This window comes from Amblyraja radiata, chromosome 29, assembly GCF_010909765.2.
Source record: "Amblyraja radiata isolate CabotCenter1 chromosome 29, sAmbRad1.1.pri, whole genome shotgun sequence".
Lineage (NCBI taxonomy): Eukaryota > Metazoa > Chordata > Chondrichthyes > Rajiformes > Rajidae > Amblyraja > Amblyraja radiata.
In genome coordinates, this window is record NC_045984.1 from 16,577,089 (window position 1) to 16,721,267 (window position 144,179).

Consider the following 144,179-nt stretch of genomic DNA (forward strand, 5'->3'; position numbering starts at 1 on the left):
ACTTGGAAGTATTGTTGTTTATGTTGTCATGGAAAGGGTACAGGGATTTATGTGGATATTGCCAGGACTAGAGGGTCTGAGCTATTGGGAGAGGTTATGTAGACTGGAGACTCTATTTCTTGGAGCGCAGGAGGGTGAGGGGTGATCTAATTGAGGTGAATAAAACACATGAGAGTAATAGATCGGGTAGATGCACAGAGTCTCTTGCTCAGAGTAGGGGATTCGAGGAGCAGACGACATAGGTTCAAGGTGAAGAGGAATAGATTTAATAAGAATCCGAAGGGTAACTTTTTCATACAACGGGTGGTGTGTGTATGGAACAAGCTGCCAGAGGAGATAGTTGAGACAGGAACTATCCCAACATTTAAGCAGTGTGGGCAAGTTGGGTCAAAGACTCTATGAATCTAAGATATTGCTGCCCAATCTATCTTGATGCTAGAATTCCCATAACTTTGGTAATTGTCTGCAAGTCCTGGCTATACTTTATTCTGCAGCGAATGACCAGATGGAGTGATGTGAAGCTGAGTCTAGTGGTGAGCAAAACAATCATGCCAAACCTTCCTTACTTGGTGTCTTTCTCTTGATGCAGCTACATGCGGCACCTTCCATGGCTATGGTCATTATTTAGAACGCATTTTTAAGACGCATTCTCAGGATGAAGTCATATATATTGCCCACTTCCTTTGGGACTAGAATCACATGAAACAAAGTCAGAAAAGGATGATATTAGATGAAAAAAATGAACTGACTGTTCTATGGCAATCTGACAACGAGGCCAGAGTTCCACAGTTTTGGAAGTAATAAGATTCCTCAAGGGTAGCACAGTGGCACGTCTAGTAGAGCTGCTACTGCACAGCACCAGAGACCTGGGTTCAATCATGACCTCAGGCACTCGCTGTGTGGAGTTTGCACGTTCTCCCTGTGCGGTACAGCATGGGTTTCCTCCAGGTGCTCCAGTTTTCTCCCACCTCCTGAAGGCGTGCAGGTTTGTAGCTTAAAGGGTCTCTGCAAAGTTGTGCCCAGTGTGTGAGGAGTAGATGAGAAAGTAAGATAACATAGAACAAGTATGAAGGGGTAATCAATGGTCAAGGTGGACTCGGTGGGCCATGCAGCATCTCTAAAAGTAAGCTATTACTATTAAACTGAAACGTATACAATTGCTTGGCAGATGTAGTACAGGACTGGGGAGACTAGGGGTATGGTATGGTGGAAACCAGGTAAGTAATGCCCCTGTCCCACTTAGGAAACCTGAACGGAAACCTCTGGAGACTTTGCGCCCCATCCAAGGTTTCCGTGCGGTTCCCGGAGGTTTTTGTCAGTCTCCTTACCAGCTTCCACTACCTGCAAACTCCAGGAACCGCACGGAAACCTTGGGTGGGGCGCAAAGTCTCCAGAGGTTTCTGTTCAGGTTTCCTAAGTGGGACAGGGGCATTGGTCATCAACTTCCCAAAACCCCCTCCCCACAATCTCTAGCCGAGGGCAATCTTAATATCCCTCCAACCTCAGTCCTTCTTGTTCATGTCTACCCAACACTAGAGGGTTGAGAGCCAAATGTCAAATAGTCATGGGAAGTCTCCTAATTCACCCGTTAACTGCCCCTTGAAAGATATGCTGGGGTTTCCATATTAGTAAGTAATTTAGTAAGTAATAATAAGTAATATTTAGTAAGTAATTTTTGTTTTCTTCATAGTTTATTATTTTGGATAATTAATGTTAAATTTGGACAGTATTTAAGTAAAGTGGAAGGGAAGTTAATGCTAATCCAGAAATCATGTGTTCATATTTTTCTGTTTAACAGGACCTAGAAGCAAATGTATGAGAGTTATGGAAGCAATGATATCAGTACCATTGCTCCCCATTCAGAGTGATTTTACAAACAACTACTTTCATTATTAATGAACATGGCTCAGTCAAAATATAATGCCATTTCTTTTGTTCCTTTAGGTGGTCCAGAATGAAGTTCCCATTATTTCTGGGACTTGTGGTGGGGTCTATTCTGGCCGTTGCCTCAGACGACAAGCTCAATTCAAATTTGGATGAAGAATGGGAGAACTGGAAATTACAGTACTCCAGGCAGTATGCAGAGGTAAAATAGAATGTGGTTTCAAACACAAACCTACTCTGATGTATGTCAGGAGGAAAAAGGCAATTTAGTCAGTCTCTTTCAAACCAGTTTGTCAGTGACCAACTCATTGAAATGTACAGCTCTCATTTTCCATTTACCACTGGTCTAGCATTCTCCTTTCCCATTGATGCCAATTACCACAGTGCCAGCGTGCAGCATTGTCAAACTCAGCACTCCAAATCAAACTTGAATCAAAAAATCCAAATTGGATTTAAACTCAATTAATGGGTTTGTGCTGTCTTTGTGCTGACCCTGCATTCCTTTACACACATTGAATCCCTGGTAGGCTCAGTAGTGGAAGGTTCTACCTGACCATGAAGGTAGAGGATCACGGAGAGTGTTGGAGCACAACGGAGCAGATCTGGGCTAAATAACTAACAGGGCTCAAGCTGTTCAGGATAAGTCGGCACTGGCTGGTGTGAGGACTACAACAGCTCACTCGCACCTTCTCAGGGATAATAACCACTGCCTAAGCCTGCGGTGCCAACATCCTTAAAAATAAATTAATGAAGCCACAAGCACCTTTTATTCCCGGTAGCAATCGTATCTTGAAAATGTTTATTTGGTTTGGAGCAGCATCAGCATCCGAGCCTGGAGCTCCAAACGTTACATCAAGTGACAGTGTAATTTCAATTCACTGTAACTTTCCACTGTCTCTTTTATGATTGCCTGGCCTAGTTTCATTGCTGAAAGAAAGAGGGTGGAGGGGGCAGATTGTGAGAAGATATTGGTTACAACACCTGCTGCTTGTAAATCAGAACAGATTGTGGGATGAGAGAAGAAGCAGTTGTGGAATCATGAGAGTTTCCACTGCATTGCAGATACAGCCTCCACAATGTACACATCAGTGCCTGGCAGCTGCTGTCTCCTCTTTTGGAATGATGTGATCCCGTCTCTTTGACTGTCTTTGCTTGTGTCTTCTTGTGCTTTAAGAGAAAGAGAAGTGTACAAGTGAGTGCCGTGCAATCCTGTTGGGCAATGCAGCTATCAGAGATGAATTACTGGCATTCTGCACAGCTCAATGTGGCAGTGTTGCAACAGCACTGAGGCTGTGGGGCAATGGTCAGCAGGTGAGATTCAATTAAGGTGAAAAAGCATGACTTTACCTTCATGTCTCTTTTTCAGGGTGAGGAGACCAACAGGAGAATGATTTGGGAAAGTGCTCTGAGTTACATTGAGCAGCACAACCGAGAGTACGCCATGGGGAAGCACACATTTACTGTGAAAATGAACCAATTTGGAGATTTGGTGTGTACAACACGCGAAAAGTGTGTGTGAGGTGTCATTTACTGTGATGCTATTACTGAGAGAGCTGTATTACATCATTTTATATCAGTTCACTCTGTAACCTCCAGATTTCCGGCAAAAATAATTCAATTCAGTCCAACCTCTCCCTGTAGCCAATACCCCCTAATCCAGGCACCATTCTGGCAAACCTCCACAGCATCCTTTCCAAAGCTTCCCCATCCTCCCTCTAATGTGACAAACAGAACTGCATGCAATATTATAAAGGCGGTTTAACCAAAGTCCTATAAAGCTGCACCATGACTTCCTGACTTTTATATTCAATGCCCGGACCTATGAAACCAAGCGTACCATATGCCTTCTTTATCATGACTGCCATCCAGTGGCACTGACATCCACTGTCATAAAGTGCTCCAAGAGGCCGACATTAACACTAGACTTCCAGACAGTCTTGATCGACAGCAATTTGCCTACCTTCGCAACAGATCCATGGCAGACATTATTTATAATTGCAAAAAACAACCTGCCTCCACCCCCCCCCCCCCCCCCCCCGCCCACCCCTCCCTGCCCCCCCCCCCCCCTCCCCCAACCCCCACTCCTCCACTGACCATCTACACCATGTTATCTTGGGAAAGCCACCAACATAACAAAGGTGCATTTACATCCTAGTCATTCTCTCTCTCCCCTCGCCCATTGGGCAGAAGATTAAAAAGCATGAAAGCGTGTACCACCAGATTCAAGAACACCTAATTTCCTGGTGTTATCAGACTACTGAACAATCCTATCATAAGCTAAGGTTGTTCCAATCAACAAACCAACCTCATTGCGGCCCTTGCACTTGTCTTTAATCAGCACTTTCTCTATAGCTGTACTGGTTGTAACACTATATTCTGCATTGTGATATTTTTCTCTTTGCATTACCCGTTGTACTCAGGTATGAGTTGATTGTACTCATGTACAATATAATTTTGACTGGATAGCACACAAAAATGTCAATACACATACTTCATTACTGGAACATGTCTGTCCATAAACTCTGAACTAGCCTCTAAAGAGATTTTGCAGTGGAACAGTTCAATGAATACACAAGAGATTGTAAATGCTGGAAACTTGAGCAAAAAACAATGTGATGGACCAACTCAGTGAGCCACGAGGCAACTGTGGAGCGTTTGAAGTAGTTCTCTGCTTTCTATAATGGCAATTCTATGAGATCCTCACTCACTGATCCCCTCTCTGATTTATAATGCCCTCCTGCTCTTTGACCATGGTCTGACCCAGAATCGTTACCACAGTCATGTGTCCTTACTCAGTACCTATCACATCCCACCCCTCTTTTTACTGGTCATCTCCCCCCTACTCTATCAGAGAAAGTCGACTCAAAACATCGACTGTCCATTTCCCTCCACAATTGGGTCTCTTTCCTGTCAGATTTGTCCAGCACAAGATTCCAGCATCTGCAGTCTCTTGTGTCTCTATTTTATTGTTGCACTACAAAATATCTTCAATGTATGCCTTCTTCTTCAACAGGACTTCTGTGTGAGCCTCTCTCACTGCTCACCCTCAGGTTTTGACTGCTCTCCAACCATGTTCTCACCAAGACTCAACCCCACGAGCCATATGTCCTCGCTCAGTACCAACATCCACCTATCATGTGCCAGCTCTTGCCCCCCACCCCGGTTCCACATCATAAGCATGGATAGGTTCCTCCCTCTGTGCCTCACCAACACCACCACCCTCTCCCCAGGAATTCATAAATTAATAAGTTTTAGAAGCAGAATTAAGGCATTGGGCCCATCAAGTCTACTCAACCATTCAATTATGGCTGATCTATCTTTCCCTCTAACCTCCCTGCCTTCTCTCCGTAACCCCTGACACCCTTATTAATCAAGAATCTGTCAATCTCCGCCTTCAAAATATCGAATGACTTGGCCTCCACAGCCGTCTGTGGCAATGAATTCCACAGATTCACCACCCTCAGACTAAAGGAATTCCTCCTCATCTCCCTTCTAAAGGTACTTATTATGCTTTGATTACCACCCCCTCCCCCCCCCCCCCCCTCCTCCCCCCCCCCCTCCCCCCCCCCCCCCCAGCAGCTGATTGTCTCTCGGCCCATTAAAAACAAATTCCTGATTGCAGATCTGTAAGGAAAGGTGGTGCTAATGCAAGAAATGCAACCACTAATGTCTACCTTTCCTGACGCAGAGTGGTGTGACATGAGGAAGCTTGTTAGTGCCAATTTGGAAAGTTGCTTGCAAATTTCACATTTTATTGAAATAGTTTTAAGAGAATTATGAATGCTAGTTTAAAACCAATAATACAAATTTATAGATCCTGTTTTGGATTCTGAAGTCAGTCTCAATGTAATATCACAATATATGATTCCAGTCTAGAACTAAGCAAGAGTGCAGAGTGTGTTTGATACTCCAACCTCTCCTGATAGTGTAAACTAAATACTGGTAAAATGTAACCCCAGCAGATTTCCTATCCACCTTGCGCATATTCTCCAAGGTAAGTCATTACAGTAATGAATCTCCATGTCATTGGCTTCCTAGACCAACGAAGAGTTTAATAAACAAATGAATGGATTTGTCATGAATGAAGCTGAAAACTCCACTGAGGAAATTGAAGAACACGATGGGCTTGATGATGATGATGATAATGAAATTAGTTTGAAATTACCTAGGTCTATCAATTGGACGCAAATGGGTGCAGTTACACCAGTAAAGAACCAGGTAAATATCAGAAACCAGCACTCCAGTGTAACCAATGTTTTATAAATCAGTAATATGACATATAACCATATAACCATATAACAATTACAGCACGGAAACAGGCCATCTCGGCCCTACAAGTCCATGCCGAACAATTATTTTCCCTTAGTCCCACCTGCCTGCACTCATACCATAAGGGTTTCGGCCCGAAACGTCGCCTATTTCCTTCGCTCCATAGATGCTGCTGCACCCGCTGAGTTCCCCCAGCAATTTTGTGTACCCTCATACCATAACCCTCCATTCCCTTCTCATCCATATGCCTATCCAATTTATTTTTAAATGATACCAACGAACCTGCCTCCACCACTTCCACTGGAAGCTCATTCCACACTGCTACCACTCTCTGAGTAAAGAAGTTCCCCCTCATGTTACCCCTAAACTTCTGTCCCTTAATTCTCAAGTCATGTCCTCTTGTTTGAATCTTCCCTATTCTCAAAGGGAAAAGCTTGTCCACATCAACTCTGTCTATCCCTCTCATCATTTTAAAGACCTCTATCAAGTTCCCCCTTAACCTTCTGCGCTCCAGAGAATAAAGACCTAACCTATTCAACCTTTCTCTGTAACTTTGTTGTTGAAACCCAGGCAACATTCTAGTAAATCTCCTCTGTACTCTCTCTATTTTGTTGACATCCTTCCTATAATTGGGCGACCAAAATTGTACACCATACTCCAGATTTAGTCTCACCAATGCCTTGTACAATTTTAACATTACATCCCAGCTTCTATACTCAATGCTCTGATTTATAAAGGCTAGCATACCAAAAGCTTTCTTTACCACCCTATCTATATGAGATTCCACCTTCAAGGAACTATGCACGGTTATTCCCAGATCCCTCTGTTCAACTGCATTCTTCAATTCCCTACCATTTACCATGTACGTCCTATTTTGATTTGTCCTGCCAAGGTGTAGCACCTCACATTTATCAGCATTAAACTCCATCTGCCATCTTTCAGCCCATTCTACCAAATGGCCTAAATCACTCTGTAGACTTTGGAAATCCTCTTCATTATCCATGACACCCCCTATCTTGGTATCATCTGCATACTTACTAATCCAATTTACCACACCTTCATCCAGATCATTGATGTACATGACAAACAACAAAGGACCCAACACAGATCCCTGATGCACCCCACTAGTCACTAGCCTCCAACCCGACAAACAGCCATCCACCATTACCCTCTGGCGTGTCCCATTCAGCCACTGTTGAATCCATCTTGCTACTCCTGCATTTATACCCAACAGTTGAACCTTCTTAACCAACCTTCCATGAGGAACCTTGTCAAAGGCCTTACTAAAGTCCATATAGACAACATCCACTGCTTTACCTTCGTCAATTTCCCTAGTAACCTCTTCAAAGAATTCAAGAAGATTAGTCAAACATGACCTTCCAGGCACAAATCCATGTTGACTGTTCCTAATCAGACCCTGTTTATCCAGATGCTTATATATATTATCTCTAAGTATCTTTTCCATTAATTTGCCCACCACTGAAGTCAAACTAACAGGTCTATAATTGCTAGGTTTACTCTTAGAACCCTTTTTAAACAATGGAACAACATAATAATAATAATGGATGGGATTTATATAGCGCCTTTCTAATACTCAAGGCGCTTTACATCGCATTATTCATTCACTCCTCAGTCACACTCGGTGGTGGTAAGCTACTTCTGTAGCCACAGCTGCCCTGGGGCAGACTGACGGAAGCGTGGCTGCCAATCTGCGCCTACGGCCCCTCCGACCACCACCAATCACTCACACACATTCACACACAGGCAAAGGTGGGTGAAGTGTCTTGCCCAAGGACACAACGACAGTATGCACTCCAAGCGGGATTCGAACCGGCTACCTTCCGGTTGCCAGCCGAACACTTAGCCCATTGCGACATCTGTCGTCCCATGCGCAGTACGCCAATCTTCGGGGACTATTCCCGTTTCTAATGACATTTGAAATATTTCTGTCATAGCCCTGGCTATTTCTACACTAACTTCCCTCAATGTCCTAGGGAATATCCTGTCAGGACCTGGAGACTTATCCACTTTTATATTTTTCAAAAGTGTCAGTACTTCTTTTACTTTGAAACTCATAGTATCCATAGCTACTCTACTAGTTTCCCTTACCTCACATAATTCAATATCCTTCTCCTTGGTGAATACCAAAGAAAATAAATTGTTCAATATCTCCCCCATCTCTTTTGGCTCTGCAGATAGCTGTCCACTCTGTCTCTCCAATGGACCAATTTTATCCCTCGTTATCCTTTTGCTATTAATATAGCTGTAGAAACCCTTTGGATTTACTTTCACCTTACTTGCCAAAGCAACCTCATATCTTCTTTTAGCTTTTCTAATTTCTTTCTTAAGATTTTTTTTACATTCCTTATACTCCTCAAGCACCTCATTTACTTCATGCTGCCTATAATTATTGTAGATCTCCCTCTTTTTCCGAACAAGATGTCCAATTTCCCTTGAAAACCAGGGCTCTTTCCAATTTTTACTGTTTCCTTTCAACCGAACAGGAACATAAAGATTCTGTACTCTTAAAATTTCCCCTTTAAATGTCCTCCATTTCTCTTCTACATCCTTCCCATAAAACAAAATGTCCCAGTTCACTCTTTTTAAATCATTTCGCATCTCATCAAAGTTAGCCTTTCTCCAATCAAAAATCTCAACCCTAGGTCCAGTTCTGACCCTCTCCATAATTATATTAAAACTAATGGTATTGTGATCACTGGTCCCGAAGTGCTCCCCAACGCATACCTCCGCCACCTGTCCCTTCTCATTTCCTAACAGGAGGTCCAGCACTGCCCCTCCTCTAGTAGGTACCTCTATGTATTGCTGCAAAAAACTATCCTGTACACATTTTACAAACTCCAAACCATCCAGCCCATTTACAGAATGTGTTTCCCAGTCTATGTGTGGAAAGTTGAAATCTCCCACAATCACTACCTTGTGCTTACTACTAATATCTGCTATCTCCTTACATATTTGCTCTTCCAATTCTCGATCCCCATTTGTCGGTCTATAATACACCCCTATAAGTGTTGCTACACCTTTCCCACTTCTCAGTTCCACCCAAATAGCCTCCCTAGATGAGCCCTCCAATCTATCCTGCCAAAGCACTGCTGTAATACCTTCCCTGACTAGCAATGCAACACCTCCACCTCTTGCTCCTCCAATTCTATCACAGTTATCCCAGTTATAACAGACATCCGAGTTATTTTATTCTTTCCAACATTGTCCCCATAAGTCTTCTTCGCCACTTCATGTTCTTGTGCTACCACTTTCAACAAAACACCAGTGAAGGGAGGAGCACACGATAACCTCAATGATTATACTGGCATCTACACGCTTATATTTTATGTGCTTGTTATCATGCAGATAATTTATTACTGAATATGGAGGTGGTTATTGTCCTATAGCATGAGTGTGTACAGGCAGTTTAGATACTACTTTGGCATTGGGCTTAGTTTTCTTGGCTGAGCGCTTATCCTGGTGTTATTTTGTGCTTTAACACTAATCTATCATTAATTACCACACTTGTCTGTACCTTCAATGTGGCTGAATCTATGTTCTCAACCTTGACACTTTTCAGTGGGCTAGTTCAGCCTTTGCCTCACTGCTGCACTAGAGACCAGGGTTCTGACCTTTGGTGCTGCTAGTGTGAATTTTACACATCCCCCCAGTTATTGCATGGATTGCCTCTGGGTGCTCTGGTTTCTCCCCAGATCCTGAAGACATGTGGATTGGCAACTGTAAACTTCCCCACGTGTTGGTGAGTGGTAAAATCTGGGAGAAGTTGATAAGAGTGTGGAGAGAATAAATGATTTAAATTATAAATAAAACACAAAATACATGCTACAACTCCAGGATGAGCACTCAACTAAGAGAGCCAAGCCCAAAGTCAAAGTATTATCTAACTAAATAAACCAATTTACAATAAATAACTCTGTATGCAAAAAACAGCTACCTGCATATTAACTAGTTTTTAAAAAAAATCCTGCTGATGCAAGTATATCATTGGGGTTATCAATTGGGCACCTCCCTTCACTGGTATTTCATTGTGTTCAGCCCACAACACTTCGAGAAGGCTCAACAGTTGGCTCTAACATTCCAGAACAACCCTCCTCAATACCAGCTCTCACCACCTATGCTACAAGTATCTAATAAATAAAGGAAGCTGCAGCCAAATAGCTCACTCTAACAAATGCTAACACCTCTAACACCTGCATTCTATTTCCAACTTATCCTACCCCATCTTTAAGCTTGCAAAACCACAAATATCACCCTTGCATAAGACCGGAATCACACTTTTTCTCCTTCTTCTTGCGTATGGCGTGCACAGCCTAAAGTTGTAGGACAACTTGTTCTATTTGATCTTATTTGAGTGCGCACGCCGGGTTGATTGCATTCGTCGAACCGGGGCAGACCACATGAAGGTTGCAATCTTCCACCCTGGAATACACTTACACAAACAATTACAAAGAAATACACACACCGCATGTCACACGTTTCCTTTCTGCTCCCAACTGACATTATTTCTTCTCCACCAAATCCACCTACTGCCTTGCTTTGCTGCCTCTGACATCTGTTTTATGGCCTGACTCACACTCTGTCCACAAATTCCTAGCTCTCCAAATAGCGACATAGTCAATCTCGCTATGAAATCTCTACAATCCACCTCAACCGGGCGTACTCTTGCTCTCCATCCTCGCTGCTCAACTTCTGCTGCCAACTCTATATCTAAACGTTTTCCTTTCATAAGCCTCATGCACTAAGTTCTCCCAAGGCACCATCAGTACGTAGTATTATGTAAATGGCTGATTGATGGTCAGTACAGATGGGCTAAAAACCAGTATCCATGCAGAGTAAAAATCATAACTTTTTAGACTACATATTGAGATTTTATTAAAGACCTGACCCTTAAATATGATTTCTCGCTTACCATTTTGGTAACATACAGGTAGTCCTCGGGTGTTGTAAGGGTTACAATGCTGAGAATCACGTAAATTAATTTCTCCGTAAAACAGAAACACCCCTTTTCTGGTGACACATATCGTATTGTTCTACATACATTTGATTAATCATTTTCATTTATTGAATCTTCACTCTAAAGGGTCTGTCCCACTTACGCGACTTTTTTGGCGACTGCCGCCACCAAATTTTTAACATGTTGAAAATCCAGTGGTGACCAGAACAAGGTACGACTCTTTGGGCGACTACTCACGACCATACATGTCGCCACAGTGTCGTCTGTATGGTCGTGAGTCGTCTCCTCAGTCACCCTAAGAGTCGTAGTGTCTTTCTGGTCACCACTGAATTTTCAACATGTTGAACATTTTCGCCGACCTGCAACGACCTATGACGGGTGCCGCAGTCGCCGAAAAATTTGTGTAAGTGGGACAGGGGCTTAACTCTTCCCAGAATTAAACTAATGGAATATACAAAGTATCCAGTCATTAATGAATATCACAAACCATTTTATTACTACCATTATACAAGCAATGAAGAACTGCCCACAGACCTTTGATGCTCATTGTCTTTGGTGGTCTCCGTACATTTCCAAGAAAGAGGACCAGTGTATTTCTATAATCAATCTCAACAGAGATGGCATTAATGTGATTTTAACATTGGACTGTCGTTGGTGTGACTGTGTTTGTGATTACCAGGGAGCATGTGGTTCCTGCTGGGCCTTCAGTGCAACTGGAGCCCTCGAGGGGCAGTTGGGAAAACGACGCCATCTTATTTCTCTGAGTGAGCAGAACCTGTTGGATTGTGACCGTCGATCTCATGGATGTCGTGGCGGACTTATGGGATATGCCTACGAATGGATGAAAAGAGCAGGTGGCATAAACTCTGAACAAACGTATCCATACACTGCAAGAGTAAGTCTCTTTTCAAAACATATTAAATTTTATGGTGTTAGATTGTAGAGCATTACATTTGGCCGACTAGTAATACCTTCTCTAATCAGATACATTACTTGGTTGAGGGATAAATAACATATTTTGTTTTTACTGATTATTTCATGCAATGAGCATGTCACTGCCAAATCTGACATCAATTGCCCTTTTCTCATTGTCACTGAACTGAGAAGACTGCCATGAATCCACCACATTGGGCGACTTTGCTGGGTCAGGATAGATTTCTTCCCTTGAGGAATATTTGACCCAGCTGCAATCGTACAGCAGTCCTATAGGTTCATGGACCTTGCAAACTAAGTCAGTATTTTCTTTAAGTTGCAGATGTTTTAATTAAATCTAACTTCCCCAGCTGCTGTGGTGGGATTTGAATTCAGGGCTTTAGCTCAACAGCCCAGTACTGCGGCTGCTAGACCAAAATTTTATTTCCCCTGCCACCACATTCCTTGATCTGTGGTGCATCAGTCACTTAAGGTCAACTTTTCTTGAATGCACCATATTTGACGAGCAATTCGCAACATCTACCAACCAGCATGTATTTGGGATGTAGAAGGGAACCAGAGCACTCAAGAGGAATTCAGGTCACAGAGAGCATCAGAGGTCAGGATCAAACTTGGGTTGCTGTGAATGTATGGAAGAAGCACGAACTGTTGTCTGTGTGCATAAGCACAAAATGAAAAATCAAAAAACTGTTGAAAATCTGATTTAAAAAATTGAAAATACTCAGAACATATTCTCAGCATTCAGGCAGCATGTGGAAAGAAAAACAAGAGATAACATTTCAGATCAAAGACCCTTCATCAGAATAAATAGTCTCGATCCAGAAACATTTATTCTGTTTCTCTTTCCACAGACACTGTCGGACCTGCTGGGTGTTTCCAGCATTTTGTGAGTTGTGGAACTTGTCAGATACTCTGATATGCAGCCTGATTTCATAGAGGCAAACTGAGCTCACAACTGCAAGGGAGACTTTGAGATCAGAGTGCTATCTGCTCCATGTCCTTTCCAGATTGTATGTAAAATATGCAATCAAATTAGTGAGCTCCTCTTGTTGTAGAGCTACACATGTCAGAGGTTATAGGGAGAAGACAGGAGAATATGGTTAGGAAGAAGAGATAGATCAGGCATGATTGAATGGAGGAGTAGACCTGATGGGCCAAATGGTCTAATTCTACTCCTATCCCTTATGACCTTATGACCTTGTATCTATAAGTTGTTGAATGTGCTTTTCCTTGCACTCAATCCTCTCTGCGATTCTGAGCTATACTAATAGCAACTTTGGGGAATCCTGGGAAGCATGTTGGCCAATATATTTCTATAAGGAGCCCCTTAAATTTTTGCCTTGTTCTCAATTTTCCCGTCAGGGCCGGCCTTAGGAGGTGTGGGACCCAATTGGGAACAACATTGGTGAGCTCCAGCCAAGATCTGTAGAATCATAGAAATATAAATAAAGTCAATTATAGACTTTAAATCTCTATGGTAGAATGGAAAGTAATCAAAATGTATGCTTAAAAAGAGCATGCGAATTAATGGACCAAACACATCTAAGCTACATTTTAATATAAAATTGTATACATGTAAGCCTACCAGAGTATCAAACAAAATGTGTAGATCACCTCTGAAAAGTATATAGTTACAATACCACTTGTTTTAGTGACTGTGAAATGAAAACAAAAACACGAATTGAATTAAATGGATCCTGGAAAACCAATAACTATTGGCGAAAGCCCAGTCCAGGCATTACATTCTGGGCTTCAGCCCCATCCCACCCTTTGTGCTTCTACCCCTTCCTAACTTAGGTGTGTGTGTGTGTGTGTGTGTGTGTGTGTGTGTGTGTGTGTGTGTGTGTGTGTGTGTGTGTGTGTGTGTGTGTGTGTGTGTGTGTGTGTGTGTGTGTGTGTGTGTGTGTGTGTGTGTGTGTGTGTGTGTGTGTGTGTGTGTGTGTGTGTTAGTTCTCTGTGCGTTATATCTGTGTGTGTGTGGGAGGGAAGGAGAGAAGGGAGGGAAGGAGAGAAAGAAGGGATGGAGGGAAGGAGAGAAGGGAAAATAGAGAGAGGAAGGAGAGAAAGGCGGGAGGGAGGGAGGGAAGGGAGGGAGGGAAGGGAAGGAGAGAAGAGAGGGAGAGAGCCGGCGGCAGGAGCGGGGTCCGGGCAGACGGGTGTGAGCTGAGGCCTTAGGCGCGGGCCCCAATTGGGAGCAATCGGTCCAATCGGATTAAGGCAGGCACTGTTACCCATTGCAATTGAACATGCTAACAAAAGTTGTACATTCAATTTCTGAAGAACCTCATCAGCCTGAAAGCTGAAGACCTAATAAAATTCCTTGCAACTGGGGTGCCACAGTGGCGCAGAGGTTGAGTCGGGGCCGTACAGTGCCAGAGGCCTGTACAATGAGTGCTGCCTTTATGGAGTTTGTACATGCGGCCTGTGAACACATAGGTTTTATCCAGATTGCTCTGGTTTCTTCCCACATTCCAGAGACATACAGATTTGTATGTTAATTGGCTTCTGTAAATAGTATCTTGTGTGTAGCATAGCATGTACGGGTGATCGTTGGTCGATGCAGACTCGATGTGCTGAAGGACTGTTTCCACGCTGTATCTCTAAAGTAAATATGTCTGACACTTTGAGAACTGTCGTGGGTGTGCATAAACTTGAAATTCTAATGTTCAATTTATCAATTAGCAAGGAGCCTGCAGATTTAGGACGGATAAGATTGTTGCCAGAATTCGTGCTTACCGCTCACCCGGACGTTGTGAAAGATGTTTAGCAAGAGCAGTGGTGAAAATTGGACCAATTGCAGTTGCCATTGATGCAAGTCGCCGATCCTTCCAATATTACAAAGAAGGTAGGAAATTTAAATTATCCATTCCAAGCATTATATTAAATATCAGAGAAACAAGGAACAAGACACAAAGTGCTGGAGTAATTCAACTGGTCAGGCAACATCTCTAAAGAACATGGGTTCGGATCGTTCTTCAGACTGATCGTGGTCTCTCTTCCAGCATTCATCTCCCGACCCCCACGCCCCCTCCATCCAAGTTCCCCAGAAACGCTGCTTGATCCGCTGAGTTAGTCAGGCACTTTTGTCCTTTTTTAATATGAAATATCATACATTGGCACATACTTCTTTTGTCAACTTGCATTTCATTAACAATTTCTGTTGAATATTTTTTAATGGAAATCATATTGCCCTTACACCCCTTCAGGTTTTATCACCCCTTGCTCATGCCACTAACAGTTGTGAAAAGGTTCAAAGGTTTCTCCTGTGTTTCACCAACATGTACATCAACCAGAATGAATCTAAACAATAAATGTATCACGGAACAATATAGCGAGTGGCCTTTTCACATTCTAGATTTTGGGAAAAAAACATTATCAGGGTCAAGTATTTTGCAAAGAGTCCAAAAGAATATTAATTTTTCTACAAATTGTCTTGTTTGAATGCAGGTCAAATGGTGCATGAGACAGCTGGAGTATGAGCTGGGCACTGAGGGGCCTTCTCATTCCTGGCTTCTTTGCTGAGATCCCCCGACTGGCTAATCCCCAGAAAGAGATTGAAAAAATATGTTCACCTTCAGTCTTCAAATTTTGCAGTGATTTGGAAATTGGTTAGGTGCTTGGGAGAAGGTAACCCTTAGAGCATTGGCCAAGGAAAGTGGAGGTGGAATACTGAGCGAAGGTTGGAGGGCACAGATTCAACACAGCAAATGTATATTGGGATTCCTCATTACAAACATGAACATTGTGGTTTATAATGGAAATCTTCAGAAACTAACAGAATTGTAGAGTGGATGATAATTGCATGGCAAGATATTACAACGGACAATCACTTGTGCAATGTGCCATCAATCATACGTGTTTCAATTAAATAAATATATCTTTCCTTTCAGGAGTCTACTACGATCGAAATTGTAACAGAAGAAATGTGAACCATGCTGTGCTAGTGGTTGGATATGGCAGACTGAGAGGAAGAAATTTTTGGCTTGTTAAAAACAGGTATGAACCCTCACAGATGCAAGATCAATGATCTGTGGGGTCAGTGGCTAAACTCTCTTTAATGTTCGTGCTGGAGGGAAACTGATTAGCATTCTGAAACAGCGGAGAAAGGATTCACCGGCATGATAAAATAAATATGAAATATGTTTATCAGAAGAAGCTGGCAAAGGTCTTTTGAATAGCAGACAGAAATTAGGGTGATCTGATAGCAATCTTTAAGAACGTAAATGGAATGATTAGGACTGAGCATATGTTTCCATTTTGTGGAAATGTACAAATCTAAGGGTCTTTAGTATTGTTTTATCACTTATATATCCAGGGAATTTTATGGGACTTCTTCATCTAAAGCATGGAAATAGTAGTCTGTACAATCTTTAGGAATGCCTAAATATCTATAGTTAAGAGGAAGTTGGATAAGCATGTGAGGTACTGGAAATATATATATTTAAACAGATGAAGCTCTTATAGAACATTAAACATAAAATAAATAATTTGGGCTAAATGGTGTTATATGTTATGTAACAATATGAAGAATATCAGGAAATATGTTTATGTGGATGTAAAGAGTCAATGATAAAGTTGGATAATATTGACTAGATCCTCGACTGCATCCAGTCCGTTTCCAGCACTTTTGCTCTTCCCCTTCTCCCAGTCTCAGAACTAGGATGAGATTCCATTTGTCCTTGCCACCCACCCCACTAATGTTCACATTCATTGAATCAATTTTACTTGATTCAATGAATCGCTTATCTCACTCCCATTGTGAACCCTCTATCCTTGACCATCTGCACTCTTCCAATGAAGCTCAATGTAAACTCAACGAACATTAACTGGTTCGAGCACAGTTTTGCCTCCAGACTCAACAATTTCAGATAACAGCATTTATTGGATTTATATTTCAAATTTCCAGCAATCCTTCAGTGTTTCTTTGGTAAGCTCAGATCATTATTCAGCATCTACAATTCCCATGACAATAGCAATCTTTCATTTATTTAGCTTCCACTCCATTAAAACCTTCCATTTTATTCTCTCTTTGGTTTCTCCATTTATTCAGCATCTTAAAACTTGTTTTATCACAAACCTTTTCTGATGTCATCAATCTGAAATATTAACTCTATTTCCCTCTCCATGGATACATAGAAACATAGAAACATAGAAAATAAGTGCAGGAGTAGGCCATTCGGCCCCTCGAGCCACAAGGGCCACATCTAACTCCCTCTTAAATATAGCCAATGAACTGGCCTCAACTACCTTCTGTGGCAGAGAGTTCCAGAGATTCACCACTCTCTGTGAGAAAAATGTTTTTCTCATCTCGGTCCTAAAGGATTTCCCCTTTATCCTAAAACTGTGACCCCTTGACCTGGACTTCCCCAACATCGGGAACAATCTTCCTGCATCTAGTCTGTCCAACCCCTTAAGAATTTTGTAAGTTTCTATAAGAGGCCCCCTCAATCTTCTAAATTCTAGCGAGTACAAGCCGAATATTGCCTGGCTGAGTATTTCCCTCTCCATGGATACAGCCTGCTGAGCATTCCCATCACTTTCTGTTTTAGTTTAGGGATGGATTTGTGCTGTCAATATTGGATTGGAATGGAGGAAATAATCATTGGCATCACAGAGAGTCACAGTATGCTTGAGTAGTGTTTAAGAAGGAACTGCAGATGCTGGAAAATCGAAGGTAGACAAAAATGCTGGAGAAACTCAGTAGATGAGGCAGCATCTATGGAGCGAAGGTCTGAAGAAGGGGCTCGACCCAAAACGTTGCCTATTTCCTTCTCTCCATAGATGCTGCCTCACCCGCTGAGTTTCTCCAGCATTTTTGTCTACCGTATGATTGAGTACTGTAAGTTATCGAAGGGGTCACCGAGAGGTAGCAAGGTTGGATGAGATGGATAGTACAAATATGTGATGTACATAGATACATAGAAAATTGGTGCAGGCCATTCAGCCCTTCGAGCCAGCATCGCCATTCAATCTAATCATGGCTGATCATCCACATCAGTACTCCGTTCCTGCTAGCCCTAAGAGCTCTATCTAACTCTCTTTTGAATGCATCCAGTGAATCGGCCTCCACAGCCTTCTGAGGCAGAGAATTCCACAAATTCACAACTCTCTGGGTGAAAACGTTTTTCCTCATCTCAGTTCTAAATAACCTACCCTTTATTCTTAAACTGTGGCCCCTGGTTCAGGGCTCCCCCAACATCGGGAACATGTTTCCTGCATCTGGCGTGTCCAGCCCCTTAATAATTTTATATATTTCTCTAAGATTCCCTCTCATCCTTCTAAATTCCAGTTAATACAAGCTCAGTCTTCCATTCTTTCTTCATATGACAGTCCCACCATCCTGGGGATTAACCTCATGAACCTATGCTGCATTCCCTCAATAGCAAGAATGTCCTTCCCCAAATTAGGAAACCCAAACAGCACAAAATACACCAGGTGTGGTCTCACCAGGGCCCTGTACAACTGCGGAAGGGCCTCTTCGCTCCTATACTCAAATCCTCTCGTTACGAAGGCCAACAAGCTTTCTTCACTGCCTGCTGGACCTGCATGCTTTCTCTCAATGCTTGATGTACCAGGTCTTGTTGCACTTCCCCTTTTCCTAATCTGACACCATTCAGATAATAATCTGCCTTCTTGTTCTTGCCTTGTGTTATAATTGTTGGTTGAAGTCCAGGAAACAAGGGCTGAATGGAGCAGTAACATTTGAAACAAAAACACAAGGACATTGTTACTGGAGTCGACCACCTGCCCCTTCAAGTCTGTCTGGCATTCAATATGATCACGGTTGACCTGCCCAGGCATTCTGTGCAGTGCCTATTGCCTTTGATTCCCCATTCTGTCAAAAATATATCTACCCCATCTTTAAATACCTCCATTGAGCTAGCCTCCGCAGTCCTCTGAGAATTCCACAGATTTACCATCCTATGAAAGAAGCAGATCCTCAGTTTTAAAGACAGTTCCCTTATTTTTGGAATTTGTTCCCTCATTTGCAACATTCCCACTCACGGAAACCTCAGCATCGCCTATATCATGCCCCGCATCTTGCTGTGTCACAGCGTATGAAGATTGGACATGAGTTCATTGACCCAAAGCCCAAATTCCACAAGGTGCCAACACTCACTGCAGATACAGTCATTGTGAAACTACACTGGGGTCACCAGCTCCCACATGTTGCAACTACAGTATATTGCCTCCACAGACACATCTGTTCTAATTATTTAGCTCTGACCAGCAATATAACTCAAAAGTGCCTTGACAATATTTTTAAGATCCCAATCATAGCCGGTCAAAATCCTCACATACAATGTATAAAAGACCACTTACAGACATACTCCACAGGTACAGGCCCAGTGGCCCACCTTGCCCATGCCGAACAAGATGCCCCATCCAAACTGGTCCAATTTGCCCATGTCTGGCTCATACCCATCAAACCCTTTCCTATCTACATACCTATCCAAGTACTTTTTAAAATATTATTGTACTCAACCACTTCATTTGGCATTTGCTCCATATATACCCAGCACACTCTGTGTGGAAATGTTGCCCCTCAGTTTCCAAAGAAATCTATCCCCTCTCACCTTAAACCTATGCCCTCTAGTTATTGAATTTGCTATCCTTGGAGAACGACTCTGTGCATTCACCCAATTTATTCCCCTCTTAATTTTATTCACCACTATAAAGGACATCCCTCAGCCTCCTGCACTCAAATGCAGGAAGCTCTAACCTGCTGAACCTCTCTCTGTAGCTCACACGCCCTCAAGGGCGGGCAACATCCTCATACATTTTTCTGCACACTTTCCTGCTTATAGCAAGCTGACCAAGCAAGGTACCAAAAAACAACGGCAGCATGGTGGTACAGCAGTAGAATTGCTGTTTTGCAGTGCCAGAGACCTGGGTTTGATCCTGACTAAGTGTGCTATCTGTATGGAGTTTGAATGTCCTCTCCGTGACCTGCGTGGGTTCTCTCCAGGAACTTTGGTTTCTTCCCACACTCCAAAAACGTACAGGTTTGTAGGTTAATTGGCTTGGTAAAATTGTAAATTGTCCCTAGTGTGTGTAGGATAGTGTTGGTGTGCGGGGATTGCTGGTCAGCGCGGTCTCGGTGGGCAAAGGGCCTGTTTCTACGCTGTATCTCTAAACTAAACTAAACTAAAATAGTCAAAATGCAACCTCGTCAAAATCTTGTGAAACTTCTTTGAGTTTACCATCTTAACAAAACTGTGATGTTAACATCAGGTTATTTCTAATTTTTCAGCTGGGGATTGGGCTGGGGTGACAATGGCTACATTAAAATGAAAAAGGACAGGCGCAATCATTGCGGAATACTCAATTATATGGTCTATCCAGTAATGTAAGTGCACCAGCATTCAACCAGAACTTCAGAACACGGCCTGAAAAATTGTGCAAAGTGTTTTACAGTTGCTTATTCATTTTATGCTGTTGCTTTAGCAGTCTGTGCAAAATGAAACTGTGCGGGGGGGGGGGGGGGGGGGGGGGGGGGATATCAGCTTCTACAACATCTGCAATGTGACATTAAAGGCAATCTAATTGTGCCTTGTTAATAGCAGTTCTAAATTACAATATTAATCAAATGGCTTCTAGGCAATGGATTGTGGAAATTAATAAAAGCTGCTGGCAATCTTTTCATCTGTCTCTTTATTTCAATATTCTCAATAAACAACTGTGCATTTCATTTTCTATGAATGGCCTAGTTTAATTTAAACCATGTGTGTCCTATAACTGCACAAAACCCCCCCCACAATTCATTAAAAATAAGGCTGCACCTTTTGATACCAGAACAATTTATAGCCAGGTGTACTTTTTTTAATCAAACAGTGCTAACCCTCCAGAAAAGAGTAATCCGATTCTGTCATTTTGTAGTTTCACACGTACTCCACTGAAGAAAACTGCTGAAGGAAGTCAGCAGGTCAGGCAGCATGTTCAGTTTTGTTTCTTGTCATGTGTGCCGAGACACAGTGAAAAGTTTTGTTGTTTTCTTATTAGTCAGCTCGCAACAAAAGCTTTTCACTGTACCTCGGTACAGGTGACATAAACTAAAACTGAACACGCTGCTTGACCCGCTGAGGTCCTTCAGCAGTTTTCTTCTGTGAAGTGAGCATCAGTGGAAGGAAATGAAAAAGGACAGATGACATTTCAGACATGTAAATGAGGGGAAATAGCTGGTAGGATGAGGTGAGGCAGAGAGTGGAGCAAAGCAGACAGGTGATAGTTGAATCCAGGTATGAAGGAGGCAGATGCATCGGGTGGGGAAGGGAAGAGTGGAGATGGTAACCAAGGCTGGAGTGATCAGTGGAGGAGGCAAGTGGATGGGGAGTGTAACAAACATCACTTGTGGATCACAGGTAATGAAATGTGCTTTTTATAAATGCATCAGTTGGGCAGCTGCACCATTTGTCTCATTCCATTACCTCACCAGACACAGATGCTGAATTATCAGATTTCCAAATAATCGGAGAGTGGATTTTCAGTGTTTTAGAGTCAAGGAATCATGCAGCACGGAAACAGACCCTTCAGCCCAACTCGGTCATGCTGACTAAGATGCCCCATCTAAGCAAGTCTCACTTGCCTGCAATTGGCCCCAATCCCTTTAACCCTTTCCTATCCATGTAGCTGTCCAGGTGTCTTTTAAATGCTGTTATTACCTCCTCTGGCAACCTGTTCCTTTTACTCACCAACCTCTGAAGGAAAAAGTTGCCTCTCAGGTTCTGATTAAATCTTTTGCTCATCTTAAACCAATTGCCTCTGTTGCTTGATTCCCTTAGTCTAGGTAAAAGACTCTGTGCACTCACTCTCACCCACTCACCCTATCAATTCCCCTCATGATCCATGTTACTCCAGCACTTCATGTTCTGCATTATGCCCCTGTCCCACTTAGGAAACCTGAACGGAAACCTCTGGAGACTTTGCGCCCCACCCAAGGTTTCCGTGCGGTTCCTGGAGGTTCCCAGAGGTTTTTGTCAGTCTCCCAACCTGCTTCCACTACCTGCAACCTCCAGCAACCACCTGCAACCTCCGGGAACCGCACGGAAACGTTGGGTGGGGCGTAAAGTCTCCAGAGGTTTCCGTTCAGGTTTCCTAAGTGGGACAGGGGCATTAAGATTGCAGCATCTGCAGTTCCTTCTGTCGATAATGTAGTTAACACTGTTTTGTAAATTAGCAGATGACAGCCAAACTGGTGGTATAAGTGGCCAGTGAGGATGGATATCAAAGTTTACAGCGGGATCTAGATCAGTTGGGCCAACAGATGTCAAATGTGAAACTCACCGTTTGACCTGTTTTTACAAAATGTTAAATGGTCAGCTCGACATAGACTACAAGACCTACACCAAACCCAAACCAATTAGGAGCAGACGAGGGCATTCGATCCAATTTGTGATCCCAGCTACAAAGACAGATGTATACAGCAATTCGTTCTTCCCCCGCACAATTAAAGCATGGAATAATCTCCACCCAACTATAGTTACCCAACCTGATGCAACTAAATTTAAATTTTTCTTCCCAATAACCCTTTCTGGCTTAAGCCCTCCCTTCACCACCTCCAGTTTAAATTCCATTTGGAATATTTTGAAGGACCAAGAAACCAAGAAACCAAGAAATGCTACGAGTGTGAGGCGTTGCTCTTTGATATGTCAAATCAGGGCAGGACTTACACTACTTAAATGGTAGAGCCCTGGAGAGTATTGTGGGACAGGGAGATCGAGGAGTACAGGTGCATGGTTCTCTGAAAATGAAGGTGGAGAGGGTGGTGAAGGTGGTGTTTGGCATAGTTGTCATCATTTTCGTTTGAGTTATAGGGAAAGGTTGGATAGGCTGGGATTTTTCTCTTTGGAGGGTGGAGGCTGAGGGGTGACCTTATAGAAGCATACAAAAATGATGGGGATGGATAACTTGAACACTTACAGTCTTGTCCCCCCCAGAGTCAAGGATTCTAAAACTAGAGGGCAATTTCTAGGGTGAGGGGGGAGATTTGAAAGAGTTAACTTTTTCACTCAAAAGTAGTCTCTATAAGGGATAGGAGTAGAATTAGGCCATTTGGCCCATCAAGTCTACTCCGCCATGCAATCATGGCTGATCTATCTCTCCCTCTGAACCCCATTCTCCTGCCTTCTCCCCATAACCACTGACATATGTACTAATCAAGAATCTATCTATCTCTGCCTTAAAAATATCCACTGACTTGGCCTCCACAGTCTTGAGGCAAAGAATTCCACAGATTCACCACCCTCTGACGGGGTGGAAGATTGCAACCTTCACGTGGTTAGCCCTGTTCCGACTAATGCAATCAACTTGACGTGCACAAACGGAAGATCAAATAGAACAAGTTGTCCTACAACTTTAGGCTGTGCACGCCACACGAAAGAAGAAGACCACCCTCTAACTAAAGAAATTACACCTCACCTCCTTCCTAAAATAATGCCTTTTTCTATCTGAAGCAAGCTGCTTGGGGAAGCTATAAATGCAGATATAATCACTACTTTTAAAATAGATATCCCTATTTTAAATAGATTTATGTATAAGAATGGTTTTGAGGGCAATTGTGACTAGTCCAGAATGCCAACTTGGTCTGCATGGATTTGTTGGGCCAAAGGGCCCATTTCCATGCTGCTTAGCTCTAAGACTGTATGACTATTAAATATATTATAAGATCAATCCATGTCTCATTGAAAGGAGATTCTTGGCAGAGTACATCTAGTGCTTCATTTCCTTACGTTCTCTTTCATTCCATGCCAACCTCTGCCTGATAGTCCACCCCGTGTTCATCAGTTAGAATCTTGTTGTTTTGTATTTAATCTCAAATCTTGTTAAGTCGAGAACATTGAACTGATGAGCTCAGTGACTGAGATGATGTTCCTTTGGCCAGAACAGCTGAGGACAGCAGACACATGAAAACTCTGAATGCAATAGCATTCTAAAGTCAACAAGGGTCTAAATTGTGATCAGCAATTTTTCTGCACAGCTTTTGAATGTCACCTCAGCTATGGGGATCTGATCTTATACTTTTTGGCTTGTGATTCCTCAGTCCACATCACACGTATCTTGGTCCGCATCATATTAGCGTCCACCTTCATTCATTGTAACAGTGAAAGATCTGTTACTGTACTTTACTTTGTAGCTTGCTGCTTCAGTGCAGCCACAGTGCATTGGCTTGGTTCTCTCGACGCTGGCATGCATTGTTATCTACAGCTCATCATACTGTCTGCTGATTTAATTGCTCAGTTAATTTCCCCTGTTCCCCATCACTTATTTAACAGCTTGGCTTCTATATTTCACTGTTAGGCTTACTCAGATGTTACGGTGAATGATCATGTATACTGCTTCAGCGTAGATTCATAAAACCATAATAATTCACAATCTCACAGTTCACTTAAAGCTAACCCTATTTTAGTTGTCATTACAGTGCTTGTTGATGTATCCTAGATCATGTAACAGAAACAATATTGCCTCATTTTACATCAATGGCTTCACCAAGTCTCTGTTGGGGTCTCTTATCAATGGATCTCCTGCCTACGGTAAAGATTTCTCAAGAAATATTCTTGTGTCTCAATTGTGACTTTGATGCAGTTATGGATATGAAGACCACAGATGGTTTGGAGAAGAAACAGGAGTAATTGTCATGGGCATGAGTTAGATGTGTGTGAGCAATGGTTGTCCTGAAATCATAGTCATGCAAGCATGGAGCATGGAAACAGGCCCTTCGGCCCATCTCATTCCTGGGAACACATCCTGAGCTAAGGGAGAAACTGGTGCACCATTATTTCTGAATTAGAAATGGGTGCTAACGGATCCATTCTGTAGATAGTAGAATTCATTGGTGGTCGCAGTGGTACAGTTTTGCGCTGAGTGGGGAAAGAAGCCAACCGTACATCACAAAAATAATTCTAGAGTTCAGCCAGAGGGGAATAGTGCATAGAGACAATAATAATAATAATAATAATAAATTTTATATTTAATGGGCGCCTTTCATACAAAATCTCAAGGACACCTTACATAGTAATCGAAATAAAAACATATAATCGGAGTAAAACAAGTAATTAAAGACATCACAATGACACAAATTAAAAACAGAATTCAATCCAAAAACAGAAAATCAAAAACACAGTGTGAAGAGAGAGCAGCGGCAACCAATTCGTGCCAGCGTCCACTCTCCCTTCACGGCAGCCATCTTGGACACAGACCTACAAGACTACAGTTAGACAAAAACAAAAAAAAAAAAAAAAAAAAAAAAAAAAAAAAATCCCCCCACCTTGGATAGCACTGTGGAGGAAGGCACAATGTCCAGTCCCCACCCCATGTTCACCCCAAAGTCAGGCCTATTGGGGCCACCGCAATTGCCTCTACGGAGGCCCGATGTCCCTGGCCGTTCTCACCGGGTGGTCTTGCCCCGGCGTCGGGAGAGTCCTCTCGGCGGCTTGGCCACCTGGAACGGCCGCTTCTTGGTTGGAGCCCGCGGCTGCCGAAGCCGACAAGGCCGCGCCGGTTTGGCGCTCCTAGGCTCCAGATGAAAAAGTCGGCGCCCTCACTGTCTCCTTGCCGCCTCTACGCACGCCGTCTCTCCGCACGCCGCCTCTCCGCTCCGCAAACCCGCAGCCCGGAGATGTTGCTCACGGCGGTCCAGCTCGCCAGAGCTCCAGCGCGGCGACCCAGGCAAGGCATCGCCCGCTCCGCTCCGCTCCAGCGCTCCAATGCAGTGCCGCCACGCAGGCCGAGGTGCTGGGTGGTTCCCGCCAAGAAACGGCGCTCCAAGCCCGCTGGTAGGCCACGACGACGGGTCGACGGGCAGCCCGGAAAAAAGGCTGCCACACCGACCAGGTAGGGACCTTTAAATAAAATAACACCTACCCCCCCACATTAAAAGACCATATCCCCTACAAACAAAAAAACAGGACTCACTAAAAACTAAAAAAAAAACGAATTTAAGACGGACGGCTGCTGCTAGCAGCCGTTCACCAAGATGGCTCCTCCTCCTCTGAGGACATTAACAGGGAGCTCATAATAAGAATATTAACAGGGAGCTCATCACTCCAGGACATTGCTCTGCCCTTCTACCAGGTTGGGACTGACTGGCAACATGCCCATTGTTTCCTATGTTTCTTTACATTTTAACCTGTAGGTGTTTGGAGTGTGAGAGGAAACCGGAGCACTCGGCGAAAACCCATGCGATCACAGAAACTGCGTACAGACAGCACCCGGAGTCAGGATCAAGTAAGGAAGCAACTCTACCGCTGCACCATTGTGTCACCCTCCTTGGTAAACCCAGGTCTTGGTAAATGCAGGGTTATTTGCTGAAAAGCTGCAAAAGGAGTTGAATATTTTCCCCTTCTGATCTTGTGATGAAAAGATGGTCCTTGACAAAGCAGCTGCAGGAGCTTATTCCTGTACACTTGCTAATCTGGGATCAGGGTATTGTGATGCACGACTGGACTGTTCGTAAGGAAAATAATTTCACTGTGTCAACAATTAACGGATGTGACAATAAAATGCATTTTTGGTTAGATGATTAGATCTGGGACACTGACCCGAGGAACCTCAAGGTCAGGCTGACATCGACCATAACATGATAACATTGGAACAATACAATCATCTTCGTCCGTGTGAAGATCGATTCCAAATATTGAATTGTTTTTTCTTGGCGCTCATTGGCTTCGGTTTTACCAGGGCTCCTCAATGTTAAGGACAATCACTCTCATCTCACCTCTAGAAATGACCTTTGTGGCTCATGTTTCACCACAGCTTCAATAAGGTCAGGATCAAGTGGCCCTGAGAAAACCAGTGCTGATCGTCAGTGAGCAGCTTATCTGAGGATAACTGCTGCTTAATGCCACAATTAGCAACCAAGATTGATCAATTAAACTTAATAATTGAACTTCCATTTTCAGTAAAAAAGGTTCCACAATTCTACCAGTTTTGTTTAGTTTAGTTTAGAGGTACTGTGCAGAAACAGGCCCTTCGGCCCACCGACCAGGGATCTCCGCGCATTAACACCATCCTAACATACACACGGGACAATTTACATTTATACCAAGCCAATTAACCTACAAACCTGTACGGCTTTGGAGTGCGTGAGGAAACCGAAGACCTCGGAGAAAACCCATGCGGTCATTCACGGGGAGAACGTACACTCTGTACAAACAGCATCAGTAGTCAGGAACAAACCCGGATGTCTGGCGCTGCAAACTCTGTAAGCCAGCAACTCTACCGCTGTGCCACCATGCCACCCCTAATTTTTGCTTGTAAGAATGTTTTCAAAATTCACTTTGAATAACGGTTTACAATTTTCAGCCAGTGCCCTGGTTCTCATCTCTCCCTCTCTCACTGTCTCTGCGCCTCTCCTCTGTCTCTGCCCTCTCTCTGTGTCTCTGCCCTCTCTCTGTCTGTGCCGCCTCTCTCTCTGTCTCTGCCCCTCTCTCTGTGTCTCTGTCCCTCTCTCTGTCTGTGCCCCTCTCTCTCTGTCTCTGCCCCGTCTCTCTGTCTCTGCCTTTTCTGATCTGCCTTTTATGCCATGTTCCCCATTCCCTCTCTACTTCCCCCCCCCCCCCCCCCCCTCCCTCTCCCTCTCTAGACGCGCCTGCGAGTTGTGGGTTATGCGTGAGTGGATAGGGAGGGAATAGGGTGAAAGGAGCAAATTAATAATATTAATATAATATCAAGGGGTGTTAGTGTTTGTGTGGGGGGGGGGGGTTGGTTAGTGTATATGTGTGTGTTTGGGGGGTGGTTAGTGTGTATGTGATGCCGCAGGGCACCCACCCCCTCCCCCCCCCAACCCCGCGTTGAGGGGACGGGACCCAATGGGTCCCACTTGGTCTAGTCACTTTTAAAACTTCAGGCCTTTTTATTCATTCATTGGGTGTTGGCTTTGCAGGCTGAGCCATCATTTAATTTCCCACCCTAATTGTTCTTGAGAAAGCGTTGGTGAGTTGCCTTCTTCAACTAACTTCAAACAAATCAATGTTTAACTCCCTAAATCCCAGTTGGGTGAGGATCGCCAGGATTTTGATCATCTCACTTTGTAAATTTACACTGGGATCCCTCCACGACTCCAGACGTTTCTGAAGGTTGGCAGTGTTGCAGCAATAGAATTGCTGCCTTACAGCGCCAGAACCCGGGTTTGATCCTGACTAAGGGTGCTGTCTGAACGGACTTTGTCAGTTTTCCCCATGGGTTTCCTCCGGATGCTCCGGTTTGCTCCCACACTCCAAAGACATACAGGTTTGTAGGGTAGTTGGCTTCGGTAAAATTGTAAATTTCCCCTAGTGTGCAGGATTGTGTTATTGTACAGGGTGATGCATTGGTCGGCATGGACTCTGAGCCAAAGGGCTTATGTCTGCACTGTGTCTTCAGGGTGGTGTCCAAGGTGACCTCCAGGTCGGTCCAGCTAATTTTGCACAGCCTTTTATCCCATGTTCCCCCTTCCCTATATTGGACTGAGGCAGGACGGAGAGGGGTGAAATTATGAGGGAGCATTGTATAGCGGAGATAATCTGAGATCAGAGGTTTGAGAGAATGACCAGGGGAGCAGAGACAATTGATTGCAAAGGAACAGGGGATCCAGAATAAACAACAAACCTTCAATTAGAAACATAGAAACATTGAAATATAGAAAATTAGGTGCAGGAGAATGCCATTCAGCTCTTAGAGCCAGCCTTCAATATGATCATGGCTGATCATCCAAAATCAGAACCCCGTTCCTGCTTTTTACCTATATCCCTTGATTCCTTTAGCCCTAAGAGCTAAATCTAACTCTCTATTGAAAACATCTCATGAATTAGCTCCACTGCCATCTGTGGCAGAGAATTCCACAGGATAACAACTCTCTGGGTGAAAATGTTTTTCCTCATCCCAGTCATAAATGGCCTTCCCCTTATTCTTAAACTGTGACCCCTGGTTCTGGACTCCCCCAACATGGAGAACATTTTTCCTGCATCTAGCTTGTCCAATCCCTTAAGAATTTTATATGTTTCTATAAGATACCCTCTCATCCTTCTATATTCCAGTGAATACAAGCCCTGTCGATCCATTCTTTCATCTTATATCAGTCCCGCCGTCCCGAAAATGTACCTGGTGAACCTACGCAGCACTCCCTCAATAGCAATAATGTCCTTCCTCAAATTATGAGACCAAAATTGTACACAATACTCTATAGGTAGGTGTGGTCTGTACAACTGCAGTAAGACCTCCTTGCTCCTAAACTCAAATCCTCTCACAATGAAGGCCAACATGCCATTAGCTTTCTTCACTGCCTGCAGTACCTCCATGCTTACTTTCAGTGACTGATGTCCAAGCACACCCAGGTCTTGTTGCACCTCCCCTTTTCCTAATCTGACACCATTCAGATAATAATCTGCCTTCCTGTTCTTGCCATAACCTCACATTTATCCACATTACACTGCATTTGCCACCTCACCCAACCTATCCAAGTCACCATGCAGCCTCAAAGCACCCTCCTCGCAGCTCACACTGCCACCCAGCTCTGTGGCGTCCGCAAACTTAGAGATGTTATATTTAATTAACTCATCTAAATCATTAATATGTATTGTAAATAACTGGGGACCCAGCACCAAGCTTTGCGGCACCCTACTAGTCACTGTCTGCCATTCTGAAAAGGACCCATTAATTCCAACTCTTTGCTTCCTATCTGCCAACCAGTTCTCTATCCATGTCAATGCCCTACCCCCAATACCATGTGCTCCAATTTTGCACACTAATCTCGTGTGTGGGACCTTGTCAAAGGCTTTTTGAAAGTCCAGATACACCACATCCACTGGCTCTCCTTTATCCATTCTACTTGTTACATCCTCAAAAAATTCCAGAAGATCAGTCAAGCAGCATGATTTACCCTTCATAAATCCATGCTGACTTTGACCGATCTAGTCACAGCTTTCCAAATGCATTGCTATTACATCTTTAATAATCGACTCAAGCATCTTCCCCACTACCGATGTCAGGCTAACTGGTCTATAATTCCCCGTCTTCTCTCACCCTCAATTCTTAAAAAGTGGAGTTACATTGGCTACCCTCCAGTCCTCAGGAACTGATCCAGAGTCGAGAGAACATTGGAAAATGATCACAAGTGCATCCATGATTTCTAGGGCCACCTCCTTGAGTACTCTGAAATGCAGACCATCATGTCCTGGGGATTTATCTGCCTTCAGTCCCAATAGATTACACCTAACACCTTTTCCAGAATTATGTGGATTCCCTTCAGTTCCTCCCTTCCACTAGATCCTCGGTCCCCTAGTATTTCTAGGAGATTGTTTGTGTCTTCCTTAGTGAAGGCAGAACCAAAGTACTCTTTTAATTGTTCTGCTTCAGTCTTTTGTTGCAAGAAATGTGGCTCATTTAAGAACCAAATATTGATCGATTGCAGAGGCATCAGAGGGACTGAGAGGGTTCAGAGCTGCAATAAAGCTGGATGGCAACACTGTGCACAGGGAATCCAACCAGGATAAGCAGATGGAGTCACAGATAGAGTCAGGCTCTTCAGCACCCAACAAGCATCTATTTACATTTATCTGACTGTAATCCCCTGTTATTCTCCCCGAATTCCCATCAATTTCCCCTTTAATTTTGCCCATCTCCTATCCACTAGGAGGAATTTATGGTGGAAAATTAACCTACTGACCTGTCATTGTGATTTGGGAGGAAACTGGATCACCTACCTGGTCACAGGGCGAATGTGCAAATTCCACACAGACATCACCCGAGGTCAGAATCGAACCGCAGTAGCTGTGAGACAGAAGCTCTACCACGTCTATCAACTGTGCAAACAGATGGGGAAATTGATAGAACTTTGGGGTGTCCAGTGATATTGTTGTGTGGAGAGAACAAGGCGTGTTATAGCTAGATTTGTGTTATGAATGGATGTGCAGGGAATCTGATGAGATGACCAAAGAAAAGACACAACAGCTAACGCCAATAAACTTTATTATATAGTTCTGTACTGCCAAAATAAACGGAATATAAGCTTTACACTGGGCAACATCATCACTTAACATATCAATGCAGAATCACCTGTGCCCAGCAAATCCCTTAAACTTTTATATAAATATTGGAACACATGCAATGGATTTCAACCCTTTCACTGATAGAGATATTTTTTTATTTTTTAACATTTTGGATCAATAACTACCAGTGACAAAGTTAAATGAAGATAAACAGCATTAACAATGATGTAAAGCAGCAGCTCCAGACAGACACAAAGTGAATGATTATCTTTTCCGTGCAATACACCTGAAATTTCACACCTCAGGATAAACTGCATTTGAAGCTATTCCGCAGTTGTTATCCATGTCTTTAGTCATGTGGACGTAACCTTCATTGCCCCAACTTGGTCCCCAACTGGAACAAATCAATAGAGTTTTGCATGAATGGTCGAATGAGCCATTTCTTCAAAAATCATCTCATATAAACAAGGTTTCTAAGTGAAATTTGACTTTACAATGAAGGCAAGTGAAGAGATGACAATCACTAGGATAGGAACACTGGAAATAGACCATTCAGCCCAGGAATTTGTTCTATCATTTAAATCTGATCTTTGCTAATCTCTACCTCAACTTCATTCACTGTCACCACATCTTTGGTCACAATATTCAATCTTCCAGTGATCAAAGCTTCAATTGTCTCAGTATCCACGGACTTCCGAAGGGGAGAGATCCATATTTCCACCACCCTTTTAATAAAATAGAATAATTCTGCAGATGCCACTGAATTGATGCTTTTACCTTTGATTCACTCTTACCCTGCTTTGTAAGCAGCACTTTCAGTAGATATGCCCTTTTAAGTCACTTTTTTATTTAAACAGATCAGTAAGATCTTTCATTTGTCAAAGTGTAGTGAATAGAAATCAATTGTATGTAAACTGTACTGGTAGCAATCTTCCAGGCGCAACTGTCCTTTCGGCAAAAATGATCGGTAGTTCAGGAACAATCAAATTCCACCCAACAAGGAATCATTTCATCTAAATCTATTTCTTGCCTTCACACTGGTCCAGCGCCAGAACCAAGTCCAATCCATGGAGAGACAACCAGTGCTCACTAGAACAAGCACCACCTCCTTTCAGTACCATTGCCGTGTTCTCAATTGAATGATGTACAGGAACCGCAAGAAGGGACCGTGTAGCAAAGGGCTGGATGCCTACCAAGGAGGCATCCTTGGTTCCCATCAAGGAGGCTCAGTACAAAGGATTAAGGATGTGATGTGTGCAATGCAAGGAATACTTGGCAAGAAGGAACGGGGGTTCTCGGCAGGGATTTTATTTCATTTCAAGTGGATCTGTGTGGCAGCGATATTTCTGAATAACTTCTCAAAGAAATGGAGGTTAACTTTGCAACATGTTTTACCACATCAAACGTCACAGCTTGGTTTGTTATTAGCTCTGCCCAAGAGAGCAAGAAATTGCAGAGAGTTGTGGATATAGCCCATTCATTACTCAGACTGCATTACAGACTAGTCAATAAGCCTGAACATTCTCATTAAAGGACAATGCAACTTGTATTTGTAAAGTTCCTCTTTTTACTTTATCTCCCACAGGTAATGGTAGATTAACCCAAAGGCTGGTTGACAGGCATGGATCCAATGGGTCAAAAGGCTTCTTCATGTGTTTGAACTTCAGTGATTCTACAATGACAGTGAGAACCTATTTTTGACCAGGAACATCCTTCTTCCTTGAATAGACTATTGGTGCTCCTTAGCCAAGGTGGCAAATGGGACCTCAGTTAAATGGTCCATTTGAAAGACTACATCTGCCAGAGCAGCATTTCCTCCAGATCAGGAGTTAGGAGAGGGAATGAGCCCAAATGCTCCGTATGGGACTTGTAAACTTGGGAAGAGCGACTCAACAGAGAGCTACAGCCAACCTTAATTGGAAAGCAACTTTTGTGAAACTTAGCTACAAATTCCAGTCAGATGTGGGGGGAGGGGAAGGAGATTTTTTTTTAACTCATCAGTGTGACAAAGGAACACAGACATGAAATTTTGACCATTTGAACAGATGCTACCTGACTTTTTGAGTCCTTCCATCATTTTCTGTTTTTTTATATCAGGATGACCTTACATTATTATTGCTTCCATTACAAATAAAATCAGAATTTGTAACTCATGTTAAATACAACCTTCCTCCTCCCCCCCCCCCCCCCCCCCCCCCCCCCCCCCCCCCCCCGTCTAACAACTTACCTGTTTTTTACAATCCAATATGGTTTCTGATTTTCCATTCCATATCCGACCACCAAAATTCCATGATCGAGATTCACAGTACTGCAGTGAGGCTCATAAAAAATTCCTGCAGAAAATGTTTTTGAATCACCATGTTATTTAGTTTATTTTAGAAATACAGCATGGAAACGGGCCTTTCAGCCCTCCAGGTCCATGCCGACCATTGATCAATCGTTCACATTAGTTCTATGTAATCCCACTTTCTCATCCATTCCCTACACACTAGGGGCAATTTACAGAGACTAATTAACCTTAAAAACCTGCATGTCTTTGGGATGTGAGAGGAAACTGAAGCACTCTGAGAAAACGCATGCCATCACAGGGAGACCATGCAAACTCCACACAGAGAGCCCCTGATGTCAGGATCGAACCCGAGTCTCTGGCACTATGAGGCAGCTGCTCCACCATCTGCACCATTGTGCTGCCCATGTTGTGGCATTTCAAAACAATTGAGGATTGAATTTCTGTGTGGGAATTATCCAAAAGCCGTGGTGAGGTAACCAAAGGAAAAACCTCTGAACTGCAGAGGTTTGGGATGGGTGGGGTGGGGGAAGAACCCAGTGGATTAAAAACTTGATGTAAATATGTCACATCTCAACTTCCTGCTTAAGAAATCATAAGAAAGATCTTTAAGAAAGAACTGCAGATGCTGGAAAAATCGAAGGTAGACAAAAATGCTGGAGAAACTCAGCGGGTGAGGCAGCATCTATGGAGCGAAGGAATAGGTGATGTTTCGGGTCGAGACCCGAAACATCACCTATTCCTTCGCTCCATAGATGCTGCCTCACACGCTGAGTTTCTCCAGCATTTTTGTCTACCATAAGAAAGATCTTGCTGTATTATAGTAAAATCCAGTTGGTTGGGTATATCTGAGGAGTGCACAATTCACCCAGCCACTCACTACAGTGGGTTTTCATTCTTGAAACGGCAGTAAATCCATGCGCTATTTTCTTCTCTTGTCTTACCCTTGCAACCTCTTCTGCATTTTTTGCTCCTTACCCGCTTTGTACAACATGAAGGACCTGTGCTCTGCGTCGATGCCAGCTGAGATTGGTCCAGCCGTGGCCACTGCTGCCGCTAAATCCGTTTCAGAGTTTCTCGGAATTTGCTTGACTCCTTTGCAAGTGGCAACTATGTCGCTTTGTTTGGATTTACAATCCCCATCCTGAAGCAAAACACACCAGAGGAAAGAGAGTACACATGGGACCCATCAATGGCATTCACTGAACTTTGCTGGAAGCTCAACACCAACCTGCTACCTCTTTGGAAAAGGCGACATTAGCATAGAACCATACGGCACCAAAAGAGCCCTTTGGCCCATCGAGTCTGTGCCGACCATTCCGAACACAGTTCCCATATTATTTATTCTCCCCACATTCCATCAGCTCCTGCTAGATTATACCATTCATATCCTCCTGAGGGGCTGTTTTCAGCAGCCAATGAACTTCCAACCTGTTCCTCTTAGGGATAGCTATAGATGCATACAGCATTGAAACAGCTTAACTTGCCCATGCCAACAAAGATGCCCATCTACACTAGTCGCACCTGCCCGCTTTTGCCTCAGATCCCTCTAAACCTTTCCATTCCATGTACCTGTCCAGATTTATTTTAATGGGGTTATGGTTAACTCTCGCAGATCATTCAATTCACTCACAGCCCTTTGTGTGAAAATGTTGCCCCTCAAGTTCCTATTAAATCTTTCCTCTCTCACCTAAAACCTATGCTGCCTGGCTATTGATTCCCCTACTCCCGGTAAAGGACTCTGTGCATTCACCCCTCTATTGCCATCATGATCTTATACACCTCTATAAGATCACCCCCTCATCCACCTGCACTCCAAGAAATAAAGTCCTAGCCTGCCCAACCTCTTCCTGTAGCTCAGTCTCAGGATGTCAGAGAAAACCCAACAATTCGAAGGAAATCAACAAATCTGACAGGGAACGTGCGAACTCCACACAGTCAGTACCAGAGGTCCAGATTGAACCCGGGTCACTCGAGCTGTGTGGCGGCGGCATATCTGCACCATGTTCTTTCCAGACTTAACATGTTGAGCAGATAAATTCAGAAAACGACGTGTAGGAATGAATAGCAGTTGCTGGCTGACACCAAATATAGACACAAAATGATGGAGTACCTCGGAGGGTCAGGCAGCATCTGTGGAGTAAAGGAATAGATGATGCTTTGGGTCGAGATCTATCTTCACACTAAGAGTCAGGGGAGAGGGAAACTAGACGTATGAAAAGGTACAAAGAACAAATGAATGAAAGGTATGAAAAAGAACAAATCAAATCCAGCACTGATGACTAAAGAAAGGTGGAGCCCACGGAGAGAGAGGGGATGCAAGGGTTACTTGCAATTTAAGAAATCAAATCCCTCACTGTCCCTCCCCCACCCTAATTGTCCTACTAATTTCACTTTTTCTATCCCCTCATTATCACACTTTGCACAGCCAACAACGGACCATTGTAGGTTCCACCTTTCCTTGATCGTGGGTTTGATCCTTTGATTTGTTCTTTTCATACCCTTCATTAATTTGTTCTTTGTACCTTTTCATAGCTCTAGTCTCCTTCTCCCCTGACTCTCAGTCTGAAGAAGGGTGAGACAATGATTTGACAAGCGCAGCCAATGAAGTCAAAGGAAGACAGGTCTTACCTTAGCAGTGTAGGGATAGGACTGCTCGGAAGCAATACCTTTTTCTTTAATGAATAAGAAGCCGGCCATGACAGATCCACCACCACAGCCGGCATTGCCTACAACTCTGCTGCAGTCCATCAGGTACTGTTCGCTCAGGGAAATAAGCTTTCCCGTTTTCTTAAACACCTGTCCTTCCAGTACTCCGGTGGTGCTGAATGCCCAGCAGGAACCACACTGGCCCTAATGAATAAGCAAAGATTCAAGGTGAGGTGCAGAGCCATCTTCGTCCTCCTGCTCACTGAGGAAGCATTGAGAAGCCCAGAGTCCTGACACCATCAAGAACGAACAGGCGAGACAAGAGAGGAAAAATAGAGGATAGACACTCTTAGAAATCTTGCTTGCAACAGCTTAACATACCCGTAAATGCAATAGACACAAATAATATATAATTTTTAAAAATTCCATTAATAACTCTCTTACTGGTGTTAAAAAAAAAGCAAAGTTCTTAGCGCAACCAAAGTTAGTCCATAGAATGTGTAGGAAGGAACTGCAGATGCTGGTGTCTACCGAAGATAGACACAAAATGCTGGAGTACCTCAGCGGGTCAGGCAGCATCTCTGGAGAAAAGGTATTGATGACATTTCATTTCGAGACCCTTTTTCAGAAAGATGTGTTGTTTAGTCCACTCATTGGACCAAGTATAAGAAGGGGAAACTAGAGAGTTCAAGGTTTAGGTCACTAAACTTCAGTTTTCAATAAAAACTGAAAATGCTCAGCAAGTCAGTCAGCAGCTGAGGAAAGAGATACAGAGTTATTATTTGGATCTTTTGAAACCTGTCCCTGGGAATAAGATTTTGCCCAGCTTTCCCAAAGGGCCAGATTGGGTAGAACAAGTCCACCTGCTGGTATGGCCACTCACAATCTCGGCCCACCTGTACTTACCTGGGTCAGGTGTGGAAGGTCAGTCAAACTGGCAATCCACACCATCAAAGGTCAGTCTTTGAGGGCTAAACAATGATTAGGCCAAGGGCATCGCAGTACAGAGGTCCCGTCTCCATAACACCCCCGATAGCCTTTCATAGGAGGCAAAGCTTGGAGCAGGACTCTGCCAGCTGTCAAGGCCACCATGGACATGCACAATTTTTAAATAGCTCCAACATTCAGAAACATATTGAAACTTTTAAAATGTGAAAAACTGCAGATCCTGTAAAGATGGATCTGATGAAAAATTAGAGGAGAAAGGTGTATTAGGAATCATAGGAACAGTGGGTGTTAAGTATATGGAACGAGCTGCCGGATGAAGTGGTTGAGGCAGGTACAATAACAAGATTCAAAAGACCTCTCAGATTCAGATTCAGATTCAAACTTTATTGTCATTGTGCAGTGTATAGTACAGAGACAACGAAATGAAGTTGGTCTGGACTGGTACATGGATAAGAATGGCTTAGAGTGATATATGCCTTATGTAAATGGGCCTCACTTAGATGGGCATCTTAGCATGGATGAATGTGACTGTAGGCCCTGTTTATGTACCATGTGACTCTATGACCATAATTGCATGTTTATACAGAGTTCAGTCAATTATAACAAATCACCCATTCACTACTGTCCCAAATTCAAGATCTGTCTCTGTATTTTTAATATTGCCCACCATCAATAAACTACTCATTTTAAAACTACAGAGCAATCAATAGTTACCTGATCCTTCACTGGAGTAACGTAGCCCTTAGGCCTCCAATCAACACTTGGAGGCAACTGGGCATTCTCCTGTGCTGTGAATACTTTGCAAGTTGAGTTCTCAGCTTCCTTTATCCTGCTTGCATTCAGAAGTTGCCTGAATTCCTCTGGAGTCTAGAAAGTCAAGAATTTTATCGTTTTGGAGTGAGAAGACTCAATCGTAGTGCTTTACAATTCAACAGTATGTTTCTATACCTTAGCATGAGCGTTCATAGCAATAAAAGTGTTCATTAAATTATCAGTCTTGAAAATGGGTGTTTTTGAGAATCACCATCAACAATGGAAGTTTATTAATTAAGCAAATCAGAGCTGCTAACGCCAGTGGCTCAGATATCCTCACAGTGTATATATAAGTGGTCCCATAAATGGGATGTCCCAACTTCAGAAGGAGTTGCACCTTTTATGCAACCACCAGAGGAACATTTACAAAAGAGATGGTGGACTTCACCAGACAAGGCATCTGTAAAAAATGACAGCAATTAGGACATTGACCAAAAAAACAAACTGATGGAGAACTCAAAGGATCAGGCAGCAACTATGGAGGGAAATGGACAGATGTTTCGGGTCAGGACCTTTCTTCAGCCCATCTGACATAAAATATCACCTGTTCATTTCCTCTCCACAGGTGCGGCCTGGCCCACTGAGTTCCTCCAATAGATTACTTTTTGCTCAAGAAACCTGCCACTGTTTCTTCACAAGGAGGACTCTCATTGTTGATGTGGAGGGTGGTGTGTACATCGAACGAGCTGCCGGGGCTATAAAAAATGTCTAGGAAAGACCTCTCTTTAACACAACTACTCCTTCTTCCTCCGCAATCTCTTCTTCCTCCCACTCCTATGCGGCAAGCAAGAATTGCTCTTCATTATTGCAAAATTTCAGATGAATTGTAAAACCGTTCTGAAGAGCACTGCAGGAAGCCCTGTGTGCAGTTGAGGAAGTGGAATTGTGACTTTGCTCCCTCATTGACACTCTCAAAGCTTATAAGGTTATAAGGTCATAAGTGATAGGAGTAGAATTAGGCCATTCGGTCCGTCATGTCTACTCCGCCATTCAATCATGGCAGATTTACTATATCTCTCCGTCGTAACCCAATTCTGCTGACTTCTCCCTATAACCTCTGGCACCTGTACTAATCAAGAATCTATTTGTCTCTGACTTGGCCTCCACAGCCTCTGGGGCAAAGAATTCCACAGATTTACCAAATTCTGACTAAATCATTTTTTCCTCATCTCCTTCCTAAAAGAACATCCTTTAATTCTGAGGCTATGACCTCTGGTTCTAGACTCTCCCACTAGTGGAAACATCCTCACCACATCCACTCTATGCAAGCCTTTCACTATTCTGTATGTTTCAATGAGGTCCCCTCACATTCTTCTAAACTCCAGCAAGTTCAGGTCCAGTGCCGACAAACGCACATCATCGGTTAACCTATTCATTCCTGGGATCATTCCTGTGAACCTCCGCTGGACCCTCTCCAGAACTAACACATCCTTCCTCAGATATGGTGCCCATTAGTCTGATGACAGAGAAGGAAGCCATTTCTCTGATAAGGTCCATGCTGTATACCATTCCCTCTCTCCTTATTTCACTGTGGCCTCGACACCATATTCTATCTCATATACCCATCCACTCCTTAATTATTTAATTGCTTACCATGTAAGAGTGCTTTACGTAACCCCACCCTCACTACATACTTTTGGAAGTAAATGTCATCTCCCTAAGGGAAAACAAGAATGTATGACTTCCTCAGAATTTTATACTGGATTAGTTATGAAGTATGATGTTCATTTCCAACAGAATCAGGCAGTTAGATACGAAACAAATTGAAATCCAAAAACATAAAATATTGGAGTCTGTAGCGAGTCTGGTAGCATATGTGGAAAGAGAAACAGTCTCTTGTCGGAAAATAAAATTGGATATTTGTTATGGTTTACATTTCATCTATGATATAACATTATGTTTGATCCATTGAGAATATCTATGGGAGTTAAAATGCTTCACTTCCACGATGTACGTACCATGTCGCCAAACTGGTTAATTCCCACAGTAAATGTATGCTTCCCCATTGAATGCTCCATGTTATGTTGTTCAATGTATCTTACGTTCTGCTCCCAAACCATTCTTCTGTAATTCACATCATCCTAAAAGCAACATTATACCTTAAGTTAACTTGAACTTATTTCACCAATGTCCCGAGTATTTGTTATTACACCATCAGCCCAATCAAATAGGAATGAACAGATTCCACAATCCATGTCAATATTCCCATTTTACCATTCCCACTATAGGTTTGAACTTCCATTGAACAGCCCTACAGCTTTCATAACCTTGTGTTTATCAAAACTGTGTGCACACATTCTAACTCACACCTCTCTTGTAGACTTGTATTGGCTCCGTATCTGGCAATGCGTTATTCTGAAGTTGGTCTTCCTTGCTCTGCTGCCCCTCTGTGGCCTCATCCCTCTCTGTACCTGTAACCTTTCCCAGTGCTCAACCTTCCGAGATCCCACTCTCCTTCTTTATCAGTCTATGGTACATGCTAAATTAATGATGCATTCCTCCCCATGAACCTTAGATTTACGTTTAGCACAGTACAGTGAAAAGCTTTGTTTTATCCAAACAGTTCAGATATACCATACACAAATACAATCAAGTCAAACTCAAGTACAATTGATAGAGCAGGGGCAGAGTACAGAATATAGTTCTCAGCATTGTAGCGCATTGTAGTGGATCAGTTCCATGGACAAAGTCAATGTCCACAATGGGGCAGATGTGAATCAGACAGTACCCTAGCCCATGGGGATAGACCATTCAGAAGACTGATAACGGGGGGTGGGGAGGGGGGGGGGGGGGGGGGGGGGGGGGGGGGGGGGAGGGGGGAAGGGGGGTGAAGAAGTTGGTTCTGAGTCTGGTGGTGCGCGCTTTCAAGCTTCTGAACCTTCCGCCGGATTGGAGCAGGGAGAAGAAGGAATGACCGGGGTTGGGCAAGTTTTTGATTATGTTGGCTATTTTTCAAAGGCACCTTGAAGTATAGGTGCAAAGTCTGTTCTGTGTGATGTACCAGTCTTGCACTAGTCTGCACCTCCACATATCTCCTCCTCCAAAGTGATGTTTAAAAAGTGCCTTCTCCTTCTAGCTTTTGGTTATGTCACATTATCTCCTTTAGTGGCGGTATCAATTTCCCCCTTCTCTACACCAAAGTATCTTGAGATATTTTACAACTTTAAAACACCGGGAAAATGCCAGCTATTGCTGCAAAGTAATTGAGTTGTGAGAAAGTTCTCCAGCCTTCATTAGCTCGGTGGCTTGAAGGAACAACAAGAATTACTGCCTCTTACCTCTTGGTACTGCTTCTGATGGAATGATTTCCAGCTGATCCAGGCTTCATCTAGTGATGGATCAAGAGGGAAGCCAAAAGCTACAGTCAGAATCCAGATGGCTATGTAGCCCACGCATAGAGGGAACTTCATTTTGGATAGTCTGATGAAGCAAGGCCTTTGAAATTAGTCAGCAATTGTGAATAACATTCTATGTTGTTGAGGGACCATTTCATATCTAAATGTTCATGAACATAGGTATATTAGTCCATTGGTTTAGTTATTAAATCAACAAACCAGACCCCTGGGTTAACAATCGTGACAACTTGATTGAAATGGACCTCACCTATTTGGTAGTTAGAACTCAAAGCAAATTGCAAATGAAGAGCTGGCTTTGGTAAACGTGACCATGTGGGTGACAGAGTATTTAGAAGAGCTGCCTCATAGCACCCTTGGCTTGATGCAGTCCAGATATCGTGAGATATCTGCGTGGAGTTTGCACGTTCTTCCTGTGAGCATGTAGGTTTCTCGTAGTTGAGAGATAGATTCTATGGGGAGTTGATGGGAATGTGGAGTGGATTAACTAGGCCATTATGTCTTCAGACCAACTCCAATGTTTTGCCCTTTGAAAGGTCTTTGAATGTGTCAAATAAAAACAGAAAATGCTGGAAACATTCAGCAAGTCAGACAGCCACCTTGGAATTTTAGATTCCAGCATCTGCAGAATATTATTTTGATTTTCATGTATGTCAAAATGTTTACCAGCACATAAATAGGCAAGGCAAAGAAGGATGAGGTCCTAATGCAGGCAAATAAGATTAACGTAATTGAGCTAAATCGGCATGGAAATGATGGGGCAAAGGGCCCATTTCTGTGTTGTATGGCTCCAGGACTCCATTTCAAGAAAAAGCAAGTCATTATTATCACTCAACAACTAAGATTAAGATTATTAGTAAACTAGATCCCAAAGTGAAAAATTCCTATTTTCAACACTGTTAAATATTTCTAAAAAGTTGACCTGCATAAACAAGATAGATAATGATCTTCCTTCCATTTTAATAATATTTACAGATAAATGTACTAACCGAAATTGGCAGGAGCAATAGTCCTTGGGGAATACTAAGGCTGTGATGCTGTTCATTCGAACACAGTCCTGTTAGAATGTACACAGCGGGAAAAGGAGGGACAATGAGTCCTGAATTCAAACCCAAGGTGATGTTCGACAACTCAACAAAGGACAACATAGAAGGTAATGAAACAGAAATATAGCCACAAGGAACCACAGACGACGGCTTACAAAAAGACACAGTGCTGGAGTAACTCAGCGGGTCAGGCAGCATCTCTGGAGAACATGGATAGGTGACACTTCGAGTTGGGACCCTTCTCCAGACTGACTGTAGTGAGAGTGGGGAGAAAGCTTGAAGAGAGGTGGGGGCAGGACTGGCAAGGTGGGGATTGGTGTAGGTTAGTTACTTACAATTAGAAAATGCAATTGTCATACCATTAGGTTGTAAGCTAGGCAAGTGGAATATGAGTTGCTGATTCTCACGTTTATGTGTAGCCTCACTCTGGCAATGGAGGAGGCCCAGGATAGAAAGGCCTGACAGAAATCTTTCTCACAATGCAGAGGCCATAGTTTTATACAGAAAGAGACACCTCATTTGGACACACAGAGTCAACATGAACTCCCGGACAGACACAGGAAACTAATTTGGTGAATGGATCACCTGCAAAAGACTGCGGTTTGACAAGTTTGTCTCACAGGATTAGGTTCAAGAGAGAGGGTCTGAGGAACAATAGGTGCAGAACTATCATGCAGTGGAAGCCACTGCTGCTCTTGCCTTGAATGCCTTAGAGATCTTTCTGGTCTTTACAGCAGATATTCCTTGGGTTCAGCAATGAGCTGCATGACCATTCACCAAATGTTCACAGCATTATCAAGTTGAGTTTAGTTCATTAGGATGAACGCAAGAAGTTGAATTGAATGAGCATCCAAATCCTAACAACAAGATTAACTCAATTCACAGCATTGTCTGTGCAATTGTTGCCAACATAAGTGTATATTTGTGGGTCTATTACAGGCAAAGATAATCTTTCTCTGGAATATTGAAAAGCTATGTGAGTGCGTGTGGAAGTGATGTGGAAAAGATGATATTTAGATTAGATTAGATTAGATTAGATTAGATAGATTAGATTTTATTTGTTGTCATTTGAACCCAGAAGTTCAAATGAAGTTGACCTGCATAAATAAGATAGATAATGACCTTCCTTCCATTTTAATAATATTTACAGATAAATGTACTAACCGAAATTGGTTACAATTTTCAAAATTTCAAATTCAAAATTTCAAAATTTCAGTTCAAAATTTAGCTGTGGAAGCTGTGATATTTATGTGAAATTATCATATTTACCTGTGGAAATAATGATATTTAGCAACAATAGATAGATAATTTCTGAAAAGTGTACGCAGTAGATTGTAATAATGATCAAAAGGAAAAATGATATCAATGAGCTTACCCGCCGGCGTTCTGTTGTCTGTGCAACTCCGTGAAGTGAGAAGGTGAGACGGTGTATTATATACCCTAAACCTTTTCAGCGTCCTTCCCTGCTCAAGATGCTGCTACAGCTCACCATACTGACAGGTGAAGCAGTCACAATGCTGGCAAGTGATAGCAGATATCAAGTGGTGCGGAAGGGTATATTTTTCAGGGAGACATCCTTCTCCTGCCAAATGTGCTCATCTGCACCATTTGCAACTAATCCGTTTTATGATCTTATGAGTAGATGCGTAGTTTTATGAGTAGATTCGATGGGCTGAATGGCCTAATTCTACTCCTATGTCTTACAGTCTTATGATATTCACAATCCACAGTTAGCTATTTTTGAGGTGAAGGGGAGTGGTTTCTCTTCTGAAGATGCACATTCACACCTGGCACAGTTCCACAGGCTCCGGGGCCTGCTACCTCCAGTCACTTTAGGAGTTGTTTAGACTGTTGATGGTCATTATCTGAAACGTGTGTGCTGAGAGTGGTACTTGCCACTTATCAATTCAAATTAGATTTACTTATTAGATGCTGTCCCGGCCTTGCTACACTTATGTACGGTCTCTGTTGTAGCGCGATTGAGGCTGAACACTTCACACTCACCAGTGACAATCTCCTCTTCTAAACTTACAATGGGGGAACTGATGTGGCAATGGAGGATTATTGCAGCATTGAACCTGCCCTGGGGATCTTGTTTAGCATTGTCCTGGGTAGGGTGATTATCCACAACTCAACAAGTCAGCTTGTTACAGAAAATATGTAATTAAGCTGGAAAAAGTGCTTTACAGTGCTTTAAAGATTTACAAGGATTTCCCCCCTGTGCACCTATTACCTGCCATGCTTTGTCCCCTCTCTCACTGCTCCCCTTCTGTGTACGTATTGCCTGCCATGCTTGTCCAGCTTTCTTCCCCCACCCCACGTGCAATCAATCCGAAGAAGGGTCCTGACCCAAAACTTCACCTATCCATGTTCACCAGGGATGCTGCCTGACCCGCTGAGTTACTCCAGCACATTGTGTTTTTTTTTGGTAAACCAGCATCTGCAATTCCTTGCTTCTATATTATTTACATGGATGTTGCTGCCAGGACTCAAGGAACTGAATTATAAAGAGTGGTTGGGCAGCTTAGAACTTTATTCCCTGCTGTGTAGGAAACTGAGCTGTGATTTTATCGAGCTGCCCAAAATCTTGAATCATGAATTGGGTGAATGCATATAATCTTTTTCCCAGCATTGGTGATCAAGAACCAGAGGACATAGGTTTGAGGTGAGAGGAGAGATTTAATAGAAACTAAAGGGCAGTCTTTCCATGCAGAGGGTAGTGGGTATATTGAATGGCCTCCTAGAGGAAAGGTTTGAGTCAGGTACAATGACAATATTTAAAAGACATTTGGACAGGTAATGGATTGGAAAGGCTTAGAGGGATAGGGTCAAATGCAGGTTTAAGAGATTAACATAGATACCAATTGGTTGGCATGAAGAAGTTGGGCCGAATGCCTGTTTCCATGCTGAATGAGTCTATAACATTCTGTTTTTGTTGAAATAAGTGAGCTCCCTAACTTGTTTTTAGATTTAATTGTCAATTTCCTTAAAGCAGGCCAATATTACATTCAATACAGTGATGGACACAAAGAGCTGGAGTAACTCAGCGGGTCAGGCAGCATCTCCAGAGAGAAGGAATGGGTGACGTTTCAGGTCGAGACCCTTCTTCAGACTAGTTAGGGATAAGGGAAACGAGAGATATAGATGATGATGTAGAGATAAAGAACAATGAATGAAAGATATGCAAGAAAGTAATGATGATAAAAGAAACAGGCCATTGTTAGCTGTTAGACAAAAATGCTGGAGAAACTCAGCTGGTGAGGCTGCGGGTAAGGCAACCCGCTGACTTTCTGCAGCATTTTTGTCTACCTTCAATTGTTCCTGCATCTGCAGTTCTTTCTTAAACATTGTTAGCTGTTAGATGGGTGACAACGAGAAGCTGGTGCGACTTGGATGGGGGAGGGATAGAGAGAGCGAATGCCGGGGTTACTTGAAGTTAGATAAAAATCAATATTCATACCACTGGGCTATAAGCTGCCCAAACGTAATACGAGATGCCGTTCCTCCAATTTGCGTATAGCCTCACTCTGACAATGGAGGAGACCTAGGACAGAAAGGTCTGTGTGGGAATGGGAAGGAGAATAAAGTGTTTAGCAACCGGGAGATCAGGTAGGTTCAGACGGAATGAGCGAAGGTGTTCAACGAAACGATCGCCCAGTCTACGTTTGGTCTCGCTGATGTATAAGAGAGTCCATCTTATATATTGGCCCATTACCCATGTGAATCAGTCAACACCTTTCCTTTGGACTGTTAAGATGTACTAATTGAAGACCCCTCCCTGTAGAGATTGTGCACTACCCGCCAATCACAGTGGAGTGAACACCACTGATGAGTTGGAACAACTTTCTGCCAATTTTACAGTCTTGCATCAGTCCCCACACCACCTCAACATCCACAGTGAATTCAATATCAGCTTGCAACACCCCACCCTCATACTTTAACTTGGAAGAGAATGGGATCTAAATTGAAATTTCACATGTTTTATAAAATTGTTCTGGCAAAGGAGACTTTTGTTTCTGCACTTGGTGCTGGCTGATCCATCCGCTCAGTCCCATCCCCTGCTCTTTCCCCTTTGCCCTTCACAAGAGAAATGGAAACGATCTGCAGGGAGAGAGTCATGAGACTGAGCACCAGTACACAATGGTGGTTTGTTGACCTGCGACATTAATTCTTCCACAGATGCAGCCTGACCTGCTGTGTATTTCCAACGCGTCCCTCCTTTCTTTTATGCCTCATCAACGCCTGCCATCTACCATCACTTGGGTTTTGTTTACAACAGCCAATTAACCTACCAACCTGCACTCTTTGGGATGCAGAAGAAAACTGGAGCACCCCACACATTCAGAAAGTAAAACGTAAACTCCACATCAGAGATCTGGATTGAACTAGAGTCACTGGAGCTGCAAGGCAGCAGTTCTACCAGCTACACCACCGTGCCACTAAATATACATGCAAACGCCATATCATGTTGGCGTTGATGAATCTCCAATCAATATACTCGTGGCAGAGCAGTGGTTAAAATATATTCCCCCAAGGCAGACTTGACGCTAAAATTTAGTTAATTAATAATATGGATTCAATAGAAATGAAATTGTTTCAATAATGTTGAAACCAGTGAATTATTTTATCGGGTTCACTAATGCCATTCTGGGTGTGTGGGTGCCGTTGCCTGGTGTAGACCAGCCATTGTAATTGGCTCTGAATGTCCCAGCAAGTTTCCCTGCCATGCAGTCCAAATGGCGGCTCATTCGAGAACAATCGGGGTTTATCTGACACAACTGGCATCTTCACCTTGTAGCTGGGGCGGACAACCTCATAACCTGGCAACTTCATAACCTAGCAACACGCTGTAGGCTCTGGGGGTGAAAGATTCATCTCATAGACGGTTGCCTTTAACCAGCAGGAAAGTCAAAGGGCCCCTTAAAATGTTAATGCATTCTTCACTTTTTGAGCTTCAATTGGGTCTGTTTTATACAGATTGATTGAAAGATACAGCATGCAAACAGGCCCTTCGGCCCACCAATTCTATGCTGACCATCAATCACATGTTCACAATAGTGTTATGTTATCCAACTTTTGCATCCTCCCTCCACACTAGACGCATTTATACTAATATACAGAGGCCAATTAACCTACAAACCTGTATGTCTTTGGGATGAGAGTGGAAATGTGACCACCTGGAAGAAGCCCAGGCAGGCACAGAAAGAACGTGCAAACTCCACACATACAGTACCCGAGGTCAGGATTGAACCTAGGACTCTGACTATGGGAGGCAGCAGCACTACCAGCTGCACTTCTGTGCCACCCCAATTGATTTGTAAAAAGATGTAGAAATGTCCAACAATTGAGGACATAGCTATAACATGAAAGGGGGGAAATGTAATGGAGATGTGAGCGGCAGGTTTTTTTTAAATACAGTGGTGGGGGCCTGGAATGCTCTGCCAGGAGTGGTGATGGAGGAGGATACAATAGTGGCATTAAAAAGGCTTTTAGATAGGCAAAAGGAACTGTAGGGAATAGTGGGATATGGATCATATACAGGCAGATGAGATCATTTTAGCTAGGCATCTTGTTTGGCACAAACATTATGGGCCAAAGGGCCCTATCCTGAGCTGTGCTGTTCTATGTTGACACTGGACGAAAGCCAGGGGTCTGGGAAAAGTTTGAATGGTGCAACTTATTTTACCTGTGGTTACATAAACAAGCAGTCTCCAATTGACAAGTAATAACATTTATTAGATTACTGCAACGCGCCATTAAGGGTTATGAACTGTATTAAAATAATATTAAATGAGTATAAAACATACAAAGAAATTGAAGCACATGCAGGAACTATTACACTGATTCTAAAAACTGTTTACAATCCTTCCAACGGGAATGTTTACATGCACTTTATTTTATCCTCATAGAGCTTAAAATTAGATAGGCAAGGCATGGCTATGCGATTATCAATAATACATTGCTTCAATAGCGTCAGGTGACTGGATTCTGATTCTCGCTGTCTCCATCCATCACATGCAAGCATCACACCTCTGGATAAATCGCATCGGTTGCAATTCCACAGTTGTTATCCATATCCTTGGACATGTGGACATATCCTTCCATGCCCCAACTTGTCCCCCAACTAAATGGTACAAAAAAGTATGCATTAATGATCTGGTTAAACAGATTGTCATACAGTTTTAAAATTAGTTACATTTTAGATAATGGGCAGAGAGAGCGGGGGTCATAAAGGTGGTAAAGATATTAACCACTGCAGAATTGGAACTAGTTAAGGTGCTATGGAGACAGATTGCTTGAGTTCATGCTGGAGAGATAGTACTGTAGTTCACAATCTTCCACTCCCAGCTCAAGTCTATGCCAACTTCAACCACCCATTTACACGTCCAATACTTACACCATTTTATATTTAATATACCCCCCATTCTTCTCGACATTTACCAACCCACACCCAATTCTCCCACTCACCTACACAAGAGTCATTTACAGTAGCCAATTTGGTGCATGGGGAGAAACTGGAGCAAACAGATGACCCACGCAATCACAGGATGAACTTGTAAACTCCAAACAGAAGTCAGAATTGAACCCGAGTTGCTGGTGCAGTATTAGCTGCATCACTGTGCCGCCCTTTAACTATACATGAATGGAAGGTTGCAGTGGTGTAGTACTACAGTTTGAATTTGAAGGTGTTGTTGGGCATTGAATGCACCAAAGCTGTCCTCATTGATGTACCTGTTTTTAACAATCCAATAGGGCTTCTGATTTTCAGTCCCATACCCAACGGCCAACACCTCATGATCCAGTTGGTCAGAACTGCAGCGAGGTTCATAAAATATACCTGGAGAGGAGAAGATATTGTTACACTGGAGTGGCAACCCTTACTCTATTGCCCATGAGGCCCACCATGTTTAGCCTGATAGAACAGCCCTCGCATACTTAATGCATCCTTTCATCCCTTGCGCTGGAAACAATGCAGAGAGCAGAGCACTTGGCCAGCAGCTTGGATGTCTTCCTTTGTGAAGATGATGGGGGAGAAGCTTGGCAATTGATCTTTTCAAGGAGTTGATCAGGGGAAATAAATTGTCGGGAAAATGATAGGAAGGGCTGGGGTGGTGGGGGTTAAACAAAGAGGGGGCATCCTTTGGGAAAGCACTGTGAGTGGCTGGGAATATTAACTGCATTCTAGAAGGATGGCCGATGGGAGGGAGCTCTCAGAGAAACATCTGGGACCCACCATTGCAGCAGCACCTCCAGTGCCAAACACTGGGGCTGCAGCTGGTCAACACCCACAGATTTGCTGTTGCAGACACGGGTCCAGGACCTCTAACACCTCCGGGACACTGTTGGGTTCCACTGCAGGGCTGATTCGTGCTGGGGCTTCAGTGCGGCATGTGGTAATCTCACCCATCCCTATCCCCCCACACGCCCGCCCCCCCCCCCCCCCCCCAAGATTATTGTGAGGTTAGTGGGAAGCAGGCAGGAGAATGTGAAGCGAATGATAGATCAGCCAATATTGAATGGCAGAGTAGACTCAATGGGACGAATGGCCTAATTCTGCTCCATAACATGAAGATCCTGGGCCAGACCCACTTGAATTCCTATTGATTTTTGGACTGACTGGACAGAGTATAGTTACCTTTAAATCATTTTGGGTTTATTTACATTTGTAGTTTTCAACATGTGTTTATAGTTCTAAATAGTTAGAACTTTTTATATAGTTATTTCAATATTAACAGTTGTTAAGTGATGTTGGAGATATTTTAAACCTATCTAAATCAATGAGGCTTCTTGCCGAAGTCCCCCTCCAGCTCTGCCACCTGAACCCAACCGTTGCCCAGACCAGGCCACTGGATCCAAGGGACAAGACAGGACTATTCACTTCAGGGCCAAGCAGAGGGCCTGGTCAGCATGATCTGGCCCCTTTGGGATGGGGGTTTCAGAGTTCCCAGCAGCAGGGCAAGATAGAGGCTGCTTTAGCAACAGCACTGAATTAGATCAAACACGGCACTAGCCCGCCGGCCTCATATTTGTATTCATCTCCACTGGAAGATGCCCTGTGGTGTGCCCTGCAGCGGGACTTCCTGACACCCTGGCTCTCACCTGATTTGTACAGCATGAACGACCTGTGCTCTGCATCGATAGAAACCGAGATCGGTCCCACTGTGGCCACTGCTGTGGCTAAATCTGTCTCCGAATTTTTCTGAATAATCCTGACACCCTTGCACGTGGCAACATTATCGTTTCTGTTGACTTTGCACTCCCCGTCCTGAAAGAAAAATAATCAGTAGCCGATGACGCACATTTGATTTCAGGCTTTTTAGGAAACAGAGTGCAAGAGGTTACTCCACCAAACCCAGCACATTCCATTGCTGCTTTTAGTTGCCTCGTGAAGATATTGATATGTTTTTCTTTCATGCCATTTAGTTCGGCCCCACCTGTAGAAAGGGTGGCCCCATCTGGCCCCATCTGGTCTCACCTGTAGAAAGAGTCTACATTTCCCAAAAGGGTCTGTTCAGCCACCTCAGAACCCACAGACCAGACTGGAAACAATTTATCCTTGAACCACGGGGACTGTTTGAGAAGAAAAAGATTTCCCAGCACTTCGAGGTTTTGAATTCAACGATCCCTTGTCACCATCTCATTTAGAGTTGGTGTTTCCACGTGTGTTAAATTGCTTCAGGAGGGAAATGCACTTGCAGCAAATTTGTCATTTATCTGGCACCTAAAAACCTTCCTCAACTGCAGATTTGTCAGATAACAATCTCCTCTCCTTTTGGCCAGGGGGGTTACTGTTAAGTTATTTACTGGCACAATGCTGCCATCTTCAGCACCGCGTGAAATTTGATGTTTTATGGACAATCATAGGATTACTGTTTTGCAGCTCCTGGTGATCCAGGTTCAGTTCTGGTCTTGGGTGCTGTCTAAGTGGAGTATGCACATTCACCCATTCCCTCCCATGATGTGCCGATTGGTAAATTAATCACATTGTAAATTGGCCCGAGTGTGTAGGTGAGTGGTAGAATCTGGGGGATTCTGGGGGATTGGAATGGGAGAGTTATAAAGTGAGATTAGTAAATGGGTCAGCACAGACATGGTGGCTGAAGGGCCTATTCCAGGACTGTATCACTTGATGACTCTATAACAATTAGCAGTTCCTCTGAGCAGTTTACTGTGTGGGTTCAACAATAAATGGTGTTCATTCCTGCAGCAGCATGGCTTTGGAGTATTGCAGGAAGAATGTAAAGCCTGTTGATGTCAATTGCACCTTCTGTTGGTCACTCACAACCCAACTGTGTTCTGTGGCTGCTCGATTCAAAGGGGGCTTCCATGAGCAAGTTCAAGCCCAGCATTGGGAATCTAACACGGGTAGGTTCCCTTTGTTATTTATTAACTGGCTCATCAACATCCACACTACGGTACCAATCCCTTGCCCCTCTCCCCAAACATCAGACCCACCTCCTCTGCTGTGCTCACCCCTCATTAACCCAACATGAGGTTCCAACCACAAGCAAACTGACGCCCCTCTTACTGCCTTTCACCATTCCGCCCAGACTCAACGTCACCCCTCAACCGCAGTCATAGGTCGCATTACTACCCATCGCTTGAATCTGAGACTCACCAACTTCTTTTCTGTCCAGGGCCCTCTCCAACCAGGTCTCTCTCTTTGGCCCGCATCAGTCCCCATAACTCCCTCCCACTCCACACCACAAACAACCCCCAATTTACCCAACATCCTGTGTGCAAAGAAGGGCCCTCCCTTCATCTGGACTCGGTTCAGCCTCGGGTTTCGAACACGACTGAATTTTCTCATGTCCAAGCAAAACAGTCATGGACAAATTTGCAGCAGGCAATTAAGAAGACATCTCTCAGGGCCTGAGGAAATTCTAGGCATATCAATGTTCTTCACCTTCCCAATGCCTAAATACTTATTAATTGAAGCATGCATTCCAATATTTGTGGGCAGCACGGTGGCGCAGCAGTAGAGTTGCTGCCTTACAGCGCTTGCAGCGACTCCCGATTATGGGTGCTTTCTGTACGGAGTTTGTACCTTCTCCCCGTGAACACACAGGTTTTCTCCAAGATCTTCAGTTTCCTCCCACACTCCAAAGACGTACAGGTATGTAGGTTAATTGGCTTGGTGAAGGTATAAATTGTCCCTAGTGTCTGTAGGATAGTATTATCGTGCGGGGATCGATAGTCGGCCTGTTTCCGCGCAGTATCTCTAAAACTAAAAACTAAAACTAAAATCCTACTCCCCTAATATATGTCCAACTTGCATCTTTGTAATAAATTCTTCAAAAGACCACATACTATGACCAGCTCTCCCGATGGTCCCGAGTAACCAAATGGGAGTTGATGATCACGTGAAGGAGAAGTTGTAGGGCTACAGGGATAAGGAGTGGGAAAGATGGGTCCAGGAGTGCCGACATAATGCACTGACTGGCCACCTCCTGTGTCATAATAAGAGAGCAAGTCTAGTGGAATCAGATTGTGCAATAAAGAGGAGGAAAAGGAGTTTAGCACAACGTGAGCTAAATCTTCTGTTATTCTTTAACTACACACTGCTGGTTGCATTAGGTCAGTAAATCCCATCACTTTACACACACTTATCACTGATTGTTCATGGCATCACGCTGCACAAATAGGAGAACCACCATGTGTGATTCTTTTTACATTTGCTAACAGTCCTGCGAGATTCGCCTTTGAAGTTAAATGCAATCAGAGCAAAGTGCTCTCACACAAATCACCAATCCAACAATTTAAAGGAAGCTCATTATCACCATGGAGTAACACAAGTGATTTTTCTCTCTATTTAAGGTAGACAAAAATGCTGGAGAAACTCAGCAGGTGAGGAAGCATCTATGGAGAGAAGGAATAGGCGACGTTTTGGGTCACCTCAGCAGCAGAAAGAATTGAGATATCGTCTCTGATATCATTCATCTCACATCGTATTTGGAAATTAAGATTAAAGGCTGTTTCCATGGGACAGGTCAAATCAGAGCAGCTGTGGACAGCTTCATAGCAGTCAAAGAACACTCATGCCAAGGAAATCCTAGGCACACCATGTCCTTCACCTTCCTGCAGCTTAAATCCGTATTAATTATTTTTATTACAATAATATCATTACTAGATATTATTTTTAAATATTGTATGAAAAATTTATAATTGCGTGGATATATAGAGACCATAAAACAGATGATTAGAATTAGGCCTTTCGGCCCATGGAGTCTGCCCCGCCATTTAAACATGTCTGAGCAATTTTTCACCCTCAACCCCATTATCTTGTCTTCTCCACATAATCTTTGATACCCCTACTAATCAAGAACCTACCCATCTCCGCTTTAAAAATACCCAACGACTTGCCTCCACAGCCATCTATGGCAATGAATTCCACAGATTCACCACTCTCTGACTAAAGAAATTCCTCCTCATTTCCTTTTTAAAGGTACATCCATTTATTCTGAGGCTGTGCCCTCTGATCATAGATTGTCCCACTACTCGAAACATCCTCTCTACACTCACTATCTAGGCCTATTTGTGCATTAATGTATACATTATGAACATTATTTAACGTTGGTAAGGAAAGTCATCCCAGCTTGACTATGAGGTGAAAGTCCTCTCTGCCATTTGAAGGCCAGTCCTCATTCTCAGAAACACAAACATTGTTGGGCACCTTAAAGAGGAAAGAAAGTTACCTTTGCAGTGTAAGGATAGGATTGCTCTGAACTGATGCCTTTTTCTTTGATAAATAGAAGGGATTGCACTTTGTATCCACCTTTGCAGCCATGGTTTCCCACCTCTCTGCTGCAGTCCATCAGGTACTGCTCACTGAGGGAAATGAGCTTTCCAGTTTTCTTAAACACCTGCCCCTCGAGAACACCGGTTGTACTGAAAGCCCAGCAGGAGCCACATTGTCCCTGTAAAATAAAGAATCACTTTGGGATAAAGATGCTTGCGATGCTTTGAAACCTTTGTCGAAGTCCAACAACTGGAGCTCAGGGTATCATGGAGTTAAAAACACAGAGGAGACTTTGACTTGATCAGTAGGGGCATAGTATCAACTGCCAACTGCTTCATCTCATATGGTCTTCTTTCTCACCCACTCTCAACAATGATGAATATAACCATAGGGTTACTATCTTTCAGTCAAACAGTCTCCAATGCTCAATGGAAAACCATGCATTCATCACTCATGTTCTTGCTGACCTATGTCATACACATACGGGGAATGCCTCCATTTTAAGACCGCCTTCCTTGCCTTTCCTCCCAGCCCCTGAGTGACTTCTCTAGTCCGATAACTCTGAGAGGAGTTTCCGGTTCCGATTGTTGGCCATCCTAATTTTAATCGTGCCACCAGGACAGTGCAGTGGCAGAGATTGTAGAGCTACTGCTTCACAGCTCCTAACAACCCAGGTTCAATCCTGGCCTCCTGTGCTGCCTGTGTGGAGTTTGCACGTTCTCCCTGTGACCAGGTGGGTTTCCTCCAGGTGCTCCAATTTCCTCCCACATCCCAAAGAGCTGAAGGTTTCTTCATTGTCACTGAAAATTGTCCCCAGCATAACTCTTTAGGGATGTTGATGAGAATATGGGGAGAATAAAAAAGAATTAGTGAAGTTGTTACTTAAAACTGCTTAATCACATTAGTGAATAATTAAAACGTTAAAAAATAAATCAAATTGATTATGATAAAACGGGCCATGTTCCTAGTCACCGACTGAAATCCTTGCTGAAATGTTAAATGTTTCAGATCCCGTGCAGTCTGACCCTTGCAGATTTTGAAAGGCCATTTCCTAAAACATGCTGAGGATTCTGCCCCCAAAAACTGTCAGCAAGCCTGATTATGGGTGCACTTCATTCCAAGAATTGTTCCTCCTTGGTTGCCAGTTCATCCTGAGGAACCATCGGTAACAACAGCAACATTGGGCTCAGTAAACCCTGCTATGGTTCACAGTGAACTTTACTCCAGAAGTGGTTTGTTCCACTGCATTAAAAATGCAATTTATTTGCAAGTCACTGTTATGCATTGAAAATGATGTCTGACTACCTAAAATGTCTCGATAAACTTGAATGGAAAACATTTTGCAATGTGTAATGGTTAGGTTTGCGACAAAGTCTTTCACCAACAATTCTTCAAACTTTCACACCTTAATAATCAATGGAGTCCATCATCCCTTCTTACCTGATCCTTCACATGAGTAACATAGCCTTTAGGACGCCAGTCAACAAAGGATGGAAGTTCAGTGTTGGCCTGAGCTGTAAACCCTTTATAAGTCGAGTTCCCCGTTTCTTTTTTGTTGAATTTATTAAGAAGTTGTGCAAACTCCTTCATGGTCTAGAAGATGAATAAACCAGAGACCTTATTAAATCTATTATTAATATCTGCAGAGATAGATTCAAATTGTATTACAAGTGAATTTTCATAAAGACTGCATTCTGGCAAAGATAATCAGGGTTTATATGAACTAGAAACCTTCGATGAACAAGGGGATTCACTCTCCGCTAAGGTCCAGATCTGCGGCTTTCAAGAAGGAGGACAAGAAGGTGAAATATGATCTTTATAATTAGCTATCAAAGAGCAAGTTAGACCTCTCCCTTCCGCAGAAAGGAAGCCTATGATGCAAATTACAGATTTTGAAATTATGAAATACAGAGAATGATTCCACTAATGGGCATTCAAATCAATGATGCAAGCTAGGAACTCATATACCCAGGGAAGAATTTGATCATGGACTTATTTACCAGGTTAGTATGTGGAATATTCTGCTGCTTAGTGTCAGTGGGTAAACACAGATCTCTTTAAGAGATCATTTTGAGCAGGAAGGGTATAGAAGAAGTGTCAGTTAAGACTAGAGAAAGAAGGGTGGAAGGATCCTCAAATGGATCATGAATGCTGACACAGACCAGATGGGCCAAATGGTCCATTATCTCCTGCTAATTCTGCTTCAGGTGGCTCTGTACATACCATGTCTCCAAACTGATTCATTCCTACGGTAAATGTATGTTTTCCAATTGAATGCTCTAGGTTATGTTTCGTAACGAATTCCATGCTTTTCTCCCAAATCTTTCTTCTATCATTTTCATCATTCTGAAACATAAAACAACAAAGTTAAATTCTAATTCATTTTATCAATTAGGTTCATTTTAAGCTTTATTTTAGAGATAAAAGGTACTGAAGCAAAACTGTTCTTTGGCCACATCACAATCTACAAACAAATTATATTGTAACATTTCTTAAATCAAAATTCATATTTGGATTTCTAGTGAATGGAAAAATAACCTTAAAATATCCTCCTCCATTGAGATACATATGTGTGTGGAGCTACGACATTGCAACAGTTTTAAACCATGCTCTTCAGTGCAGCTGAGATTCTCATGGAGATTGGTAGGGAAATACTTCAGCTGGACAACAGAGTATTCTGCCATTAGATCAGGCAATCATTACTTACCTCTGACTAACTAAGAACACGTTGGCCAATTATAACATCTCCATAACATTAATGTTTAGGTATATTTACATATGTATCGAGTTGTACGGAGACGCTTTTGTTTGCACGCTTTGCAATCAAATGCATAAATACAATCTGCATAAATACAATCAAGGCAAACACAAGTTAATTTAAAGTAACAACATATGTTCACCAAGGAACCAAGATATAATAGTTGGGCAATTCAGGGAGGGGCAGTGAAATTCTACAACTAGATCATTAAAAAGGAGGATGTATTCATGGGTTTAATGTTAAATAAATCCACAGGGCCTAATGAGATGAATACCATTCTAATATGGTACGTTTAGTATGTTTACAGACGAGATGAAGATTACTGGGGTTGACAGTGAGAGTGGTAGTCTTAGATGGTGCTGATCAGTAGATAAATTGGGCCGGGTAATGTAAGATGGAATTGAATTCTGAAGAGAGTGAGGTGATGCACTTTGGAAGAACTAATAAGGCTCAAACATACACAATGCATGAGGAAGTATTGAGGGACAGACGGATCTCGGTGTACAAGTTCAAAGATTCTTGAAAATGGCAGCACAGTTTGATATGGTGGTCAAGAAAGCATATGGGTCCTTGCTTTCATTAGCTGGGCATAGGTTTTAAAAACAGGGATGTTGCAATACATTTATAAAACATTGGTTAGGTACAATTGCAATATTGTGTGCAGATCCAGTTTCTACGCAATAAAGGATGATATTGCATTGGAAAGGTGCATGTTGCCCGAGATGGAGCATTTTAATTATGAAAGATAAGGATTGTGTTCGTTTTTCTTGGAACAGAGGTAGCTGGGGCAGTTTTGACTGGGATATACAATTAAGAGGAGCAGAGAAAGGGTTGAAGATAGGAAACTTTGTCCAAATAGCAGAGGTGAAGAAAGCCAGAGAACATAAGTTTAAAGTGAGGAATAAGAGGTTGAGAGGGGATCTGAGGAAAATATTTTTTACACAAATGGTGGTTGGAATCTGGAACATACTGTCCGTGTGAGTGATAGAGCTAGAGAGTCTTGCATCATTTATGAAGTCAGAATAGCGGTGGCTACCAAAAGTATCAGAAGTCACCTTAGGTTCCTTTACTGCCTTATTCTACCATATTTTGAACTATATTTCCTTTCCATGACTGACATTGGGAATAAAGTAAAACAAGCAGTTAGTTCAGCACTGATAATAAACATGCTCTGATGAGCAACCAAAGCAAAGAAGCAGCAGATTATCAGCAAACTAAACTCATTGTGGTGTTTCTGAGTCAAGAGCTTGGTCAGTAAAAGGACAACATCTTACCTCCTCATATTGCTTCTGATGGAATGATTTCCAGCTCTTCCAACCTTCATCTAATGATGAGTCAAATATAGAGTTGGAGACCTCTGCCCAAACAGAGACCATCACACAGGCCAACAGCAGAAGTAACTTCATGATGCTCAAACTGGTAGAAGAAAACCATTGGTGTGACGTTTACAGGGATGAAGTTCATAGATTACTCTGGAAAATTTATTTCAGAAGCATGAATTGGAATAATTGGATTAGCATGGATTATTTTATCACAACAAAATATTTTAATTGCCAAATGGGAGAAGCCTTCATCTTCTTGGACACAACCTCCACCCTTTTCAAAATTTAGAAATTAGAGATGCAGCATGGAAACAAGCCCTCTGCCCACTAAGTCCACGCCTCACCAACAATCACACGTACATTAGTTCTATCCTATGCACTAGGGACAATTTGCAGAAGCTAATTGACCTACAAACCTGCACATCTTTGGAATGTGGGAGGAAACTGGAACACCCAGAGGAAAGCCATGCGGTCATAGGGAGAATGTACAAATTCCGTACCGACAGCAGCCGCAGTCAGGATCAAACCCGGGTCTCGTGACCTGTAAAGCAACTCTGCCACTGTGCTACCCCACTTTCTCTCAACCTTTCTAGCCATCTTCTTAGTGAACCTTGCTGAGGAGGCATAGATAATCCCATTGAATTCCTCAGAAACAAACACAGAAAATGATTGTCACCCCCCCCCCCCCCCACCCACCCACTCACCCAACAGGTCAGGCAGCATCTGTAGAAAGAGCAGTCTATGGGACCTTCAATCTGATCCGGAAGAGAGAATTAAACAAGATCTTCTCTTTTCCCCATTCAGAACGGTCTTGGGTCCGAAATATTAACTGTGATTTTTCCACAGAGGCCGCCTACCATGCTTAATATTTGTAGCACGTTCTGTTCTTGTATCAGAATTCTACTATCTGCAGTTTTTTGATTTTGAATTCTGTACCAGTGTTAAAGTGAATGTGATTTTAACATCTGGGTAAAAGAGAACAGCTTGTAATTTGCTTGCAAAAATAGAAGTACTAATTCTTAAAGAATCAGAAAGAAAATGTGGGATAGCGAGCTTACCTTCTAGTTTTTCAGACTTTGAGCTGTCGTTTCTTTAGCTGTGAATGTACCCGAGAGAGTCTAAACTGTATATATACACTCTTCCCCATCCTTCCCTTGCCAGTGATGCTGTTCTAACAAAACTGATTGGAAAGTTAAGGAGTCACTGATCTGATGAGTAACATTAGCTTCCACATGTTATGGAAGAACATATTCTGCAGATGCTGCTGAATAGACAGGTTTTTTTTCCCCTTCTAGAGGGCAATTACTACACTTCAAAAAGTAGCACCAAGAATCGTGCAATAGGTCCTTTAAGATGCTATATAAATATAGGAATCCCAGTCTTTAACCAAGCTTTTCATTGGTATATAACCATTAAAATCCTGTATGTGAGCAATTTAAATATTGTACTCGGGATGTTTTTCCTCTCTATTGTTTAAAATGCTGATTGGCGCTGGAATCCCTATCCCCAGTGAAAGCAGACTTGGAATTCGCTTGTGACATTTGAGGCTTCCCACTGAATCTTGTTGCCACCAGATACTACAGTGATCCAGAGCACTCCATGTCCTCATCATCTCATCGTTGCAAGCTTTCCATGGCATTCACAAATGTACGAGCAAGTTGTCCAAGAGTGGAGATTTTAACCTGGGAGGAATGAAATTCGGGCAACTCATTCCATATACCCACCACCTGTGTGAGAACATTTTGACCCTTTAAAATTTCCCCTCTATCTTAAACCTATGCCCACCTGACTTAGTGTCCTCTGCCCTGACACACCACTCCAGTCACAGGCCTCCAGTCCACAAAACAACCTTCCACTACTACCCTCTGTTTCCTATCATTAAGCTAATTCTGTATACCCAAAGCAATCCCCGTCTTTCCAAACGCATGTTTATCTTATCTCTCAGATATCTCTCAGATATGTTAGGCTTACTGGTCTAACGTTCTCAAGCTTTTCTTTGCACCCCTTCATAAATAGAGGCACAACATTAGCTACCCTCTGGTTTTCCTGCACCTCACCCATATTTACTGATAATTATACATCTCAGCCAAGATGCCTGCAATTTCATCTCTAGCTTCTCACAGTGTCCTTGAAACTACCTGATCAGGCCCAAGAGATTTATCTACCTTTATATGTTTTGGGACATTTATTATCTCCTCAACTGTAATACAGACTGTTCTCAGTATCGTCATTAACTTTCTCAATTTTAATCTACAAGTTATTTGCCGCAGTTTGAAAAAAACAGAAATATTCATTCTTGGTTCTTGGTCCTCCAAAATATTCCAAATTAACTGGAGGTGGTGGAGAGTGGACTTAAGCAAAAAAGGATTCTTGGAGAAGAAGAGCTACCTTAAATTTACTTGCGTTTGGCTGAGTAACTATGGTAGAGTGAAGAATATTCCATGCTTTAATTGTACGGGGGAAGAATGAATTGCTGTACACATCTGTCTTGATAGCTGGTATCTCAAATTGGAACGAATGCCCTCATCTGCTCCTAATAGGTTTGGGTTTGGTGTAGGTTTGGTAACCTATGTCGAGCTGACCAGGACTTTGCCCAACTCCTGGAGATCCACACAGAGATAGATAGTTTTCTGATGGTTTTCTCTTTCAAGTTGAAGTGAGGAAATGTAAACCTATATTAAAGGACTCCTTACAAGAGTTAATTATTAGGGAGAACTCAAAGTGCAAACTGATGCCTCGCTATAACTGTAGCAAGTCGCACCCAACAGCTTTGATCTGGATGGATCAGGCAGGCTGCCCAGAATCACAGTCCAATGTCCCTGACACACACAGCCACCAGGGCCTGATGAAGAGTGCTGATCCCATTGACACTGCACTCCCTCGAGGCCTACAATAAGGTCAAAAGACACAATGCTGCAGCTGGCTCAGTGCAGGGGTCCTCGGCAGAGCAGACCTTAACAGAATGCAACGCCTGGGCTGTACCTTTGCCTACTCTCAATGTTGCCATGAATTAAAAACGTTGTTTGAAGTCTCTTACACTATGAGATGTGTAAAACCTACTAAAATCGAAGTCAATATTTTTTAAGTAGGGTCTAGTCAATGAACGTAATGACAGATTCACCCCCAATCCCAGATCTGTCAATGACTCTCTGACTAACACTGCATGCACACAAGCCTGTGAATTCCTTCAATTCAAATGGCTGAACCCTATCTATTCCTACTTATTGAAACCACCAGCAATAGTCGGCACAAGGTATTACCTTTACTGTTAATACCTTTACATGCTAATCTCAAAAGAAATAGGCATCTGATAAAAATCCAAATGGTGGATAAAATTCTACAAGAAAAGGAGCCTGCCATATGTACTCCAATTGCTCGGGGTACACGGCTCAGGTTTTCAATACAATTTTAATAATAATTATTATCATCTAAAATAGTCTGTGAAGCCAGTGCGATACGGAATGGCCACAAAACTGAAATCCAGCCAGCAATAGCCAGCTTCCAAAATCATTAGTAAAAACTCTGAGCCTTCATTAACGATGATGCAGTGATGCTGAGTTCAGTGTTTTCTGACATTCAAAGCTCCATTACAACTGGTCCGTGCCTTTCAGGGTGACTTCTTTTCTCCACCACAGCTGAACAAGTGAGTGTTTGTCAGCGCTCAGATATCCTGTTGGAGTCCTTCATCATCCGTGACTCCCACAGTCGAAGCCTTTATTCGTGAAGCCGCAGATTACACCCATGCAGAGCCTGGCCTCAGCTTGTCCAACTGTCCTGATAAAACACGACAGGGCTGTGGTCAATCTGGAGTGCGGGTATCACATGATCCTGCTGAACAAGGTGAGACTCTAGTTATCTACTGAGATGGATTGTTGATGCTTGCCAAAGTTTACTTAAAGTGAGCATTGCTGATATGAAGTTTTTTTACCTCTGCAATGCAGAAGATACTAATATTACAAAGTCATTTTTCTCAAATTGATCTTGAACCTAAAATAGTTTCAGAAGGAGTGTGCCTCATACCAGAAGTCTCTTCCCAGAATCAGAAATTGTGGCGCCCAATGGATACTGGCTGACTAGTAAGAGCGTTACTTGAGCAAGATGGGAATAGAGCGATGACTCTATCTAGCCCGATGATTCTTTCTTTCAGGTGGTTCACTTACTTATTTAACGGTTGATGTTATGAACTAGTCTGTGTTGCATTAGGGCAACAAACACACAACAGGGAGGGCAAGGTTAGTAAAAAAAAGGACAACATTCAACACGGGTTGATTAGTACGGGTGTCAGGGTTTATGGGGAGAAGGCAGGAGAATGGGGTTAGGAGGAAGAGATAGATCAGCCATGAATGAATGGCGGAGTAGATTTAATGGGCCGAATGGACTAATTCTGCTCCTATCACTTGTGAACTTGTGCACTTGTGAACATATAATGCTCACCTTAGGATTGGAGTCTATCATTGACACAAGTTGGCTCCTGGGGTGGGAGATTGCAACCTTCACGTGGTCCACCCTGTTTCAACAAATGCAATCAACCTGGCATGCACAAACAGAAGATCAAACAGAACAAGTTGTCTTACAACTTTAGGCTGTGCACGCCATACGCAACAAGAAGTTGGCTCCTAATTCCAATCTCCTCTGCTCTTCAAGAGCAAGAGAACTGGTCACTGCACGGGCATTGAGTCCCCAGTCATTGTCTTCTGTATGTTGACAAAGATGTAAACATGTCCACTACTGTGACCACACACTGCTTTAACACGTATTACTTGTCAGGTCTTTTGCTTTCCTAAACAAGGAAAATGCTGCATAAATTGCTGATTTTCTTTTTAACATTTCACTGGTCTTATACCTGGTTGAAAAGTCTGTGTGTGTACCAATCAGCGATGCGTTTAGTGCTGTCTGAACACTAATGGCCAGATGTAATTAAATCTGCATTGGAATCAATGGCTGTGGGTTAATTATTCACCACAATACCGGTACCCATTGTTCAGGGTGTAGCCAAATTATGCTGAGAAAATGAGCACAACCAACAAGGAACTACCGAGTTCCCCAAACTTTCTGATAGTAATATTCAAGGAGCAATATCGCCCTCTGTTGATACTCAGTTAAAACATTTAAAAGAAAGAAGAAAATTTAAATCAGCCGTTAATGAAAGAAGAAAGTAAAGAGCATGTTGTAAGAATTAACACATGACTGTCCAGCAGTTTGTGAACTTTGTATTGTGAAATGATTGCTCTCTGTGGAAGCGACAGCCTATTGCACTTTATCTGTTTATTTATGTGTATATATATGGTCTGTGCTCTATAGACACACTGAACCGTTATGTATTTATGCTTACTATATTCTGTTGTGCTGCTGCAAGCAAGAATTTCATTGTCCTATCTGGGAGACATGACAATAAACTCTATTGACTTGACTTGAAGTTGTCCATTAACCATGAGCACAATTTTAGCAATTAGTTTGAAATATCTCATAAAGCAATGCTACTTAACCCTGGTCTCTTCACTGGTTGTTCGACATGGGTCTTTTAAATGTTTTCGAAGGGTAAAACGGAACACCTTAAAGTCCATATGAAAAGCTTAGAATACAACTCAATGAACAGCAGTGACCAAATCATGGACTGAAGCTTGTAATTTATCATTAAACATGGAGCAATCAGTGATATAAATTTCCCTCCTGGGATAAATAAAGTTTTATTGTATTGTGTGACTACATTACAGGGCAGCACACTGGTGCAGCTGGTAGAGCTGCTGCCTCACTGCACTAGAGACCTATTTCGATCCTTACCTCCGGTGCTATATGTGTGGACTTTACATGTTCTTCCTGTGACCAGGTGAGTTTTCTCCAGGAGCCCTGGTTTCCTTCCACTTTCCAAAGATTTGTCGGTCAATTGGCCTCTGTAAATTGCCCCTAGCATGCGGGGAATGAATGTGAAAGGGGAATAATACAGAACTAGTGTGAACAAGTGATCGCTGGTCAGGATGGAATTGGTGGGCAGAATGGCGTGTTTCCATGCTGTATCTCTAAACCAAAAACCTATTCTGGCATTACAATTTTGGTGCTTTTTAGATCATGCTTCCGTTTGGACTGGTAGATTAACTAGTTCAAATGGAAAACCTGGCAAGTGAACCTACAAGTCAAGTTATTGTATTGATGGAAAGTGCATACAAGAATGCCAGAGAATGTTAATTGAACACAAGTAAATCCTATAGTCCACAGTCAAAGAGCCAAAGCAAAATCCAAGACAATGAAAATGACGCTTCATCACATGGCCATCATCCAGGATAATGACAAATGAGACCCATTCAAAACAACCAATATTGTTTCAATAACCAACTTCCTTGTTTGATACGTCACACAGAAAAAAATGATAGAGAAGGTCATTGGTCTCATATGAACTGACATACGACAACAGCTCATGTTCATAGCAATATGTAAGGACTAAGGCAGTGTCCAAAACATACTTGTGAGATCAATTCAGTTGGTGCTATTATTACAATTGGTATCATTAAGCTTAGTCTTGTCGATTCAATAGACAATAGACAATAGACAATAGACAATAGGTGCAGGAGTAGGCCATTCGGTCCTTCGAGCCAGCACCGCCACTCAATGTGATCATGGCTGATCATCCCCAATCAGCACCCCGTTCCTGAACTCTATCTAACTCTCACTGGTTCAGGGCAGGCAAGTTTTTCAGTGGGAGACGGGAGAGGAAAAAAACCCTCACATTTTGACCTCCTACAGGTGGTCACGGTGGCGCAGCGGCAGAGTTGCTGCCTCACAGCGAATGCAGCGCCGGAGACCCGGGTTGGATCCTGACTGTACAGAGTTCATACGTTCTCCCCGTGATCTGGGTGGGTTTACTCCGAGATCCTCAGTTCCCTCCCACACTCCAAACACGTACAGGTTTGTAGGTTAATTGGCTTGGTAAATGTAAAGATTGTCCCTAGTGGGTGTAGGATAGTGTTAATGTGCGAGGATCGCTGGTCGGCACTGAAGGGCCTGTTTCCACGCTGAATCTCTAAACTAAATTAAACTAAACTAAACTACAAACCAAAGCCTAAAACAAGCAACAAACATAATTCAAAGAAAAAACAGAAAGGAAAACCGAATCTGGCAGCTCATTCAGAGAGTGAAGGCCATTAGAAGCAATAACAACAAACAGGCAGAGTTTTGAAAAAAAGTGTTGATTAACAACAAGTGCATTGCTGTGAAGATTAATCTCGGCACAAAATGTACCAGAATAAGTCAAAATCACTCCAGCAAGAAAAGCGACCAACTTCACATTTTTTAACCATTCACTTACCCTGCCTGACTCCCACTGAATTCTCTCTGCATCCTCCTTAAAACTCACACAGCCACCAGTTTTGTGTCGCTGCTTTGACTTGGATGTGTTACATTGGAAGCTTCACCACATAATTGATATTATTGGTAAACAGCTGAAACACTTAAACAGATCTATGCAACACCCCACCCACTAGGCACAACCTCTCAAGCTGAGAACTGGTCCATCAGTTCCAACTCACTATTTTCTATCCATTAACCAATCCTCACGCAGTGCCAATATGTTACCCCAAACCTCGCATGATCTATTTGTGCCCAATAATCTCCCATGTGGCACCTTGTGGAAGACCATCGGAAAGTCAGAAAGCACCACTCAGCCCCATGGGTTTAAGAAACTGAAGAATATCCCAAAAGCCAGTGCCAATTTGGTGAAAGAGGCTGGGCTTTGATGAATTAGACAAATATGACCCCGACTGCAAGGCGGAGGATCAACCAATGAAGATCCATTAGAGTTTGAGCAACCGAGATTGGTGTTTGGGGCCAAGATGCTCAGCTATGTCTTCAATTAAACCAGACGTCCAGGGGAAATGTTGACGATGAGTGAGGCTCCATTGTCCTGTTTATCCCTCGTAAAATATCTGTTGGCGAAGACAAAAAGAAAATGCGATGTCGAGAATCTTGGAAGAGCTGGGCCACAATGCCGGCATCATTTGTAGATCACTCGCCGCTAGAATATCGGCTTTTTGAATTTCCCTTTAGATCTCTCAGGTTATCAGAGTGGTAATTAAAGGCAGACATAATCCTAAAGTCACAACCTCCAAGGAGAAGATTAAAGTGATTTTCGGCTGCTCCAAAGTCCGTGAGGAGAGCAGCCTCTTCCGCAAGGATCAGGAAAACTGAAAACCTGCTACAACTAAATTCATATAATAGTTAAATTGCATGTAGATTACCTACTTGTGTTTTTAAAACTGGAGAGATTATGTTAATTGTGTACTTGTGTTTTTTAACATTGGGGAGATTATATTAATGATGTTTTGTGTACTTGTGATTTAAAGTGGAAGAGATATATCTTAAAGCGCTAACATTGATCTTTCTGCATCAATGTCTGTGTTCATATTAGGATTGCCTTTAGTCAGGAGAATTCCATGGCATTGCTGTTTCATGACAAGATAACAATTACACCGACATCCTGCTTGTTTGCAGCAAAATGTATAAAATCTAATTATTTAAATAGTTTAAATCTTGTAAGTAAACTTCTTCAACTTTGTTGGATGAATGCTGTGCCTCGTGTATTTGTGATGTGAACCCAAGTCCTTTGAACCTAAATGGTGTCCAATGGTTCAATGGTATTTTATAATTGACAAGGTTTTTCAGAGCACCACAATGACACTGATCAGTGCATGCAAAAGTCCAATAGTTCTTTATTGTCACGTGTACCCGAAGGTATAGTGAAATTTGATTTTACCATGCAGTCATATAAAAAAAGCAACAAGATACAAAATTACGTTAAAAATTAAACATAAACAGCCACCACAGCGGCGTGTGAGAATCCCTAGAGCACACAGCACATGTGGAGACCCACAGCTATCAGTCCAATGTCCGGGCCACTCACACACTACACTGTGATGTGACCAGAGTTGCAACGACCGCTTGTCCCTCTCTCTGCAGTCCCTGTCCGCCCGAACAGTCACAAAGCCGCCTGCACTTGCACCAGACTCCAGGACGCTCCCGTGGCATGACGCCCCCTCAACACCGAGACCACCACACTCAAGGCAATCCCTCCGAGTCCCCACCAGCACAGGCAGCATCCATCTTGCTTTCAGTGACCTCGCACTCCTCACAGTGATGGAAGGCAAACAACTTTTACCTTCTTCCTCCTTTTCTCCCGTGGTCGGGGCGATCGAAACATCCGCAGTCAGCGATCGAAGTCGGCGATCGAAGCCCCCGCAACAGGGCGATTGAAACCCCCACAACGGGGCAGTCGAAGCGGCTGGCGTTCCCGTAGCCGATCCCTAACAAAGAGACTGCCAGCTTCACGATGTTAGGCCGCAGTGCAGACGGATATACAACACGGAAAAATTTGCATCTCCGTCGAGGAAAGAGATAAGAAAAAGTTTCCCGAACCCCCCCCCCCCCCCACATAATACAAAAACTAAAGATTAACTAAAGCTTACAAATAAAACAGACTAAAAACAACACGACTGTTGGCGAGGCTGCCACTCACGGAGCCACCAAGGAGTTTAAAAACAATCCTATCTCACAGTCTGCCAACACTGTACCAAAGCCACTTCTTTTTGTGCTGCCATCTCACCACTAGATGGAGTGGATAACAACAGAATCACATCTTTACATGGGACTGCTCCCAAAAAAGAATCAGCACAACCTCCTTGCTAATGTCAATGTATGAATTAAAAGCAATCAAAGAACGGCATGCAGTAACTAAGCAGGTCGGGCAGTCGAGAAAAGGAATAGGTGACGTTTCGGGTTGAGACCCTTCACCAGTCTGAAGAAGGGTCATAGAAACATAGAAACATCGAAAATAGGTGCAGGAGTAGGCCATTCGGCCCTTCGAGCCTGCACCGCCATTCAATATGATCATGGCTGATCATCCAACTCAGTATCCTGTACCTGCCTTCTCTCCATACTCCCTGATCCCTTTAGCCACAAGGGCCACATCTAACTCCCTCTTAAATATAGCCAATTAACTGGCCTCAACTACCTTCTGTGGCAGAGAATTCCAGAGATTCACCACTCTCTGTGTAAAAAATGTTTTCCTCATCTCGGTCCTAAAAGATTTCCCCCTTATCCTTAAACTGTGACCCCTTGTTCTGGACTTCCCCAACATCGGGAACAATCTTCCTGCATCTGGCCTGTCCAACCCCTTAAGAATTTTGTAAGTTTCTATCAGATCCCCCCTCAATCTTCTAAATTCTAGCGAGTACAAGCCGAGTCTATCCAGTCTTTCTTCATATGAAAGTGCTGACATCCCAGTCCCGACTCAAAACATCACTTATCCTTTTTCGCCAGAGATGCCCTTGACCAGCTGAATTACTCCAACACTTTGTACCTATCTTGCTTAATCAACCCCCTCCACTAAACCAGGCCAATTTCACTGCCGTTTTACTCCAACAGGAACTGCTCCTTGCTTTGTGACCAAACATACCAAAGGGTTAACAAGAGAAATGTAATGTTCAGAGCCGATGCTTTAGGGTGTGGAACTAAGCGGGTAAAGGGAGGGCAGGCTGAGAGGAATGTGTATGTGTGTGGTGTTCTACAATTACCAATGGCTGGGCTTTGGCAGGGCTGGGCAGTGGCCCTGGAAATCCCCTGCTCCGGTTCACTTCCTGGAGCCTGTGGCTTCAATAAGAAAATTCACAATAGGGGATTTCAGAAACAAAGTTGTGAATACAATTACCATGCCATATATTTGGGAACGGATTTCACAGGGAGGAAAGGTCATGAGCAAAGTATTCTTAGAGATTTACAATCTATTACAGCGCTGTGTTTTTAATGCGTTGCTATTTTCTCCCTTCCTCTCCTGAACACAACAACTTATACCAGGTGGTTTCCCTAGCATGCGGAAACATCCCCATACCCCAACTTCCTGCATGAAGTGTGACACTCGGTCTGATTGAGCTGCTAGACTTGCCCAGGACTGGCGTGGAAACAGGGCCTCAAGCACAGCTTCTACCGGCCTCTTCCCCTAGGCCAGGCCATTAACTCCCATTTGACATTGCAAACTTAGTGCAATGATATCGATTCACGATATAGTCACAGCCAGCGTATTATTTGATATGGATAGTTTATTACCTGTCCTCAGTGCTTGATTCCAAAGCCGCCTACATTGGTACCATGTGATTAAATCTTGTGTTGCTTATACCCATCCAGGAGTTAATTCCCAAAATGTAGAACTCTCATCTGCAAATGGTAATTGATGGCCAGTAAATTGTTTATTAAATCTTACTATTTGATGTTGAGGCCCATGGCACAAATAGTTTACATGGAGTTTATATAGAGTACACTGTAGAGCACAATGTGTATAGGCTTTATACAAAATATATGTATATATATTCTGTTAATGGGAGAACTCCTCCTCTTCCCATTGCAATATCCCTTTGGTACTGCACTGGTCTGGCAGGCTAGAGCAGTGGTTCCCAACCTTTTTTAGCTCATGGCCCCCTTGGGATCTTTTAATTTTTCTGTGCCCCCCCCCCTCCCCCTGACATTATTAGCAGAAAAAAAGTACTTTGATATTATACCTTCCATAAAAATATCAGTGTCTATTAATTACACATATATTCTCTTTTATTCTATTCCACAAACATCAAAAATATTTCAACTGCATAGATTTAAATTTATTAGAACTGAAATTTAGGAGGCAACAGGGTGGTAGCTCTGTGGCCCCCTTCATTGAACCTGTGGCCCCATAAATCCCAATTTTTTTCTGTGGCCCCCCTGAAATTTGCCATATGTCCCCAGGTTGGGAATCACTGGACTAGATTACCTTTTTTGACAGCCATGATCTAGTTGAATGATGCAGCAATCTGACGGGGGTTGAATTATCAACTCCTGCTCCTAATTTGCTTAATGTTTTGTGTAGGAAGGCACTGCAGATGCTGGTTTAAACAGCAGCTAGACATAAAATGCTGGAGTAACTCATCGGGACAGGCAGCATCTCTGGAGAGAAGGAATGGGTGGCGTTTTGGATCAAGACCCTTCTTCAGTCTGAAGAAGAGTCTCGACCCGAAACTTCAACCATTCTGACTGAAGAAGGGTCTTGACCCGAAATGTCACCCATTCCTTCTCTCCAGAGATGCTGCCAGTCCCGCAGAGTTAGTCCAGCTTTTTGTGTCTATCTTGCTTAATGTTTTGATGTGTTTGGGTCTCAGGTTGTGACTTGAACCCTTGCCTTTCTGAGAGACGTGGAGGTTTCAAAAATAAACAGAAACAATAAAAAAACATAATTTTGGGTAATCATGTTTATTAATACGTACAGAGTAAACATTATAAGGCAGTGTGTAGTCAACTGGAGGACTGACAGAGTTAGAACCTCCTATAAAGCTGGCCTTAGGAATTGTGCTGGTTGAGCTGTTACGTCACAGCTCCAGTGTCCCACATTTGATCCAGACCTCCTTTGCTCCCTGTGGTCTCATGGGTTTCTTCCCACATTCCAATAATATACCATGTATTCCTGAAAGTGTATCTCTATTTCTCCCTCCACAGATGCTGCCCAACCTCCTGAGTGTTTCCAGCATGTTCTGTTTTTATTGCTGGTAGGTTAGTGGCTTATTTGGAAATTACTGTTAGTGCTGTAAAATAGCAACAACAAAAAAATCAAAAAGGTTTGTGAGCTCATGAGAGAGAGTCGGTTGCAGGGAAAATTAGGAGTGAAATGGGACTGATGGAATTGCTCCACTAGGAGTCAACATAGACCCAAAGGGCCAAATGGCCTCCTTCTGTGTCAAAGTTCACCAGGCAAGCTGCTCCCTTTAAGGGAGAGAGATGAGCAATGCCCTGGCCGGCAGGGCTGTGTACTCTGTTCCAAAGTGGTCACACAAATTACATCATCAAGACCCGTTAGATAGAACTGAGCTTCCACTTCCAGGAACGACAGGTTATGTTAATATCACCACAGACAATTATAGGTTGTGATTCAATTTAAACTGAAGCAACAGTAATTAAAACAAGTTAAAAATCTCTCAGTATCACACGCACACAACCACACTACATATGCACAAGCACACACACACACACACATTCTCTCACACAGAGTGGGTGCCGCAACACCCAGATTGCGTTTCGGACTCTGGAACAGACGTTAAATCACTGGGAAGACTGCGTGTGTTGCGATTCCACAATTGTTGCTTCTGTCTTTGGACATTAAAATGTAGCCCTGATTTCCCCATTCAATGCCATAGCTAGAAAACATTAAAATCATGACTCATTATTAGGTAACATGGGTTGCAATTAGTAATTTTGTTGTAACGGCTACTATGGTCAGTATTGCCCTGGACTCTCCTGCCCTATACCTCCTGAGATGTCTGTAACATATTCTAAATATACAGTTCTATATATTTACAATGATGTATTGTCCCTGATAAACACTGTCCAGCATGCGGTCTTGTACATACTGTCCAGTGTACTCCTGCATACACATTCTCAAATGCACTATGTACATTATCATGTATGTGCCATTCAGTATATGTCCTACACGTACCCAGCTGTGTATTTATTCATTAAACTTTTCTATAACTATCCTGTTCAGTACGTTATCATGTATATTATCAGTTCATATAAGCTGTTCAGTTTATTTACGCTGTTCTCCCATATGTAGACTGGCCCAGTTCTCCCATATGTAGACTGGCCCATATATGCTGTTCAGCTTATATATGCTGTCGTGTATACTACTGTCAGGTGCAGACAAGTACACGGTCAGGCACGTACACTGTCCGGTGCACTTTTGAAAGAACATCCGGGAGCCAAACCTTAAACAGATGTGTCACTAAATAAACAGCACTGTTCCAGCTTCTGTTCTTGACGAATGGGTGGTGCAATGATGGAAAATGAAAGAAAGAGAACGCTAAAAGGGGTCATAGAGACTTGGACGGGCTGATGCAAAATAATATCTGTGGAAGGCCAGTGCTTTTTTTTTTTAAGAGGGTGCAGAGCACTGATAAGGGGTTGTCCAGAAGGTCTCTGTAGGGAATAAGATTACAAGCAGAGTCTGTGAACTCCTGTACTTTGCAGAAACACATTATGCGGACAATTCCCTTGCCTGCTCCACCTGCCCCTGGAAATATACTCATGGTTGTTTCCCCTGGAGTATGCAATGGTCCTGAAGCCACGACCAAGTAACTGTGATCCCGAGCTCCAATGGTGCAGCAGCTTATGGTAAAGCTATGGTAGCTTCAATGGTAAAGCAACACATGTCAGCTGAATTTGGGGTCACAGCAGGGAAGGACTGTTTTGATTAAGTCTATCTCTTAGAATTTACTCTTTGGAGAAGTCTAGCTAAGAACACAAGATCCTGTAAATTCGAGTAGATGTGGGGATTTGATGGGGACAAGTGATGATACATGGGAATAGTGTACAATTAGTGCAGATGGGTCCTTGATGGTCAGCATGGACACAGTGGACTATTTCCAAGCTGCATAACTCTATGACTGATTTTCAACCCTATCACAGATAATTTGTGAGGTTCTCTCTGCTCCTCTATCTCTGGAACTTAAATACATTTGATATCTGATATTTCCTAAATCTAATGAACGTTCAGTCTGAACAAGGGTCTCGACCCGAAGCATCACCCATTCCGTCTCTCCAGAGATGCTGCCTGTCCCGCTGAGTTACTCCAGCTTTTAGTGTCTATCTTCGGTCTAAACCAGCGTCTGCAGTTCGTTCGTTCACATAGAGTCATGCAGCATGGAAGCAGGCCCTTTGGCCCATCTCATCCATGCCGAGCAAGATGCCCATCTAAACTGGTCCCATTTGCCTGCAGAACCTGGAACATCCACTGTTCCTCTTTCCACAGAGGCAGCCTGGCTGTTGTACTCCTCTCCATCCACAAGTCCAACCTCCGCAGTTTTGGGGACAGAGCCTTCTCCAGGGCAGCTCCCAGGCTCTGGAACTCCCTCCCCCAACTGATCCGCAATTCCGTGTCCCTCACCATCTTCCAGTCCCGCCTCAAGACCCATCTCTTCACCTCTGCCTATCCTTAGCCCCACGTCCCCCTCCCTTTTCATCTATGCATTAATTGCCTCATATTGTGTTTTGAATTGAATTCTGTCTTTACTTTGTGTACTAGTCATGTCTCTACTATTTATTTCATTCCCCTTACATGTTTTTCCTCTACCTGCGAAATTTTTGTAAGGTGTCCTTGAGACTCTTGAAAGGTGCCCATAAATAAAATTTATTATTATTATTATTATTATTATTATTATTATTAATTCCCGCATTCTTGTTTTTTAATTCAACCTACATGGTACCAATTGGCACTTTGACAATGTACGTTAACATCAGTCTTAGAAAAACGAGAGAAAGCACCCATGTCCCGACCAGCTGCCTTCTTCCTTAGCAAGTTGCCAATATTTTCTGAAATGCCTTTAATGGTAATAAAGAGCCTACATGGCAAGAGGAATTAAATTATTCATACTGAAACATCCCGTGTTAGAGGTGTACCTGTTTTTAACAATCCAGTAGTTCAGCTTATGTATTCTTCCATAGCCAACGACCAGAACAGCATGACTCATAAGTTCAGTTTGACATTCCGGTTCATAATAAATACCTGGAGCAAGATAACACATTCCTCAAAGATCTCAACAACAGGACACATATTTATCTACAAAAAAAATAAACTGAATTATGCTCCTGAATAAAGAGCATCTACTACGGATTCCATTTTAAATCCATCTCGATACACTGTGTGCGTGGGCTGTGGCTTTCTTCTCAGAGTCAGAAGGTATGGGTCTGAATCCCACTCCAGAAGGTAAATTGGATCAATACCATAGGCTGTGTAACAAAGCTTCATCTGATTACTCTTTAGAAACATAGAAAATAGGTGCGGGAGTAGGCTATTCGGCCCTTTGAACCAGCACCGCCATTCAATATGATCATGGCTGATCATCCAAAATCGGTACCCCGTTCCTGCTTTTTCCCTATATCCCTTGATTCCGTTAGCCCTAAGCGCTAAATCTAACTCTCTCTTGAAAATATCCAGTGAATTGGCCTCCACTGCCTTCTGCGGCAGAGACTTTGGCCCTTATATGAAACCAAGGGTCCACTGGTTCATTCAGTGGAAGTAAACAATCCCCAGTACTATTTCAAAGAGATCACATGGTGATTGCAGGGGAAAGCCAGTGCTGCAGACTCCCCTCCAGACACCCACCTTGAAGTCCATCTCCTGTCCTTCATTAACGTTGGGTCTAACTCCTGCAACTTCCCAAACTACCGGGGGAATGCCTGCTCCAGAAGGACTGCTGCAGATCAAGAAAGTGTTTCACCACCATCTTCACAAAGGTAATAAATGTTGTCTTGCTGATGGCACTCACAACTCAATACTAATAAAGAAAGTTTGTACTGATGCACCAGTTAAATACTGTGACTGAAGAAGATTCCACCACCGGACACATATCCCCCTCCGCTATCAGACTTATTAGGAATCGCTCACTTCACAACTCTCTGGTCCGCTGCTCCCTTTTGCCCCTAGGCCTGCCACTCCCATACAGCACCTTCCCTTGAAACCACAGGAGATGCATCATCTGTCCTATCGCCTCATTCCTCCCCACCATTCAGGGACCCAAACATTATTTCCAGGCAAAGCAATGAATCACTTGCACTTCTTCCAATCTAGTGTACAGGCACCCCCGGCATTATGGGGGGTTGTATTCCTAGAAAACAGTCAAAACAACCACCTCCGAGCTTCCAATTGCCTGCCACTTTAATTCCCTACTCAACTATTACTTCGATCTCATCCTCCATCTAGACACGTTGCAAACTTCCAGACTCAATATTAAATTCTCTAACTTTAGACAAATTACTTGCTGTCTGTATAAGAACCAGTTCTGTCTGCCATCATTCTTGCTTAGATTGGAACCTCATCAGCAACACATTACGTAGCCTGAACAGGTCATCTGATCCCAGTTGCCACATGATTTCACACTAAATTCCTTTTGTTCCATCTGCACTTCAATGCTGCCTGGATTAACTTGTGTTTGTGTGTATATCTCCCTTAGTGATTGTGCCTCTTTCCTTGTCTTTGTCTGTCTCTCTCGCTCTCAGATCTGATGAAGCATTAACTCTTCATCCCTCCTCAGATGCTGCCTGGCCTGCTTAGCTTTTCCACCCTTTTCCATTTTCACAAATTCACTCATCACTTTTTATGAAATGGCAATTTAACAAGTTGCAATTGTATTCCAGTGTGTTATCAATAATTACATTTGCAATATTTGCTCCCCTGTTGAATCTCCAAACATTCCAAATCCACTCCAGAAATACAGGGCCTTTATTGCTTGAATTTCATCTGCTGTGAAATTCACAGAAACTCCGAACCTCAAATCAAAATTGAATATTCGAAACCAATTTTAAAATGTAAATGGGGAACTCAGAAATTTGCTGACTATTACAGGGGCAGCTGTATAACTGTGGTGAGATTAATTCATTAAGGTTAAGTCTTAACACTCCTTAAATCTTCTCCTAACTATCATTAATATCAACACAAATGATTCCAGCACATTTCATCTCAGTTCGGAACCATCATTATAGAAAATAGGCAGCCGGTCCTGCAATCGCACATTTTTTAACACTCACTTACACGGGACATGCAGTGAAACCATCCATCCCATGTGACCAACTCTCTCTGGATATTTAAACGGTCCACCGCAAATTACCTGAATGGTAGAACTGGAAGGATGAATGTGTGGCGTCGATGGCAACAGATACAGGTCCGTTGCGGGCCACAGCTTGAGCTAGAGCGCTCTCATTGCCTTGGTCAACAAAATAGTAATTGGTGCAATTGGTAGCTTTGTACTTGAGTTTATAAGCACAGGGGTCATCCTGTTTAATAAAACAAAACTTACAATAAATATGATGCTATCATGCTGTCAAATAAACCCCAATGAAGATATTTTGTAAGCTGCATTATATTACTTTCATTGCATCAACACAGAAAAATTCCATATATCATGATTAATGTAGATATGAAGACATTTACTAACTTTGCCAGTGTAGGGATATCCAACCTCAGTATCAATTCCGTCATTATCATGTACATACAAGAAGGCATTTTCCATCCATCCACCACTACATCCTGAATTCCCCTGGCTAGTTGAACAATCGACCAGGTTCTGCTCGCTCAGCGAGATGAGTTTTCCTGTCATCTTAAAGGTCTGTCCTTCCAGCGCTCCAGTTGAACTGAAGGCCCAGCACGATCCACAGCTTCCCTGAGGACACACAATCCCAAATAGAGCTGAACTTTTGGAAGTTCCTTCGCTTTTTGCAAAGCTTGGAAGGTTTAATGTCATTTGCTCAATATTGCAGAGTCCCACTTTGAAAAGGATCAGGCATTGAAACCGATCGGGTATCAGTTAAGGAGTGAAGCTCTCCAGCTGGTGAACAATACGTAACATGATGGGCTGGGGTCTGGAACGCATTGCCAGAGGTGGTGGTGGAGGCAGATATGATAGAGGGGTTTAAGAGGCTTTTGGATAGGAACAAGGAAGTGCAGGGAATAGAGGGATATGGATCACATACAGGCTGATGAGATCAGTTTAACTAGTCATCATGTTTGGCACAAACATTGTGGGCCGAAGGGCCTGTGCAATACTGTTCTATGTTCTGGGAACACCTAACCTACGAGCACCTTCGACCACAAACTTCCAGCTTACCCATGAAGCAAGGGAAGGGCATGAGGGTGAGGGCTCAGTTGTACAACTCTTACGATGTTCTTTGCAGAAAAAAAAACTTCCCAAGTACTCAAACCTCTGTGAATCTTCAAGCAGGATGCTCCTCACAGGCTATGGTATTATTTTTCCAATTCACGCTGCAGTGCAATATGAATTGAAAGATGGGGCCTTGCGTCTCATATTCAGGTGGACAATGGGTGGCTAGAGGTCATTTTGGGCGGCAGGGTGCTGAAGCTGGTATAGCTGCATTCTCACAGCACCAGAGATTCGGCTTCAATCCTAACTTCAGGTGTGTCTGTGGGGAGTTTGCACTTTCCTTCTGTAACCAGGTGGGTTTCCTCCAGGTGCTCCAGTTTCCTTCCACTTCTCAAAGACATGCGGGGGGTGTAGGTTAATTGGCCTCCATAAATTGCCCCATCAAGTGCGTAAGGGGTGGATGCAAAAATGGGATAACATAGAACTAGTGTGAATGGGTAATCAGCGTGGTCTCAATGGGTGTAAGGAGTTGTTTCCATACTGTATCTCTAAATTAAACTAAACTTCCAATGTGAATTTGTACTGACATATCGACCCATGTACTTAATCATTGTTGTACTGCCTCTAAAACAACCTCTTGTCCTCAGTCACAAATGGACTTTGCATTCCTGGGGTTTGATGCAGCAGTCTGACTCCCGACGTCTCTGGCCACCCCCAGGCGTGTGGGGGGCACTCGGGTGGGGAGGGGGATGGTCCAGTGGCGGTTCGGCAGCGATTGCAGCGCCGGAGAGCCGGGATCGATCCTGGCTGCCGATGAGGTGCAGGTCTGTGTCCAGGGCTGCCGAGGGTGTTTTGGCACGTCTGTCTCCTCCAATCACCGCGCTCTATCCTCAGTCCCACCCCCTTTACTTGCGATTCTGACCGACCCCCCTGGCCCACCCGGGATTTCCGCCCCTGCCTGACTGCCTGGAGGCCCAAGACAAGCCTCGGTCTCAGCTTCTCCAGAAGAACACTCTCCAGCAACTTCATCCCTAACTTTGTTTCTTTCAGCAAAGTTATTTTACCTGGTTCTTCACGGGAGTGACGTACCCCTTGCTGCGCCAGTCAACTCGCTTTGGAATCTCATCCAAGTCCGGAATCCTTAAAAGGTGTTGAGATGAGTTTCTGGGTCTGTGAGGATGGAACCCGTTCATCTGCTGATTGAATTCCTCCACGGTCTGAAAGGTGAACCAGTTTGGTAATAAAGCAGGAAGAATCACATCAGCAGAACAAATGGAAGAACTCCCAAAATGCAGAAAGCAATCCCCACCCCCCACTTACTAGACAAGGCTACAAAACGCCCCCCAAATCACCACAACCAAAAGATACATTGCACAGGAGGCCTTGCAGCCCATTAGGCTCATGCTGGGCGCTTTGAAAGAGCTTTCCCATCTGACTTATTCCTCCGTCCTTGCTCTGCACACCTGCAATTTCTTCCCTTTCAAGGATTTTTCCCATTCCCTTCAGAAAGTTACTGTCAAATCTTGCTTCATTTGCCCCATGGACCTTTCAAGCCACATGTCCCAGTTCAGTTCGACTCACTGAATAAAAATATTTTCCATCACTTGCCTCTCATTCTCTTATAATCAACTTAAAACGAGTCTCCCACCAACCCTGCTGCCAATTCTCCCATGTGTTCCTTAATTATATATATATACTAGACCAAGTGCAGACCCGTTGGGTCTGTTCCCCCAACGTGCGGTTGGGGGGGGGGGGGGGGGGGAGGCGGCATGCAGCGTCACACACTAACTGCCCCCCCCCCACACACACTCATGCTAAAGGAGGGGAGGAGGGGAGAGAGAGAGAGGGGGAGGAGAGAGGGGGGGTGAGATGAGGGGCGGGGGAGAGGTGGGGAGCAGGGAGGGGGAGGGAGGGTGGAGGGAAGGGGGTAGGGGTGTGTGGAGGGGAGGGGGGTTTAGGGGAGGGACGGTGGGGGAGGGGATGGAGGGGGAGAAAAGAGGGGAGGAGGAGAGAGGGGGGGGAAGAGGAGGGGGGGGGGAGGGAGAGGGGGGGGAGAAGAGGGGGGAGGAGAAGAGGGGGGGGAAGGAGGGAGGGAGGGAGAAGAGAGGGGGGAGAAGAGAAGAGGGGGGAGAAGAGAGGGGGGGGAGAGAGGGGGGAGGAGGGGGGGGAACGAGAGGGGGGAGATGAGAGGGGGGGAGAAGAGAGAGGGGGGGGAGAAGAGAGAGGGGGGTGAAGAGAGGGGGGGAGAAGAGAGGGGGGGAGAAGAGAGTGGGGGAGAAGAGAGGGTGGTATAAGAGAGGGGGGGAGAAGAGAGGGGGGGAGAGAGAGGGAGGGGGAGAGAAGAGAGGGGGGGAGAAGAGAGGGGGGGGAGAAGAGAGGGGGGGAGAAGAGAGGGGGGGAGAAGAGGGGGGGGAAGAGAGGGGGGGGGGAGAAGAGAGGGGGGGGGAGAGAGAGGGGGGGGAGAAGAGAGGGGGGGGAGAAGAGAGGGGGGGAGAAGAGAGGGGGGGAGAAGAGAGAGAAGAGAGGGGGGGGGAGAAGAGAGGGGGGGAGAAGAGGAGGGGGGGGAGAGAAGAGAGAGGGGGGGGGGAGAAGAGAGGGGGGGAGCGAGAGAGAGGGGGGGGGGGGAGAAGAGAGGGGGGGGGAAGAGAGGGGGGAGAGAGGGGGGAGAGAGGAGGGGGAGAGAGGGGGGGGAGAAGAGAGGGGGGAGAGAAGAGAGGGGGGGAGAAGACAGAGAGGGGGGGAGAAGAGAGAGGGGGGAGAAGGAGAGGGGGAGAGGGAGAGGAGAGGGGGGGAGAGGAGAGGGGGGAGAGGAGGAGAGGAGGGGAGAGGAGGAGAGGGGGGAGAGGAGGAGAGGGGGGGAGAGGAGGAGGGGGGGAGAGGAGAGGGGGGGAGAGGAGAGGGGGGAGAAGAGGAGAGGAGGGGGAGGGGGGGGGGGGGGGAGAAGGAGGGGGGGAGGGAGGGGAGGTGGGGAGAGGGAGAGGGGAGGGGAGGGGGAGGGGGGGGAGGGAGGGGAGGGGGGGAGGGGAGGGGGGAGAGGGGAGGGGGGGAGAGGAGGAGGGGGGGAGAGGAGGGGGGGGAGAGAAGAGGGGGGAGAGGAGGAGAGGGGGAGAGGAGGAGAGGGGGGGGAGAGGAGGAGAGGGGGGAGAGGAGGAGAGGGGGGGAGGGAGGGGGGGGGGGAGAGGAGGGGGGGGAGAGAGAGGGGGAGAGGGGGGGGGGAGGAGGAGGGGGGAGAGGAGGAGGGGGGGAGAGGGGAGAGGGGGAGGAGGAGAGGGGAGGGGGGGAGGAGAGGGGGGAGGAGAGGGGAGGGGGGGAGGAGAGGGGGGGGGGGGAGGAGAGGGAGGGGGGAGGAGAGGGGGAGGAGGAGAGTGGGGGGGGGGGGGGAGGGGGGGGTGGGGGGGGGGGGGGGGGGAGGAGGGGGGGGAGGAGGGGGGGGGAGGGGGGGGAGGAGGGGAGGGGGGGAGGAGAGGAGAGGAGAGGAGAGGAGAGGAGGGAGGGGGGAGAGGAGGAGAGGGGGGGGAGAGGAGGAGGGGAGGGGGGAGAGGAGAGGGGAGGGGGGAGAGGAGAGGGGAGGGGGGGAGAGAGGGGAGGGGGGGGAGGAGAGGGGAGGGGGAGAGGGGGGGAGGAGGGGGAGGAGAGGGGGGAGGAGGGGGGGGAGAGGGAGGGGGGGGAGGAGGGGGGGAGAGGAGGGGGGGGAGGAGGGGGGGAGGGGAGGGGGGAGAGGGGGGGGGGAGAGGGGGGGAGAGGGGGAGGAGAGGGGGGAGGAGGGGGGGGAGGAGAGGAGAGGGGGGGGGGGGAGGGGGGGAGGGGGGGGAGGGGGGGGGGGGGGGGGGGGGGGGGGGGGGGGAGGGGGGGGGAGGGGCGGAGAGGAGAGGGGAGGGGAGGAGAGGGGGGGAGAGGAGAGGGGGGGAGAGGGGGAGAGGAGGAGAGGGGGGGAGAGGAGAGGGGGTGGGGGGGGGGGGGAGAGGAGAGGGAGGGGGGGGGGGGGGGGGAGAGAGAGTGCCTTTTTACTTCAACCCAAACCCAAACAACCATTTGCAGGCAGTGCTTTTTTACCTCTACCATATTTTCATTTTCAAACCAAATTAAGGGTACTCACAGTGCTGTAGACATTGTCAGTGTCATTCAGAGCTCTGATTGAGGCACACCACTTGCAGAGACTGATTGAGGCACACCACTTGCAGAGACTGATTGAGGCACACCACTTGCAGAGACTGATTGAGGCACACCACTTCCTGGTTTTATAGTCCCCCCCCCCCTCCCTTCAGCAGGGGCAGCAGAGAGAATGGGGAATTTTGTAAAAACATTAATATCTCTGTCAATTTTCATCGACGGAAAAAATCCTCAGCACCAATGCGGCGGAAGGGGGCTCTGAGCGAGCCGTAGGTGGCGGCGTACTCTCGGAAATCGCAGCACAGAAAGCCAAAACCGGTCAAGAACAGACTTTTAGTAATATAGATATGCCACTGCTAATTGACAGTCAACACAGGAGTAATGTTTCTCAGTCTCAGAGCCAACCATGATCCTCATTGCAGAATCCACTTCACCTTCCAGTGTAATAAAGAATTCTATCAGAAGAAGGGTCTCGATCCGAAACGTCACCCATTCTTTCTCTCCAGAGATGTGGCCTGTCCCGCTGAATTATTCCAGCTTTTTGTGTCTATCTGTGGTTTAATCTTTCTCTACCTTAAAAAAAATTCTCACTTACCAAAGCTCCAAACTGGTTCATCCTAAGATCATAGGTGTGTTTACCCTTCAGATATTCCAGATTATGATACTCAATGAACCTGAAGTTTTTCTCCCACACCATTCTTCGGACACTTTCTCCTTCCTGAAGGAAAAAAAATCAAAAAAATCAGAGTTCTGCTAAATGAGCAGGCACTCCCAAGGCAGCTTTCTGGGAAGGTTGTTGTTCTACTAAAGACTGAACAGGCGGTGGCTCTGGCTCTGGAAAGGGGGGTAACAGCAGGCGGGAATTTCACGGCGGTGGACCCATGGGGGGGTCCCGTTTTGCCGGTCATTCTGTCCAACGTTCCCACTTTTGTTCCGGATGCGCTCCTGATCCCACATGTAAGGAAGCTGGGGGAGATGCAGTCAGGGCTCACCAAACTGTTGTACAGGTTTGACGATCCTGAGATGCAACATATATATACGTTCAAGCGTCGCGTGTATATACAGTTGGCACAGGGGACGGACACGGAGGGGAGTTTTGAGGTGGAGGTGGATGATTTCACCTATCGTGTGTTCTGGAACGCGGGCCAAGTGCGTTGTCACGCTTGCAAAAAGGTGGGGCATTTTTGCAGAAATTGTCCCAGGACCCGGGCTGCCAGTTCCACCACGATGGCCCGGGAAAGCACTACTGGCCCATCTGGGGCTGCTGGTTTTACCACGGTGGCCCGTGAAGGCATTACTCCCCTACCCCCAACCCCTATCCCCCCACCACCCCCATGTCCAGCACCTGTGGCGGTGGATGCCGGAGAAGTGCGTGGGGTGGATGGGAAGGTTTGGGAGCAACAGCGGGGGGGAAAAGTCAAGAAAAAGAAGAAACATCTCCAGGCGGGTCCCCTAGAAGATGATCACCTCCAAGCGGGACTCCTGGCAGCAGATAATTTTGTGCTCGCCTCAAAGATAGATGGTAGTGCGGAGGTAGAGGCTTCTGCAATGGAGCGCACTGTACCACCGCACGCCAGTGGTTGGAAGAGGAGGAGGCATGGGTCCTCCGATACAGAGAAGGGCCCTGAAGGTCAGGGGCAACCTGAAGGGGAGCCTTCCCCTCCTGTTGAGGTGGAGAACCCAGGGCACGCTTTCCATGAGGGGGAGGATGCCACTGTAGGTCAGGGACCACCTGAGAGTGGCGATATATTACTCTTGGGGGCTGTTCCCCCAGAGAACGCGTCTGCTAGCTTAGTGGATGACCAGGGGCAGCCTGAAGGGGAGGATTTGGGTGAGGGGGTGGGTCCCCAACATGAGCTCCCTGTTGAGGCTACAAGCCCAGTTGAGGGGTGTGATGCCCCACTGGTTGAGGGAGCAGGGGAGACTCCAGTAACATCGGCCCCTGAGGGCCACAGTGAGGTGATTCACCTGGTGGAGGGGGACGGGGACTCTCTGGGTGACGGTGCAGGGGCGGGTACCCTGGGTGAGGAGGAGGGTAAGATCGTTCCGGATCGTGTCCTTCGGTCGGACTCCAGACAGGCCCGCTTACAGCAAGGCCCGGGGACTTGGTCTGACTTCACTGTTCCCAATCCGGTTACAGAGGGCGGTGGGAGCGTGCAGGAGACTGGCCAATTGTCAGATAGCTTGCCGCAGTCAGAGGCACCAGTACCTGCCCCTGTCACTGATCCTGGGGGTGGGATGGTGACAGAGGAGGGACTGTGTGATGTGGCTGAAATGCCCACCTCACAGGGAGGGGTGAGCGAGGCGGCTGAGAGTAGTAACCTTCCGGACTCGGGCTCGGACATTGAGTGCGAGGAGGAGGGGTACGCGGAGTCCATCGACAGTGAGTTATTGGACTGCTCCACCCGCGGCCCCGTGTCTCGACTTGTCGAAGTCTGGGAACTTCGGAAGTTCTTAAAGGACACTAGAGGGAGTAGGAACAAGGTGGATTTGGCTGTCGACCGCTGGTCGGATCTGAGGGCGCCCATGCAGTCCATTCATGCCATCCTTCAGAAGAAGGGGAATGAGGCGGGGCTAATAAGAAATGAGAGGCGCCAGTTCCAAGAGCTTTTTAAGACCCTAAAGAGAGGGCAGAAGGTTAGGGGCGGCTCCAATCCTTCACCGGGGGCGGGTAAAAGATCTAGTGTACTTTCAAAATGAAGCTCACTATAGCCAGCCTGAATATCAATGGGGGCAGGGGGTCTCTCCGTAGGTTTCACCATCTCTCAGTGATCAAGGACGGGAGGTATGCGGTGAGCTTCCTGCAGGAAACACACACTGTGGCTAGTGATGAACCCACCTGGCTCCTGGAGTGGGAAGGGGGGTCTACATGAGTCATCTCAGCTCCAATTCGAGTGGAGTGGCCTTCCTGTTGGCCCCGTCTTTCCAGCCAGAGATCCTCAAAGTGCAGGACATTGTACCAGGCCGTTTGCTGTATCTGGCCGTGCGCTTGGATGGCATGCCATTACACTTCATTAATGTGTACGCCCCCAAGATCGGCGTAATGCAGACGCGCTTAACAAGGGAAGTGACCACGTTGTTGAATACTATCGACCGTGGGGAATGTGTTTTCCTTGGGGGAGATTTTAATTGTGCCCTCGAGGCAAGAGATCGCACTGGCATTCAGCGTGACCCGGGTGCAGTAAAGACTTTAAGGGAGATGGTGGACTCTTTTGAGCTGGTAGATGCTTGGCGGAATTTCCACCCCGACTCTAACGCCTTCTCGTACAGGTTTGAGGGTGGTGGTTCCCGTATTGATCATTTATACGTGTCCAAGGCCTATGTCTCCTGTGTTTCGGCGGCCTCCATGCAGCCGGCACCATGCTCGGACCATTGCCTGGTGCGAGTGGATTTTATCCCGATGCGCACACGGGCTGGGTCCGCGTACTGGCATTTTAATAGCCAGCTGTTGGAGGATCACCGATTCCAGGATTCATTCAGGCAGTTCTGGGCGAGGTGGAGAGAGAGGCAGGGGCGTTTCCTTTCCCTAAGGCAGTGGTGGGACGTGGGGAAGGCCTACGTCCGGCTGTTTTGCCAGGACTACGCGAGGGGGTCGACTAAGAGGCAAGACTCCGAGATCGGACGGCTTGAGAGGGAGTTGCTCGACTCGGAGGCACGTCTGGATCAGACTGGTGGGGCTTCGTGTGAGTGGGAGGAGTACCAGGAGAAGAAGGGAGCACTGAGGGACTTGCAGCTCTGGAGGTCCCGGGGTGCGTATGTGAGGTCGCGAGTCCAGATGTTGCACGATCCGGACCGCGCCTCCCCCTTTTTCTTTTCTCTGGAGAAGGGGCGAGGAGCCCGCAGGCAGCTTGTTGAGCTGCTTGCGGATGATGGCTCCTCTGTCACAGATCCAGAGAGCATTGGTGCCTCGGTTGGGTCTTTCTACAAGACTCTGTTCTCGGCAGGAACATCGAGTGGGGAGGCACAAGAGGTCCTGTGGGAGGGCTTACTTGCTGTGTGCAATGATGTGGCTGAACACCTGGATGATCCCCTAACTCTGGAGGAGATGACTGGTGCCCTGCACCAGCTCAAGGGGGGCAAGTCTCCAGGGCTGGATGGGCTGACTGTGGAGTACCTTAGAGCCTTCTGGGATGTCCTGGGGGGTGACTATATGAAGGTCCTGGGGGAGAGCCTGGCGACTGGGGAGATGCCCTTCTCGTGGCGCAGGGCAGTTGTTGTCCTGCTGCCCAAGAAGGGCGATCTCCGCCTTTTGAAGAACTGGCGGCCGGTCTCTCTCTTCAGCACGAACTATAACGTTTTTGCCCGGGCATTGGCGAATCGCCTGGGTCCCGTGCTGTCCCAGGTGATCCACCCTGACCAGTCGTTCACAGTCCCGGGCCGGTCCATCCAGGACAATGTTCATCTGGTCCGGGACCTGATCTATCTGACCCAGGGGGCTGGTCTGTCAGTCGCCTTTCTCTCCCTCGACCAGGAGAAGGCGTTCGACAGGGTGGAACACGACTACCTTCTGGGGACTCTGCAGGCGTTCGGATTTGGACCACACTTTGTGGCCTGGGTTCGACTTTTATACACTGCTGCAGAATGCCTTGTTAAGGTCAACGGCTCTTTGTTGGCCCCCATTCCCTTTGAGAGGGGGGTTCGTCAGGGATGTCCCATGTCCGGCCAGCTGTACTCCATCTGTGTTGAGCCTTTCCTGTGCCTTCTCCGGAGGCGGTTGACAGGCCTGGCTTTACCGGGGTCGGGGATGGAGGTGGTCCTTTCGGCCTACGCCGATGATGTCATTCTGATGTTCACCGACCCTGTTGACCTGCGGAGGATGCGTGAGTGCCAGCAGGTTTTCTCGGCTGTTTCCTCCGCCAAGATCAACTGTGGGAAGTGTTCTGGTCTCTTGGTGGGTGGGTGGCAGGTGGACTCCCTGCCGGAGGAGATGGCAGGTTTTGCGTGGAATACCACGCACCTCCTCTATCTGGGGGTCTACCTGAGTCCCGATGAGGGGGGGTGGCCGGCGAACTGGCAGGAGCTGGAGGCGAAGGTGATCGCCCGGCTGGGACATTGGTCCGGCCTACTTGGTGTGCTCTCTTACCGGGGCAGGGCTGTAGTTATAAACCAGCTGGTGGCCTCTCTGCTGTGGTACCGGATGGCCACTATGGTCCCGTCCTCTTATTTTATAACCATGTTACAGAGGAGATTGGTCAACTTCTTCTGGGGTGAGAGGAACCACTGGGTCTCTGCTGGGGTTCTGAGTTTCCCATTGGAGGAGGGTGGTCAGGCGCTGGTCTGTATTCGTACCCAGGTGGCGGCTCTCCGACTCAGGACCCTGCGGAGGTACATCTACTCGGACTACCCTCCTAAATGGCACGTGCTGGCAACGTATTTTTTCCGCCAGGGGCGCTGCCTTCAGGAGGGCTCACGGCTCCCAGTAGCGGGCATGAGTCGACGCGCTAGGCGGGATAGGCGGGAGTTGCCTGGTTTTTACCGTGACCTCCTGAAGGCCAGGAATTTGGTCACTTTCAGCCAGGGCCCTGCTCCTCAGGGGGAGGGGGGTGTCGTGGCTGTGATGGTGGGTGTTGAGGAGAGGCGTGTGCATGGAGCGATTCCGGATGAGCTCACCCCCGCTCAGTCGGAATTGTTCGTAGGGCCCACGGCCCGGGTCCCTCCCCGAGAGCCGGCCCCATGCAACATGAGCCGCCTTTCCGAGATGCCCAGCGTGCCGTTCTGTGACGCGGAGAGGCGCGCACTGTACAGGCTGCTCTTGCACACTCTCCACTTCCTCGCCCTCATATTCCGTCCAGACACACCCTGGCGGTCCGTGTTACCACCTGACGAGGGGAGCGGTCCCCAGTGGAGGTCTCTCTACAAGGGAGTCCTTCCCCTTTACATCGGGGACCTGGGGTGGAGAGTGTTGCACAAAGCCGTGGCCTGTAATAGGTATTTGAGCCGGTTCACGGACTCTTCCCCTGCTTGTCATTTCTGCGGTGAGGAAGAGACCATGTTCCATGTGTACATAGAGTGTGAGAGGTTGCAGCCACTGTTCGAATATCTGAAAGGGCTGCTCCTCAAGTTTTGGCTACATTTTAGTCCAACGCTATTAATTTATGGGATAACAGAGGGGGGATGGATGGGAGAGAGGAGGGGGTCTCCCTGTCGGTCTGCTCCTGGACCTGGCCAAGGTGGCCATTCGCGGGTCCAGGCAGCGGGCAGTCGATGGCCGCACACCGGTCGCCTGCCTGCCCCTTTTCCGGGGTTACGTCCGAGCTCGCGTGTCCCTAGAAAAGGAACACGCGGTGTCCATGGGGACTGTGGAGGCCTTCTGTGAACGCTGGTCACCACAGGAGGTTGAATATATTATAGATAAAAATGTTAATATTTTAATTTGATAATTTTGTTTAAGTGTTTTTTAAATTGCTTGAGCTTTTTCCGGGTCTACGTCCGTGCCCGCCTGTCCCTGGAGAGGGAACACGCGGTGTCCATGGGGACTTTGGAGGCCTTCCGTGAATGGTGGACGCCGTTGGAGGTCGAGTGTTTTGTTGATAAAGTTGACGTTATATTAATTTGATGATCGTTTGTTTGTAAACTCTCAACATAGGCAGTCTTTGATTGTGTTAATACTCTATGTTTATTTTTATTTTTTGAATAAAAGTAGTTTCATAAAAAAAGGCAGCTTTCTGTTCTCGGAGATAAGGACATGACACTCAGTCACTTCCACCGATAGCCTTGGTCACGCACCATTGCAGCCTGCTGCTTAATGCCTTGGTAAGGTTTCAATTATTCCCGTTCCTCGTTCAAGGCGACACTTAACCATACACTATGCTGTTTGGCGAGTGCATGCTGTCATTTCCACCAGAATCACATGGGATAAAACTCTAATTAATGGTTTTACATTTCTACCTCTAGCTTAGTTTAGTTTAGTTTATTTTAGAGATACAGCGCGGAAACAGGCCTTTCGGCCCACCGAGCCCACCCTTCGGCACCAACCAGCGATCCCCGCACATTAACACTATCCTACACACACTCATTTCACATACACCAAGCCAATTAACCTACAAACCTGTACATCTTTGGAGTGTGGGTGGAAACCGAAGATCTCAGAGAAAGCCCACATGGTCACAGGGAGAACGTACAAACTCTGCACAGACGGCTCCTGTAGTCGGGTTCGAACCCGGGTCTCCGGCGCTGCAAGCGCTGTAAGGCAGCAGCTCTACCGCTGCGCCACCGTGCTGCCCAATGGCACTTTGGTAGGGGTGGGGAGTGTCACGGTTTAAGAATAAAAGTAATCCTGCGATAACATGCTGGCACATTCCCATATGTTCTCTGCTGGTCTAAAGTACATGTTGCCTGGTTATCATGACAAACAAGGAGCACATCCATCTCATTGAGGTCATAATGGACAAAACACAGTGCGGGACGTGTACCTATTCAATATTCAGGTCCACAATAGGCACCCACTAGGCTGACCATTAAACCCTTGTTTCAGCTACGAGGAAACAGTCCCAGAGGAACAAGGGCATAATTGGCCAGAACACTTTGAGTGTGACCAAATGGTGGGGGGTGAAGTATTTTTAAGCCAGAAGTTGTCGAGTGATTATTGAGCTGTTTGTTACCAACGATAATGTCAGCTTGCTGCATAGCTTGAAATAGATCACAATATTTTATAAATAAATTGTTCTGCCTCTGACATTTCCTGCCTAAACTGATCTGACCTGGTGAGACTAACCTCAGTGCTGATACCAATCACGCAGTTAGTTGAGTTTTCACACTGGGTTGTGGTTTGCAGAGTTTGACCAGACAAGACAGCCCGACAAGACAGGCTACTGAATCCCCGACACAGCCTAGCCCATGTTCCAGGGTGCCACTGGTCGCCCTTTAAAAAACGTCATGAACCCCCTTTGCATTAAAACAAATTAAATCCTTTCGGCCAGAGGGCACTGAATCTTTGGAATTCAGTGGGTAGCAGAGGCTCATTCACTAATTGGGGTAGATGTTGGTAGATTTGTGAATATTAAAATAATCAAATGATAATGGAGTTAGTGCAGGAAAGAGGTGTTGAAGTAAAAGATGAGCCAGATTGGGCCAAAAAGTCTACTCCTACTGCTAATTCCTATGGATCTAATGTTTAGCACTGGTGTAGGATTCTGTGTCCATCCAGACACTGGAATCACAAGGTCTGTGAGACTTGGTATCTTTTACACATTCAGTCGTTCATTCAGTGTTAAAGTTACTGAACCATCAGTACTCAGATGCTTTATTCTTCTATTATTACGCCATATCATGAGGTGAAGCTATGGGTCTGCGGGAATGCCAAGACGGATATGCTAGGCTGACAGGTTTATGCAGTACTGAGGAATTACCGCACTGTCAGAGGAGCCATCCTTCAGATGACACCCTGGGTTCTCTGTTAGGTGATGAGATAACCCACAACAATATTCTGGAGAAGTTTTGGTCGATGTACCTGTTGTGCTGCTGTTGACATTTAACCCCAAACTAACTTCTGAAGCAAAATGATCTGTTGCCAGGCCTAGCTGGCACTTTCCGATACGTTCTCTGCTGGTCAAAAGTACTTCTTTCCTAGTTATCATGACACACAGGGAGCACATCCATCTCATTGGGGTCATAATGGAATCCAGCAGTCCCATTCCCCTGCCATATACCTTGTAGCCTTCACTTTGTTCTCCCTCACAGACCCATCAAATCCCCTTTGACTTTTCTCCCACAAAAATCTATGGAGTCTTGCTATGACAAGATTTTAAAATACATTTGGACAGGTACATGGATAGGAAAGGATTAAAGCAGGAGTTCCCAACCTTTTCCGTCCTGTTTACCCCCGGCAACGTTAATAGCACAAAACAATGTTATTTTACTTATTTATGAACAACTAATGATGAACAGAGCCATTTTATTTTTGCATACCGAAAACAGTATACCAGAACCAAACACAATCAGTCATAAGAAAAAAATGTACAAATCCAGAACATATTTAGCCCCTGGGGGGTAAATTTACCCCAGGTTGGGAACCCTTGGATGAGAGGGATATGAGCCAAACATGGGCAGTCGGGACTAGAGTAGCTGTAGCATCATATTAAGCATGGGCAAGCTGGGCCGAAGGGACCGTTTCCATGTTGTATGACTCTAGGGCAGAACATGCAAATTCCACATAGATAGCACCCGAGATCAGGATCAAATCGCAGTCCTTTGATTTGGGCATGAAGAATATTGGGATGTCTGCGGTTAAGAAAGGTGCTATTTTGATGCAAATTTTAACTTCTCTTTTAAATTAACTGAACCAAAAGAGTCTGCCAGCTGTTTTCATGACCTCACCTCTGCATACTGCTTCTGGTATATCAGCTTCCAGTTCTCCCAGTCTTCTGTCAGGGTTGGATCAATTGGTGGGACGGCCACGACAGCCAGTACCAACGCAAGCAAACTCTCCATAAACAGGACGGACTTCATCATAGGTCACCTGATAAAAATTAAGACACAGCACAATTGACTTTTGTTGTTCTTTCAAGTTTCCCCATTCCTGGAACTGCAGCCAAACCAAAATGAGAACCAGATGGTGGCAATGTTACAGTAAGAGTTGCTGAGGCACACACTAAGGTTTATGGTTTACTGTAATCCAGACACTCTCTTGTGCTCCCTCCCTCATTGTAAATCAGTGACAAAAATGCAATGGGAGCCTGATGTTGGAGGTTTTGCCAACCCATACTGATGTCCATTGCCTCCAATTCCGCCTGGGCTTATGATACAACACGGGGAATAATCGCATTGTCACTGGCAAGAAATTGCAGAGAATTACGAACGCAGCCCTGACCATCACACAAACCCCTCTTCCTTCCATTGACTCCATTTACACTTCACGCTGCCTCGGCAACGCCAACAGCATAATCAAAGACCAGTCTCACCCCGGTCAGTTCCTCTTCTCCCCTCTCCCATCAGGCAAGAGGCACAGAAGTGTGAAAAAACACCTCCAGATTCAGGGACAGTTTCTTCCCAGCTGTTATCAGGCAACTAAACAATCCTATCACCAACTAGAGAGAAGTCCAGAGCTACCATCTACCGCATTGGAGAGGTAGATGGTAAATCAAATTAACTAAAGGCCAGAGTCTAATTTCTAATTACACTTATGGTTATCACTTGCTGTTTTGTCCCATTTTGAACAGTATTGGTCATATGGTTTGGAAATAGCTGTCTCGGTTAATTGGTTCACTGAAATCTTAAATTAGGACACAAATATCTACTGGCACCAGTGATTAGATATAATGGACATTATTAATGGACATATTGAGTGATTTGCTCATTGATCAACTGCATTAACATTCTCTGCGCATCCCTCTGCAATTGGATCCTCGACTTCCTCATCCACAGACTACAGTCTGTCCGTGTTGGTGGAAATGTGTCATCCTCGATAACAATCAGCACGGGAGCACCTCAAGGCTGCGTGCTCAGCCCTCTGCTTTACTCACTCTATACTCATGACTGCGTAGACGGACATAGTGCGAACTCCATCATCAAGTTCGCCGACGACACCACTGTTGTGGGACGAATCACAGATGGGGACGAGTCAGAGTATAGAAGTGAGATCGACCGATCGACCAAATGGTGCCAGCACAATAACCTGGCTCTCAACACCAACAAAACCAAGGAACTGATTATACACTTTGGAAGGGGTAGGATAGGGATCCACAATCCCATTTATATCATTTATGATATAATCCACAATCCCATTTATGGTGGAAAGGGTCAAGAACTTCAAATTCTTGGGTGTGCACATTTCCGAAGATCTTTCCTGGTCCCAGCACACTGATGCAATTATAAAGAAAGCACATCAGCGCCTCTACTTCCTGAGATAATTACGGAGAGTCAGTATGTCAAAGTGGACTCTCTCGAACTTCTACAGGTGCATTGTAGAGAGCATGCTGGCTGGTTGCATCGTGGTTTGGTTCGGCAACTTGAGCGTCCAGGAGCGGAAAAGAATGCAGAAAGTTGTGACCACTACCCAGTCCATCATCGGCTCTGACCTCCCCACCATTGAGGGGATCTATCGCAGTCGCTGGCTCAAACGCTGGCTGCTGACAACCCAAATACCACCGACCTTGGTTGTGTGGCAATTAAATTATTTCAATTCAATTCAATTCAAAAAGGCTGCCAACACATCAAGGATCCACACCATCCTGGCCTTGCACTCATCTCTCCGATACCATCAGGTAGAAGGTACAGGAGCCTGAAATCTGTTACATCCAGGTTCAGGAACAGCTTCTTCCCCACAGCCATCAGGCTATTAAACACGCCAACAAACAGACTCTGAACTGTTCTGTATTTATGCTTACAATATTCTGTTGTCATGCAGCAAGCAAGAATTTCATTGTCCTATCTGGGACATTTGACAATAAACTCCCTTGACTCTTGACTTGACTCTTGCATTGAAGCCCAACAGGTCTATCACAAAAGAGCAGTCGTTGTAGAATTTCTGTGTTCAGACCCATTCTCCTATTGTTAGGATGGCTTAAAGAGGTAGGCAATGTGCTCATGAGCCTGGGTTGAGGCCAAGGGACCATCAGCAAAAGGTGTAACTAAGTGCACAGAGTTGGAAAGGGTAGAGATATGGCTTTCTTAGGTCTGCTCAAAAGTGTCAACATTAAACAACCCTTCCTTAACTACTGTAGCCTCTTAAATAAATGAATATATTTTGCATCAATATCTTACTCATCAAGTTGGAATGGATTTGAGTGAAAGCCTACTCCCAGGATTAGAAAAATTCCACTATGAGGGGGCGACATCATTGAAACCTACCGAATAGTGAAAAGCGTGGATAGAGTGGATATGTGGAGGATGTTTCCACTTGTGGGAGAGTCTAGGGCCAGAGGCCATATCCAGAATAAAAGGACGTACTTTTTGAAAGGAAATGAGAAGGAATTTATTTAATCAAATTTCTTTAGAGGCTGGTGAATCTGTGGAATTCATTGCCACAGAAGGTTGTGGAGGCCAAGTCAATGGATATTTTTAAAGTGGAGGTTTGCAGATCTTCATTAGTAAGGCTGCCAGTGGTTATGGGGAGAAGGCAGGAGAATGGGGTTGAGAGGGAAAAGTAGATCATTGATGATTGAATGGCAGAGTAGACTTGATGGGCCGAATGGTCTAATTCATCTCCTATAACTTATGAACTTGCCCTGTCCTGGATGTGCAAACATGATAGCACACAACTTGGGATAGAGTTTTTATTAATCGACAGTCATTTTGTATAACTTTTACTTTCACAAACCTTTGTTGCCGCAGACCTCAGTACAGATCAAGATAGGACCTCTGACTGTACTGTGACTAGATGCTGGTGAAGATCAAGGAGAGGATGCTGCCTGGGAAGTGTTTTGCTGCTCTAGAGGGTGTGTGTGTGTGTGTGTGTGTGTGTGTGTGTGTGTGTGTGTGTGTGTGTGTGTGTGTGTGTGTGTGTGTGTGTGTGTGTGTGTGTGTGTGTGTGTGTGTGTGTGTGTGTGTGTGTGTGTGTGTGTGTGTGTGTGTGTGTGTGTGTGTGGTCAGGTTCTAACATCTCTTTAATGGCCCTGTCCCATGGTACGAGTTCATTCCCAAGAGTTCTCCCAAGTTTTAAAAAAAATGTAACTCGTGGTAAGCACGGAGAATGAACGCAGCGGGTACGTCGGAGCTCGGGGACGTCTCTTAGCGGCTCGTAACGCTAACGGCAGGTACTCGGCAAGACTTGCCAGCGGCAGGTAAGCTCGGGAAGACTCATGAAGATTCTTCAACATGTTGAACAATGTTCACGAGAGCCCCGAGTACCGACGAGCAGCTATTACCGTAAATCTCCGAGTTCGAATCAGGGCAAACTCGGGAGAGCTCTTGGAATGAACTCGTATCGTGGGACAGGGCCATAAAGCTTAGAAATTATCAAAATCCCCAATTTTTTCACTGATTTGACAAAAAACATAAAAGCACAATTTAGCACATCAAAAATGCACACAATGTAATTTCCTAGCCACAATGAAAAAGGAAGTAGATCAAGTTTTTCTTTGTTCGGCAATATTATTTCAGGCCTTTGTTTATGCATTTAGTCTTCAGAACAATACTAGTTTTGGCTAATCTAGTTCCTAGTTTTTAAGCCTTGAAGCATATTTCCGTTCTGTGCAGAATGTACAAATACAAAGGTGATTCCTCAATCACGTTCCAATCTAGGGCTTAGAGGTTTGTTTTCCTATAAACCAGCAATTCTATTTCAAAGGGTCCACAACTCCCAATTACTTCTGTTATCATCCATTAAATCACATGCAATACTAAATGCAACTATTGAGAAATTCCTGTTAGCCTCAAAGTTGTGCAAGTCCAACCCTTAGATCTGAAAGCAGAAGTGTTTAAGCTTTTTAGGTTTGAAGAAGTCCGACTGGAATTGCCAGCTCCAATGGCTGTGTAAAGATGAATTGTCCCCAAGACAAAAGTTCTGAATTGGGCCTAAAGTTCAATTGCTTTTTCCTCAATTTATATATTTTGCCTTCATGAAGAAATGTATTCTACTGTAATACATTTAACGCTAACGGCTGCTCAGGAAAAAATGGTATTGGGATATGTGGTCCAACTTTTCACAATATACAGCAATTTATCAATTGAGTCTAGAAAAGTAGCGACTTGATCACCAATGGCCTGACATATTAATAGAGATGTTATCTATAGTATCAGTGGTGGTGTGGAAAAAAAATGTTGCCCGTTAGTAAACTGTGACATTCAGTGATGGGCATGTTGAAAAGTGACATTATAAATCTGATAACCAATCAGCCTGGATAAACATTACATTAATGGTGACATATTGTCGTACAATACAGAAACATGCCCTTTGGTCCATCATGTATATTATGACCTTTTTTTCCCCCATCTACATTAATCCCATTTAATTCCATTAGCTAAATGATCAGCTAAAATGCTTGGGAACCACTAATCTAGACTAAACGCGTTAAGGAAAAAAATCCCAATAGAAAGAAGTGGAAGAAGGGTGGGACAAGAGCCAGTAAGCAATAGGTGGGTATGGGTGAAGAGGGATGGATTGGCAGATAGTGGTCAGGTGGGAGAGGGAAGGGTTGAGATAGCAACAGAGGTTGGAAGGTGATAAGGGAAGAACTAATTGCTGCTTATTCTGGAATCTGATAGAAAAGGAGGGTGCAGAATGGAACCGAAGACACAAGGAACTGCAGGTGCTGGAACCATGAGTAAAACATAAAGTGCTGGAATGGCTCAGCGGGTCAGGCAGCATTTCTGAAGGAATGGACAGGCGATGTTTCAGATTGGGACCCTTCTTCAAATTGAATGGAACTGAATGAGGAGGTGCAGTGGCAGAGGGAGAGGACGGAGGGAAGTAGATGTTCTTATCTGCCACCACCACTCCTCATTCAGTTCCATTCTTCCAGCTTGATAAAACTTTGGTCAGGTGACATTTGGAGCATTGTGTTCAGTTCTGGTTGCCCAATCTCAGGATGTGGGGGCTTCGGAGAGGGTGCAGAATTTTTTTTTAATCATAAATGTTGTCTGGCTTATAGGGTATTAGTTATAAGGAGAGGTATCCAAACTTGGATTGCTTTCTCTGGAGTGTCAGAGAGATTGAGGGGAGACCTGAAAGAAGCATACACAATTGTGAGAGGCATAGCTCGGATAAATATAACTTTTTTTCCAAATGTGGTAATATAAAAGAATGGAGGGCATTGCTTTAAAATCAGAAAGGCAAGCTTTTTTTTTTACAAAGAGAGAATGGAACCTGGGGTAGTCGTGGATGCAAATGCCATTATGGTATTTAAGGAGCTTTTAGATAGGTACATGGATGGGCACTAAACGGATTTGAATCGCATGCACAGATTAGCTTAACATTGCACCAGTTTAGGGCAGACATCACGGGCAGAAGGGCCCGTTGCTGTACTGTTCCTTTCTATGTTCCTGCCCATATCCTTATTTTCTGCCCCTCTCCTCTCGATCCTGCTCTCCCCCACCCTCCGTCTCTGCCCGCTGTCGGTCCCAGCCCCGCTCCCCCTTGTTCCTCTCCCCCTCCCTCTTCACCCCTTTCTGCCCCTCTCCCCAGTTGTTTTGTCCCAATTCCACCCACCCCCCCCCCCCCCCCCCCCCTTCCCCCGCGGTTTCTGCTCCTCTCCTCCAGGCAACTTTTCCAGACTGAAACCTGAAGCGGCTCAAAGTCTCCAACCCCCTGGTTTTGCTGCAATCTCCCTCCAGCCGTGCCCAGAACCCCTGACAGCCCACCAGCGGCTCAGGCTCCGGAGACAGTTACCGAGCCCGGACCGACAGACAATGACGAACAGACAGACCTACCTCGCTGCCTCTGGCCGGTAGATGCAACCGCTTCTTCCACCGCTCTCATGTGGCTGTAAATCCGAGCAGCCCAGAATGATTGTGCAACATGTGATATTCCCCACGGTGGAAGTGGAACTATTTTCCGCAACAAAAAAACCCCAACCTGAAATTAAAACCGATCATGTACTTTAGTGTGTGTGTGTGTGTGTGTGTGGGTGTAGGTGCGGAAATTAGAGTTACGCTGGCTGCGGTTTCCGGCTGTGATCACTCCAGCTGAGATTGACTTGGGCACTTTCACTGAATCCCGGCGCATTCCGGGCGTTTCTCGCACTGCTGTTAGAAATTGGAGCTTTTAAAATAACGAGAGGAATAGATCGGGTAGACGTACAGAGTCTCTTGTACAGAGTCTCTTGCACAGAGTAGGGACATCGAGAAACAGAGGACTTATGGTGAAGGGGGACAGATAGGAAACCGAGGGGTCATTTTTTCCATACAAAGGGTGGTAGGTATGTGGAAGGAGATGCTAGAGGAGGTAGTTGAGGCAGGGACTTAAAAACAAATTAGACAGGTACATGGATAGGACAGGATAAGGGGTATATGGGTCAACCGCAGACAGGTGTAGTGTAGATGGGACATGTTGGTCGGTGTGGGCAAGTTAGGGCAAAGGGCCTGTTTACACTCTGTATGACTGACTACCTTCGGCCAACGAGAACCTTGGAACAGAGGGCGAGGGCATGGCGATTAGCAGTTTAAAAAATCTCGCTGTCTATGTCTTTACCACAGCGTCTGCCAGCCCATTTCTCAAAGGCAGACTGGACTGTCCGACTTGGACTTCTGTCAGCCTTCTCTTGCCCCACCAAACTTATTCCTGACTCTATCGTTCTTCTCTTGTGGCCCTTCCCACATATCTGTGGCATCTCTGAAGCCCTCCACCATTTTGATCATTTCCAATTCCCTGATCCCAACCAACTCATCTTTACCATGGACATATAATCCCTTTACACTAACATCCTACGTCAGGATGGTTTAAGAACCCTCTGCTCTTTCCTGGGGCAAAGATCCAACCGGTTCTCTCCCACCAACACCTCATTTGGCTGGCACATTGAACAATTCTCCTTCAACTTCACCTCACTTTCACCAGATCAAAGGTACAGCTGTGGGTCCTCACATGTGCCTAAGCTATGCCTGGCCGTACTTCAGTCCTACCCAGGCTCACTCCCTCAATGCTTTTTCTAGTATATCAATAGACAATAGGTGCAGGAGTAGGCCATTTGGCCCTTCGAGCCAGCACCGCCATTCAATGTGATCATGGCTGATCATCCCCAATCAGTACCCCATTCCTGCCTTCTCCCCATATCCCCTGACTCTGCTATTTTTAAGAGCCCTATCTAGCTCTCCCTTGAAACATCAATGACTGCATTGGTGCTGCCTCCTGCACTCACATGGAACTCAACAATTCTATTACTTTTGGTACATATTTTCACCCTGGCTCACCTTCTCATGGTAAATTGCTGACTCTTCCCTTCCTGTTCTCGATCTTAGACGGCCAAACTAAGCACACCACAACAGCAACATCCCACACGCACATGCTGAATGCTGCAGTGGAAGCTCAGGCATCATCATACATGGCCAGAAAAATAATTAAACTGCACATGCTTTCAGTGACCATTCTGGGGGGAAGAGTTGAAGGTTTATAGTTTTCAAAGCAGAGCTTTGGAGGAGGAGTAAAGAGTAAGGCAAAAGATCATAATGGTGCTAGGTTAAGAACGATCAGGTGATAATGAACATGAGGTTTGACCATTGGCAGTTTATAGAACCAGGCTGAGAAAGGAACAAAATGGGAAATGATGTGGGAGCAAGCACCTCAAGTTGGCAAATTTTATGTGCATTCCAGAAGGATGAAATGTATCTAGACAGAAGATAAGATGTTGTTCTCGTTTACATTAGTCCTCACTATGGTGGAGGAGAAGGCCGCAGGCAGACAGGTTGGAATGGGAATGGGAATGGGAATGAGAAGTAACATTATTTGCAGCACGAAGGTTAGGATCACCCCTGCGGTCTGTGCACAGATGTTCCACGTAGCAATCCCCCAATCTGTGTTTGGTTTCTCCAGTGTAGAGAATGACAGTTGGTGAACTCTGAATGTAGTCGAGTGGATTGGAAGAAGTGCAAGTGAACCTCACCTGGATTCATTGTTTGGACCAAATCCAACCCACCACCCACCTGTGTTGTCTGAGGAAATGTTAATAATAATAATAATAAATTTTATTTATGGGCGCCTTTCAAGAGTCTCAAGGACACCTTACAAAAATTGAGCATGTAGAGGAAAAACATGTAAGGGGAATGAAATAAATAGTAGAGACATGACTAGTACACAAAGTAAAGACAGAATTCAATACAAAACACAGTATGAGGCAATTAATGCACAGATGAAAAGGGACGGGGACGTGGGGCTAAGGATAGGCAGAGGTGAAGAGATGGGTCTTGAGGCGGGACTGGAAGATGGTGAGGGACACGGAATTGCGGATCAGTTGGGGGAGGGAGTTCCAGAGCCTGGGAGCTGCCCTGGAGAAGGCTCTGTCCCCAAAACTGCGGAGGTTGGACTTGTGGATGTAGAGGAGACCGGCTGATGTGGATCTGAGGGACCGTGAGGGTTGGTAGGGGGAGAGGAGGTCAGTGAGATATGGGGGGGCCAGATGGTGGAGGGCTTTGTAGGTGAGGACCAAGATTTTGTAGGTGATCCGGTGGGAGATGGGAAGCCAGTGACGTTTTTTGAGGACTGGAGTGATGTGATGCCAGGATTTGGTGTGGGTGATGAGTCGGGCGGCTGCGTTCTGGACCAGTTGGAGTCGGTTGATGTAGGTGGAGCTGATGCCAAGGAGAAGTGAGTTGCAATAGTCCAGTCAGGAGGAGATGAAGGCATGGATGAGTCTTTCAGCAGCAGGCGGTGTGAGAGAGGGTCTGAGTTTGGCAATGTTGCGGAGATGAAAGAAGGAGGTTTTAATGACATGGCGGATGTGAGGCTCAAGGGAGAGGGTGGAATCAAAGATCACGCCAAGGTTGCGGGCCTGGGGAGATGGGGAGACAGTGGTGCCGTCGATGGTGAGAGTGGGGTTATTGATTTTGCTGAGTGTGGCTTTGGAGCCTATGAGGAGGAATTCTGTCTGGTGTGATGTGTGCGTGGTCTTCTCATGGTCATACCACTCACTGTTGGCCGTTGAAACTTTAACCATTTCCTCAAAGCAGTTAAATGCTGAATTTGCACAAAAAAGAAAGCAAATAAGCTGCAAATTGTTAACAAACCCATTAAGTAGATAGGGAGTGTATGTGGATGAATGCAGATTCACCTATGGGAGTTTGGGAGCTGATGGAAACTGAAGCATGAATATCAATCAACCGGAGTTGTAATTTCCTTCCATTGTCCAGTAACACACAGCAGAACAGAGGGGGTAGAGGCAGGGTGGGACGAAAAGCCTGATGCCATTCCATCATGTGCATTAAACTAGTTCAGATGCCCCTTCACTCCCTCACCCATTATGTATTGTGGGTGCAACGTGCGCTGTCTAGAGTGCACTGCATCAACTCAGAGGCTTCTTCAACAGCACTTTCCTGACCACTGCTGTCTACCAGGGAGGATAATGGCACATGGGGCCACCATCACCCTGAAAGCGTCCTTCCAACTCACACACATCGTGGCTTTGTGGGGCTATATCCAAAATTCAGAAAACATGGTGGTCCAACAGCACAGTGGTTCCACCATTACCAAACTAATGGCAGTGGTTTAGGATGGGGCAGTTCCAACTACATACTCAAAGCAGAGGGCTGTTGGGCAGCAACTCATGTCTTATGACCAAATACTAAAAAAAATCAAGCATAATTAAACATAAAGGTGATATTTTGTTCCCGAGGAGCTTCCATTGAGTTTTTTTTATAAACATTTAAAGCAAGGAGACAATTGCTTTTTGTTCATGTTCTTTATTTCAAGTTACAATATAAACAAAGAAATGTACATTGTTCACCGAGAGAAAAGTTGTTTGAAACATCAGACAGAGCAGAAACTTAGTTTGGGACAGTTTTAGTTTTAGAGATACAGCGTGGAAACAGGCTCTTTGGCCCACTGAGTTCCTGCCGACCAGTAATCACCCGTACACTAGTTCTATCCGGCACACTAAGGACAGTTTTCAGAAGCCAATTAGCCTACAAGCCTGCACGTCTTTGGAATGTGGGAGGAAACTGGAACACCTAAAAGAAACACACCCAGTCACAGGGAGAACGTGCAAACTCCATATAGACAGCACCCGTAGTCAGGATCGAACCTGGCGTTGTAAGGCAACAACTCAACTGCTGCACCAATGTGCCATTTGTGCTTTTGAAAAAGCACAAATCCTTGCTAATTTAAGGACCTCAGGCTAACTGGTTAATTAGTTTAGTTCTCCTACATCCTGACTTGTTACAATTCTTTGCTTTTTTTCCCCAACTGCCACACATTTCATTTCTCATTTTCCATTTTAAATCTACCAAAGACCCATTCTGATTTTTCTGGAATATTGATGAGTGTACTATTCTCACCTTCTATTCTTGTACAAAATAAGGTTATTACTGCAGTAGATTGTGCAGAAAGTGCAGGGTAGTGGCTTTCAAACTACGTAGATAAAATTATCTTGGTTTGCCACCGCAGTATGCCCAGTAGATTTGTTTAATAGTTGAATTACCCAATCCTCTCTAATCCGTATGGGAGTAATATTGTCAGTGTAAAAGACATTTCAAATTTACACCTGATGAGCTTGGTATCGTAGAATATTTCCAAAGGAGCATTCTTCCAATCTGCAAATTTAATAGTAACTTGGTTCTTGGACTCACAATATTTAATGTCTAAATTAATGATGGACACAATAGAGCGACCAAAATTGAAACAAGCATCTGAGATGCTTCGACATCATAATTCAAAGGTTATTTGGTAGACACTAGAATTTATTCAAGATTCAAAGTCCATACTAAACAAACACCGATAAAACAAAATGTGGAAACATTTGATGTTGTAGAAAGTGCCATACGTTTTGTTTTGCAAAGATGATAATCCGTGCTATCCTAAACCAGAGGATAGATTGCATAGTTAGCTATTCCACAGTTGTTATTCTTGTTCCTGGCCATCTTGATGTAGCCATGGTCTCCCCAGTTCATTCCAAAGCTGAGGACAAAATATTACATTTGAATACAATCTAGACAAATGGCAGCTGGTGTCTACAAAACATTCAATACAAGACTTCCAAATATGTGCAAAGCTGGGGTGCAATTACTGAGAAAAGATTTATTCAAGTCACTCTCTCAGTACAGTCCTGGTCCAAGGGTCTTCCTGATGTGGACAGGCTGAGGAAAGAAAGATTTTAGTGGCTGCGACTCCACAGCTATGTTTCTTTGGCCATTATTGACTCAAAGACAAAGACCTAGCCTGTTTAAACTACAGAACAGCCATTAACCTTCAGAATCCCAATTGGGACTGAGTTCTCAGACTTGATCATGGCACAAGAGTGAATGGTGTTATGCAGCGAAGTGTATACTCAATAGGAAGGGGCGGACATCAGGTCAGACAAGCCCAGAGCTTCTTTGCGTATCTCTAATGAGGTTGGCGTTAGTAGGAGCCATGAAGCTATGCAAGTGAAGGGAGTGCGTGGTGCATGAGGAAGAAATCAAACTAGCAGAAACAAGTCAAATACATGGCAAATATTTCTGACCAAGGCAGTGCAGATAGGGCTCAGCTGATACATTATTGCCCATCCCCCGCCTGCCAATGTTGAAAATTATCCTCACCCTCTTATAAAATGAGCTTCATTTAGTAATTAATATTCCATAACCTTTCTGTTGCACCCTTTATTATAAGGAGGAAATATAAATTGCATCTGTTCAACCATTTTTGTTTTCTAATTGCATTTTGCTCCAACATCTGGTTTTCAGTTTTTCTCTTTTCACTGTTTTGCCAAATTTAAGTGTAATTTCTGTATAATTTATATTTTTGCACGTTGACTTTGTGTATGTGCCTGTGATGTTGCTGTTAGCATGGTTTTCATTGTACCTGTGCTCGTGTATATGACAATAAACTCAATTTGGCTTGACTTGATATTTCTTACAGAACATTTCTGACAAATCAAAGAAATAACTTTTTAGAGCTAGTTTTTTTAGAGATACGGTGCAAAAAAAGGCCTTTCGGCCCATCAAGTCTGCACCTACCAGTGATCCCTGCACACTAACACTATCCTACAATTGGCAATTATACCAAGCCAATTAACCTACAAACCTGTCTATGTCTTTGGAGTATGGGAGGAAACCAACGTGTTCACGGGAAGAACGTACAAACTCCATACAGACAGCACCCGTAGTCAGGATCGAACCCGTGTCTCCGGCGCTGCAGGCGCTGTAAGGCAGTAACTCCACCGCTACGCCACTGTGCCGCAGAACTTAATAGACTTAATAGATCTTTTTCTCTACATACGCAGCTGTCTGTAACTTTTTGATGATTTCATGATTAGGTTCTGGAGTACCTGTTTTTAACATTCCAATATTTCAGTCCATTTTCGCTTCCATATCCCACTACTAGTACTCCATGGTTGACCTTAAAACCATTGCAGCTTGGCTCGTAGTAAACTCCTACAATGGAAAACAGTGTAAAATGACAAGGCAGCCATTACAAGCCACAAGCTCAGTGAGTATTATGTTAGTCCTTAATCAGCACGCTGCCTTAAGAAGTGAAAACCCTAGAATCAAATGCCAAATGCTTCTCAAGGAACAAATAAATCTTTGCTTCTTTACTCAATATCTCTCCAAAAGAACCATGGCTAAACTCAAATGAACATTCTTAGATATGGGACTTTATTTCAGAATTTCCTTCTGGTTGTTCTCGTATAACTTGCAGCAGCGGCAGATAAAATAAGTGAATGAAAGTTCTCAAAATTCAGCATGGCATGCCTGTGTTAGTTCTTTGGAAGAGCAGTCCAATTAATCTTGTTCTTGTACTTTTTAGCAAATTCTCCCCTTCAGTTACTCATCAAATTCATTTGAATATTCTAATTGAAGCTGCTCCCATTCCACTTTCAGGTGATGACATTATTTTTATGTTTCTTGGATCTGTGTCCAGTGGATATTGAGCTGTCACAAGTCTACAAAGGTTCCTCCTCACCCTCTACAAACATCGCATTATTTCCAAGGCCTCTTTGTTCTTTGGTCCCAGTTTCAACAGTCTCCCCGTGCAGAGTTTTTTGTCCTTGCAGTCATTCCACAATCTCATCATCCTTCCTTAAAAGTGCTGCTTGGAAATGGCTTCCAAATGTTTAATGCATCTTCCTAGTTATGGTACACTACACTACTGTCCTTGAAGCCAAGAATGCTGTCCTACCACCTTCAACACTCCCCACTCTGTTCCTGCACAACATTCAAATGTTGGAAAGTAATGTACCGGGTTGGAGGGGGTTGGGGATGGAGGTGCGTTGAAAGGGAAGTAAAATGAGACTGGAAAGGAAGGCACAGTGGTGCAGCAATAAAGTTGTTGGCCTTACAGTGCCAGAGACCCAGGGTCTATCCTGACTACAGGTGCTATCTGTACGGAGTTGGTATATGGGTTTTCTCTGGGTGCAGTTTCCTACCACGTTCCAAAGACGTGCAGGTTTGTCGGACAATTGGCCTCTTTAAACATGCGCCTACTGTATGGGATAGAACTAGTGTATGGCTGATTATTGGTCCGCGCAGACTCGGTGGGCCTAAGGGTCTGCTTCCACAAGTGTTACATCTCCTATGGTTGCAGGGGAAAGTGCAGAGGGTAAGGGTGGTGACAGATGACCAGACCAGGAAGTTACAGGACGAGTGGTCCCTTCTGAAAGTGGAAAGGGGTGGAAAGTGGAAGATATGATGAGTGGTGGGATCCCATTGTCACTGACAGAAATGACAAAGGTCCAACTCCAGAGCTGAGACACTGATCCAGCAAGGATTGAGTGGTTCCTTACAAACAGGCACACTAATGAGTTTCCAAGCAGCTATTCAAGCCTATTCTCCTGAACCGACTGGCACCTCGACTCCACATTGATGCCTTCATCAATTAAACTTTGCTTCATCTCTGTGCTGGAAGGAACTGCAGATGCTGGTTTATACTGAAGATAGACCTAATAAGCTGGAGCAATTCAACGGGTCAGGCAGCATCTCTGGAGAAAAGGAATAGGTGACCTTTTGGTTCGAGACGGGTCTAAAGAAGAGTCAGAAACAGACGATATGTTTTTGTACGATGTTACCAGGGGTAATGTAGCTGGGAAATAAGAGGTTTACAGATGTAAAATATCAAATCATTGCATATCTTTCTCTTACCTGATTGGTAAAACTGGAAAGAACGATGTTTTGCATCAATGGCAACAGAAATCGGTCCAACAATGGCCACTGTTTCTGCCAGTGCCGTTTCATTACCTTGGGGTACAAATTTAGAACCATGGCAAGAGGTTGCATTCCCACCAGGATTATACTTACAGATGCCATCCTGCACGAGGGGGAATCACAAAGAAAACATTCAACTGGGTGGAGGTGACAATTTAATCTTGAACATTTGACTTGTAGAGTATTAAATCACAAAACTGCTAACGCCTTCAGTCACACAGAGAGCACGGTACAACATTCAACTCAACTTGAAGACAAACACCATTTTTATGCATAATTTTTTTTTAAACAAAACGCGTAGAAATGACAGCCAATTATCTTTCCTGTTTAGTTCTGGCATTGAGGCCCTTCAGTCAATTCTGATTGTCGCTGGAGCTTCTAAAACAAGTTACACATGAGAGCATCACTAATAAGAGTGTATAATGCCGCTGGAAAAGTACAGAAAAAATGTGATCAGTGTCCTAGAGTCATATAATAGAGTATCAGGCCTTTTAGACCACTGAATCCAACCCACACTTCATGCACTCACCACCAGAGTCATAGAGATACAGCATACGGCACAGACACATCTGTCCACTGAGTCCATGTACATGAATCCTGAATGAATCCATTTCATTCTCTTCACATTCCCATCAATTCCCCCTTAGATTATACAGCTTGATTCAATTTACAGAGGCCAATTAACCTATCAACACACACGTCTTTGGGATGTGGGAGGTAACCAGAGCACCCAGAGGAATCCCATGCCGGCACAGAGAGAACGTGCAAACTCCACACAGTCAACACCAATTGCAATTGAACCTATGTGACTGGAACTGTGAGGCTGTGGCTGTGTCACCACTATGACATTATTTAAATTTATTTTTGGGGATCTGGTATTGGGGAAGTGGTTCCAGGATTTAGAGTCAGTCAGCAGTAATGAAGAACCAGCAAAATATTTCCACGTTAGGATGGTGGTGACCTGGAGGGTAAGTGTTGCTATCTGCCCTGTGCTTCTAGATGGTGGAGGTCATATGTTGGGAGGTGTTGTCAGAGCAGCCTGGGTGAGTAACTGCAGTGCATGTAATCCAGGGCACACACTGTAACCATTGTGCATTAGTGATGGAGGCAATTAATGCTTAGGATGGTGGATGAGATCAACCTAAAGGTTGTAGCTGACATTAAATGAAACCCTTTTGGTCTTGCCCTAAGCTAGCAGCCTTTTGGAGGAGTGCTTTCGACTTGATAAGCAGAGCCTACGGCCAGACTATTCCTCCAAACCCACTGTCAGCCATTTTCGGTACCCCTCCCAACACCAACCTCTCTGTTGCGGTGAAACGGGTCCTAGCTTTTACAACCTTGTTAGCCCGGAGACTGATCTTGCTTAACTGGAGGCTCACCTGTCCCCCGACACACGCCCGCTGGATTAAGGAGGTGCTTTACAATTTAAAGCTTGAAAAACTTAGGTTCTCTCCCAAAGGTTCTACCAAGACATTCCTAGATACATGGAACCCTTTCTTGGAACTTGTTAACTCTCTCAACTTGTCCCCGGACTCGGAAGAGGACTGAGTGCTCTCCACCATTGTTCTGCTCTACTGCAGCTGCTCTCCCCTTAACCCCCCCACCCCCCTCCCCACACTTATTTATTTAATTACTTACTTATTTACTGTTATTAGTGACCCTTTTTTTTTTTTTTTTTTAAGTACTTTTTGTTTTGTTTATCTTACCATATTTGTGTGGATGTGTACGTATGTGAGTGTTGTTTGTCCCCGTTTGGTTCCGACCTGATTCGGGTGGGTTGAAGGTGGGTAAGGGTAAGGGCTTTGAGGGTCGCTTACATACTGTTGCACAATTATGCCTTGGCTGTCACTGTCTGTTATTATTGTATGTATGCAAATTGCTGTGAAATTCAAATAAAAAGATTTAAATCAAAAGATGAATGGAGACTAATCCGATGATTGAAATCCCCCATGTCTGGTTCTCCTCTCTGTGTTCTTCCAAAGAGACCCTTTATCCCTAAGACAATAAAATGAAATCAGTTCTGAAGAATCATGAAATGTAGTTCAGTGGAGAATATTTACATTTTAAAGGGCCTGTCCCATTTGGCGATTTTTTCAGCGACTGCTGTTATCATTGACCGACCTATCAGGTCACCGAAACATTTGAGGCGTGATGACGTATTGACCCGCGATGTTTTTTCAAGTGTCGCAACAAATTTTTTGTCGCCGCTGGATTTTGAAATGTTCAAAATCTTTTGGCGACACTGATATGACGCCGGCAGTCGCCGAAAAAATAGCCAAGTGGTACAGACCCTTAACACACAGAGAAAGAATCTGTGGGAAGGGTCGGAGGTGGGATGGAATGTCGTAAAGAGAGTTATACAACTGCAAGTTGTTTTTCTCTCGTAATTTCAACTCTATAAAGCTGTTTAATTCAATGAAGAAGAGCAGTTGATTATCTCTGATGTCCTGAGCAGTATTTATCCCTTCATCAACATTACTTAAACAGATTCAATGATTATCTCTTATCGGGATTGAACTAGGCTACTCTACACAACTCTACAAACCCACTCTCTGCCTCCTCATAACCTTGGTTTGTCGGCAACATTACGGACAGTTCTCATGCGGACAAATGGGATTGGTGAAGATGGGCAAATAGGTCGGCAAGGTGGGACAAGGGGCCCATTTCTGTACTGTATGATTCTATGACCCTAGTTGGAACCACTCCTTTAAAGCCATAAAGTCCCAATATGCAAACGTTGAACATGGGTTTTTGGTTGAATTATTTTTATTTGGGGTTGATAGAGGAACCATCAACCCATTGAGGAACCATTTCAAGCTCGGAAAGCCATTCAATTTCAGGGCTGTTGACTGAGTTTGTAGATGAATCATCTTATATGTTACTGTTCCACATAGACCAGCAGGGATCAGGTAAAGCCTTGCTCTTGCAGTTTCAACCAGGTCTGGCCGGCAAAATGATGAGCTACGTTTCTGTTCCCCACTTTATCTAGTCTACAAAAATTAAAGCTGCTGTACCTCCGGCTCTTAATTCCTATTGAAGGAACAATCTTGACTCTGCGGCTTTGCAGTGGAATGAGAAAGATGAAGAACAATTATTTAAACTGTACCAAAGCTATCTGCTGTCTAGCTATATTATAATAGTATAGAACAATAACTATAATAATGGTCAGCTGAAACTTGTGGAACTGAACACAGCTTGAAGAAATAATTTTAAGAAAGAAAGCAACGTGAAAAAAACCTGCAGAAGTTAAACTTACGGAGCCAATATAAGGATAATATTGCTCAGCATCAATCCCGTTGTTAGACTGTACGTAATTGAAAGCATATTGCATCAGGCCACCATTGCATCCATGGTTGCCCTCTGCATTGGAGCAGTCGACCAAGTTCTGCTCACTCAACGAGATGAGTTTCCCTGTCTTCCTGAATGTTTGTCCTTCAAGGGCGCCAACAGCACTGAATGCCCAGCAAGAACCACAGCGACCCTGGAACAGTGATCGCAGTAATTGATGTAATTGATACAGTAATAATTGCAGTGCAAGTCCAACTTTGAGTTGGAAAGTGATTTACAGCGATTAAAGTATGAAACAATAAACAATTCAAAGACTCCAACGAGAATTGCTCTGACGTTTGTTTTTAGCCATAATATCAGACATATTGAGACAAATAAGCATCTAGCGAGAAGCATCAGGTCAGAAGGGCAGAGAAAATCCAATGGCAGAGCCAGTGCCAAGCAATCAGCATGAGGAATGGTGAAGGTTTGTTGTTGGCTTCAGGTCCTGTGATGGTTAATATTGTGAGCAGGGCTCAATTTGGAGAGAAGAAAATGGTAACTTCAGTGTTGTGTCCTGATCCTCCCTAGTAGCAGTGTGTTAACACGAGAGGGATTGGGCAGATATCAGACCACAGGAGGGACAAGGAATTCTTGGCTTTCGAATGTAGGGTGAGTGGAGAGTAGTGGGTGACTGGAATGCACTGTCAGGGTTGGTCGTAGAAGCAGATACAATAATGGCATTTAAAAGCCTTTTGGATACGCATATGGATATGCAGTGAATGGAGGGATTTGGATCACGTGCAGGTAGAGGAGATTATTTAAACTTGACATCACGCTCAGCGCAGACATTGTGGACTAAAGGGACTGTTACCTTGCTGTACTCTCAATGTTCTATATTAACCTTTCATGCCAAGGATATTTCATGTTTATTTTTTGCCCTGCCACTTTCTTTAAGTATTCTCCTACACCCTTTGTATTTCTCAAGGGGCACATTTGAATGTAGTTGCCTAGACTTACCTTTTATTTAACCTGATCTAATCTTCAACAATCTTTGTCATCCAAAGGTCCCCCAACACGCCATCTCCTCCCTTCACTCTTACATGAACATGCTGTTTCTGAACTCTTGCTAATTCTCATTTTAAAAGACTCCCACTTTTCAGATGTTGGTTTATCTACGATTACAGTATTTGCTTCCTATCTATTTTTGCCAGATTCCCTCTTAAGCTGTCAAACTCAAACTTCCCCCAATTTAGAATCTTAACTTGAGGACCATACTCATCCCTTTCAACAACCTTGAAACTTGATGTTGCTTTCAATGTGTTCCCCAACCAAGATTTCCACCCCTTACCTGGTTTCATCTCCTAAGATTGGGTAAAGTACAGCCCCTCCTCTGGTGGGACTTTCTCCCTGTTGCCTCATAAATCTATCTTGGATGTATTTAACAAATTCCACCTATCTAAACAATTTACCCCAAGGGCAGTGGCGGACTGGCCAGGGTGTCAGCTTGCCCGATGGCAATGGGCCCCTGATGAAGTGGGCCCATTGCCCTTTGTCTCCTGGCAACCAATATTTTAGTCCGCTACTGCCCAAGGCAATCCTAGTCAACATTGACAAAGTTATCCCCCCATTCCAGACCTATAACCTATTGCTCTTGCATCTGTTTGTGCAAGCAGGGACCAGCATGGATACTCCTGAAGGAATACTGGGATCTTATTCCCATGCAAATTCCAAGTTCTCGCAGCTATATGCTAAACATTCTATCTGGACGAATCAGAGACTACAGTGCAGTTGGTGTAAACATAAAACGCAGCCCATTTGGATATTAAAGTAAAAAAAGTGATCTCTTTCTTGGAATACAGATTTATTCTGAGATGTTGCCTCCAATTTTCACCAACCTCCTCCGGAAGGCTAAGTCATGATTTAACAATTCCAAATTTGGGACAGTACAGTGGCACTGCTCCCTCACATCGCGCCAGAGTGCCAGGTTCAATCCTGACCTCTGGTGCTGTCTGCCTGGAGTCATGTTCTCTCTGTGACCACGTGGGTTTCCTTTAGGGGCTCCAGTTTCTCCTACTTCCCAAAGAGTGGGCTTGTCCTTAGTAAATTGGTCCTGGTGGATATAGGTGAGATGGAGGATCTGCGCTAGGGTGAGGGAGGTTGGACGGAAATCTGGGTAGAATAACTAATAGGATTTATGCAGGATTAGTTAAATGAGCAATTGATGGTTGGCAGGGACTTGATGGGCCGAAGGGCCTGTTTCTGTGCTTTATCACTGACCCAAAAAAAATTACATCACAAACACCCCTACAAAATGAAAATGGCCAAAAAAAAAAAAAAGAAAGCTGTTTTGGTTCCTTCGTTTTCTAAGTAGTTAATAGTTTCTTCAGATGCCTTAATCGTGATCCTCGTCACCATCTTACCTGGTTTTTTACTCCGGTCACATAGCCTTTGGTCCTCCAGTCAACACTCTGAGGGAGTTTGGAAGGCTTAGGACCACCTGAAGCTGCCTCCTTCCTGATCAAGTCCTTCATTTCAAATGCGTGGAACCGATTCCAAAATTCATTGAACTCCTTGGCCGTCTATAATGATCAGTAGATAATTAATATTAGACTCACGCATACAATAGCAACCCCCCCCCCCCCCCAAAAAAAAATCCTCCCAAATCAGAATCAGCAGATGTGAAGCAACAACCTCCCTTGCTCAGATCCTCCCTCTCACCTATATCCACCAGGACCGATTTACTAAGGACAAGCCCACTCTTTGGGAAGTAGGAGAAACTGGAGCCCCTAAAGGTGGAACGTCACCTATCCATATTCTCCAGAGATGCTGCTGGACCTGCTAGGTTACTCCAGCATCTGTAGTTCCTTGTATCTCCTAAAACTAGTTTGCCTGCATTCTGCAGTTAAACACAATGGAATTCATCCCAGCCTTGGACTTCCCCACTTTTGTTTTCTTCTAAAGTTCATTACTTGCATTGAAGTCTCGGCTGCAAACTGGGAAGGTTGGATATATATGATTTGTCTTCATTCCCTTGAGTTTGGGGGGGATGATTTTTTAAAAAGCTTCCACTAATTCCTGTCCTGACTGTTGCTGTCGCTACAGTTTGGCAACCTGTCATGCCGTTTCACTCCCAAGTTCCTCCCTGTGTTGGGCATTTGCCCTGTCATAGAAACGCAGCTCATCACACCAAAGGCAAACTCTGCATACGCGCTGAACCAAGCATGGCAATTGTATCTGAATATGGCTTGACCACTAAAGCATTCAGCAACTCTCTGGCAACAGATACAAACACTGCTTGGGGAGATCACTGGGTAGTGATCAGTTAAGTCTTCTGAATCCAAGGACTCCTCCGTAACAGTTGGTTCATCTAGTTTTGGTTAGGATTTGGGCATTGCACCTTTCACAACAGCATATATTCAGTAAATGTCTGATAATCCAGCCATCTTGCGACTTTGGACTGGTGGATTTTCTGGATTATCAGATATCACTCGTATAACCAGCACAATTTTAATTCACATTTCTTTAGATATTACATGGTGGTATAATTGTTTTCCCTTGAATCCAGCGAGTTAGAGTGCAGGGGAAATGGGACCCCAAGTGAATGTCTAAGTTTTGGGAGAAACCCCAGTTACTTTATATGGAGCATGGGAGTGCGTACCCGGTGAGTTTATAAAGAGCGTGGGAATGGGTGCCCAGTCAGTTTATATTGAATGTAGGAATGGGTGACAAGTCAGTTTAAATGCAGCATGGGAACGGGTGACGAGTATGTTTATAAGGAACAGAAAATGCATCTCCAGTGAATTGATAAGGAGAGTGGGAATGGGTTCCTGGTGAGTTTATAAGGAATATGGGAACAGGTCCATGATTAGTTTATGGGATCCCTGGTGAGTTTATAATTAGCGCGGCAATGGGCCAGAGTTTCATAACAATCGGATAACTGATTATTGGAATTGCATTGTTCTGTACTATGGGGTCTGCACTCAAGAGCCGTACATGAAGGAACTGTGCAGCCCACCCAGTCTATACTGAACATCAAACACCTACTGCAGAGCATGTTTAGCACTGCGCGCAACACGTTCCCACTCACAAGGTCTCCAAAGTAGTTCATTCCCATCAGAAAAGAGTGCTGTCCCATGGAATGTTGCAGGTTGTGGAGTTCAATTAACTGCAAGTTCTCCTCCCACACCGATCTCCTGTAATTACCTTCAATCTTACAGAGAGAAGAGAAAGCAAATTGGTCACATGATAAGAGTCAAATGTAAAGTTATCTTGAAATATGTCATTACCACTCTTGGAATGCCCACTGCTTCCGTATCTTCTGCTAGTGAAGAGTGGAGCGGTGGACGAAATTGATGGAAAGATGTAAAATTCGGAGGGCTCATGACAGGGTGGGTGTGGAGAGGATGCTTCCTTTGATGAGAGGAGCTAGGGGTTACTGTTTAAAAATAAGTCAACCCATTTAAGACATAGATAAGGCAACATGTTTTCTCTCTGAGGGTCATGAATCTTTGAAACTCTCTTCCTCAGGTGGATTCGATGGGCCGAATGGCCTAATTCTACACCTTGAACTTGTGACTGTCAACAACCATTTATTTAAAACTACCTGCACACATGGTGGGTAGAGAGTTTCAGAACATTGTGCTAATAACAAAGAAGAAAACATAATATATTTCCACAGGACCACTACCAGAACTCTCAATACCAGGGCCCTGTAAGGCTGTGTTCTCAGCCTCGTGCTGTACTCCATATACTGCCATAGGATCAGATGCTGCTCTAAAGGGCCTGTCCCACTTGGGCGACCTAATCCGCAAGTTCTGGCGAGTTTGCCCTCGACTCATATTCGCAGCATGGTCGACACGAGGTCGTAGGAGGTCTACGTAACTCTCCTTCATGCTCGAGAGTGGTCTCCGCGTACTCGAGGCCTCAGCTAGGTCGCAGCGTTTTTTCAATATGTTAAAAAATGCCCGCAAAAAAAATTAAGGTCGCCTTGGAAAAAATCGATACTTTTTTTACTCGTAGTTGGTCAGCATGTTAGTTGTAGGTAATCGAGGGTAGTCGAAGGTAGTCTTAGATAGTATTCATCATAGTTGAAGGGAGGTGGAAGGGAGGTTGAAGGAGATCGAAGGAGGTCGTCTTCACTCTCCACTATTCGGTGTCCAATTTTCCCGAAGTTAGTCGTAGCTAGTCGTAGCTAGTTGAAGCTGGTCTTCAACATAGTCGAAGGAGGTCTTCTACATAATCGAACGAGGTCTTCTACATAATCGAACGAGGTCTTCTACATAATCGAACGAGGTCTTCAACATAATCGAACGAGGTCTTCAACATAATTGAACGAGGTCTTCAACTTGTCATTTTTTCAAACTCTTCAAAACTCGCCAATTAGGTCGCCCAAGTGGGACAGCCCCTTAACTCTATTCATGTTTGCACATGACACCACCATAGTTGGTCGATCTCAAACAATGGTGAGAAGAAGGAGTATAGGGAGAAGATAGTGAGCTAAGTAACATTGTTTTAAGACAACAACCTCTCCCTCTATACCTGCAAAATGAAGGAGTGAGTAATCAACTTCAGGAAGCACGGTAGAGTACATGCACCAGTCCGCATCAACATTACTGTGGTGAAGAGGGTCAAGAGCTTCAAGTTGCTAAGTGTAAATATCACTAAACGTTTATCCTGGTCATATCACATTGACGTTATGGTCAAGAAAGCACACCAATGTCTCGACATCCTCAGAAGGCTAAGGAAATTCAACATGACTCCTACCAATTCTTAAAGATACACCGTAGAAAGCATCCTATCGGGATGCATCACTGCTATGCCCAAGACCACAAAAAGTAGTTGTAGACACAGCATATCAAGTAAACTAACCTCCCCCCCCCCCCCCCCCCCCCCCCCAAGCCCACTGACTCCATCTGCACTTCACAGACATCACAACATCATAACATCATAACTCCTGAGCGGTAAAAGGACATTTCTTCTATCCAGAATTGTATGGTCTTGAGTAGCAATAATGCTCACTGGGGAAACAGCGTGCTCCGTTTTTGGTTGATTCTCTCGCACCAAGGTGAGGGAATCACTTAATTAAAAAATGTCTTAATTGACATGACAAGAATGAGTGGATAAAATTAGTGAAAACCATTTAACAACCAAAATTTAGGTTGAAACAATGGCCAATATCCCAGATAGAATTTGCATTAAAGCCACTGAGATCACGTCACAATAAATTTACAGGGCTATGTGGCAAGTGCCTGGCAAGTGCCACCACAATGCCTTGAAAGAGCTGAGAATTATAGGCTACAGTGGTAAGGTCTAGATCCTGATATCAAATTCCAAAGGACTGAAACTGTAGTCCTAGAGGGGATTTTAACTGGAGATAATTTTATCTTCCTGTTTGTTATTTGGGAGGTAAGGAGTATAGGCCATACAAATCCTGACTGTGCAAGGAACTGAAGAGTCATAGAGTCATACAGCGTGAAAACAGCCCTTTGGCTTTACTTGCCCACACCGACCAACATGTTGCATCTATAATAGTCCCACCTGCATGTGTTTGGCCCATATCCCTCCAAACCTGTCCTAACCATATACCTGTCTAAATGTTTCTAAAATGTTGCGATAGTACCTGCCTCAACCACCTCTCCCAGCAACTTGCTCCATACACCCACCAAACTTTGTGTGAAAAAGTTACCCCTTCAGGTTCCTATTAAATCTTTCCCCCTCACCTTAAATCTATGTCCTCTGGTTCTGAATTCCCCTACTCTGGACAATAGACTGTGCGTCTACCCGATCTATTCCTCTCATGATTTTGTGTACCTCTATAAGATCACCCCCTCATCGTCAAAGAGCTTAGAAAACATACGCTGACACAGAAGTTCTCTGATATGTGTGTAATAAAATTGGTCTCCCACAATGTGAGGCTCTTTATACTTGCTGTATTGGGAACTGGTCTGACCCAACAGGATATTGAATCTGCATGAACACTCTCCCAGCCACAGGGAGCTGAGTCTTACCTAAAACAATGCTGTAAAATAACTAAAGCAGAATACTGTACATAGGTTTATATGCACAATTTGATGCCATCACTGGCTACGCAAGAAACATATGGGGAGTTGTACACAGTTTGTGGTTACAGATGATGATGCAGGATGGTCCCTAATTGAGATTCGGCCTGCATTGGCTTGCTTCAGCCTCTTACCTCTATGTATTCCTTCTTGTGAAACGATTTCCAGTTCAGCCAGGCCCCATCCAATGCCGGATTGTGCATGTGGCCAAAGGCTACAGCCAGGAAGGGTGCCCAAAAGCAAATGGAAAGGAAGGATGGCTTCATCATGTACTACCTAGTGAACAAACAAATCACAGTCAATGAAGGTTGCTGGACAGTGACCCACAGACAAATTATGCACTTGGGATGCTTCTTAACTAATGAGATGACACAGTCCTTTTAATTCTCTGCAGTAAAGAAATCAGAGCCCCTTTCTGTCGCATTTGCAATTAAGAGCTGATGACAGATTAATATTCACGAGGTGGCTTCTCCTAATCATATTATTTACAAAAAATACAAGCAGAACATGTCATTCATTGCAGCAGACAATAAGGAACTGAGCTTCCTTAATCTCCTGAGGAAGTAGAGGTATTGGTGTGTTTTTTGGGCTGTAGTTTCAATGTGATTAGTCCAAGACGGATTATTGGTGACATTTACGCAGAGGATCTTGAAGCTCTTGACCATTTCCACTTCAGCACCATCAATGCTGATTGAGGCATGTAATCTACCGTGCTTCCTGAAGTCAATAGCTAGATAGTTCATAGTGCTGACATTGAGGGAGAGGTTGGTGGCTTGATACCGTATTACAAAACTATCTATCTCCTTCCTTTACTCTATCTCTTCATTGTTTGAGATCCAACCCACTACAATGATGTTGTCTGCAAACTTGTAAATAGGAGTAAGAGCAGGAGTTGGCTGCAGTAGCTGCATGGTATACAGTAAGGAGCTGAGAACGTATTTTTGCACGGTACCATTGTTGAGAATTATTGATGAAAATGTTTTGTCATCTGTCGTCACTGACTGTAGTCTATGGTCAAAAAGTTAAGAATCCAAAAGGCAGAGGGGAGTTGCTGACTCCTAGGTCCAGGAGTTTGGAAATGAGTTTGGTTCAGAGGGATGTTGGCCAAATGCAGGTAAATGGGACTAGCTCAGAATGCCAGCTTAGTTGGCATGGACATTGGATTGAAGAACCCATCTCCATCCTACACAGCTCTATAACTACATCAGTATAGCACATAAATGGGCCCTTCTGCCCACCACATCCAAGCTAACCTATCTGCCCTCCGACACTAATCCCATTTGCCACATCCTTTTATGCCCTTCCTAAGGTTTCAGATATTCAGAAGCTGCAACCTCTCACACGCAATATACACATGCAGACAGAATTAGAAAGCAATCTGGGAGTCTGCAAACCAATTTAAAACCTGTTGCACAGCACTCTCCACCCCAGGTCCCCAATGTAAGGGATGAGGATTCCTGTTTAGAAAGACCTCCGTCCTGTCACTGCCAGACAACAGAACAAACCACCACAGTGTGTTGCTATGGCATATGTGGGCAAGGAAGTGGAGAGTGTGCAGTAGTGGCCAGTACAGGAAATACCTCTGTGGGGCATAGAACAGTGCAAAGGGCAATTCTGAGCAACAGCTCAGGCTATCTAACATCCTGCCACCTCTGGACTCTGGAAGTATGGGCCCTCTGTCACAGTCTCTCAAATGTTCCATGCATGTATTGTTTGAGGAGAAAACATGCTGCTGATGGATTATACGAGAATATATTTAATTGAATGTACAGTAAAAATACAGAAAAACATGTACTGTATTTACTGTATATGTTATGAATAAAGTCAATTTTTGAAAATAAAATTCACGAAAAGGCACCCAAACAACAACTTTTCAACGAAAACCTTCTTGTGCACATTGTTTGTCTGTTATAGTATGCAAGGCTGCCGGACAATTTAGCACTTTCAAAATTGGTAAGAATTAGAAAACAATTAAGTGACTAGTGGTTGACAGACTAAATGGTTCGCTTCAGTTTAACCACTGGAGTCATTAAAACCATGTCTGTTTTACCACAGGTGATTCCATTTAATAGCGATTTTAGTACAAGATAACTTCTAACATTAATTTCCTCAGGTTTGACAGAATTATGTTAGTATTAGAAATTGCCCACACATCAATGCAACTATCTCCACACTCTCACTTATTGTATGCTTTTCAGCACAGTGGCTTAGCGGTAGAATTATTGCCTTACAGTGCCCGAGACCCAGGTTTGATCCTCACTGTGGTTGCTGTCTGTATGAAGTTTGCACATTCTCCCTGTGATCGTATGGGTTTTCTCTGGGTGCTCCAGTTTCCTCCCACATCCAAAAGACGTGCAGATTTGTTGGTTAATGGGCTTCTGTAAATTATCCCTCGTGTGTAGGATAGAACTAGTGTCAATGGGTGATCAGTGGTCGGTGGGGATTTGGTGGACTGAAGGGCCTGTTTCCACGCTGTATATCTAAGCTAAGCTTACCATGGTGTATCTTTGTTTACAAGTGTCCGTCCATTGTTGCAACAGAAAGTTACAACACCTGTAATTGAAATACATACTTAATTTAAAGTGTTTGCCCCACCTCGAAAAAAAGTGCTTTCTGCAGCCAGAATGGCCTGTAGCTCCTTCAACCAGGTCTAGACTTAGAGGAAAGCTGACACTGATGCTGTATCAAACACTGCAACAATGAGGTTTCTAAGCAGGAAGGAGAGTTGAAAAGACTTGGGGCGGGACCTCGAGTGTTTGGCAATGGTGCAAAGACGCAGGGGGTGCACAACTTGAGCATAAGAGTAGCTGCAAAGAAGCTTGAAGAGAATCAGGAAACAGAGACAACAAATCCGAAGTTGAGAATATTTTAAACATTGTTGGACAGTCAATGCAGGTCAGAAATAACAGGGATGACGTATGAATGAGATACGATCTGAATTAATGTATCAACAGTAACACTGTAATGTAGATCACCACACACTGGTTTGCACTTCCTGAAACGTAGTTGGTTGCAGTTTAAGGTAACAACCAATTTTCAACCGAAAGGGAAAGGAACTGCTGATGTCAGAAATTTTGATTAAGGTTTAAAAAAAATGCAAGATATCAAACATGTTATAAGTTGCAAAGATGAGGGGGGGGGGGTGGAAAGAACAAGGGGAATATCTGTGAGGATGGGAGACCAAGTACTATCACAACTTTTAAGAAATATTTAGACAGGCACATGGATAGAATAGGTTTAGTGGGATATGGGACAAAAGCAGGCAGGTGGGACCAGTGTAGATGGGGCATGTTGGTCAAGGTGGGATAGTTGGCCCAAACGCTGTATAACTGACTCTCTATGACCATGTGTTGTGGTGTTGGTTGTGTCACCCCGAGCAGGACACTCTGGTCAAATTCAATGATCCCCTTCTCCCTTGAATAGGATCACCAGACTCACCCCTCCAGCTCCTGTGAGGGGTGAGTCTGAGGTTTACATGTTGTTAAAGAAGGAACTGCAGATGTTGGAAAATCGAAGGTACAAAGGTACAGTGGAAAATCAAAGAACCACAGAGGTTTACATAGTGGGTCAGGACTGGGCATCTGTCCTGGCAGCACGCTCCAGGCCAGCACCTACCATTATCTTGCCCCACACACCTCCTTTAAACTCTCCCACTCTCACCTTAAAGTTATGCCCTCTTGTCTTTGACATTTCCACCCTCGAAAAAAGGTTCTCATCTTTGTGTGAACTTCTGTCAGATCTCTCAGTAGCCTCCAACGTTTCAGAGAAAACAATCATATCTGCCTAACGTCTCCTTATACCTAATACCTCTAATCTAGGCATCAGTCTGGTAAACCTTTTCTGAGCCATCATCGAAACTTCCACATCCTTCCTGTAATGAGGCAACCAGAACTGCATGCAATTCTCCAAATGCGGACTCACCAAAGATTTATATAGCTGCAACACAACTTCCTAACTCTTATACTCAATGCCCAATGACAGCAAGCATACACACTGTGTAGGTAGAAACTGCAGATGTTGGTTTGGACCAAAAATAGACACAAAATGCTGGAATAACTCAACGGGTCAGTCAGCATCTCTGGAGAAAAAGAATAGGTGACGTTTCAGGTCGAAACCTTTCTTAGCGTCACCCAGCCATTTTCGCTTTGTACATCAATACTCAATGCTGTTTAAGGTTCTTTTGGCACCCAGGGAACCAAACCCCTCTGGTGGACATAGTTGACTGTAGATGCCCCAGTGATGTGTTACCACACACTCCTCTCTCCTCTCCCCACCCCCACTCACTCGGTGTGGGAGGAAGTGCACAACATAACTGTGGATCTGCCTCAGTCTAAAGAAGGGTCTCGACCTGAAATGTAAAATCCATTCCTTCTCTCCAGAGATGCCGCCTGTCCCGCTGAGTTACTCCAGCATTTTGTGTCTATCTTCGCTGCAGTCAATAAACCGGGCTCAGGGAGACCGGCGAGTAAGCATGACAAATTAACCATTTACATTTCCACCGTGAACCTGTGTCAAACGGAAACAAAAAGCCCCCAGCCCTTCCTGAAGTCGTGGAGCAGAACCGCGTACATCTCTACTTGTTTAATTTCTCCGTCCCATCAGGCTGGATGTGATCTGACATTTACCCCAGAGTCGGGGCCACAGTGTCCACTAACCTTCTCGAGGTCCCCACCTTCTGCTCCAGTTGTTGCGTGCCTGCAGGAACCCTTCTCTCCAATTGCAAGCAGATCTCTGATCTGATCCTCACCAACAGCCGCTGGTCCCGAACCCTCGCCCTCCACACACGGCGGCTGCACAGACTGGCAGAGTTCAACCGCCCTCGCCGCTTATCAAAACACTGGCTCCTCCTCGGTCGACACTAGATGTGACCGCCTATTTTTCTATCTTTATGGTGTTTGTTCTCAGCAAACTCACGATTCATTTCTGCGACTGAACTTCCTCCTCTCCCCTTTGTTACTAAGTTTCCACTGATCAACCTCAGGCAAGAACTCATTAAATATAACCATATAACAATTACAGCACGGAAACAGGCCATCTCGACCCTTCTAGTCCGTGCCGATCTCTGGAAACAAGTTATATAATCATAGACACAAAATGCTGGAGTAACTCAACGGGACAGGTAGCATCTCTGGTGAGATGGAATGGGTGACCTTATCGAATCATAGAATCAAACAGGCCCTTCGGCTAATTTGCCCACACCGACCAACATGTCCCAACTTCATTAATCCCACCTAACTACTTTGGGCACATATCCCTATAAACCTAACCTATCCATGTACTAAAAGTTTCTTAAACGTAGCAAAAGTACCTGCCTCAACTACCTCCTTCGGCAGCTTATTCCATACACCCCCAACCCTTTGTATAAAAACGTTACCCCTCAAATTCCCATTAAATCCTCCCCCCCAACCCACCTTAAAACTTTGGTTCGGAGAGATTGAAGGAATGCTTTTCCAGGGTTTTAAAAAAAAGAAGCAGATAATGGTGGACATATTCAACAAGTCAAGCAGCAGAGAAACAGACTCCAGTCAAGAACCAAGAGTGTTTTATTGTCATATGGCCCAGATAGAACAATGAAATTCTTACTTGCTGCAGCACAACAGAATATGTAAACATAGTACACTGTAAACAAAATGATAAACAAGAGAAAGGAAAAAAGAAAAAAGATAAGGTACACAAAAATGCTGGAGAAACTCAGCGGGTGCAGCAGCATCTATGGAGCGAAGGAAATAGGCAACGTTTTGGGGCCGAAACCCAAGGGTTTCGGCCCAAAACGTTACCTATTTCCTTCGCTCCATAGTTGCTGCTGCACCCACTGAGTTTCTCCAGCATTTTTGTGTAGGTTCGATTTTCCAGCATCTGCAGTTTCTTCTTAAACAAAGAAAAAAGATAGTTCAGTGTATATATACACATACTCACAAGCACACTTACACACATACTCAAAAAACAAACAATAGTAGTGCAATAATAATAATAATAATAATAATAATAATAATAATAATAGTCTATTGTAGTTCAGAGCTTATTTGAGGTTGTAGTGTTTAATAGCCTGATGGCTGTAGGGAAAAAGCTGTTCCTGAACCTGGACTTTACAGTTTTCAGGCTCCTGTACCTTCTTCCCGACGGCAGGGTTGAAATGAGTGTGTGGCCAGGATGGTGTGGGTCTCTGATGATGTTAGCTGCCTTTTTAGGCAGCAACTTCGATAAATCCCTTCGATAGTGGGGAGGTCAGAGTCGGTGATGAACTGGGCAGTGTTCACCATTTTTGGCAGTCTTTTCCGCTCCTGGACATTCAAGTTTGTGAGGGATAAGATGATTAAACCACCATCATTGCGAGGGGCCGAATGATTGGAGTCACCGACCTTGTGATGGGCTGAGTAGCTGGAATCACCAACCTTGTGATTCGAACAAACAGTCAGACCTTCAGAGCTGTTGATAACATTGTAGAATAACAAGATGAGGTAAGGAATGTAGCTGACAACACAGAAGCTATTCTTTAGGTCAAAGGCAATTAAGTAGGTTAGGCCAACAGATACTGCGCATGCTTAAAAGGTTAAATGAATATTAACTTTACGCCCCTCATGACAAAGAACCTAATTTAAATGTACATGCGATGTATGATGTGGGAGGAGAGGGAATGATTGATGATGCACGGAGGGGAGGGTTGGAAGATGGTGAACCTCGGTACTCTGATTGGAAGGGGTCAGAAGGGGAGGCGTCTGATCAATAAAGACTGTATAAATTAATTGTATAAAAATAGACATTTTTCCTTAGCTCGGGGTGTCTCAACTTGGAGAGGCACCCGATTCTGCAGACTCGCAAATAAAGAATTTCTTGTTTCCACGATTTAGTCTCTGAGTAGTGATTGTGAGCACAAACAATATATCTCACAAGTTGCTGAACCAGGCCATGATGCAACCAGTCAATATGCTCTCTACTGTACCGAACAGACTCAATGTTTCAATTGGGAGAGCCCTCCTCAGCTCTCTGTTCTTGAAAGATTGCTATGATCAACCAGACAACATATGCTAACATTTTGTAAATGTAAAGATTGAAGATGTACATCAACAGTATAATCAATATTAACTTTGTATTAGGTAATTAAAAAAAAAATCATTTTTCAGTATCTGGCTAACACTGACATTTCTTGCTCACCCCACATTGCTCTTGTGATGGTGGCAGTCGGCTGTCTTCTTGAACCGTTACAGTCCACGGATTGGAGGTGCCCCCAGAGTTTTGTTGAGGAAGAAGTTCAAGGATTTATTCTGGCGATAAAATCCCAACTCAGGATAAATAGCGATTTGAAGAGGAACCCATAAAAATACTCAGCTGATCGAGCAGCATCTGTGGGGCGAGGAGGGGGGGGGGGGGGGGGGGGGGGGGGGGGGGAGGCTGTTGATGTTTGGGGTCGAAATCCTGCATCAGGACACTGATGAAGTGTTGGTATTTCCATGCTGGTCCTCAGTGTTCCCATCAGTGGTGGTGTTCCCACTGCATTTCTCCGGGTCCTTCTTGATAACAGGAATTAGGAGTTGCTGTCAGAGTAGTCTGGGCAAGTAACTGGAGTGCATTTTGCAGACGGTGCAAGCTGTGATGTTCATCATGATGGTACATCAAAAGAATGTTCAGGTTGGTGGATGGAGCGCTGATCAACTGGGCTGCTTTGCCCTGGATAGTATTGAGTTTCTTGAATGAGACCCGTACTAATCCAGGCAAGTGGAGAGCATTCTAATACACAATGGACTCATGCCTTGTAGGTGGGGGAAAAGAAAGGGGAGCTCTTACTCCGAAGGGAATACCTGAAAGAGTGGTGGTGGCAGATGTACTGACAGCATTTAATGTGTCTAAACGAGCACTTGAATGGTCTCACCATAGAAGTCTACAGGCCAAGTGCTGAAAGATGGTGTCAATAAAGATGATGCCGCTGGTTGGCAAAGGTGTAGTGAGCTGACTGGTCTGTTGACTCTAGGTTGAGGATCATGGAATATCCAGCCTCTTGTTGCCACGTGATATACGTGGCTGCCAGTTCAGTTTCTGGTCAATGGTGAGCCCAGAGTGTTGAAGTTTGATCCGCTGACCTGGAGAAAACCAATGCATAACTTGGAGAGTTTCTCATCCCAATAACTGACATATCTACCTCCTGACCCCAACGTTGAACTGGAGTGAATGGGTGATTGATAGTTGGCATGGACACAGTGGGCCAGTCTGAAGAAGGGTCTCAACCCAAAACATAACCTATTCCTTTTTCTCCAGAGATGTTGTCTGACCCGCTGAGTTACTCCAGCTTTTTGTTTCTATCTTTGGGCCATAGGGCCTGTTTACAAGCTATATCTTTCAATAAATGAACCAATCAATTCTATGGCTGGGCCTGGACTCCATCCTAAAGAATTCTTGTAGCGACACTTGGACTTTTGGAACCTAAAGACTCATTGTAAGGCCTACCCATAGCATTGAAACTCTCTGTTCATTTTTGTCATTGTAAGATTTCCTCACTCATGCAAACATACCACAACTCTATTCTGAAGTTCGCTAGGGTATATAAAATGTAATGTCAAATTATTTTCCATGAGAGTCAGGCAGCAAGCAGCACAGTTTTTGAAGATAACCACCAACGCACCCTTATCAAACTTTCTGACCACACATGACTTGAGTCAACATATTGGATCTTTGTGCAGCTGAATAATCAAACTGATCCAATGCACTTGTTATTTTTGCTTTTGAAATCATGTGCCCGAGAGGCCCACCGAGTATTTTGCAATTCCTGTCACATGACTTTTGCAACTTCTCCTATCGAGGTTTCGACTTAACTCAGGTCTCGGGACCGGTTTACTGAAAACGAGAGGAAGTTGGAGGTTAAATATCTATATGCCGCACACGGTTTGCTCAATTGCTCCCTTAGCAGCCAGAACTAGGAACAAGGGGTTTTGTAATATATCAGTTAATCAAAAGATATCCTGCTACCAGGGCGGTTTCGTGTCAGAAGTGAAACTGCACTTCTAACTTTCAATCATGTGAAGAATCCCTGACACAATGAGTCATCATGATGATGAAGGAAACCAGTTAGCCCAATTACCTCAAGTGTATCTGCAATTTCCCATTGAAGCCAGGTGTTTACTTCCATCACTCTAGAAGGCAGTGCCCGCCACTCAGTGTAAAAGTGTTCTTCAGATCCACCCACCCTCTCCACATTGCTTACCAAAAAATCTCTGTCCTTCGTGCTTGCACCATCTTTGTCTGCGTTATTTAAACCTGTTATAATCTTGTCCACCCCTGTCAAATCTTCCCTCTGCCTCCTTTGCTCCCTCAGTCTAACCTTACGGCTGATATCCCAGGATCCATTCTACGAACTACCTTCTCTGCACCCTCACAAGGACCATCATATCTTCCTACATGATGTGACCAAAGTTGGACACAGTACTCTCATTGTGCTTTATAAAGGTTCATCATAACTTCTCTGCTTTTGTAAAACTCCATTAATCTGGAATGTTCAGCACTTTTGTGTTGTTGGGTGGGTGGATTTTCTGGATTATTGGATGTTATTCTAGTAATACCTCAACACACTTTTAATAATGTTGTACAAATTTAATGATGTTGAAAGATGTTGCACAGTAACAGTTCAGTAAACAAGGTAAGTTTAAAGTGAAGCAAAAAAAATGCTGGAGGAACTCAGTGGATCAGGCAGCTTCTTTGGAGGGAAATAGATAGACAACGTTTTGCGTCGGGATCCTTCAGACATCATAGGATGGTGAACGGGGTAACGAGGGAGCTGGAGAGAGGATGAGAATTCCAAAAAACATTTGTTGGTGAACCAGATGGCAAACAGTCAGATAACAGAGTTTTACTCTATCCCTATTTATTGCTAATAACTCTCTTAATTTTAGTTTTAGTTTTAGAGATACAGTGCGGAAACAGGCATTTCTGCCCACCGAATTCACACTGACCAGCGATCCCTGTACATTAACGCAATCCTACACACACTAGGGACATGTTATACTTATTCCCAGCCAATTAACCTACAAACCCGTACGTCTTTGGAATGTGGGAGGAAATCAAAGATCTCTGAGAAAACCCATGCGGTTACGGGGAGAACGTACAAACTCTTTGCAGACTGCACTCATAATCGGGATCAAACCCAGGTCTCGGGTGCTGCAAGGGCTGTACATATAAAATAGAGAATTGGACAAGGTAGATGCAGGAAAAATGTCCCCGATGTTGAGGGAGTCCAGAACCAGGGGTCATAGTTTAAGAATAAGGGGTAGGCCATTTAGGACTGAGATGAGGAAAAACTTTTTCACCCAGAGTTGTGAATCGGTGGAATTCTCTGCCACAGAAGGCAGTGCAGGCCAATTCACTGGATGTTTTCATGCAATAGTTAGATTTAGCTCTTAGGGCTAAGTGTATCAAGGGATATGGGGGAAAAGCCGGAACGGGATACTGATTTTGGATGATCAGCCATAATCATATTGAATGGCGGTGCTGGTTCGAAGGGCCAAATGGCCTACTCCTGCGCCACCGTGCCTCCCTGTGTCCTCTGTGTCTTAAAAAAACATGCAGATGAACCTACATCTTTGACTCTGCACATTCATAGAAGGAAAGCATCCGCCAAAGTATCCACCTCACACTTCTCTATGCAATTCTCCACACACTTGCTCATTTGTGACGTTACAATTGATTGATATCAACCTCACCGCATGCTGAGACTCCATGATTGGTATCACTGACAATTCATGACATTTCACTCAGTACACCAATATTCTCAGCTATTGATTAAAAAAAAGGCACTCTAACTCTGAGCCCAGAGAGGGCCAGGCTCTAACATTCACCAATCTGAAAATAAACTTCAAGACAATTTTCCCCAATGTTTACAGTGACAGATTTTTTAAGCTTTTACTGAAAATCATGCGAGAAAGCTCTTGAATTTGAGATTCTGAAGAGGAAGTGTAACCAGTTTCATGCTCGGTTCACAATTTCTGGGGGAAATGGCATCCTGAACCTCTGACTACTTCCACAACCCCAACATCAACACTCAATATTGGCAGCCTGCACCACTGCTGCCATCACTGTGGAACCTCACAACTTCTACACCTCTCCACAAGACACTTGTAAAAACCTGAACTGAAAACAGAGTGCACTGGAAATACTGAGCAGATCTGGCAACTTCCGTGGCACGAGAAACAGAGTTAATGTTTCAGGTTAAATAATATATAACAATAAAGCATAGAAAAGGCCCTTCCACCCCCCATGTCTGCCATGACCATGATTCCACTCGAGTTTCCCATCTGCCTGCATGTACTCCATGTCCTTCTACTCCATGCCTGTCCATGTGTCTGCTAAATGCCTATTAAACATTGCTGTTGTATCTGCTCCCATTGCCTTCCCTAGCAGCATGCTCTGGGCACAAACCATTCTGAGTATAACAAGACTTGCCTTACAAATCTCCTTTAAACTTTGTCCCACTCACTTTAACTCTATGACTTGCAGCATTTGATATTTCTACCCTGGGAAAAAAAGACCATCTATTTTACATATGCCTCTCATAATTTTATACACTTCATTCAGGACGCCCCTCAGCCTCTGACATTGGAATGAAAACATGTTTGTCCAAGCTTTCCTTACTGCTAATACATTCCAATCCAGGTAACATCCTAATAAATCTCTTCTGCAATCTCTCCAAAGCCTCCACATTGGTCCTGTAGTAGGGCGATCACACAAAACCTTAAAGGTGGCGTAAACATAGTTTTCTGCAGCTGCACATGACTTCTCAACCATTATATCCCATGCCCCATCGATGAAGGCAAACATACTGCACATCTACTCTATCCACTTGATCCTACCCTTGATATACGACTCAGTAGCCTATAACTTCAAGGATTATCCCCTTTGGCCTTTTGGCCTTTTTGAACAGGTACCACCTGCTCTGGAAAGGAGCCCAATGATCCAGCTAAATGAAACCCTCCTTCCCACGCCAGTTCTTTAGCCGTGGATTGTACGGCACTCTCATCCTATTTCTAAAAATCACTTGCATGTGGCACAGGCTGTAATCCTGAAATTTAAAATGTCAGAGGCTCTACTTTGTAACTTTCTATCTACTTCCAAAACATTCTTTATAGGTGGATCTTGCCTCTTTTTCTGCCTATGGCGTTGATGCCAGTGTGGACCATGACATCAGGCTGTTCAGCCTCCCCTTTCACAATGCCAGAGACATCTTTGACCCTGGCACCAGGGAGGCAACACATCATCTTGACGTCCAGTTATTGCCATGGAAACACCCATCTGTGGCCCTAATTATATAGTTCCGATCACCACCGCTGCCTTACACTTTGACCCTCCCTGCTGCACAACAGAGGCAGCTGTGGTGCCACTGATACTGGCTGGTGCTGTTGCTTTTCTTGAGAGGGTATCCCCCTCCGCAACGGTATCCAAAGCTGTTAGAGAGGGGATAACCTTTCATCAGCACTGGGAAAAGTTGGAGATTGGCTGGGCTGGAGAGAAAAGCAGACATGCCATCTTTTCCACATTTACATTGCTCCTCTGTAGTACGGTGAAGGGGGGATGATGTAGTGAGACAAGCAGTGGTGGATCTGCCTGAAAGAGAAAACGAAGGTGTGACTAACACTCACCACCACTTATGTCAATGATCTTACTTGCTCATCACCCAACACGGAGCTTTCTTCAATCTGCAATGTTAACTGTTTCTCTTTCCACGGATGTGAGCTGATCTGATTTTTTCCCACAGCAGTTTGTTTCAAATTTCCAGCTGATTTCCAGCCAGATTTAAAACTAAACTAACGTTGGAAATCTGAACAAAAAGCAGAAAATGCTGGAAAAAACAGATCAGGCAATATCCGTAGAAAGAGAAACAGTTAACACTGGTTGAAGAAAGGTCTGTTTTCTCCTTTGTTCTAGTTTTCCCCATTTGTTTCAGATTCCAGCATCTACAGCTTTGCTTTTGATTTTTACAGATCTTACTGTTCTCCCCACCTCCTCCCCTTCCTCTGCAATTTTAAGCAATTTTATGTCTTTAACTTTCTCTTGTTCTGTTCAATGTTCATCAACCTGAAAGGTTTACTCCGCTTCTCCCTCCACAGATGCTATATCAGTAACAATGTTTCCAAGTACCTGCTCCATTCCAGTGGGATTGGCTACTGGGTGAGGATGACCCTGACAATAAGGGGGGAAGTTTCAGGAGAGAGAATGGTGGAGACCAGGACAAAACAATACAGCCAGCCCCCGCCCACGAACACAGCCAGCCCCCGCCCGCAAACACAACCAGCCCCGGCCCGCGAACACAGCCCACACTCCGCTCCTTCAGCTTTATTCTCGGGGCCGATGATTGACAGCGGGTGCCGGAAGGGGCGTCGCCATCCCAGCGAATAACAGACCAATAACTTTTGTAATATTTCACCAATCGGTACAAAACCTGGTGCGCTTGGAGCAGAGGAGAACGGTGAGAAAGGTGGCGAAAAATCCCAGCGATATAGGGTACCGTTTTTTCACAAATTTAAAAACAACACAGACCAGAAGAGGACAAGATGGGTAGTAATAGTATAGATAGATGGGCCAAATGCAGGCAGGTGGGACTAGTGTAGATGGGACATGTTGGCCAGTGTGGGCAAGTTGGGCTGAGGGGCCTGTTTCCACACAGTAATATTCTACAAGTCTATGACATTCTGCTGTCTAATGTATAAGTCTACTGCACCAAAAACTGTCAGAAAACAAGTGCCAGGGCCCTGCATGACGTGAAGCCAGGAAGTGGTTTCAAAGTCTTTCCTCAACATCTAAAGCATCAGCTCTGAACTAACCGATTAAAAATAAATTTCTCCACTCTGCAACTAAGGAGGATGCATTGACGGATACACTGCCATTGCCTTATAATGAAGATTGACGCAATGTGCTGGAGTAACTCAGTAGGTCAGACATTATCTCTGGGGAAAAAAGATGGATGACTATCTGGTCGGGACCCCTCTTCAGATTGAAAGACTGAATGCCTTATAATGAAGACAGGACAGGAACTGAAGAAGAGGAAATGTAGAAGAAACCAACACTAAAGGATTATACCGACTATGATGTCACCTTCCAAGCCTACTGCACCAAAAACTGTCAGAAAGAGTCCTGCATGACTTCAAGCCAGGAAGTGGTTTCAAAGGCTTTCCTTGACATCTAAAGCATCAGCTCTGAACAAATTGTTTAAGACTTGGACATTTGGCATGAAATGTCGGAAGTCTCAGAAGACTAAGGACATTTGGCATGTACTACTACAACTACTCATACTAACTGCTACAGATGTATAGAAAGCATCTTATTAGGATGCATCACAACTTGGTTTGGCAACAAATCTGCCCAAAACTGAAATAAATTGCAGGGTTGTGGATGTAGCCTAGTCCATGATACAAACCAACCTCTCTCTTCCCTCTCCTCTGACCTCATCTACACTTCGTATTGCGTTGGGAGAACAGCCAACATAATCAAGGATTATTTACACCCCAATCATTCCCTCTTCTCCACTCTCCTGTCGGGCAGATGATGCAAAAGCCTGAAAGCATGTAGCTAGATTCAGGAACAGCTACATCCCCATTGTTATTAGACCACTGAACGGCCCTCCTATAAACTAAGGGTACTGTCCTAATCTCCTAGTCTATCTCACTGCTGTCCTCACTTCTTTTAAACTGCACTTTCTATGTAACTGTAATGAAATAGTTTTGTAACACTATATATTGCATTTTGATATTATCTCTTTGCACAACCTGGTATACTTGTGTAACAGTTTGATTGTACTCATGTATAGTCATTGTGCTGCTACAGTAAGATCTGGTCAAAGCACAACAACAATGTTTTTTTACTGTGACCACTGTGACAATAACAAAGCAATACCAATACAATGAGATCATGGATAATCTTTCCGTTTTGCACAACTTCCTTTTGCAGTAACCCCTTCAGTTCTCCCATATCAAAACAAATCTACAGACCAGAGTTCCTGGAGCAATATCCCTTCTTTGTGAATTCCCTATAAAGAGTTCTGTGCTAAGATGTGGAAATAATTGGCTTCCCTTTGTGAAGAGGCCAATTGCAGGATAATTATTGGCTGCCCTTTGTTGCGACATTGCTCTGACGGTAAGTGCCAAATCACCTGGAAAATCCCCTATTCTTCTTCTTTCTGTGGCACATTTTATATAGGAACAACGCCCCGCCTGTAAAATTTCCCCCAGGGCAAAAACACGTCACTTGTTCGTGATGTTTATAAATGACTTGGACAAAATTGTAGATTGATAGATTAACAAGTTTGCAGACAATACAACAACAAAAAAATCGGCGGGGTTGCAGACATTGATGAAGACTGTCAAATATGGGCAGAGAACATATGGGCAGAGAAATGGCAGATGGAGTTTAATCTGGACAAGTGCGAGTGTTGTACGTTGGGAAAGTATACAGTCCATGGCAGAAAACCTAACTGCATTGATATATAGAGGGATCTTGAGGTCCAAGTTCATAGCTCTCTGAGAGGAACAACACAAGTAGATAGAGTGGTGGAGATATACAAGTATGGTATACTTGTCTTATCAGTTGAGGCATTATTGAGAAAGTCATGATGCATCTTTACAGGACTTTGGTTAAGCTGCATTTGGAGTTTTCTGATCACCCCATTACAGGAAGGATGTGAAGAGTTTGGAAATAGCACACAAGAGGTTCACCAGAAACAAAAAAGAAGGCACTAGAGTAACTCAATGGTCAGACAGCATCTGGAGGCAATGGCTAGGTGATGTTTTGACAGAATCACACTTCAGGTTAAAGAGGTTGACCAAAATGCTGCCTGGATGGGACCCATGGGCTTGGGTTCAGCTCAGCTTATATCTTTGTAGCCAAGCAGAAGTTTTGTGCAGATGATTAGACAATAGTTTGGTCAGCAGGAAATGTGGGTTAATCAATTAGCTCACACATTGGCAAAGCAGTGATGCTGTCAAAGAACTGAGGTTAATATCACGCGTGGTGTGGGAAGACACATGTTAGAGAGGACTTTGCTTAAACTAATCTCATGTAATTTGAGTGGAGGGTTCTAAACTGATAGGGGAAGGTTTCATCGACTGACTAATGTTCTGCAAGGTGAACTTTCCTTTTATGGTAGGGTGACCACAACTTCCAAATGGGAGAAGAACAAGATAACAAGGTGGAACAGTGGTGCAGCTGGTAGAGTAGCTGCTTCACAGCACCAGAGACCCACGTTTGATCCTGACCTTGGGTGTGACCAACATGTGCATGTGCTCTCGGTGAACGTATGGATTTCATAGAAACATAGAAACATAGAAAATAGGTGCAGGAGTAGGCCATTCGGCCCTTCGAGCCTGCATCGCCATTCGATATGATCATGGCTGATCATCCAACTCAGTATCCTGTACCTGCCTTCTCTCCATACCCCCTGATCCCTTTAGCCACAAGGGCCACATCTAACTCCCTCTTAAATATAGCCAATGAATTGGCCTCAACTACCTTCTGTGGCAGAGAATTCCACAGATTCACCACTCTCTGTGTAAAAATATTTCATCCGGATTCCTCCGACATCCTAAAGGCGTGAGGGTTTGAGAGCTAATTGGCCTCTGTAAATTGTCCACAATGTGAGGAGGGAGTGGATGCAAAAGGAAGAAATAGCCTGTCCCACTTAGGCATTTTTTTAGGCGACTGCAGGAAACTATGCAGTCGCCACATGGTCGCCATATGTTCGCGGGTGGTTGCCGGGGAGTCGCCTTCATGGTCGTGAGGAGTTCCCGTATTCTGGGAATTAGTCGTGGCCTCATTATGGTCACCGTGAATTTTTCAATATGTTTGAAAATTTGCGGCGACTAGAATGAAGTCACCATGGAGAGTAGCGGGAATTCTCGAGCCGTAGGTGGGTCGCCAGGAGGTCTAAGTGGGACAGGCCCATAACATAAAACTAATGTGAAACGGTAATCAGTGGCCGGCGTGGACTTGGTGGGCCAAATGGCCTGCAATATCTTTCAATCCATAAAACAGGCTGTTGATTTCCTGACCTGAAACATCACCTCTCCTTTATACCGCGCTTTGTGTCTATCTTCAATATTTAACATGTTCACAGGTCTGGTTCTGCTGCCCTCGAGTGGAGATAACAAGCACAGCACTCCGGCAATCGGTGACCTTGTACCTATACTGGAATTTGGACAATTTTTACACTGGACACTTTTTACATATATCAAGCCAATTAACCTAAAAACCTGTATGTCTTTGGAATGTGGGAGGAAACCAAAGATCTTGGAGAAAACCCACGCAAGTCACGGGGTGAACGTACAAACTCCATACAGACAGCGCCCGTAGTCTCCAGCGCTGCATTTTTGCTGTAAGGCAGCAACTCTACTGCTGCGCCACCGTGACCTTACCTTGTTGGAGCAACTCAGTGGGTGAGGCAGCATATGGAGAGAAGGAATGGGTGATGTTTTGGGTCGAGACCCTTCTTCAGTCTCAACCCGAAACATTCCTTCTCTCCATAGATGCTACCTCACCCACTGAGTTGCTCCAGCATCTTGTGTCTACCTTTGATTTTATCCAGCATCTGCAGTTCTTTCTCACAACTTACCTTGTTCAGCAGGAATCATGTCAGTAGGAGGGGGACCTTTGCTCCAAGTTACAAGAGGCGACGGAGAGAAAGTTCTGAGGAAAACATCTCCTGGTGCTTTTTCTGGGTAAATTTCTCGTTCACATGCCATCTTCAAATGACAAAAGCCCCCTTTTCTCTCATCAACAGCCCTGCAATAGAAGGGATGCAGTGAACAAAGAATGCCTAGAAGCGCATTGCCATCTTAGTGTTGACATAGAAACATTGAAAATAAGTGCAGGAGTAGGCCATTCGGCTCTTCAAGCCAGCACCATGTGATCATGGCTGATCATCCAGAATCAGTACCCTGTTCCTGCTTTCTCCCTATATCCCTTGATTCTGTTAGCCCTAAGAGCTATATCTAACTCTCTCTTGAATACATCCAATGAATTGACCTCCACTGTTTTCTGTGGACGAGAATTACAGATTCACAACTCTCTGGCTGAAAAAGGTTTCCTTCATCTCAGTTTTGGTTTATTATTGTCACGTGTAGCAACTTACAGTTTAAAAAAAAAACTTTGTTTTGCATGCTATCCAAGCAAATCACACCTTACACGAGTAGATAGAAGGAACTGTTCATTCTGGTTTACAAAAAAAAATGCTGGAGGAACTCGGCAGGTCAGGCAGCATCTCTTGAGAACATGGATAGATACTCCCGAATTGGCCTCCTTTACATCAATGAGACCAAGCGTAGATTAGGCAACTGTTTCGCTGAACACTTGCACTCGGTCCACCAAGACCTGCAGGATCTCCTTGCTGCTAACCATTTTAGTTCCCCTTCCCATTCCCATACTGACCTGGACCTCCTCCACTGCCAGAATGAGATCAGACACAAACTGGAGGCACACTTTCCCCTATATTCCTTCCTCTAGCTTCACATTTTGCACCTCTTCTCACAACCTTTTGTCTTCTTCCCTTCTATGGCTTTGGTCTATCCATCCGACAATCAAAAACACCCCTCACCTGTATTTCCTATCACTTGCCAGGCTTTGTCCCACCGCAAACCCTCTTCCAGCTTTCGCTGTCTGAAGGAGGGTCCAGCCTGAAACAACATTTATCCACGTTCACCAGAGATGCGGCCTGCCCCGCTGAATTACTCCTGCACGTTGTGTCATACATGATTACATCAAGGTAGTGCAAAAGAGTAAATAAACAGAGTTGCAATTATAGTGTACAACTACAGAGAAAATGCAGATCTTTTTAAAGTGCAAGAGCTGCAATGAGATAGATCGGAAGATCAGGATTCATCATCAGCATATGAGAGTTCTGATATCAGCAAAAAAGTTGTTTTTGAATTGGGTGGTATGTGCTTTCAAGTTTTTGTATCTTGTGTGTTTTGTTGGCCATAAGGATATATTCTCCATCTTCCAAACCACCTTGTTGCGGCTCTTGTGCTTGTTTTATCTGCACTTTCTTTGCCTATAACACACTATTCTGCACTATTTTTTGTTACCTAGAAAGTATGTGAAGTATTTCACTGTAATTTGGTATGCAGACAATACCTACATGAATACATTAAGGTAGTGCAAAAGAGAAAATAAATAGTGCAGAGTATAGTGGTATACCAATTAATAGGACGGGCTCCACATTGGGTTAAGGTTTTAGAGCCCAGACACCAGAACAGTTAGCTCCATTTATCATGACCCAGCACTTTGCATACTCTTCATTTCAGCATATCTCACAGTTCTCTCTTCTCTGAGGTGCACCCAATGATCTCAGCATCCATCAACACCCACCGTTACCTTTACTGCCTGTATATTGGAGGTCGGAAGAGAATCCTGCACCCCCAGGGCTTTGCTGATGCTGGACTGGCAGACTTTTTGTATCTCTAAACTAAAGTAAACTTTCCTGATTTTGTTCCACATGGGGTTTTTTTTCTCTCTGGGAGCACGAGACACGCTCAGCCTGACCTGCCAGGGACAGATTCTGCTCTGCGCTTTGCAATTCCCACATTCTTTTGTCCATGTTCTTCTGTCTATGTTCCAACTATCCAAGTGCTCCTATTCAACAGATGATCTTCTTTAAAGCTTCTCCCCTTGGTTACCCCCACTTAATCCTATTAGAAACATCCTCCCGCCCCACCTTCCCTGCAACTTAATGATCATTTTTTTGTCTCCAATTTCAGTTCCAATCAAAGGTTTCCAACCTGAACTGTTCTTGGTTTCTCTTTCCCACAGATACAGCCTGATCTGTGGAATATTTGCAGCGTTTTCTGTTTTTATTTCCAGCATTTGCAATTACTTTGATTTCCAGATTTATTGGATTATTAGATATTACTCCCTTTAATGCATCAACACACATCTATTTGCCATGGTTTTAGATGTTACATGGTAGTATAATAAATGTTCATGTCAACCATGTAAGTTTAAAGGGGATGTGGAATGAGGCCTAATTAGTCCAATGCTGAATCATTGGGATTTATATACAATGGATTATCGGAGTTGAACAGTATTCAAAGGGACTATCTGCTGACATCTGGAGGCTCGACTGGGCAACTCCAGAACTAACTGTCGGGGACTCAAATACTTTTACAAATTCCTGAGAATGTAGTGAGTCAAACAGAGAATGCTCTCCCCAAAATTTTCATGCAAGTACAGTCATTCAATAGCTGTCTGCAAGGTGACACAGCTAGCAACAATTTAATAGCAATCACAAAGAAGACACATAATGTCTCTACTTTCTTAGAAGTTTGAAAAGATTCTGCATGCCACTGAACAATCTAACTTCCACAGATGCACTGTGGAAAGTATCCTGACTGGTTGCATTATGGCCTGACCCTATAATTCCAATGCACAAGAACACAAGAGGCTGCAGAGAATGGTGGACTCAGCCCGGTCCATTATGGGCACAGCCCTCCACATCATTGAAAGCATCTATGAGCCTCTGCCTCAGAGGCTCATCTATCATCACCGTCACAACCCTAATCCTACCTCGACAAATGAATACTATGGACTCGTTTCCTAGTTTAGTATGTTTGTACTGACGTCTTGTTTCTTTGCTATCTTTTTCTTTTCACTGTCCCAGTTATAGGGTCTGTTAATTTATGTAGAATTTATATTTTATGTGTTGTCTGTGATGCTGCAAGCAAGATTTTCACCGTACAGTATGAAAATTCGTACATATGACAAGAAACTCGACTTGACTTCACTTACAAGATAGTGTTGAGGCGAAGTCGCTATGGCCAAACCATCCTTCATGTCATTTAACGGGTGTCACGGGTGGTCAGTCCATCAGACAGGGAGAGATGGAACCTGGTCCGGAGCCCCCGAGCCGACTGTCACTGAGCAGGGTTCCCCTAGTCTGCCCATCCCACTAGCGAGAGAGCACCGCAACTCCTGGGTGATCCTGCCCGAAGCCCTCCTCTCCTCTCCGGGCTGTTATTTCTCTGGCGGGCGGGGAGCATCGCCGCTTCATTCCACCGGCAATACCAGGCACCGCCGAGCCTGCGGCTGCTCGTCTTCAGCCCGGGCCGCTGCCGTGGGGAGGGTCGGGCGGGGGAAGGGGCACCTGACACATATTATGTTCCTATAGGTGGGAGAACATATAAAAGGGGGTCGAATAATAATTGTTTTAAACTCATTGCGCTGCCTGTTCCCGCAGCCGGCGGACGCTCAGTTTCGCCTCTGAAGCTGTGACAATGTGCATTACACCATCAGTATCCACAGCGACTAAAAATAGAGGAAACACCGGGTTCGACTTTTCCTCAAAACAGATGCGATGGCCGGGAATCGAACCCGGGTCAACTGCTTGGAAGGCAGCTATGCTCACCACTATACCACCATCGCAGCGCTGGAAAGGAAAGTGAAAACGCGCCTTACATCATTAGACACACACGTAACAATGTTACAGTGAGAATGTTATGCTGTACACCCCGATTTAATTTTAAGATGTCACGAAGAAACGTACTTTTTTTCCCAACACTAAAAATTATAAAGGGACTTATGCAGGCCAGAAGAATGCAAAATGCGAGCAGCTGCCAACGTTAATTCTTGTTAACGTCTCCCATTACCTCTTCAACATACTCTGTACCGGTTAGATCTCCTTTTGTCTTCAGGAATTAAGTTGATTTCTGGGTTGACGTCTGAGAGGAGGTTAATAAATTGAATATGGGAATTTAGAACAATTATGCTATTTCATATAATTCTAGAGGAAATTGACAGGGTGGATGATGAGAGGAGATACCTAGATCTATTTAAGATGGAGTGAGAAAGAACTTATTCCCTACCAAGGAGACCTTGAATCCGTTCAAACTACAAGGCAATCAAGGGCCATGGGGAATGCAGGAAATGGAGGAGCAGGAACAAGGGGTGTGGCCAGGCGTCTATCACATCCATAATTGTCCCAGAATAGGGTGATTTCACGAAAGGTCACTGGAGCGTAGATCCGCACCCACGTAACTGGGGGACAAGCGTCACTTCCGGTACATGTTAGTGAATGTGAAAACACGCACTTTCACACCCGTTAAAAACATCGAAAACGGCCCGTTTTTGAGCTGCAATTTACTGTGCCAGTCGGGGTGACCGTGAGGCACAGCTACCTAAATTTACAGTCCAAAAGAAAGATAGAAACTAAGGTAAATTTAAGAGGGAGCTGAAGGTGCAAAAACAGCGGAAGTGCTTAGCGGACATTCGCGGTGGAGATTTAAAGATCCAAAATATCGGGAATTATCGCGTTTGCTCGCTGCATTTCATCAAAAGTAAGGCATTATTGACTTTTTATCTTTATTCATTTGTTATATGAAAAGTTTTAAAAGTGAAAAATCCGTCAGTAAAATAGCTAAATCGCCCATGGTTCTCGGGTGGGTTTTAACATGCAAAATGAAAACGCTTCTGAAGCTCCATTTACCATTTAAATAATCGTAAACTATCAATGCGTTTTGAAATAAATTTTACTCAGATGCAAGCTAAGGAATGGGATAATTGTCAGCTGTTTGTTGGACAAAATCAGGACATTTTATTATTTGCCAAAATATATTTCTTGTTTAAAGCCTGCACAATCACCCAAACTACTTATTTATTTATCATCTAATAACAGACAAGCCTGCAGCATGGAATGATGTCACCAATCCTGATTGAGATTGATTGAGAAATATATTTTGGCAAATAATAAAATGTCCTGATTTTGTCCAACTAACAGCTGACAATTATCCCATTCCTTAGCTTGCGTCTGAGTAAAATTTATTTCAAAACGCATTGATAGTTTACGATTATTTAAATGGTAAATGGAGCTTCAGAAGCGTTTTCATTTTGCATGTTAAAACCCACCCGAGAACCATGGGCGATTTAGCTATTTTACTGACGGATTTTTCACTTTTAAAACTTTTCATATAACAAATGAATAAAGATAAAAAGTCAATAATGCCTTACGTTTGATGAAATGCAGCGAGCAAACGCGATAATTCCCGATATTTTGGATCTTTAAATCTCCACGGCGAATGTCCGCTAAGCACTTCCGCTGTTTTTGCACCTTCAGCTCCCTCTTGAATTTACCTTAGTTTCTATCTTTCTTTTGGACTGTAAATTTAGGTAGCTGTGCCTCACGGTCACCCCGACTGGCACAGTAAATTACAGCTCAAAAACTGGCCGTTTTCGATGTTTTTAACGGGTGTGAAAGTGCGTGTTTTCAGCATCACTAACATGTACCAGAAGTGACGCATGTACCCAAGTTAAATTTTGCGGTCATGTGGGTGCGGATCTACGCTCCAGTGACCTTTCGTGAAATCACCCTATAGGTGGCGCATTTCTGTAAGGAATTCCAAGGACTGACTACATAGTCAAATCCGTAAATATGTGACATGAAGGGGAGCGTGTGGTGACTGGTATTTCCTTTGCGATAGAGATCATAGCAATCCAAGCTAATAACCGCAATTAATTTCATGGTGTCAGTCAAATAGGCTGCTTCAAGCTGGATGGTGTGGAGTCTGAGCTGTGAAAATGCAGTCATCCAGTCAAACAGCATTCCATCGTAATTCTGACATGCCTGATAGATGTGTCAGAAAGGAGCAACAAACAACCCTTCTTCAGACTGAGAGTCAGGGCCAATGATTATAGAGGCTAATCTTTGGTCAGGGCTGAGTCAGAGTCAGTCTGAAGGAGGGTCTCGTCCCAAAACGTCACCCATTCCTTCTCTCCAGAGATGCTGCCTGTCCCGCTGAGTTACTCCAACATTTTTTCTCTATCTTGACTGGCCTGCAATTCTCTGGATTCTCTATTTCCCTTGCTAAACACTGGAGCTTTAACAGGTACATAGTTCCCAGAAAGTGGCGTTACTGGTAAAAAAAAAAGGGTGGCCAAGGTGGCTTTCCGTACAATGGCCTTCATCAGTCAGGGTATTGTTTAGAAATCAGGATGTTAAGTTACAGTTGTAGAAGAAGTTAATGATGTTTTGATCACGCTACTATAGGAAGAATGTTGTTAAGCTGGAAAGAGTGCAGAGATGATGATGTTGCCAGGATTTGAAGGCCTCAGTTATAGGGAGAGATTAGACAAGCTAGGACTTTATTCCTTGAAGCACAAGAGGCCGTGGAGTGATCTTATAGAGGTGTATAAAACCATGAGGGGAAATAGTGAATGCAGTCTTTTACCCAGTCAGGGAATCAAGAACCAGAGGACACCAGTTTAAGGTGAGAGGGGAAAGATTTCATAGGAATCCGAGGGGCAACTTTTTTCACCTAGAGGATGGTGGGTGTACGGAACAAGCTGCCAGAGGAAGTAGTTGTGGCTGTATCTTTATCTTTACTATATCTGTAAATACATTTGGACTGGTATTTGATAGGAAAGGTTTAGAGGGACACGAGCCAAAGATGGCAGGTGAGACCAGCGTAGGTGGGGCATCTTGGTCAACATGGGTAAGTTGGGCTGAAGGGCCTTTTTTTGTGCTGTATAAACAGTCCTTCTATAAGCTACAGTAGTTTGATTCACCTCTACTTCAATGTGGACAATGGACTTTGTCATTGGAACTGGTCCACTACAATGCTGAGAACTGTATTCTGCACTGCATCTTTCCCTTTCCTCTATTGTTTTTGAATTTGGCTTAATTGCATTTACATATAGTATTTCTGATTTAATGGCATATCAAACAGGGCATTTCACTATACCTCTGTACACATTACAATAATAAACCTAAACCTACCTTGACATTGTTTCACTTACACCCCACTGAACTACAATTTTTCAAAAGCACCATTAGTTGTCACTCTCCATGTCTATCCACCTGCAACATTCACTGATACCCGCCAAAAGGCTATTCACTCAGTTAGTTGACTTTCTGAAAATACTCATAAAGCCAGACTCAGATGGTACAAGATGGCTCCAGTACTTGAAATCAAAGGCAGTACTCCAAGTCTCTGTTTGATCAATGCCTAGTATGCCTTCAAAAGAATGAAAGCATGTACCACCCGATTCAGGATCAGCTTCGATACCCCACCAGAATCAGGAACCTTACCCACTGCTGTTGTTAGACTATGGAATGGTCCTCTCATTTGCCAATCTCATACAATATCTCATATGATATCCTAACTTACCTCAGTGGCCATTACACTTTTTTTTTTACCTGCACACCCTCTCCAATTGTAATATTATAATGTTGAACACTATATTCCGCTACCTGGTATTTTCCTCTTTGCACCACTAGTGGTACTTGTGTATGGCTCGATGGTACTCATGTACAATATGATTTGACTGCATAGCGAGCAAAGTTTTCCCACTGTATCTCAGTATACATGGCAATATTAAACCAATACCTTCTTAGCTAAACAAGTGCTCTGCGGTTCACTTTTGCTGAAACTGAGAACAGCTGCAGTGGCCTTTATAATGGTTCACTAAGACATTAGCAAGCAAGCTTAAAAATACCACAAAACTTGGTTTAAAAAGTTTATTATAAATGTTAAAGAAACAGGCCTTGATCGCCTTAAATTGTATGGTTATAAAATCCTTTGTTAACAGCATTAAGATATTTGTGTGTGAGAAGACTAAACAAAAAGCAATGAATGCTCAAAGATTACAAAAAAATATTAGAAGTGTTTTAAATACATGCATCATATGCATAATAGTAGTGGACTATAATAGATAATTACCAAATGCATTAGAAAACAGTGGAACCATTGCAATGTTAAGGCAAATACAACACTTGATAAATAAAAGATGGACTTCAACCTCTCCCACCTTGCCCCACAAAAGTATGGCATCTTTCATTAATCAGCTTAACTATATTAAAAACATACCATAGCTTTTCTCATATAACTCAAGCTTCTTGAAACAATATACTGATGAGTTCAGTTGCACCACAATAGTAAAAAACAGGATCCAGTGGTCAGGTGAGGAAACCAGGTAGCAACAAGCATCCAAATACAGGTAGGGTAACCACTTACCCCAAAGTGAGGCATTGCACCCACTGAAAATGACTTTAAATTGGTGAACCTCAAGTTTTAACCTCTTCTCTGAAGCAAATACATGTAGACGATTAAAAAAATATTTTACTCAAATTATCCTTCAAATATAAATACCTCGGAATTTAATAGATTGCATTTGTATGAAAGTTCAAAGCTCAGGAAGTGGAACTTGCTGTTCCACAGAGTGGTTAACACCATGAGATGTATATTTAAAAAGGATGCCAATTACTGTAAGATAGGAACAGGTCACATTGATAATGCTTGATGAAATCGGACAATTTGGAGTACAAACACCAAAGGCATGATGGATCAAACAACAGCCCATAAAAAGGCTAATATTTTGCAGCATATTTTGTTGGTTTGGAAAGGCTTAGCCTCTCACAGTGCGTGAAATAGTTTAATTATGTGCACTAATTTACAGATATTTTCTCAGGCTGGTTTGGTTAAAGGTTGGCCCACATTTTCTTTCAGAATCGTATAAATTTTGTTCTTCTAAACACATGCTATACTTCCATCCCATTAAGATTACATTCTTCAAATCTGGAAGATGGCTGGTGTGAAATAAATTGTGCATGTCCTCTCCAGGGTCAATGCTTATTTTTAATTCTCCTGACATTCACGCAAGGTATAAGCCAGAAATGGGGCTGTTTGGTGAATAATGTAAGCTCACGTCAGTGAGGTTCCAGATATATAGAACAGATAACTGAATTGCCTGAAATGAATTTCAGGAGAGCTGTGCAACATTATTCCTTTTCCATGCCCTTATTATTCACGTGTGTTGGGCGGTCTATGAGTATGAGGCAAGAAATATTTCTAGCAGACTCCAATACTCATTTTGAGTAGTTGGTGGAAAGGGTGTATTTTTCGCCTAAATAACCACAACTCCAATTCCCATACTTTATTGAGTGCTGTAAGAATGGAGTATATTCAGTGGAAATGTACATTTCAAGTCTTTTGAACTCTCGTTATGACTTCCTAATTCTCAATCTCCGGAGTTCTGTACGGAATGGCGTACAATGTCAGTTTGAAAAAGTCATTCCAAAGAACTTATCTTTGCTGTACCAAAACAATCAGCTTAAAATGGAACAGGACAAACAACTACTTATGAATAACCAAAATCATTTAACATACCCCTGGACAGTTTAAACATTATCCCACAGTAAGACTTGCTGTACCTGCAAGTAGTGCCAGGAATTGTTGCACAAAGTGCCATAAATAGTAAACTGTAGTCACAAGCTAAAGTAATGCAAGGCAGTGTTCATCCAAATTCAAATCACATTAAACATTGTCACTACTGTGCTCAGCTCTAAGTTGATAAGCTGTTAGCTTGCTAGTGTACTCCATTTTATTGCAGAGGTTGGATTACAGGATAAACAATAGGTGAGAGACAGGAGTACAAATTTAGTGAGTGCTGCAATGTAGAAAATGCAGCAGCCAATTTGTATACAAGTTTCCACAGTCAGCAATGCAACAATGGTCGTCGTGTTGGGGAGAGGATCCACAGAAATGGGCGAGTAATGCGAAATATGAGTGCTCTATCTAAGACTGAACAATCATTGTTATGCTACAATTCTCCTGAACTGGGGGGGGGGGGGGGGGGGACACAGTTGGCACATTCAACTCATTTGAATCTGTTCATGTTGGTTGAAGATGTACCCGTGTCCAACTGTGCCATCTAAACCACATGTTTGATATTCTCCAGAAATGCATTGTATTTAAAAATTGGTATGGCCAATTGATAAATAAGCAGAATATTTAAAAGTGCATTGAGTGCTCAGCTGAACAATCATGGGTTTTGAAATGTGTGTCGACACAATGTAATACTTAAAATGCAAACATTGAGTGCAACCACTTTACTAGTACATTTTGTCCAGCATCTGTCTCATCCACTGTTTAAGATTCAAGTCTTAAAGCAATAAGATTGGTTTGCATAATGGATTGTATAATGATCTAGCTCACAGAATAAGTTCATATTTTGCTAAATATATTCTAGGGTAGGGAAAAGCAAATCCTGACATTTGACCATCAGAACGTAGTGAAGCGTTTTCTCTCTATTATGCATCATGGCAAAATGACATGGCAATCTTACTGACAATGCAAATAAGTCCTGAATACGTAACAGGACTAAAAGCAAAGTATTACAAAATCTGCTTGAAGCAAAAACAAATCACGTGATCAGAGTGGATCTATATGAGCATAGTATTTAATTGTTCAGTGGATTTTTTACACTTGGATGCCTTGCTATAGGAATAGTATTGTACCCAAACAGCCCGAGAATAGTTAATGCCCAAGTGAATTGGGGTTTCAAACCAATTAACAAAATTAATTTCCTAACTGGAAAGCCTTGAAATGTTTTTAATGTTTATTATTGCATGGGAAGTAATGCACTTAACGTAAATAGTGTTAACTGGACATTTCAACTTAGCATTAAGACTAGATCAACGTGAAGTCGCATGGTGCATGACATAGGAACTCTTTACACATTACAACAAAAACAAAAATGTAACTTTCCTTATAACAAAGCTCAAAGAAAATAATGTTACATTTAATTCTGGTTACATTTAATTTAAATTTGATTAAGACAATATTGCAGTATCAAAATTGGAATGCAAAGACCCAGTGAAATACTTTAGCTGCAAATGGTACAAGGGATCATGGCGGTGGAGGAAGAGGCAGCAGCAGTTTCAGAGAAATTAATACGGTACCATAGACTGCAATGGATCCTCTGGCACAATGAAACCTCACTGAACCTAATTTAACACAACTTGCGCAACAGTAATCCTCAAACTCTTTAGTAAAAATTACACCAAATTTTGAGCTGGCATTAGAAAGTTTCTATTTGGTGGCCATTCCTTTCACAAACAGGAGGGATAATCCTGAACTTCACAATGACATGCATTATATTTAAGATCCTGAAGACCTATTTGCATGTAGCTGGTTTGGCAGAGGCGGCGGCGGAAGTGGGAGAGGATTGGAGAGGGCAAGTATCATTGCAATTAAATCTGACATCATGTCAGGTTTTAAGAGCAACTCCTGGATATACATGACATAACTTAAAGTAAATCTGCAAATAAGCAATGTTTGCCTTATTAGAATACACAGCTTTCCAATTGGTTTAAATAAAATAAAACTAGTGAAATGGTCTACAGACCTCAGTCATCTGCAAGAGGTTGAGTTAGGTTCAATAACTTGTGAATGCTGAGTTTGCAGGACAAGTGGAAGGACCCTTTTAGTTTGAAATCAAATATTCACGTTATATTGACACTTGTAACAGTTCAAAACTTGGTTCTAGGGCAGTCTTGACTCAGTTTGAGCCTGGTATCTCTGTTGTTAGTTTTGTAACACGTCTTCAAGTAGAACGCCAGGTAAGACTTTAATTCTATCTACAGGCACATGAAATCTGCCACTCAAACCAAAACCCGCCCATAACTATGTGAATGTCTAAAACGTGTTTTCCTGATGTCTTTGTG

At 44.2% G+C, this 144,179-nt stretch overlaps 6 protein-coding genes and 1 non-coding gene across 10 annotated transcripts in view; 1 reads left to right on the forward strand and 6 right to left on the reverse strand.

The window, feature by feature from the left end:
- Nucleotides 1–20,704, forward strand: part of LOC116989721 (cathepsin L1-like) — a 20,930-nt gene extending 226 nt beyond the window's left edge. Inside the window, exons 2-8 of the mRNA XM_033047316.1 lie at nt 1,945–2,086; nt 3,251–3,373; nt 5,923–6,102; nt 11,808–12,023; nt 14,744–14,906; nt 15,952–16,057; nt 20,316–20,704. Of these exons, the coding sequence (XP_032903207.1) occupies nt 1,945–2,086; nt 3,251–3,373; nt 5,923–6,102; nt 11,808–12,023; nt 14,744–14,906; nt 15,952–16,057; nt 20,316–20,415 (1,030 nt within the window). The 3' untranslated portion in view covers nt 20,416–20,704. The remainder of the gene's footprint in view (nt 1–1,944; nt 2,087–3,250; nt 3,374–5,922; nt 6,103–11,807; nt 12,024–14,743; nt 14,907–15,951; nt 16,058–20,315) is intronic.
- A 10,613-nt stretch (nt 20,705–31,317) lies between these two features.
- Nucleotides 31,318–41,130, reverse strand: LOC116989362 (cathepsin L1-like). The gene is made up of 7 exons (XM_033046685.1): nt 40,999–41,130; nt 39,679–39,801; nt 37,622–37,774; nt 35,942–36,163; nt 34,289–34,454; nt 33,251–33,356; nt 31,318–31,417 (listed from the first exon to the last, which is right to left on the reverse strand). Exons 1-7 carry the CDS (start codon nt 41,128–41,130, stop codon nt 31,318–31,320), a joined length of 1,002 nt encoding a protein of 333 aa, XP_032902576.1.
- A 6,827-nt stretch (nt 41,131–47,957) lies between these two features.
- On the reverse strand, nt 47,958–58,020 carry LOC116989363 (cathepsin L1-like). Its single transcript, XM_033046686.1, has 7 exons — nt 57,892–58,020; nt 56,083–56,205; nt 55,300–55,452; nt 53,816–54,037; nt 50,220–50,385; nt 48,852–48,957; nt 47,958–48,243 (listed from the first exon to the last, which is right to left on the reverse strand). Exons 1-7 carry the CDS (start codon nt 57,991–57,993, stop codon nt 48,144–48,146), a joined length of 972 nt encoding a protein of 323 aa, XP_032902577.1. The 5' UTR covers nt 57,994–58,020; the 3' UTR covers nt 47,958–48,143.
- Nucleotides 58,021–70,181: 12,161 nt separating this feature from the next.
- LOC116989361 (cathepsin L1-like) lies at nt 70,182–96,294 on the reverse strand. Of its 2 annotated transcripts, none has more exons than XM_033046684.1 (8): nt 96,006–96,294; nt 90,015–90,156; nt 81,295–81,417; nt 77,654–77,806; nt 75,927–76,151; nt 75,600–75,765; nt 73,393–73,498; nt 70,182–71,135 (listed from the first exon to the last, which is right to left on the reverse strand). In XM_033046684.1, exons 2-8 carry the CDS (start codon nt 90,147–90,149, stop codon nt 71,036–71,038), a joined length of 1,008 nt encoding a protein of 335 aa, XP_032902575.1. In that variant the 5' UTR covers nt 90,150–90,156; nt 96,006–96,294; the 3' UTR covers nt 70,182–71,035. The 2 variants fall into 2 exon arrangements, with proteins under 2 accessions (XP_032902575.1, XP_032902574.1); XM_033046683.1 differs by lacking the exon at nt 96,006–96,294 and adding an exon at nt 95,833–95,933.
- Nucleotides 96,295–99,945: 3,651 nt separating this feature from the next.
- LOC116989360 (cathepsin L1-like) lies at nt 99,946–132,446 on the reverse strand. 2 transcript variants are annotated; one of them, XM_033046681.1, is made up of 8 exons: nt 132,303–132,446; nt 114,859–115,000; nt 111,754–111,876; nt 110,087–110,245; nt 107,653–107,877; nt 104,334–104,499; nt 102,524–102,629; nt 99,946–101,175 (listed from the first exon to the last, which is right to left on the reverse strand). In XM_033046681.1, the coding sequence occupies exons 2-8, from the start codon at nt 114,991–114,993 to the stop codon at nt 101,076–101,078; spliced, it is 1,014 nt and encodes a 337-aa protein (XP_032902572.1). In that variant the 5' UTR covers nt 114,994–115,000; nt 132,303–132,446; the 3' UTR covers nt 99,946–101,075. The 2 variants fall into 2 exon arrangements, with proteins under 2 accessions (XP_032902572.1, XP_032902573.1); XM_033046682.1 differs by lacking the exon at nt 132,303–132,446 and adding an exon at nt 119,380–119,593.
- Nucleotides 132,447–136,033: 3,587 nt separating this feature from the next.
- On the reverse strand, nt 136,034–136,105 carry trnag-ucc. The gene has a single exon. It is a non-coding gene; the product is annotated as a tRNA-Gly (tRNA).
- A 4,073-nt stretch (nt 136,106–140,178) lies between these two features.
- The window catches only part of dapk3 (death associated protein kinase 3), a 19,962-nt gene continuing 15,961 nt past the window's right edge, over nt 140,179–144,179 (reverse strand). For both annotated transcript variants that reach the window (XM_033046689.1, XM_033046688.1), the window contains exon 9: nt 140,179–144,179. This exon is cut by the window's right edge and continues 1,654 nt beyond it. The gene's annotated coding sequence lies outside the window, so the exon portion shown is untranslated.

Bases quoted from the DNA above. Each gene is read 5' to 3' on its own strand.
- LOC116989362 (XM_033046685.1), bottom strand. From the start codon at position 41,130: ATGAAGTTCCCTCTATGCGTGGGCTACATAGCCATCTGGATTCTGACT. The intron at 36,164-37,621 runs GTAACTATTGAT...CTTATTCATTAG, and splicing joins TTACTCCAGTGAAGGATCAG to GGCCAGTGTGGTTCCTGCTG. The intron at 31,418-33,250 runs GTAAGTTGTTAG...GATTTGTTCCAG, and splicing joins TATTGGATTGTAAAAAACAG to TTGGGGACCAAGTTGGGGCA.
- LOC116989363 (XM_033046686.1), bottom strand. From the start codon at position 57,993: ATGGTCTCTGTTTGGGCAGAGGTCTCCAACTCTATATTTGACTCATCA. The intron at 56,206-57,891 runs GTAAGATGTTGT...TTTATGTTTCAG, and splicing joins ATCAGAAGCAATATGAGGAG to AATGATGAAAATGATAGAAG. The intron at 54,038-55,299 runs GTAAGAAGGGAT...TTTATTTTACAG, and splicing joins TTACTCATGTGAAGGATCAG to GGACAATGTGGCTCCTGCTG.
- LOC116989361 (XM_033046684.1), bottom strand. From the start codon at position 90,149: ATGATGAAGTCCGTCCTGTTTATGGAGAGTTTGCTTGCGTTGGTACTG. The intron at 81,418-90,014 runs GTGAGGTCATGA...TTTTTCCTTCAG, and splicing joins ACCAGAAGCAGTATGCAGAG to GAAGGAGAAAGTGTCCGAAG. The intron at 71,136-73,392 runs GTACACCTCTAA...AATGTTTTCTAG, and splicing joins TACTGGATTGTTAAAAACAG to CTATGGCATTGAATGGGGAA.
- LOC116989360 (XM_033046681.1), bottom strand. From the start codon at position 114,993: ATGATGAAGCCATCCTTCCTTTCCATTTGCTTTTGGGCACCCTTCCTG. The intron at 111,877-114,858 runs GTAAGAGGCTGA...TCTCTCTGTAAG, and splicing joins ACAAGAAGGAATACATAGAG to ATTGAAGGTAATTACAGGAG. The intron at 110,246-111,753 runs GTGAGTGGGAAC...TGATCATTATAG, and splicing joins TGAACTACTTTGGAGACCTT to ACGGCCAAGGAGTTCAATGA.